This window comes from Anastrepha ludens, chromosome 3 (assembly GCF_028408465.1).
Source record: "Anastrepha ludens isolate Willacy chromosome 3, idAnaLude1.1, whole genome shotgun sequence".
In the NCBI taxonomy this organism is placed as follows: Eukaryota; Metazoa; Arthropoda; class Insecta; order Diptera; family Tephritidae; genus Anastrepha; species Anastrepha ludens.
In genome coordinates, this window is record NC_071499.1 from 63,262,126 (window position 1) to 63,406,304 (window position 144,179).

Consider the following 144,179-nt stretch of genomic DNA (forward strand, 5'->3'; position numbering starts at 1 on the left):
TTAAAACGAAATAAATAAAGCATAAGTTTAAATATTTTTTAATGGATTTTTCAAATAAAGTATTTTTTTTTTTTTTTTGTAAGAAATAGAGATATAAATTTTTTTTTCTGTAAGAAATTATTAATTAAAAATAAAATAAAAAAGAGCAAAATATTTGTATCGCATGCACCCCTAATGGGTCACTTTGCGACTAGTTCATTTGCGGTCACTCTCGAACTAGTATGGATTCTTCCATCAAATACCTACTCATGCACTAGAAAGTTTGCCGAGTAGTTTGGCGTTTCACCACAGGACATCTGCTCTGATGTCATGCTCACGTATGTATAACCTTCGGCGCTGCGCCTGAAATCCCTTTACAATACCCGCTGCTCTCCTTGGCCACTACCATTCACAGCATTGATTTTGCAGTTGCTGCTGTTGTTGTTGTCATAGTTAGTGTTTGCCTAATGTTTGAATTCGCATTTTGCCTGCGGCAAATTCGCTTACTGCTTACGTATTGCGCGCACATTTAAATATACAAAATGTGATAATGATGTGCTTTGTTTTTTTTTTGTTTTTTGTTTTTGCATTTTTGCGTTTCTGCTGATTTGTCTTCCTTTTTCTTTTTCCTATGCTTTGCATGTCAAAGTAAGTGCAGAAGCAAACAACGTAGCAAACGAGGAGGACAAAACAAAAAAGCATATCAGCCACCAGCCGCCAGTCACAGAGGGCATAATTTGTGAGCTGCGCATACTGGCAGTGATTTTCATTACGCAGCAGAGTTAACATAGAAATGCACACTCACACCAGTGCAAATAAATAGTAGAAATGTAAACTTACAAACAAGTTTGAAAATAAAATGTATGTACTAAGTGAAAGGGATTTGTTTGCGTGTGTGTGTGTGTGTGTGTGTGTGTATGTATGTATGCATGTATGCATGTTCAAATAGAACTTCATGCATAACGCCTTTCATAGCATGCAAAGCATTTTTGCAGCCGTGCTGCAGCAGACTCTCCCTCGCTGCTGCGCACACCGCTCTATACCCGGCAACAAATAAAGCGCAATGCACGGATGTTTGTATGCAGCCTAGTGAAGACATGTTACAACGCATACAATCGCAGGCACATGCACAGAAAACAGAAAAGGCAATGGGCGACAAGGCGTGGAAGCGGCAAAGCGCAATTTGCATAAATAACTGCTGCCTGCCGTCAAAAAGAGCTACAGCAGCAAGTCTCTAACCCTCCTATTAACTGTTACATGAAAGTGGGCATACACACGGCTTTTTCACACACACACACAAATACACATTCACGTACGCTTATTTCATTTCGCTATATTAATATATTTGATGGATTTTTCTGTTAACTCGCCTATGTCTGTGCCTTTGTACCCGCAAACACTCACTAAGTAATATACTAACTATATGTAAAATATGCTCGCTTGCGGTCTCAATTGAATTGCTGATGTGACTTCGGGTGAGCTTTCCACTTCTGCTTGCTTCACACCTCACTTCGTGTCGCGCTTCCGTTTGACATTGCTGTATAATCGGTGAGTTCAACATCCTGTGGAATAATGACAAATTGTGATGTTTGTTGAGTTGAGCAATTTCCTTTGCCTATTTTGTGGCGTCTTTGCTATGCACAGATCATTACTTTATTTCCAGTGCAGTGCGATTAAACACCCTCTAGTCGAAAAAAATCCAGGTTACCAAGAAACATTATTAGTATATTCTAAGAATAATGTAGTTGAATAGAATCAACAGGTAGTTTAACACAATTAATTATCACCTACCCGACACTAACCATTTCGTACCTGGTAAAATTTGAACAGTCGCAAAAACGCGAACAAAAATTTAAGGAAAGGAATGAGTACCAAATTTGTATTAGGATAAGCCGGCCAACTCGAGAACGAAATATAATAAATAAAGAGATTTAAAATGCTCAGTTTTTTGTGTTAATCACAAATTTTTTAATTTTTTCCTACTTATGAAATTTTGCCCTCCATAAGTTGAGTCCGCAGTCCGCCTACGGATTATTTATTTATGTTATATTGTTTTGGATAGAAGACGTACTAGTTTGAAAAAATGATTGAATAGTTTCCCTTAAAAAGAAATTTTTTTATAACGTTAAGTAGGAAACACTAAAAAATCGTAAATGCAAAATTTCATCTAGCAGCCACTTTTAACAGTCAAATTGATTCAAATTTTATTGATGCTTTCTATCTACTGACACACTCTTTAACTATGAAAAAAACAGAAAAGATGGGCCTTGGGATTAGGACTTAAAAAAGGTGGACGTGCAATAAAAGTAAGACATTTTTTCCAAAGAAGAAAAAAAAGGAAAAAATTATAAAATCGAATATCTCGAAAACGGTTTTGGAAAAAATACCAAATTAATCGGAGACGACCTAAATAACCATTACTCTTGAGTATCTAAATCACAGGTTGTGACGCACTTTGAAATAAATATAACATTTAGGTGTACATACGTAATCCCTGAAGTACATTGCAGCATCTTATTTATTCATGGAGAACTTCACATCCACCCCAGAATCTCTCTTGCCAAAAAGTGCTACTTTAAACTAAGTAGGCAAATGAGCAATAAAGTCCTGTCTTGACCAACAAAACCAACATTGCATATCGCAGAAGCTTAGACGATGACAGCATCCGATCAGGCGTTTCATGGAGTGTTTGAGAAAAAGATTCTGCGGAAGATTTTTGGAACTTTTGCACATTAATCACAGCGAATAACGCGAACACTATGAAACAATGAGTTGCATGAGCTTTACGGCGACATAGACAGAGTGCGGCGAATAGAGCTACAAAGGCTACGCTTGCTGTTGAAAGTATTCGGATACAGTACCAGCTGGTGGTAGCAGAGGAAGAGGAAGGCCTCCTCTGTGTTGAAAAGATCAGGTGGAGAAGGACTTGGCTTCACTTCGTGTGTCCCACTGGTGTCAGTTAGCCTGAGAAAGAAAGTACTGAAGCGCTTTGTTAAACTCCCTCAAAACCACTTAAATGGTTACCGCGCCAAGCAAGTAGAAGAATAATAAAAAAGCATTTGGAAAACCATGGATATGAAATTTGATTTCTTCAGAAATCCATGTGGAGATTTTTAACTATATCTTTAGGTCCTCAATTCAAGCTCAATTCAAGGATTGTGCTACATGCGATAGTTCAAGATCAAGCTCATTTGTTTTCACGATTTTTAGGGAATTGTAATGAAATAAAAATAATTTTAATCAAAAATAATTTGTTTCATCAGAACAAATAGTAATGAAGCCTTTTAATTGGACGTGTTGAAGAAACGCTTGGTGGCAAAAATAGTTAATATTAGAGCACACACGAATTTTGTTTTTTCTTACACAGAAAAAACGTGTCACAAAAAAAAAGAACATAATAATAAATCGAAGTTTTTAAGAATTTCAAGCTTGCACTTTATTATACTAAAATTGTATAAGCAATGAAACATATCCAAAATTTGTCTAGTTAAAAACCATGAAAAAGGAGAGCATAATTTGCAGATTTTTTCTAGTTTTTGGAAAATTCAAAAATGGAATTTATATAATTTTTGGTAAGCAATGAGCTATACTTTTATAAAATAACGCATTAAAATTAAATAAAAAAATAGTCAAAACTGGTCAAAATATTGAGGAGCGACCTGTAAGTCTGATTATCTGTTGGCAACTTTTGTATGCACCATCTCAATTAAAAAAAATTGCAGCATTCCGTTTTTTTTTTTGTTTTTGTTTTATTTAATTTCGCTCTTTTTGGAACGGAGTGTATATGTAATTATACCCCCTACCACAGAAACAAATGTATATACATATATGTTTGTGCTTAACGGGCTGCCTATGGTGATTGATTTGCGCAGTAATTGATGAAGCACCGCAAATTATTTATAGAAATGGAGGGAAAACGAGGAGTGACGATATGCATTTGTTCATTTATCGCTCATCAGTGACTGTTTGCATGTAAACGGAAAGAGCCCATGTTTTTTTAATGACTTTTATTTAACTTCAAAAACATAAGGAAGATTTCACCCTCTGCGAGCTCTGGTATAATTCTTGTCTTTGATTTCTTTAATTCTTAAAAGTATCGACGCAAATACACAGTATGGCATGCCCACAGGTGTAAGTTATCCATCTCTCATTTATGTTCTGTGCGCATAAATGGATAAAGTGTCGAGCCATCGTTGCTTGCATTCCAAATTCGTAAAATGTGGTTTGAACTCCGTACCATACCTGATTATCTACGAACTTACTGCCAAAGTTAATAGAGTTCAAGAAAAATAAAAAAAAACCAAAAAATAAACTTATTTACTTTTAACTCTTGATTTAACAATGATTCAATGTATAGCAGATGGCTTGAGATAATTATGGAAAGGAAAGATGCAGTAAAATATGTCAGGAGCCAACGATTAAGATGGCCATATTAGCAGAATATCAAAAAATAGAGCTACAAGCACAGCGTAGCGTATCACAGAACACCGGTGGGAAAAATAAGCAGCGGAAGAACACAGAAAAGGTGACTGGAATCTGTAGTAAATGATTTAAGGAAAATGTGCGTTGACATTTGGCAGGAGCTGACTATGATTGAGTTAAATGGAGGAATGTAGCTATGGTTTGCCAAAGATTGTGAAGCTGATGATGATGATGATTTCAGATGTAATTATGAATACCTCAATTGAACAAAATTTTTCAATTAATTTTTTTTTTTTTTTTTGCATAACAGGAGCGATGAAAACCACTCCAACGGCGGCGCTGGAAATTATACTCAGCATGCCACCTATTAAACTTATGGCGGAAAACCTGGCAGCGAAATCCGCGAGGAGGTTAGTGACTGCTGGAGTATTCACCTGTAGAACCTTCGAACACAGCTCAATAGGAAAGTGGAGCTCAGGATACACAGACTACTTTGGACTTTAATTGGAAGAGAAGGTTTCGTATTACAATTGAAGAGGAGGGATGACACAAAGGCATGAAGACTGGCCATAGGACTTTTTACATCTATACAGATGGCTCTAAAACTTTAAACGGAGTGGGATCCGGCATTTACTGCTCAAAACTAGGGTTAAGGCAGCCTATCAAGCAGCCAGACCAGAGCAGTATTTTCCAAGCGGAAGTTTTGCTGTGGGGAAAGCCGCGGAGCTAGCCTACACTAGAACAAGAAAGAACTCAACAATTAATATATACGTGGGCAGTCAAGCAGGAAATAAAAGCAATAAGCTCATATTGTATTAAGTCCAAAAATGTTCGACGGAGCAGGGAAACCATAGAAAGGTTAGTCGCAAACAGTAGGTTGCATACCTATTGGGTACTCGGTCACAAGGGCATTATGGGGAACGAAATAGTAGATGAGATAGCAAAAAGCGCTGTTAGACTACCATTCGAACAAGAAAGCGACATACAAAAACCGCTAAATACAATATTCAATGAAATGGGCGACTACATGAAAAGGCAAGTGGAAGATAGGTGGACTAATCTAACCACATGCAAAACCGCAAAAGTTATGTGTAAAACTAACGACAAAAAACTGACTCAATTCGTACTTACGCTCTCGCGAAAGGGCTGCAGAGCTTTCATAGGTATGCTGACAGGTCACAATCTATTGGCTGCACATGCGTACAAGATAGGGATTGCTAGCAACGAAAAATGCAGGAAGTACAAAGAGAATATTGAGGAAATTTGAGAACACCTTCTGTGCGTTTGTCCGGCATTATTAAAAACGCGTTTAAAATGCTTGGGAGCCCCATTGATTGAGGGACTGGAGGACGGCTCAAAAGCGGATCTCCCAGCTGTGCTTAGATTCGCCAAAAGCGCTGACATCCTACATGATGTCTACTTTCGGTATTCATAGAGGTCGGTCTCCATCTGGTATAACTAGGAACCAAAACGTCTATGCGTGGCTTATTGCCAACCAGGCTAACTTAACCTAACAGTCACAATAACTATTTTAGTGTTTGCACGTTTAACATAAAAAAACTAAACTACATTTCTTTTTAGATATTATTTGGCGCAAAGCAAATTTGTTTTTTTTTTTCGCAAGAAAAAATCCACTTCTAAAAGTTCTTTTCTCACGTTTGGCTTGATATAAAAGTTAGTATTCTTAAAAATTGATTGCCATTTTTGTTACCCTGGGCAATTTAAGAGCAAAGCACTGTTCAATTCGATTAAATTTTGCGGACCAACCGATTGGTAGTTGTGCACCAAGGTACTCAACTACGCAGCCGCTTTTCTTTCATCTTATCTTAATTTAGGCGCCCCGCTCAAATAGATTTCATAAATGTTAAATGTGCTACATTTTTCTAATAATCCGAGTAACATCGTCAATATTTTTGTCGGTGTGCATATCCATGTGTGAATTGTATACAACTACATGCGTCGATGCTTTACATATACACATACACTTTCCTGTTTTGGTAGCTTCCGTTGCGAATGCTTGTTTCCAAGCTACCACTGCTGTACCACTCACCGCTAGATGTTTGCCATATAAGCGCGTCGGCGTCGTCTTGGTAGCCTTCAGCAACTTAACCTTGAACTCGCTTTCTGCATATGAATGTGTATGAATTTTTGCGAAGGTGTGTGTGTGAGTTGTTTGCATTTTATTTTGCTTTACAAAGTCTGTTGTCAATTTTATTGTTACATGCTTTCGCAGTGATAGCAATTGTTGGTGTTGTGAACTCAAGCCTAAATTGCTGTTGCCTCGGCTACCTTCCATTTAGTTGCGTTTGCTTTCGTTGTTTACTTTGCTGTTTCTGCTTTGCTCTTATTGTTGTACAAATCATTAACAATGCACTGATTTCAGTGACAAGAAAGAGGGTTGAAAAGTAATTTGAGCGTAGAAAACATTCGTGTAAAAGTAAGGTGGTGGGGAACACAAACACACTTGAGCTGCTAAGGTAAGAAAACAAAAAATATAAAATATCAACTAGTGTGAGTAACATAGGATATGTGTACGTATAGGTAGTTGTAGGAATCCAGGTAAATAACTGAGAATAAATAGAAAGCTGTGTGAGGCACCTACACGCACATACAGGAACGTACAAATGCTTACTCATATCCATTAACGCATAAATAATTTATTTGACATTGATGTGCAAGTGTGTGTGTCACTACTATTTTTCTGATTTTCTTTCTTTTACTCAGGCGATTTTCCGGTTTATTTATATCAATCTCAAGTTTTTTTTTCTCTTCCGCCTAGTAACGCATCCATACAAAAGCACAGGATTACCAAGCAAAATAACGTGGCAAGGTAAATACGTGCACGTGTATGTTTGTATGTGTATATAAATATCTATGAACACTGAACCACTATATGGATTGAAATAATTTGCTGGCAGCGCCCACGCCAAAAACTTCACAAACTTTTCTATGCTTAAGAAAAATTCCTTAGAACGTGAGTGGCAATAATAAGAGTAAATATGTGTATACAATGTGTGCAATGTGTGTATGTGTGAGTGTTTGTGTATATGTGCATGTAATATTGCTGAGTGACAATACAGCACTGGTATTTGCTATCATTTTTTGGCACGTAATGAAGCGGAAATGAATGGAAAATTGTCATTTTTTCTTTGCCCATATCAAACAGCTCCATGAGTGTACAGGTGTTTGTGCGAAAAGAGCCATTAAAGCAGAAAAATCCTTCAAACTTCATTTAACAAGCATTCCGTGTAATATACCCGCCTATCGAGAAGCCCTCAAGTGTTCAAGGTTATGCGTTTGCAGAGGATATTAGTTTTTTGTTTATAGTTTTACGGATTTTTTTTAATATATGCACAAATATTAGGGTACACCGCTCTCCACCGCTCAACAAAAAAAAAATATATATATAAAAAATAAATTAAACAAATATATAATATATAAAAAATAAATTAAAAAATATATAAAAATTTAATAAAAAAAAATTTAAAAAATATAAAAAGTAAATAAAAAAATATATAAAAAATAAATAAAAAAATATAAAAAATAATTTAAAAAAATATATAAAAAATTAATAAAAATATATTAAAAATTTATAAAAATAATAATATATTAAAAATATATTGTATAAAAATAATAATATAAAAAAAAAAAAAAAAAAAAAAATTTACAAAAAAAAAACATAAAAACAATCGGTAAAATAATTAGATATCTCGCCGGAACTAATATATAATTATAGTTATCCTCTAAAACTTCCGCTATACTATTTTGGAAAAATATTAAAATTTATGTAAACTGGAACGATTTGAAAACATCTTCAAAAATGTATTCGCCGCAGATGATAGAAAAGCTTATGCAGGAATGATAAGATTTTTTGATGTCCATAAGTTCAGGTCAGTCCATAAGTTCGTGCGTTTTTAAAGGTGATTTGAAAATTAATAAAAAAGATGTTTAAAGTATTTATTAATCAATCATATATTTTCCTTCATTATTTACAATGTCTTCCCAACTTTTGGCAAATGTTTAATTCCCTGCTCAAAAGATTTGTTGTCCTTGTAGCCAAAATACGCCTCGATATCACTTTTTAAAGCTTCTTTTGAGGAGTAGTTCTTGTTACTCATATGGCATTGAAGTTCACGAAAAAGGTGATAATCACAAAGTGCAATATCCGGAGAGTATGGTGGATGCGGCATTAGCTCCTTCAGCTCGTTCAGCTTGTCTAATGTCTGCCCTGCGGTATGAGGTCTTGCGTTGTCGTGGTGAAACAAAACTCTGCATCTATTCACTAAAGACGGTCGATTTTTGTTAAGTGGCTCATTCAGGTTTGATAGATGATGGAAAAAATATGCACCTTTTATCGTCTAGTTTGGTTCCAGAAGTTCATAATAAACAATACCGATCGTATCGCATCAAATAGACAAGGGAATCTTCTTGGGTTGAAGGCCATCTCTAGGGGTCGGTTCTGATGTCTAACCATTGATCTAACCATTGGCGTTTGCAAACGGTCTATGCGGAACCCATTTTCCCAGCTTTGAAACCTTTCCCAACAGTAACCTTGTTTTATATCGAGAATGATGCACCCTAATGTCCATACACATTGTGTACATATCAAATTGAATGTACAGATGAGTGTATGTGAGGCCTATGGACGGCGAAGCTGCTGAAGCGATTTAGATGAAATTTTGGAAGAGTTTTTGTGTGTAAGGCTCAAGAGTTAGCTTATTTGGATTCACGCACTGGTATAGACATAATTCTAAGAATTTTATTTACAGTCCAATTTTGTTCATATTAGGATAAAAGAAACGGCAAATGACTGCAAAAACGAACTTACACTAGAGCCAGTTATTTATAGACCTCGTATATACGATCCGATTTGCTTAATATTGGAAACGTACTAAGTTGTTCAATAAGTTTTGCGGATGGATAAGTTAGGGCGTTGCTACTAGCCTAAATATTTTTTGTTCTGTTGACCCATTCTTCATATGAACGTATATGAAGTTTCAATTTAGTCTGTCCTTTCATTCTTTGCTTACAAGCCATCGATGCTTCACAGTATTTTCTACAGTGGCAAAAACCAAGCATCATGCAGTAATTGAATTTTTATTTCTGGAAGGTTTAAAAGCAAAGGAAATTTATGAACGAGTATTCAAATTGTAGAAGGAATTTTCGCCATCAATTAGTGCAGTAAAAAGATGGTCAACAACGCACGCCTCAAAGCCTCAAAGACGATCCACGTCAAGGACGTCCAGACACAGCAACAACACAATGGTAGTGGAAAATCGTTGAGTAACTGAAAGAGATTTAGCAGAAGCCCTAGGCTTCTCATTAGGCAGCAATAAAAGGTAAGCAAAATTTGTGCTGAAGTAATGGGTTTCAGAAAGTTGTGTGCGCAATGGGTGCCGCATTCACGAAACAAATTTGAATGCGACTTTTTCAGCAATATTTAGAGCGTTTTCGAGAGGATAAAGTGGATTTTGTGCATATAGTCATCACTATGGATGAGACTTGGTTCTATCACCATAATCCTAAATAAAAACAAGAAGCTGAAGAGAGATGTGAATCTGGTTCTTCGGCTCCCAAACGAGTTCGTGTCAAGAAATCGGCCAAGAGTTTGTTAGCGTCAGGTTTTTGGAATCAGAAAGAAATTTTGTTTGTGGATAACTTGCAGACAGGTAAAACAATAAATTCTGAATATGAACTCTTTAGATTAACTAAAGGACAAAATTCGTGAAATATACTCAGTTTGCAAAAGGAGAAAAATTCCTTTTCATCAGGACAACGCACAGTGCCACAAGAGCACTGATCAATTGCTAAAATCCATGGTATTCCCCAGATTTGGCCCTTAGCGGTTTCCATCTATTTCCAGACCTAAAAAAATGCATGCGTGGAAAGCGTGTGTCATCAAATGATGAGGTCTTAACAGCTGTAGAAGCGTTTTTTGCGTCCCTTTCAGATTCTCACTTCAGGAATGAAATTGGAATCTCATTGGAACAAGTCCTTTGATGTTCACGGAGACTTTACTGAATATTATATTTATAGTATATTTCTTTTATATATCAAGTTAATCTAACTTTCTAAGAAATTTCTAAAAAAAATTTTTTTCTACCTTACCATATTTTTAAGATGGGTACAAGATTGATGAAATTTAATTTTTTTTTTTTTATATAAACCTTGGAAAAATATTTTTTTCTACCAAATTTCAAAAAAATTTCTAAAAAACTTTGTAAACAAATTTTTGAAAACTTTCTAAAAAAAATTTTGTTCTCTAAAAAATTTGTAAAAAAACAAATTTTCTTAAATATTTATAAAAAAAAATTCTTTCTGAAAACTTTCTAAAAAAATTTTTTTCTCTAATTTATAAAAAAATGTTTTTCTCTAATTTATAAAAAAAAAAATTTATAAATTAGAGAAAAAAGTTTTTTCTGAAAATATCTAAAAAAATTTTTCCTCTAAAAAATTTCTAAAAAAAAATTTATTATAGTTTTTAATTTTCTTAAAAAAAACTTTTAAGCTAAAATTTTTTTTTTTTTAATTTTTTTTTCTTAATTTAAAAATTTCATCAAACTTCTGCTCCTTCTTAAAAATATGGTAAGGTAAAACCGGTGAAAGGCATTTTTGGCATTTCTGCTGTTTGCAAACTATTTAGTCTCACGCTGTCATTTTCAGTGTTTATTTTGGTTTTTTATTTTCATTCAAATAAATTAGAAACCAAAAAATCTGTATAAAATTTTATTTTTCTATGCTGCAAGTGTTTGCAAAATACGGAAAAATGCTGATTTTTAGACTTATTTAAATTTTTAGTCCTTAAATTTGAAAGTGGTGCAAATAACTGAAAAATCTCCTCTAAAAACACCATCTGCCTTTCGGAGGCAGGAAAAAACCTAAAACTCTTTATTTGTGGAAAACAACAAGACATGCACATATAAGAGGAGGAGCTCGGAAAATACACCAAAACAAAAAACAAGTTAGCTGAAGTACCGCCGAATTCTTTTGCCACAACTTTACCTCAAATACTGGATGATCAAATATGCATTGTTATAAGGAAGCTAATCAGTTAAGCAAGTTTAAAGCCATTTAATAATTATTTCAACATCCCTACTTTTCGTTGGCTTGTGTGCATAAAATTTTTAATGTTTTTAATGTTTGAGCAAACTTTTTTTAAGCTTAAGCCATCTATCATCCAAAATGTTTTTTTTTTTATTTTTATTTAACCTTTTATTTTATAATTATATATATTTATTTAACTTTATTTATAAAAACTCGATTTTTGGAAATATTTTCAAATCGGTTCAGCTCGCGTAGATCTTAATATTTTTCCGAAATATTTTCGAGTAAGTCTTAAAATATTATATAATAAGCGCCATAATTGCGATGGAAGCACTAAACTTTTTTATCTTTTTTATTATTAATATATATATATATTTTTGTTTTTGTTTGTTTTTGATGAAACACCTTAACGTCTGCATGTACAGTACCGGTGAAAATAAAAGCACTAAAACAAGCATCTCACTTTATTTCACAGTAAAACTTGACTAAATGCCGGCGGGCCAATTAGATGTCCTAAATTCAGTAGTTTTCGCGAAGCGTTGTAGGATGAGAAAAAAAACAATTAGCCAAATGAAGTTTTGGGGATAGTTTAATATATATTTGAACTAAAAAAAAAAAAATTGTACAATCTCCGACAATATATTGTAAGCCGAGTTATCAATAGATTCCCAGAGCGCCTGTATCCAACTTCTGTACAAGATACAACTTGCAATTTTCATCTGAAAACAAAAAAAAAAAAAAAGGATTATTAATTTTGATGTAATTATCTTCTATGTGAACTAGAAAACATCCAAAAACTTTTTTAAGCGACTTTTTTACCCAGTTGAAGAGTTTTTTTTTTTTCCTTGAAAAACCACTTTTTTTTCTACCTTCCCAAAAATTCGAATTTTACGTGTTTCTCCCAATTTTCTTAGTTCACATCGAAGATAATTACATCAAAATTAATAATCTTGTTTTTTTTTGTATTCAGATGAAAATTGCAAGTTGTATCTTGTACAGAAGTTGGATACTTCAGTGGCAAGGCGCTCTGGGAATCTATTGATAACTCGGCTTACAATATATTGTTGGAGATTGTACAATTTTTTTTTTTTTTAGTTCAAATATATATTAAACTACCCCCAAAACTTCATTTGGCTAATTGTTTTTTTTCTCATCCTACAACGCTTCGCGAAAACTACTGAATTTAGGACATCTAATTGGCCCGCCGGCCTAAAATTAATTCGGTTTGCAGTTACTTTTCTCTTATCTTACTGGCAGGCTCTCTGATTTGGGAGAGCAAAACATAGAACTAAAATGATAACGGTTCTTCTCAAAAGAAGCAAAATGGAAAGAGGCATGCAAAATAGCGCGGTAAAAATAATAGCACCGAGCACATGTTTTTGTCGAAAAAAAGCATTTGCGCGAAAATTATTATTGGGAAACACACGTTTTTGTTAGAAAAGCCGATTTTTTTTAAAGACAAAAAAGGTAAAACATCTAATTAATATATCTATTTTTCAAATGTGGGCCGCGGAAAGCACTGCAGTGAAGAAAAAAGAACAATTATTAAAAAATGCTTGAGGAGGGTGAAACCTTCGCCGAAATAAGTCGGTTACTCGGCTGCTCAAACAAAATGATTAGTAATGCCGAGAAATTTGTCCAAAAAGTAGAGTCTCGTAGACGAAAAGCTATTATGTCGCCGTTACTCATCAAGCGATTAGTTAGACAGAGCAAGAAGGATAATTGTAAGCCAGCAATAGAGCTTAAAAAGGACCCAAATATTGCTGCATCTGTTGAAACCATTCGCACTCGACTGAGAGAAAATAATTTCAACGCTTGTAGTCCGAGAAGATTTCCGCTTTTGGCCATTAAAGACACAGCTAAACGCATGAAATTTGCTAAGCAATACTTCAATTGGCCACTGAAAAAGTGGAGAAACATATTGTGGACAGATGAGAGCGAAATCGTGTTGTATGGAGGGACTGGTAATTGAATTGAAAACGTTCCACGGTTATATTCTACCTCTGCCAGACGCGATGTAAAACCTGCAAAGTCTTTGAATTTTAGCTGCAGCAAGCAAAACTACCACAAAAACAGCAACCCAAAACAGGTAAAGGAATATCAACTTTCAAATCGCTCTCAAGTTCCTCTGAAAGTTGTGCCCAACTTTTCGTAGACATTAATGGAAGCTATCGCATTCGCTCGCTTGTATTTGCAATTTAAAATGCAAATGCACCTTTTTTTTAAATAAAGTTATTTTAATTCGCTACAGTAAATAGATAAAACAACAATTTAAGAGAGATAAAAGCAACAAAAATTTTTTCTTCCTTAGTAAATATGTATGTTTATGTATATGTAGCCATATATATGTATATGTAGCCATATGTATGTATATGTAAAACGCGCTCACTTTCACTTTTTTCCTTGGAGAGTTAAAACAGATTTTCAAGCTTGCTGGCGCTTAAAAGTATGCTATATATTTTTTAGATTTCTGTTGTTTTCTGTTTTTCCACTTTCACCAAAACTGGAGTAGGGCAACAGCTTGTTGAAAAGAACTCAGTCTGAGTGGAACGGTGAAGCCATTAAAAATGCTGCTTTTAAAACCCCGAACAATATGTTTATGCGCGTTGCTGTGGTATAATTTAAAAGTTGATTGTTGAAACAAAGTGTTGGGGAAATGCTAAATGCAAAGCAAGAATTGCTAAGAAACAAAACGCACAGAAAACAAACAAAACAGCAAAAGAATAAAATAAAATAAAATGTGAAGCCAAAGACGGTAAGTGCTGCCTTAAATGCGGCAACAACAAATAGGTAACTGAGTAATTTGCAGATATTATACTTCCAACAAGCAATGCTGCGCGCTTTATTTATTTTATTTCACACAAAAAACCTGTAACAAACAACCAAATGGCTGGAACAGAAATGGGTACAAATTTAAAATTTTTGTTTACAAGCAATGAAGATCTTTAAAACATTTTTTCCGCTACGATTCTCTAACAACCACCAACTCAGCCACCTTTCTCATTCACACAATTACTGCACTAAACAGCTGCCAGATCTTCGCGCCGTCATCTTCGATTGCGGCTGATATTCCTTGAGATATGCGAATTGTGCATCATTTATGGCCCCTCGGCGTTTGTTACGTATCACAGCGACAGCAATGTCATGGCTCATGCCCAGCTCGATTAGTGCCATTGCCACCAACAAAGCGGCACGACCCAGACCACTATTGCAATGCACAGCCACACAATTGCCGCGATGCTGATTTTGGTGTTGAACCAAAATACGGAACCATTGTTGCTTTACATGGTCATCTGGTAATGTGCCTTCTAAGAACTCTAAGCTCTTTACTTCAATTTCGGCTGCATCAAAAGCTGCTGTTTTATAATGGACACCGCAAATACCAACCAAGAGTTTTACATCATTTCGTAGCAGATTTTCTATGAACGGTTTTATGGTCAACTCATTTGGAGTGTCAGTGATGAGAAAACGCATGCCTGAGAATTCAATCACTTCGGATGGGACGGAGTGTCGTGCACCACGCGACGTTTCAGCGTCAAATGCACTCTTTTCCACGATTTGGTAGTTTTTCAACAAACATATAAACGATAAATTTAAAATAGCTCAAATTTACAGCAATTTAATTGAAATTTTGAAATTTGTCATAATTTTCAATCAAAAATTTTTTTCTTTTTTTTTTGGGTTTGTTTTGGTATACGAGTTTTCATTGAGCAAAATTTTCAAGTACCTGAATACTATTTATATTGAACAAAGTGTGAAAATGAATGAAAAAGTAAGTCAAATTAAAAAAAAAAATATTCTTTATGTACATCCTTGTGGAAAAATTCAGGATCAGGGTAGTTTGCATATCCACAATCAAGTTTAGGACATAATGTGAGTTAGCTAATAAAACTACTACCACATTCAAAATGCTACTTCTTGAAATAATATAAATAAATAAAAAATGAAAGGTGGCGCAAAATTAATCACCCTATACGAAGATTTACAATTTGTGCAAATAACGCCTTATGAAAATCAAATTTGACACTTGTGAACTGGACAACTGCAATAGACAAACAGGCAATTAAGGGTTCCATAAAAGTCAACATCAAGATTGAATATAAAAGTTATTCAAAAACGAACTTGGATGATTAATTTCGCGCCACCTTGTATATACAGAGGTGGTCGCAGTAACATCCCTGTGACAGTTTGCATAGTATTAACTATACACGTATTTATTAATTTTTTTTTAATAAAAATATACAGGATGAACTCCAAAGTAAACAAGACTGACTTCCAATGAAAGCTTGGTGACATTCGGTTCAGTGGAAAGGAAGTTATTGCATCTAAAGTGTCAGTATGTTTGTGTCATCGGTACAAAAATAAGTTTCCAACAAAGACCTAATATCAAATTTTGTTTTAAAATCAGTAAAACATTTACCGAAACATTTGAATTGATGAAAAAAGTTTATGGCGATGATTGTCTATCTAGGGCCACAGTTCATGAGCGGTTTACACGGTTCAGAGATGGTTGTGAAGACATAAATAAACATACGGGCCACCCAAAATCAGTAATCCCCGAAAACTCCATCGAAATTGTTCGTAAATTTATCAAAAATGCAGTGAAATCATCGTTGGAGTTCATCGAATCGGAGTTGAATATCTCCAAACCATCGATTTATCGCATTTTAACTGTTCATTGGGGCTTTCGAAAGGTCTGTGTACGTTTCATTCCGCACAAGTTAACTGAGGACCAAAAATTGCTCAGAATTTAACATTCGGAAGACCTCATTTCAGAAGTGAGAAAAGACGAGTACTTCTTTTACAACATTGTAACTGGTGATGAAACGTGGTGCTTCCACCATGAACCTGTTGAGCGTTAGAGCGTCGAATGGGAGGCCCCAGATGAGCCACCACCCAAAAATCGCGTTTGGAGGAGTCAAAAATCAAGTCGATGCTCATTTGTTTTTACGATTCCAAGGGATTTCTCCCCAAAGAGTTCGTGCCAACGGGCCAAACCGCCAATGCAACTTTCTATCTTGGCATTTGAAGCGTTTTGAAGGCTGTTGGCGCTTATTGCATGATAATGCACCATCTCGTCGATCCACTCTTGTGACTGATTTTTTGACAAGAAATCGCATTTTAACCACCAATCACTCACTGTATTCGCCTGATATGGCTTCCTGTTACTTCTACTGATTCGGAAAATTGAGTTTGGCCATGAACGGAAAACGTTTTGCGTCCGTAGAGGTCACCCCAAAGGCTTGCATCGACATACTAAAGGACATTCCGGTCAATGACCTGCAACACTCTTTCGAAAAGCTTTTAGATCACGCAAAACAGTGTATCGAGGCTAGAGGAACCTATTTTGAATAAACAAACTCAAAGTCAGCTCAGTCTTGTTTATTTTGGACTTCACTTTGCAGGTTATAAGTAAAAATATAGGTCATATCAAGGCACACGGATCAAATTGGAGAAGAATATAGAGAGGCTATGATAGCATCAAAAACCATGTAACTGAAAGTTTAACAGCGCACAGCACAGCCAGTACTTAGCCGCTCAGGCACAATTTTTTATAAGAGCGTACAATTGTTGGCGCATGCCGATGAAATTGATATAATCGGTCTTAACAACCGCACTGTTAGTTCTGCCTTTTCCAAACTGGGTAAAGAAGCAAAGCGAATGGGTCTGGTGGTGAACGAGGACAAAACGAAGTACCTCGTGTCTTCAAACACATCAAACAAACAGTCGGCGCACTCGCGTATTGGCACCGAAGTCACTGTTGACAGAGGTTGTAAGAGATTTCGTTTATTTAGGAGCCAGCATTAACACCGATGACGTAGACTCTCTCTTGCCAAACAAGTGCTCATTTGGACTAAGCAATTGAGTAGTAAAGCCCACAATTAGGGATATGATCAACATACGTCACACCATTACATATATGTAAGACATATAACTTTGACTTATGGAGAGTTATCATTAGCGAAACAGAAAAAGCAGACAAATCACTGTTTACTTTGAAACATAAATCTTCAACGCGATTAATACGACTCGACAAGTACTATAGTAATCTATTGTGCACAAACCTTTTTCACGCTCTCTCTTTACGAAATATTTAGTCCAGCTTTGGTACTCAAATCGGCAGATTAACCAACCAAAAACTTACCCAAAAATCCTTACCTATCCTATGAGTGTCTAGGGCTATTGATTTTCTGCTCATATTTCCTCCGAATTTTTTGGTAAAGAATCCTTATTGTCAATGAAGAACATATACATTTTTTATAAAAAATGTAACAAATGCATAAAGAATGTAATGGCACATAAAATCGCACATAAAACCGGGATTACACCACGCAAAAAAGTAGGAGTAAAATAAGTGCGTGAGTCCTCAAATCAATCAACCGTCGAATCCTACTCTGGGGTTGATATATTTGACTTCAGCTCGAATAGCCTTAAGCTTTTGCGCAAGACTGTGGATACACTCAAAATTTATTTACTTATATACACTCACGGCATGACAAATTGATTTTCAAAGAGGAGCACTCAAACACACAGCTCAACAAAGGCAGCAGCAGTGTACGTAGTGGTAGCGGTAGGTAGATAATCGCACAACTCACCTGTAATGAAAAGGATAAGAGATATATAAATTAGTTATGCGAAAATATGGAAAAAGGTTAAATACTCTTGATTAGTCTCTAAAGAGCAATTGAAGAGGATGTATAGGCATGACGCATAGGCAGTTAAACAATTCAAAATTATTTGACCCTTTTCAATGAATATATTTCCAAACAATAGCATCACTCATGTACAGACATTTTTATTTATGCACACAAAATTTTGGCCAGGCGCAAACACATACACATACATATGTGTACACACAAACACACATTTTTCACTTGAATGCAAAACTGCCGGATGACCCTAACTTTATGCATGATTTGGTTTAGCAAACATCAAAAAATCACCTTTTAACTCTTAAAATCAATACAGCCAAAGGATATTACAAACAGCCAGTAAACAAATAAACGGCTTAACAACAAAGCCAATGACTTGGTCGTCACACAAGATCAACTCATAAAATATGCGAAAATAGAATAAGTAAAGAAACAAAAGAAAAAATCATTACTAATATTGCCAAAGGAAATAAAGCAAAAATAATCTATGGAATTTTTGTAACACAGTAAAACGTCTATACTTGAGACTCAGACTCGATGGAGTTTCATGGGTTATACAGCAAATTAAGAGATTATTTGAATACGCAGTGTAACTTTACCCAATGCAATATCCCAGAGCCGTCCATGTAGTGACGTTCAATGTCACTTCAAGTTCATACTAAGTTAGGTGTTCAAAGCGTGATTAAGTGGGTGGCGCAAAATTAATCATCCTATCAGAAGATTTATAATTTTTGCAAATGGCGTCATACGGCAATCATATTTGAGACTTGCGAACGAAACAGCTGCAGTATACCAACAGACCGGCAATGGAGCGCGCTAAGGTCAAACTAAAGATTTTCATTACACAAAATAATATTTTCTTTTTGTTTTTTTTTTATTTCATTAGTAAAAAAGTCACTCAAAACCAATATTGGATGATTAATTCTCCCACATTGTAATTTATTCTCCTTAAAAGACAATATAAACCCAAGTTTCAATGTTTATGGAAATTCAAAAAACACCTATAAATTTTAATCAAAATTTCACACTTTTAATGAAAATTTTTAGGAAAATTTCGAATATGCAGTTTTAAGCGCTTAATAGATTTTCTGTTGATAATTTTTTATTTTTGTTTTTTTTTAAATTTTTTTTGTTCGCAAATTTTTTTATATTATTTTTTTTGTTATTTTTTGTAAATTGGTTTTTTAAATATTTTTTTGTATTTTGTTTTTTTTTTGTATTTCTTGTTTTTGTTTTTTGATAATTTTCTATTTTGCAATGACTGTCTTGCGCATTTTCTTCATATAACGCATACCCGCCTGTTTTTATAGGATGAAAACTCGCAACACCGTCAGCAAAAAAAATTACGAAAAATCTTTATTATACCAAATTTTTTCACAAAGTTTAAAACTTCCGTATATATTTTATAGTTTTTTTAAGCAAATGAACTGTATTTTCATAAAAAAAAAAAAAAACACAAAAAAAAAAATAAATGAAAAACAAATAAATGGTAAAAACTTGTCAGTGCAGGTAAGTGACAGTACGAGGGGTGCCTTTTATGTGTCGGAATTAGAGAACAAAAACGAATTTTAATCATCGAAAATCACTTTATTGCTTTTCAAAATATTCTCCATGAAGATCTATACACTTTTGCATGCGTTTGAACCAATTGTCGAAGCACTTTTGCCACTCTGAATGAGGTACCTCCAAAACATACATTCTGAATGCCGCAACCGCTTCTTCAGGTGTCGAAAATCGTTGACCTCTCAGTTTGTTTTTTACGGACGTGCCAAGTCAGGACTATACGGCGGATGACCCATTAATTCGATGTTTTGGGTGCTCAAAAATGCAGTTGTTTGAGCCAATGTGTGAGAGCTCGCATTGTCCTGGTGAGGAGTGATCCGTCTTTGGCGATTGGCTTTCCTAATTTCTTGGGAGACAACTGGCAAACAAATGGTTGTGTACCACTCAGAATTTACTGTTCTGCGTTGTTCTAGTGGTACGGTTGCGACATGTCCAGTTTTTCCGAAAAAACAGGCGACCATTTGCTTGGAAGTGCTTCGTGCGCGAACAACTTTTGTTGGATTTGGCTCATCTTGAAACACCCATACAGTCGACTGCTGTTTACTTTCGGGCTCATACGCGTAAATCCATGATTCGTCACCTGTCACGATGTCATAGACGTGTTTCGAAGCCCCGCGATCGTATTTTTTGAGCATTTCCTTCGACCAATCGACACGAGCCTCTTTTTGAGCGATTGACAAATTGTGTGGGATCCAACGCGAACAAATTTTTTTGACAGTCAAATGTTTATGCCATATTGAATGTATGCTGGTCCCACTAATGCCTAAGATTGTGTCAATCTCACGATAGGTCACATGACGATCTTGCAATATCAGTTCGCGCACAGCATCAATGGTTTTCGGAACAACAACTGATTTTGGACGACCTTCACGAAATTCGTCTTGGAGTGAACCACGAGCACGATTGAATTCACCATACCATCGATAAACTCTGGTCCTTGATGGAGCTTCATCGCCAAAAAATGAATTAAGTTCATCCATGCAATGTTGCTGAGTTAATCCACGTCGAAAGTTGTAAAAAATAATCGCACGAAAATGTTCACGATTTAATTCCATTTTTGGACCGAGATGAATCTTTTAAGTTACTGTAAACAACACAAATAGCGCTGGTATTTCAAAACGTTCTGAGTACGTAAAAGCCAAAAAATGTCAAACTTTGCGATACAGCTGTCAGTTGCCAGATTGCAACACCAGGGTTGCCAAATCCCGAAATATAAAAGGCACCCTCGTACATCTTTTCCATTTTGACTTATTTCCGGTATTTAGGTCGTTTCTTGAGCTTTACTGTATTAAGAGACTTATAGCAGAATTTCTTGAAAAATCTTTTTGTAGTACATTTTAACCCGCTATATTCCTCTGTTACGTGTATTTTTGGCCTTTTTCCCCAAAAGTGACAAAAAAAGGCACATCTATTGGGAGGTTAGAGGGTAAAAATGTTCCACAAAAATATTATCCGTGATTTTTTAGATAGAACTACTGAACACATCACACAACTACAATTTAAGAATCACGTAGTTTTATATGCCAATTTACCATAAGAAAGTGCAATAGGCTAAAATAAAAATCCGACTTATATTTATCTTACTTTCGGATCGTCTAAATAAATCTGCAAAATATGTAAATACATAAACTGAGCAAATCATATTGAATGTTTTCCATTATTGTTTTTTTTTACATGAAAACCTTTACGAGTATTAGCTTAATGTGCACAAATGTCAATAATAGCAAAGTCATTATTATTTTTTATGTTAATAATTAATTTTTTAATGTTTAAACCCAATTGAAGAAAAATATTTTTAAAATTCATTATTTCTTTTACATCTATATGTGTCGAAACTATATTTTTCAACAATTTGAATTTTTTAAATTTTTTTTTTTTTGTATTTTTTTGTATTTTGTTTATTTTATTTTTTTGTTTCATTTTTTTTTTTCTTTTTTTTATTATTTTTTTTTTTTGTTTTATTTATTATTATAATTTTTTTTGTTATATGGTATACTCACCGAAAACGCTTTCAAAAAGACCAAGCACTGTATAATGCCTTCCATGGTGTCGCCGGTAAGGCAAAAGGTGCCAGTCAAATGACGACCCTTGCGTCCGACTGTGGCTGCTGCCAAAGAGGCGTGTACCAAGGCGCGTTGTTGACCCTTAGCGACAGCGCCATTCACGCTGGTCAACGTGCGCGGCAGAGGAGCAGCGCGCAACAGACGCTCCAAGGAATCCATACTTTTGGAATTCTTCACTGCTTAACGCAGTTGTTTTACTTTTCTTTCGTTGATGGCTTTTTCTTTGGTTTTGTATGATTTGTTGATGGTTGAGCTTACTTTTCTAAGATTCGGATTTTATTTCTTTTATTTATTTGTTGTAATTTGCTTTTTAAGTGCACCATGGTGTTTTTGTTTTTGTTATCGTATAAGTTGTTTCACTACTTTAATTATTGTATCGGTACGGTTCCAACGTGGAATTTATTACAAATTTACGGAGAGTTGCTTACACAATTTGTGGGTAATTTTAGTTGTTTGTGTTTTTGTTTTTGGCTTTGTGGGTAATATTTTGTTTTCTGTGTTGCTTTTTTTTTTGCTCTTCTGTTTTCTTTTAGTTTTTAATATGACTTTTTTTATTATAATTTTTTTAATTTGTAATTATATTTTTTTATATTTGATTTATTTCTTATTTCAATTTTTTTTTAAATTGGATTTTTAATTTTATTAACTTAGTTTTATATATTTTTTTAGTTAAGTTTCATTTAATTTAATTTTTTTCATCTTTTTTCGTTTGTACAAGTTTTTATTACTTTTTCCATCGATCGTTGTAGTTGGTTTGACTTTCGGCCTACTTAGTAGGCAGCTTAGTTGTTGAATGAGTGACTGACTGACTGCTCTCCCTTTTTCACGCAGAAATCATAAGCACTGTGGCAAAATTTCGTATATAATTTTGTTATCAAATCGATTTCATTTAGGCTAAGATTCCATTAATAACAGATCTGTTGGTTATCTATTCATTACCTATTTAGTTATTCGGTTTGTGTAACCTTTCAAAGTCGGCTTTTCTAATATTTGAAAGTACTTTTACTGCGTGGACTCATAATTTTTTTTGTTGTTTATTTGATTTTTATGCATTGTAATTTTGATTTCAATCTCATTTACTTAACCTCAATGTTTTCACTTTTTCAATATTTATTGGTTGACTGCAGTCTAATTTTAAGACATTTTTTGATAAGTCACATCCTCTCTGCAACTACAAAATTACACTTCATAAATGTACACTATTAAATAGACACGAAAAAGCTCCTCACAAAAAACCATCCACGTTCGGAGGCAGCATAAAACTTTAGGTCTCTCTATTTGTGGAAAACATCAAAATGCACACCACAAATGGGAGGAGGAGCTCGGCAAATACTCAAAACTGGTATAAGCGTCAATTAAAAGAACGTTTCAAAGATTTTCTCAACTGTTCCATATTTTTCGGCAATTATTCACTTCTCTGAAAAAACCAATCAACCACAACAAAGGACTTTCTTAGCTTAAGTTTCAAATGGCAAAGAATCTGACTCACAGTATTCTGGTTTGATCTGTGTAACTGATTTCTTTCCGAAAATAGCAAGCAACTTTTTAAATATTGTGGAAAAATATTTGGATTACTTAACGATAAAGTTTCGCTCTGTTACCGTTCGCACTTCAATTCAACTTTGTCGCCCAACTGCCCAAGAGTGAGGTTATTTCGCAACATCATAAAATCATAGACAAATTTTTTTAATTTTCTCATAGCTAAATATGAATTTGATGAATGAGAATAGTTTGAATTATTTTAATATATAATACTTCACTGAAATCTGCAATTCTATATTTGGGCCCATATGCGGCAAAGGGTTAATAGTGTTCGTCAAGTTTGAGAACTGCCAAGTACTTCCATCAAACAGCTGATTTTTGTTTACATTTAGCTTCACATACAGTAAGTTAAAAGTTTGCTCTTTTAGTATAAATCATTTTAAAATAACAATAACAATATATCAACAGCTCTGGCTAAGCATAAAAGCATGCATACGACATGGTTGCACAATAAAAAAGTCACAGTCAAACTTATGTGGGTTCCGGTTTTCATACGATTTAATAACTTGCTCACGTTAAAATGTTTAACACTTCTTCTCAGAAGCCCAAATACCCTATGGGACGTCTTCAATTTCCAAAATCCTACGATCTCTTAACTTACTTAGTATGAAATATAATTGCCTAGTAACAGAACGACAGTTCTTTGTCCTCGCTGTGCCTCTTTCGAATCATCTACCACAAAAAATCAAAATAATCAGAAGCACCCGGCATTTGATGCTCTGGTTCGTCTCCCACCATTTGGTGTTTTGATTCAAGGAGAGGCCTTCAAAGCTATCTGCAGGCTGAAACAAAATGGGAACTGGTACGGTCCCCGTCTGGCATTGCGATTCGCTCTATGCCCTTTCACTCTATGCCGGCAGGAGTCGTAGTGGAAAGAGATACAGCGTGGTGCTACCAGAAGTTCAATCGTTGTCAAACTTTGAAAATGTATTCGGCAAACTCTCTTTTCGCAGTTTTACGGATAGCTCCAGGATCGACTTCCCAGGGGTGTACGCTGTTAAAGAAGCGATGAACTTTGTTCTGGAAAACATTTGAAGAGACAGATCTGTATGTGTCTCTAGCGACATCAAAGCTGCGCTCATGGCCTTAGACAACCCTCCACCCACTTCAAGGGTAGCTGAGTCCTCTAAATCTAGACTGAACTGTGTCGGTAGACATAGTATATTGACGGTAACATGGGTCCCGGGACACGTGGGTATCGCGGGTAGCTAGGCTGGGTTCTAAGGCAAACTTCTTTGGGCCGGTGCTCGTTCTGCCACAACCTACTGCAGCCATCAAAGCCACGATTAGCACACGAGTTACATTAACCCTCAAGCGATCCTGGCAGGCTGAAACGAGCTACAGGTGAACAAAACTGATGTTACCTGTCATGTCCGATCGACTGTCGCAGTTCCTCCTGTCAGTAAACAGAAGGGACTGTAGGCAGCTGGTTTGACTGATGACGGACCACTTTCTATGGGCAAAGTACATAGAAAAGGTGAGCATCTCAGACAGTGCACTGTACCCAGCATGTAGAGAGGAGCCTGAAACGGCGGACCACTTTCTGTGCGTTTGCTCCGCGACCACCTTGGCTCCTAGGCACCACAATATCTACTCAGATTTCTTCGGAGGTCGGGTCGATTTGAAGAAAATTAAAAAGGGAGCCCGACTTCAGTACAATGGACAATGTTATCTAAGTACTGTACTGGCTAGTTTGTCCTGACAAAAACAAAAAAAAAAAAATAAATAAAAAAAAAGAATATTATTCATAAGTTCAACCACTGTAAAATAACTTTTGCTTGAGTGTTTGATAAGCAAATGCAAGTAAATATAAAAACCAAAAACATTACAAAAATAAAATTTAAAAATGTACTTAGTTTAACACCTGAGAATAGTTTGAATACCACTGAAAAACGGGGCCTTAGCTAATAAAGGGTGGTTAAATTTCAAGGGCCGATGTTGAATGTAACCCACACCTAAACGTCAGGTTTTTTTCAGCATTTTCCAAGAGTGGTTGCCGAAAAATCAATGCACCCACAAAGAGTGACTGTTTGGTGCGGTTTAAGGGCCGGCGGAATCATTGGGCCGTATTTTTTCCAAAATGGGGCCGGTGAGGCAGTTACTGTGAATAGTGTTCGCTATCGTGAGATGATACCAAACTTTTTATGGCCCGAATTGGAAGATATTGATGTGGACGATATGTGGTTTCAACAGGACGGTGCCACTTGTCACACAGCTAACGAAACAATGGCTATTTTGCGCGAAAAATTTGATGGCCGAATAATCTCACGTCGCGGCGATGTGAATTGGCCGCCAATATCTTGTGATTTGACACCGTTGGACTTCTTTTTTTGCGGTTATTTGTAAGAATAGGTGTACGTCGATAAGTCAGCAACAATTCAAGAGGTAAAGGATGAGATAATTCGGCACATTAACGGCATAGACTCTCAATAATGCCTCAGCGTCATCGAAAATTTGGAACATCGGATGGTCCGCGGTGGCCATTTCGCCGATATTTTGTTCCATACGTAATCGAGCCTTACCAATATTATCATAATAAAGAGAAATGACAATAATTTCCTAAAAAAAATTGTATTTTATTCAAAATCAACACCGGCCCTTGAAACTTAACCAACCTTTATTTAGTTCCTCTTTTGCGGTTCCTCCACAGCTACTGCTGTGCCCTAAAATATGTAATGAAACTATTTACATTTGTATACTGATAACATCACTGTTAACATGGCATTATCTGTAAGGCTGCCAAAATTATGTTGATTTCGTTGTGAAAGAGAGTTTGCGGGCTTTCTACATGGGAAGTTGGGCATTTATATTTGGAAAAAGCTAGGTGAAAAAACTATGTATTAAATATGCATTTCTCAGCAAAATAGTATTTGCGTTCGTTTTTCAGCCGAATGTAGTTTTTTTCAAGTAACTTTATATTCTTTCGGCAAATTATTATTAAATAATATAGTATGGCGATTTTTTTTTATAAAATTATAACACACATTTTGCCGTACCTGCAATTATTTTTTGTACCTTAGAAATTTCCAAAAAACCCTCTAAGCTCCTAAACTCTAACACTTTATCACAAATTTCCCTCTTTAAGCTTTGTTGTTTTTGCGCAATTTGTTTTAAGCAACACAAATTATCGTTCATAATTTTCCACGAAATTTTTTAATGTGCCACAAATTTCCTGTAATTTCTCTAACATTCAAAGAGGCGTGAATAATCTGCTGCGGGTTTCGCACAGCATTAAAACAACAACAACGCAGAGGGACACATTTTTACTGCTATTTCCTGTTTAGTAAATTTTTCACCTCAACGGAAATGTGTTTAAAATTATGATTTAATTTAAAATGATTATGACGCAGTCGAAAGCCACTGACGACTACCTACTACACACACATACATGTGCACTTATGCGAATATTATAAAGGACGATATGGCCTGAGCACAGTGTAGTATTGGTTGGCAAATGTGTATTTATGTGATAGCATAGAAGAAAGAAGGTAGTAAATTATGAACACTCATGCACACAAACACATTCATGCTCTCATAAATGCAAGCACACATATTAAAATGAAAAGTAGATGATGAATATGTATGTGTATGTGCGCGTGCAGAGGTACACGCAGCTGGCATAGACAGCTTAAGAGGGCTCAAGTCAAAGCCAAAAGGTTATGTTTCAAAGTGGTGATAACGGTAAGCGTACACATAGTCAAGTGGATTTATGTGAATATGCTATAGGTTATGCAAAGTTCTAGGCATTCGAGAAATATACCATGAAAGCGCTGATAAAGCGAAGTAAGCTGCTGCCTACAAAAAGAGTTACAAGAACGCGCATATACTCGTATACATACATTTGTGTATAAGTAGTTTTTTGTATGTGCTTGCCACATGTACACAGAGTACATCAATAAACATAAGCATACTTGTGAGCCATTGTTCGCAACTGTATCAGAATTAAATTGATGTTAAACGGATGTTAAACATTCACGACAATGGCAACTTCCGTTTTAGCGATTGCGTATATGAACAACAAACAATAACAACCCTTGCCATACCATTAACACACCATTTATATTTATAACTAACACACGTGCATGCATACCTACACTCTTACACACACATACATATATATGTACATGCTTACCTACTCATACATTCAAAGTATTCAACGCGTACATGCGGGCATTAGAAATAGAGCAAGACCTTTATTTTTTGTTTGTGCTAAAGGCACAGCGGCCCAGCAGCAGCGGCAACGGCAACGTGCGATATAACAATGACAAAAATTCGCCAGAAAACACAAACATAAAAGTAATTTATCTTTTTCGCCCACCATCACCCGCTCGCTTGCCCGCACATAACACAATGCATTAGCAGAGCGGAGGCAACTGCTGCGACTGTGTGCGGAGACTTAGCGATCAACCAAGAAGATAAATAAATGCCATTTAAAGAATGTGCAGATATCAGGCCGTAGGACTAAAGTGAGCGGCAACAGCAAGACAAATAGAAAGGGAAAAATACCAAGAAAGCACAAAAGAATCTAAGCTGTTGGGGGATCAAAAAGCAATAAGAGGGGTATGCAAAAATATTCATCGTTTTGTCACGACTGCCTACGCTGGTGAATGCGAATTGGCAAATGTAACAAAAACACATTACCTTTGCGTTACTTCATAATAACTTTCAGCCTAAGCAATATATAGGGTGCGTTCTGTGGTTTTCTTAAATATATGTATACATATATATATATACAATATATATTTTTTTTTTGATTTTTTTTTTTAGAATAACTTTTTTATTTTTTCTGTTTTTTTTTCATTTTTCTTTTTATATACTATACACTCTTTTGATGCCTTTTATAATCTCTTCTTTTTTTATAATTTTTTTTCCATAACAATTTTCAGTATAAATATATGAAGGGTACGTTTTATAAATATATTTTTTAAATTTAAGTTTTTGTAATTAGTTTTTTATTGTTTTTACTCTTTTTTAATCTTTTATGTTTTGAAATAAGTTTTTTATTGTTTTTTTATTTTATTTTTTTAGACTTTTATGTTTTACAATTCATTTTTTTCTCGTAATAATTTTTTTTAAATTAAATAATTTAGTTTTAATGAATGCATAATATCCCGTGCCATCGTCTTCTTTTTTTAATAATTATTAATCAGATAATCGAGAGCTGTTTGGAATAATGAACATTCCCCGAAGGAGTCGAATGAGGGCACAATCGTTAAGATCCCAAAAAAAGGCGATTTGTGGCAAAAATCATAGCAAGAGTGATCTTTGAGCGAGTAAGAAAGGATTTATACGATTTTGTATGTGCAGAACAGGCGGGTTTTCGACCGGGTTCCTCGTGTACTGATCACATTAATAGGCTAGGAATTATCATCAAGCAGAGTGCGGAATATAACACAGACTTGCATATGGCGATTTATAGATTTTATGAAAGCAACATACCAAAATGCTTACTGCCTCTTGCTACATAAAGAGAAACTGTCTGACCCCTTTGATATAAAGGGTGGTTAAATTTCAAGGGCCGATGTTGAATGTGAACGACTCCTAAATGTCAGCGACACCGTTGGACCTCTTTCTTTGGGGTTATTTGCCAGCAACAATTCCAGAGCTAAAGGATGAGATAATTCGGCACATTACGGCATAGAACCTCAATTATGTCTCAGCGTCATCGAAAATTTGGACCATCGGATGGAGATGTGCCGCCGAGGCCGCGGGGGCTATTTGGCCGATATTTTATTCCAAGCGTAATTGAGCCATACCAATATTATCAAAATAAAGAGAAATGATAATAATTTCCTAAAAAAAATTCTATTTTATTCAAAATCAACACCGGCCCTTGAAACTTAACCACACGTCTTTGGCATGCTGTCTTCTGAGTGGCGCAATAACAACATTAGCGTTCACACAAAACTGAGAATTTTCTGATCCAACGTAGTATCAGTTCTACTTTATACTTGCTGTACAAGGAAAGTGAACAAATTCATCACTACGAGCCAACAGGTTTTTATAAATCGCTGTCTTACGAACATCTTCCGCAATTTTTGGCCCAAAATAATTTCGAACTCAGATCTGCTGAAAAATATGCAAATGGAAACAGTCAAAATGCTCATAAAACGCCCAAAATAGAGATGGATTGGGCACACTCTACGCAAAAACGGTGCATACATTGCCTCCCACGAAAAATCGGGAAAAACATCGCACGATGTGATATAAGATTTCGTATATTGCAAAACAATTTCTTTGAGTCGCTTAATTTTCAATGTTTCGCAATCAAAATTTCGGACGATATTATTTAAATATTGCGTTAAGGTACGCGAGGTAACTGTTTAATTGTTCTTCAAGAAATCCAAGATATAATTGTTATTTTTTCATCCACATGTTTTTAGTCAAAAATCAGTTAAAATTCGATTTATATTTTTTTATCGGTCAAAAGTTGTCGTCAAAGTTAAAACTTGATTTTAATTTTTTCGGACAAAAATAAATATTAAAATCTGACTTTTATGTTTGGGTCAAAAATAAATGCTCAGATTTCATTCGTATTTTTTCAGTAAAAAAATAAAAGTTAAAAGGTCGGTGAGTTAAAATAGGTTAAAATTGGCCCAAAATAAGTTAACAGCGGAGTGCATTTACTTTTTTTTAATTAAAATGTGATACATTGTTTTAAAAATGTAAACTGCTATTTTTGATCAAAAAAATTTAAGTAAAATTTAGTTTTAATAAAAAATTAAATTCGGAGTTTAACTTTTATATTTAACCAAAAAATAATAGTCAAATTTTTACTTTAAATTAATTTAATTTTTTTGATAGAAGAACTAAAAGTTATAATTCAGCTGTAGCTTTTTATTTTAAAATATCTATTATTTTCGGTTTTAAAAATAACTATTAATTTCGATCCCTGGAATAAAGTAACACTAAATATCTATATCACCAAAGAAAAATTCTTAAAATTCTTCTTTTATTTGTCATTTTACGTGGTCCGGCTTATCTCTTAGCTAAGCTAATCTCCAGCTAACAGATATGCTTTCCGCCGTCAAGCGCAGTTTAAGGACCTACCGGAAATTCATTTTAAATTATTATTTTAAGTCAAAAGGAATATGAGAACAAGTTGAAAGTTTTACCAATCAAAGAAATCCCCTTTAGTAGGCATAAAACGCACCCTGTATAAATAAACATGACAAGCACATCTTTATTTATCTCACCTCCGCTCCAGCACTTTAGCTTCTTCATTTTACCGCCAAGCTTAATTTTCATTTTTATGTATTAAAGTATAAGAAAAATCCTCCGTCGCATTACCATTTGCACTTTTCTAAAATAAATGCTGAAAAAATGTAAAACTAAACACGACGTAATACAATTCAAAATGTGTACTATCAGTTCCGTTTGCTGATTGCCATATGGGTCTCTTAACTTTACGTTTTGTTACTGAGGTCACTAAATTACCTTTCACTTGACACCGCCTTTGGTCGCTGGAAGATAAATGTACTCTATAGCAGCAAGACAATTTCATTTGAGCGCAAAATTTGGGAAAATACGTAAGTAGGATTAATACAAATTTAACAAGAAATAATACGCAAACACATCCGAAGCAACTGGTAAACTTTTTTCATCAGTACTTTTAGCTTTCATTTCAAATTTTGCCTTCTACTTTTAGAATTAAAAAATATGCTGAATTTTGAAAAACTTACTTTCTAAGCAGAACCAGACAGGTGTAAGATAAAGTAAACCTTGAGAAATTTTCTGTATACATACATATAGATTTTTGTATAATACTCTTTCCTTTCATACTGATTAGCACCTCAAATTTTTCCATTCCAATAAATAGGTACTGAGTACCATTGAAAGGAGTACTTTTTATATCCAAAGAAAATTTCTGTTCTGTTTTTTTTTTGGGATTTTAACCGCAAACTAACACTGGGAATGCAACATAACTTCCAGTCATCTTTACGAAAGCTGTACAGAGAATAATGAAGTGCAATAATCTGTAAATTTACTTCTGAGAAGTCTTGCTTTCGAAGTGCTTAGGTATTGGCTCTTTGATTCTCACCTCCTAGCCAAATTTCAGGAGGTTTAAGAGCCTGAAGTGTTAAAAGTTACCCAACTTTGACTTAATTTTTTGGCATATTTGTTTTTTCTCTAAAATCATAAATCTGAAATACAGTGAGTGAGTCGTCCACAGGCAAACTCACCAACTACATAAAATATGACTTACTGGCAATTGCTATTCCTTTTTCTCAAAAAATTCCCTGTTACATCTACAATCTCGTAGCTTTGAAATCAACTTGAAATGAAGTTTTCAAATTTTACCTCAAGCTTCGGTCCTTGATCACATTTCTAAGCGCACTCAATTTACTTCCTTTCAAAACTGAACAATTCCAAAAAGTAGAAAGTAAATGCCACTGTTAAAATTATTGGGAAATAAAAATTCGCTTACATTAGCCAGTAGGTCAATACTTAAACAGTTGGTGGGTGGGCATATGCGATATTTTGTTTTTGTTTGGTTTTTGTATTACCAAAGTTTTCATATGCCCTTTTTCTATACTTGCCCTTAATGTCTTTTGATACTCAGAAAAGGAAAAACTATAAGTGAATGGGAGAGAAAGTGGTGGCATACTAAGTATTTGCACTCCGGTGTTCAAAAAAACGAAATTACCGATGAATTGGCCAACCGTGGATCATGAATTGGACCAGCGATTATTTAGGCAATCTATATAAAGAGCGATGGTCCGGTCTAGAACGCTGCAGAATTGCAAATTGTTTTATGAGAAGTCCGAACAGAAAACTGTCAAACTTTCTACTAAAATTTAGTAGGAAAGACATTCGTTTAATGGTCGGTATCATTACAGGACACAACCTATGAGGTCAGCATTAGAATCATTGAGGACCCAGTGCGCCTGTCATGCTTGGAGGAGGCGGATAGCACTGAGCACTTTCTCTGAGTGTCCTGCATTTGCTAGAGCAAGGCTACGAGTTTTGGGTTCCGCTGTCATGAGAATGAGTAATATTCGTTTTCTAAAACTGGAAGATATTTACAGATTTGCCAAAGAATCTGGGGAATTCTTACAGGACTAACTATCTCTATCTCTATTCTTTCCAATCTCTTTCCCTCATACCTTTCTCCTTCCCTCATTGACTATACCATTCTCCTTCCCTCGTATGACGCTTTAAATACAATGGGATTTTTAGTCTGAGTGTTTTTTGGGAGCCACCAAATCTCCTGGTGCTCCTTGGCTCGGCCTCTTCAAATTTCAAATTTCAATTTCAAGTAGTTGCGCAGTTCATTACAGAAAAAATAATAAAAATTACTTCGTATATAAAAAAGTTACAGCCATTTAAAGACAGAAAGACAGCAGGTATCTTCAAAGAAATAAAAATACAGTTTCATAAACTTCTATATTTAGAAGCGAATTTTCATATTAAAAAAAGAAAGTTGTAAAAACCTTTTACCTCTTTAATCTTTACTAGTTTTGGCCACACTCGTTACACTATGCGTCGTTATAGACGTAGTTGTTGAAAAAATTATTTGTTAAACACAAATTAAAAACTGCAGTTACAGATTACGTCGAGGGGAGTTTGCGTGTAAAATACAGAGCTTTTTAATAATTTCGAAAAAAAGTCATACAGTTAATGAAATGTACAATAAGAAATGCCTCTGAGAATCCTGAATTATTTCGTTGCCTTGTTGAACAAAATTTCCGGAATATGCTAAATTTTTCCTCCGCTGCAATATCCTGCGTACTTTTGTGCCATTCCTTATAGAGTTTAAAAATCTCATAATTTCAAGCATCATAGTGCTAGCGAAAAGATAAAGTTTCATTAAGTAGTGGAGACGGGATATACCACAGTCATATAAAATCTGTACTCCTCCTCCTTCTTTCACCTTGAGGCTACACCTGCTCTGAGTTTCGATGCCCATAGTTTGCGGTATTTATTAACTCTAGAGTGCCCGATCAGAAAGCCATTTGCAAAGCGAGTGCTATTTCCACACAATGCTTTCCTTGCATCGAATATATAGAAGGCAACAATTTGATTTTGGATTGAGCAGGCTGTATTTACTTAGAAACTTAGGTGCCTATTTTTACTACATTTATAAGGAATTGATGTAAGTACACCCCACGTATTAAATTCGAATTAAAAAATTATGCGCTGAAATTGAATAAAACCTGTTGCAATTCTAGTGATTGAATTTTGCACAGTCCTCTGGACAATCACAAGCTAAATTATTTCAAATTCAATCAGCTGCATTTTTTTTCTATTTTTCATTAGCTTTCTCTTTTGATTGCAAAAAGCAAAAACAAACAAAAATATTTATGGACTGATTCAAACGCCCACTTGCAAAAGTCCCATGAGCTCCCTTGAGTAAACACACAGATTGCTAAAGAAAAAAAATTAAAATAAATAATAAATTATGTGCGAAACTTGTTGCGCACAATCGGAACCTCCGCAAAATGTACAAAAACTCGGCGCACACATGGCGTTAAATTAAATTTTATTGATAATTTGGGTTCATGATGTATGACGTTAATGGCATCTCAGATTTTTCATCGCCAATATTTGCGGTCAATAGGCCTCATTGACTATTGAAGGGGAATGCGTTGAAAAGCGAAAGGAGCAAACAAAAAATTCCTTAGAGTAATTTAAAAAATTGCACGTATGTATGTATGTATGTACTCCCTGGCCATACATTTGACCATAGGCACTTTTGCAATAGCTTTGCAACGAACATGTGGAACAAGTAAGTTGATGATTGAAAAGTAAACAATTTGGAAAGTAATGAAAAATGAAAAAAAAAAAACAAAATAAAAATAAAATAAAAAAAGTGATCAAAAGTTGCAAAGAACTGTGTTAGCAAAAAAAAACAACAAACAAAATAAAAATAGCATCTGAGTGTATAACGAAGTATATCGTAGAAGAAAGTAGTCAGTGTCTTGATGGTGTAGGAGTTGTGGTGAAACAAATAAATATTCGCAGTAATTGAAATGAATGATTTATAAATGACGGATAGGCATCTAGCTTACCAATTTTTATAGGCGTTACTCAACAAGTTCTCATGCGACCGATTTCACTAAACTTTAACTAATTTTTCTCATTAGGAAGAACAGCTAACTGCTAATGGAGGGTCACAGTCTGCTTGAACTAAGTTTAATGCGAAAGCCTAATAGCTTGTTAACCTTGGCTGACAATAAGCAGGGCATTAACTTATCAAGTCCTTACTAGGCATTGTTTGATTAGTTCAGACGTAGCCAGATTGAGCACTCCTTTAAATAATTTTCTTGAATAAAGTTGCCTTCTGTATTAGATACTATCCAACATTATCTTGGCGAAGGGCACAAGCTTTAGGGCGATACTTCTTAAAAGGACTTGCAGACCTGCAGTCCACGAATATTAGGAAACCGCTCGAACGGTGACAATAAATGCAAAGCAATCAATACCTGGGCCATACCTCTTTTGACTTACTCGTTTGGAGTAATAAAGTGGTCTCAAACAGATATCCTTCGTATTGAAACGCTGACACGCACCACTTTTACCAAGTTCCGAAGCCATTACCCTCAAAGCGCTGTCGAAAGCGAAAGACTATCGCTTCCTCGAACGTTGGTGGGAGTATACAGCTTTGGCCGTAGAATTGAAAGGGATGTATAAAACGAGGGAAGTGAATATAATTCCAATAATTATATCTGCCACTAGACTAGTGCTTAAGAATCTCCGGCAATAGCCGAGATGGATGATTACACTCAAATAAAAAAAAATAAAAAATAAAAAAAAATAAAATAAAATTAAATTAAATTAAATTAAATTATATAAACTCAATTACAGTACAATAAATTAAAAAAAACAATATTAAAAAAATAAAAAATACAAAAAAAAACAAAAAATACAGAAATACAGAAATAAAAACAAAAAATCAGAAATTACAAACAAAATACAAAAATCGAATGTATAAAACAAGATAAAGTAAAATTAAATAAAAAAGGAAACTAAAATTACTAAATAAAACAAAAAAAACTAAAACTAAATTTCAGTAAATTAAAAAAAGTATCCTTAAAATAATAAAAATAAAACGAAAACCAAAACTGAACAAAAGAAATTAAATTATAAAAAAATAAACATAGTAAAATAAAAACAGTAAAATTAAGAATAAATTTAACTAAAGTAAGTTCCATTGTGGAACAACATAAAGACGCAGGCCACAAATAGGACGATATAAGGTATCTCTCTCTCTACCCTTTTCTTCTACGTTAAAATTTTTTTTCTCTCTCGCGGAACGAAAATGCCCCAAACGTTGCATGGCCTTGAAATTTTACTCCCCATTTTCGCTCGTCCATCGACACCTAAGAATTTTCACTTCAAAAATTAAAGCAAATAAAATAAATTTTTTTTTAATAACGATTCTTATTCCATTTTTAGAAGCATTCTACAATTGCATCTAGTACAAGATTAGGGGTGGTATAATATCTTCAAAATATTGTGGGAAAATTTGAAATGAATCCCACAAATACTTTTCGAGTTGTTCAACATTTAAAAAAGGGCGCTCGGGCGCTCCGGAGCGTTCGAGAGCAAGTAGCTAACAGCAGCTGCAAGCAACCGACTTCTCGTGTTTTATTGTTATGAATGTCCATTTTGATGTATGTATAAGTATACCTACGCAAGTCGATATTTTGGAAGCTGCTATGACGGCTGAATAACTATTATATGGCCCAGGAATAGATGAGACAGTGTAAGTAATTAAATAGTTCGTATAACTCTACATAAATCTATAGCAAAACTCTAAATGCATTTTTCTGAAAACTATGTTTTTTGAACTCGTGATCACTGTAACTTAAAAACATCTTGGTAAAATTCAAACATAAAAAACTCGTGCTTGATCGATAGATTTTTTTTCAAACATTTCGATTTTTTTAAACAATTAATTGTCCGTTTTTTTCTCGAAAATGTGAAGAATATTTTCTGAGGCCGCCATATTGTTAATTTTGAAAAAAAAGGTTCGATCAGGGACAAGACTATCTATTAATAAAACTAATTTAGATTGATCTCAGATGAATCGGGCCTCTGACTACCCCTAACCCCTTAATAAGCAATTTTCATTTCATAATAAAATGAAGTACAATAAAAATAAAATAAAAAGTAAATCAGACTTGAAAAGAGTGAATAACAAAATAATAAAATCAGCATTAAGTAATATAAGTTATAAACCAAAAAATTAAATTAAGGTAAAACAGAAATAATCATAAGAGGGGCACAAAAAATGCAAAATAAAAAAATCATAAAATAGCTGGATGAAAATGATATAAAATAATAAGTAAAATAAAATATTAAATTTAATTAGATAAAAAAAGTTAAAATATGTGCACATAGGTATATAAGAAAAAATTACATTAATCTTGATTAAATTAAATTATATAATGTTGAAAAATGATATTTCGTTTTCTTTTTTTTTTACATAAAACTTAAAAATAAAATTAACAAACAACTACTCATGGCCGATCCTAATTGTAGAATGTTGCAAAAGTCTTTAAAACGCAAACCAAAAGTACACAGGGGACATGCAGCGCAGCCAAGCAAAGTACAAAGGCGGACAATAGCCACTGATGAGTGGGTTTTTTCTGGCGTCCGTAACTACGGATTTAGTTTGCGTTTTGTCTCAACCCGCTTCCCTGCTTTTCTGCTCCATTGCAGCGTGCAATTACAATATTGATTACTATCGGACTTGAATCAAGACATAATGAGCAGACAGAAGGGGGTGTTAAAGCAAAAGAGACAGCATCAAAGTAGACTTGAAAAGCATTCAATGAATTCAGTGCTCGGGGAATAGAAATCGTTGCAAAACTACTGCGCTGCGTTCTGTGCCTGTGGCAATGGTCAGCAGCTCAGTTCTATGATAAGAGAGAAAAGAAAGAAAAAAAATTATCTACCAGCGAGGATTTTCTTTTTAACATTTCCAATCAGTTTGTTAGCAGACCTACAGTGAACACGCGAAAGGGGGAGAAGGACATTGAAGTAGATGAGCTGCTGGCAGTCAGGCAGATAATGGCGGGAACAAAAACTAAGCTTACTTTCTATTTTCTTTTTTTGTTTGTTTTTATATATACGTAATTTTGCTATATTTTTGCGCTTGTTCTATGTTTTTCTTAATCTCGCAGATTTAATTTTTTTTTTTGTGCCTTTTTCTTTTCTTTATTTTTTTTTAAATAAAATCCGATTGGTGCGCTTGGACAACTGAGCCGCTCATAAAAAAAATCATAGACTAAAGCATATACCTATGCTTCGAAGTCATTTAGGCCGAACTTCTGCTCCAATTGGGGGCACATGCGCATGTGTGCATTTTGTGCAACAAATGTGTTAACAATACTAGAAAATTTATATAAATGCCCAATGTTTACGGTGAGCATCGAACGCCGTACCTGGTGCCAGTATGTCCACACATATACATGTACGCGGCTATGTTGGGCGTCGCTATGTATTTTTTATTTTGTTTTAGTTATTTTTTTTTTGTTTTTTGATAGGATAAAAGTACTGCTTTCTGGTGCTATTGTAAAGAAATGTGGCCCGAGTGAAGGCAGAAAGAATAAAGTTAATCGGGGTAATGCAAAGGAGTTTTTTGAAGTCTAATACGAAGATGTGCCTTATTGCAGCTGCTACTCTGCTTTGACTATTTACTTTTTTTTAATTATTGTTATTATAAAAACATAGTTCATTCTACAATAAAAAGCACAAAAAAGCTAGCTTCAAACTGTGTACAAGATGTATAAGAAGTCGAAAAATTTTCAAAAAAAATTTTAAATTCTTAGTCAGAATCTTAAAAAAAATAAATCTGGGTACGCAGTTTTATAGCCCATTTAATTTCAATATAATAAAGTGTGAGCTTGAGAGGTCTTAAAACTCTCGTTGATTTTTATATAATTTTTTCCCCCTGACGATGTAACGCATTTTTTTAATATAATGAATGATCAACATTTTTTTTTATATAGAAACAGTCGGCAACATTGCCCTTTTAATAATTTCAATGGGGATAAATGAGAGCATTATACGGCTCGACGTACTGACGAACTTTAATTTTTTTTTTTTTTTTTTGTACTTGGTGATTTTATAATATTTCTTGTGAAAAATAAGTTAGTCAAAAAGATTTTCGGAATTGCTTACACTGACAAATATTTCTAATTCGCTGATTATTGCCGAGGCACATTCATTAAAGGTAGTGGCACTAGACCAACAACAATATTTTTTCCGTTTGATTGTCAAAGAAAAGTTTAGGCAAAGTAGAAAACGAAGAATGAATTTGCCTTGTTTCACTCTAGGCTGACAGCCACATGGACACGGCGAAAGAAAAAAATAACTCAGCTGATTTACCGATACCACCTTTAACAGATTCGCCTTAATATTGCTTATATATTTTTTTCTTTTTTACTTAATATTATAAACAAAACTTTGAATTTGAATATTAATATAGTTTTTGAAAATTTTTGAACAACTTTCATGAAACACCCCTAACGCCGGGGTGTCCGGTGGCAATCAACAGCCAGTTCACAGTCCGAAAGTGATGGTTTGTTTGGACAAAATTTTTGAAGTGAAACTTCTTAGGCGTCGATGGACGAGCGAGAATGGAGAGTAAAATTTCAAGGCCATGCAACGTTTTGGGCATTTTCGTTCCGCGAGAGAGAAAAAAGATATAACGTAGAGAAAAAAGGAGAGAGAAAGAGAGAGGGAGCTATACCTTATATACATCTTAGATACACTTTAGTCTATTTTTCCCGAGTTTTTCATTGAGGTCGCTAATTTCTAGTGAAAAATAACACTGCCTACCTTTTGGCGCATGTTTGTTGGTGCAAACTTGTAGGAAATATATTTTTGGTGCCTACTTTTTGGCGTTATCTTTCCTTGGTGCCTACTGTTTGGTGCATTTTTTGGTCCACGCCACGTCACACACGCCCAAAGAAGCCATGGCCATACTCAGTGATTTCTTCCCTAACAAAGTGATAAGCTATTTCGGTGACATACTGTGGCCATCCAAGTCGCTCGATATTACCCCTATGCGCTTTTTTCTTTGGAGGTTCGTGAACAGTATAGTTTGTGAATCAAAGCCAGCCACTGTATAAAAGAAATATCGTTCGTAATTACATAAAATTTCCTTAAAATCTGAAACTTTGTTCTCTCCGTTACTTTTCTATCATCCCTAATTCACCTCCGCACAGTTCATTTTGTTCACTGTGGCAGCCGTCAACGGTATTACTGATTTACCGTTAGTTTTGCAGCGGTTTTCTATGCAATCAATTCTGTTATTGTTTGCGCTTTCTACACCGACTCGCGTTTACGTAATCAGCCTACTACCGCCAACATCCCCCGCCATCTCCCTCGCCGACAAGCTGTCTACTGGCGCATCAAGCTAGAAAATTGCGTTTTTCCAGCAATGAACAAATGCTGAAAAAGCTGAAAGAGAACACGAAGCAAAATAAAAATAGATATGTTGGCAACAATAGCAGCAATAACAGCAGCAGCGATAAATCCTGCAACAACTAGTCACAACAAACAATAGTGACGTAGTTGCGTGTTTTTCTTCACTCTGCTGCCCTTTTTATTATTTCGTTTATGGTTGTGTGGCAACATCCAATGCTCGATTGCTGTTGTTATTATAGTGGTGTCGACGCGAGTGGAAAAATGTCGTTGGCGTCGTTCATTCATTTCACAGACATTCAACTGTATTTTCTATTATTAACTTTTGTTTTGCAGTTGTTTTTCTTGTTGCAGCTGTTTGTTACTGTCACCATTTGACACCAAATGCTGGCGCCATAATGTCCCGATACAAAGTAGGTACACCGCAGGAGCTCGAGCGGTGTCAAAGCAAGCGACTATGATGTACATATATACAGGGTGCCTTTTATATGCCCGGTTGCTGATTTTTTCTTTTCATTTACTTTTAAGCGAAATAAGATTCACTAAAAAATTTATATTGTGGTCTGACCAGACTGCCTTTTCGACCTTGGACGTGAATTTAACATATTTCTATTATAGCTAACGACTTGAGCATCCATGTAGCTTACGAGAATTAAATTTTCTATCGATTTATGGATATAACCTTTTAAAAACGATCCACCAACAGGACGAAAGAGGCCAAACCCGGCTGCCCAACCAAAGGTATCCAACGGCTGGTTAGACAGCCTCAAAACCTGCGTAATAGCTATTCTCTGTTTGAGACCTACGAACTGGAATTCATTACCAAGAAGCTGCCCTGAATGTCCTTTTCCACTTACTTCACATCGTCTTTTCCGTAATTTCCATTGCAGCTCAAAGTGCAATCAGGTTAATGGAAATCGGCCTCTGGAGACAATCTCTCAAACTAGAGTTTGAGGGTCGTGCTAGGGCAATCTTTCCAAATAGACAGGATTGGATCGAGGGGCAAATCTGCGCCGAAGCTGGCACCTCAGTCTTTACTGACGGCTCCAAGATGGAATCGGGAGTCGGAGCAGGGGTTTTCTCTAAATCAGCCAATTTATCTATCTCCTTTAAACTGCCGAACACTGCTAGTGTTTTTCAAGCAAAAAGCTTTGCGATCTTGCAGGCAAGGAAAATGCTTAGGGAACGCGGGAGCGAGGGAGATATTAACATTTTCTCCGATAGTCAAGCCACGATTAAGGCTCTGACGACGCCATGGTGCAGAACGAAATTAGTAAACTCCTGTAAAGAAAGGATTAAATCTCATGGGTGTTCCAGAGCATGGTGTTCCAGATAGCTGGAAACTAGTCAAGGTCGTCTTCATACCAAAAGTAGGTAGAAGAGGACATGAATCAGCGAAGGACTTCAGGCCAATCAGTCTTTCGTCTTTCCTGTTAAAAACTTTTGAAAGACTTTTGGATACGCACCTCAGAAGCTCTTTGGAGAGCTCGGGTATATCAACTGCACAACACGCATACCTTAAAGGCAAATCTACGGAGACAGCGCTTCACGAGGTAATCGGAACAATAGAGGGCTCTCTAGAGAGCAAACATTATACCATGGCGGCATTCTTGGATATCGAAGGCGCCTTTAACAATGTTAGCACAGATGCCATCCAACGGGCGTTGATAGACCTGGAGGTGGACAGTTGCATCCGTAACTGGATCATCTCCATGCTAGAAACCAGGATCATCAAAGCTAATATGGGTAATATCAACACAACCAAGAAGGTCCACGGGGGCACTCCACAAGGGGGAGTATTATCTCCACTTCTTTGGCTATGTGTGATTAGCAAAATCTTAATAAAACTTGACGGAGGTGGGGTAAAAGTGGTGGCGTACGCTGATGATGTGGTGTTAATGGTGTCAGGACTGTGTCCAAATACGATCAGTGGGATCATCCAAAGGGCGTTAGGCGAGCTTAACTCTTGGGCCACAGGATGTGGGCTAAGTTTAAACCCGCGTAAAACAGAACTTATGCTTTTTACCACCAGATATAAGGTACCAACTTTTACCCTACCAAATATCAACGGACAAACTCTGTCTTTATCAACCAGCGCAAAGTACTTAGGGGTAATTTTGGACTCCAAACTTAGCTGGAAGTTAAACGTCGAAGAACGGGTAAGGAAAGCAGAAATTGCTTTATATGCCTGTAAGCGTATGCTTGGAAGAAGATGGGGTCTTCAACCTAAGCATACATTATGGCTGTATAAGGCGGTTATACGACCCATTTTATCGTATGGTTCGGTAGTTTGGTGGAAAGCTCTAGGGAGAGAGTACAATACTAAATTACTCGGCAGAATACAAAGATCAGCCTGTGCAATAACGGTCGGTGCAATCAGATCATGTCCTAGAGAGGCTCTCAATGCACTGACACACGTTATTCCAATAGACCTACATATAAAGAAGACGGCAACCATGAGTGCATTTAGGTTAAATGAAGCGGGTCGCTGGAAAGGAAAAACTTATGGTCACGCTAGTCTATTATCGCGACAAACTCAGTTAACCTCGGTGAGGACTGACTACATCGTCCCGATGGTAACGTTCAATAGGAATTTTGCCACACTCTTTCCATCTAAAAAAGAATGGAATAAGGGATTTTCTCTAAACAACTTCGATACCACAGTCTATACAGATGGCAGTAAAATGGATTGTGGTGTTGGAGCTGGTATATATTCTCATAGACTTGGAATTGAAAAATCTGTGCGTCTCCCTAATACCAGCAGCGTCTTCCAAGCGGAAGTACTAGCAATTGGGGAAGCATGTAGGTTACTAATCGCAGATTTCTCTTTTAAGGGCAATATCGATATTCTTTCGGATAGCCAAGCCGCAATCCAGGCGCTGGACGCGACTATAACAACCTCTAAAGTGGTGGAGCAAAGTAGGAATAGCCTCACCACCTTGAGTGAAAACCATAGAGTAACCTTAATTTGGGTCCCGGGACACCGGAACATTGAAGGTAACGAAAAAGCTGATGAACTGGCAAGAGGGGGATCTGCCATGAATAGCGCTCTTGCAGTACCAGTATTCACTCCACTAGGTGCGGTCAAGAACGCAATTTCCCTAAAATACCTTCGAATTGCAGATTGTAAATGGAGAGACCAGACGAAATGCAAAATCAGCAGAACGTTATGGCCCACCTACAACCTCAAGCAATCGTCGACATTAATAAACATGAAACGACGGGACACCTGTAGACTTACGGCAGTCATAACTGGCTTCTGGTCTATCGGAGAACAAGCCGCCAAAATGGGCATCCCTCACAACACATACTGTCACAGTTGTAAACAACCGGAGAAAACAGAAACAATCTTCCATTTCCTCTGTGAATGCCCTGCCCTATGGAGGGACAGAATGTTAACCCTGGGCAAACCGCTGTTCGAGAGTCTCGAGCAACTGTCTGGCTTAGACGTCAACAACCTAATAAGGTTCCTAAACCGCACAGACTGGATATAGTCCTGCTGCAAATAACTGTTAAACAATTTGGTAACGAGGATGTGGCAACAAAATGGTGCGGAAGCTCTAGTTGGATTCTGGCTGAATCACCACTCTAACCAACCAACCAATCCAGAGCATAGGAACATAGAGGGAAATGAAATTGCTGATGACATTGCCTGGAAGGGGACCTAATTGGCCTCAGAAACCTCCTACCCGAGCATTGGCATACCCCTGGCAGTTGTTAAAGGGGAATTGCATAAATTATTTTCAGAAAAGCGCAGAAAAGATGGAGCTCCATTTCTTCGTGTGCTATTTCGAAAACCCTTTGGCCCCATTACAATATACCGAGGACTCAGAAAGTTCTTTGGAATCCTCGCCATTCAATTTCCAAACTCGTAGCTGTATTTACCGGTCACTGGATGATCGGCACACACGCGGAAAAGCTAGGGTAACCATTTAACCCCTATTGCAGAAGCTGGGGTGACCTTTCAGAGAAGGAGACTGCTGAGCACTTTCTCTATAAATGTCCGGGTTTGGCTGCTAGACGACTTAGGTCACTTAAAATGGCTGATTTGCTTTAATTATCACGGGAAAATCACATAATTTTCTCCTCCAAATATCTTAGCAATATCAACTACTTACAGAGTCAAAAGTTTTGGTTCAGAACTAATATAACTTAATTGAGGCCTTATAAATTCAATGGCGTCTCCAGATTTGTCAGGTTGGCTCCAGTTTTGGAGAAAGCGCTATGTGAAAATGTGCCTTGGAGTCGCTGCAAGCTCATTTAAAAATAGCCTTCCATCATAAATTTTGAAATATATGGTAAAACTACTTAAGTCTTAGAGTATACCAAGTAAGATCAACTATCAAGACCTTTGCCCAAAGTTTGAACTTGCAAGGTGTTTCTTCAACAATTATCTATCTACAGCTGCTTGATGCCAGTTGAAAAATGTCAATCCAAACAGTCGGGGGCGAAATAAAAGCTACATGCCTCATAACTGAGGGCCGTGTACATATATAATATCAGACTCCATATTGAAATATGTGTTTTATTTCCATATTTAAATTGTCCTCCTCCCGCCTAAAACATGACAAGGGGCACGCAATTTTTTGTTCTTGATGTTACCCTCAAACTTTCTCTATGGCTAAAAAAAATTTAAGCCTATTTTTTTACTATCTACTTACTTACTTTTTACTATCTACTACTATTTTTAATATTTCTATTTCTTAATATATTTGGAAAAAAATTTTTTGAATTAAAAGCATTTTTTTTTTTAACATATTTGCTTTCTTTTTTTAAATACCTTTGGTTAAATTTTTTTTTTAATTATTCACTCACTTTTTGTTTCTCTCGAATCAGTTTAGCTATGCTTTCGGAGAGTTGACCAAAATCAGATGGCAGAGTGAAAGTATATTTTATATTATTAAAGAAAATTTAAAATCAGCGCCAACAAAAAGCAAACGAAGTGATCAGTTATTTTTCCACTTTTATTACTTCCTGTAACTCATGCAAGTAAAAATGCTGATTCTACTTTCTCAACTCTTGGAAAAAACATTTTTCTACAATAGCTTTTAAGAAAATACAGACATATAACTTTTTGTCTACCAGAGTGACCAGAAGACAATTTTTTTCTTCATGATACCCTTAAATTTTCTCTATGGCCAAACAAATTAGCTATCTATTTTTTTATTTATTTATTTTTTATTTAATATTTACCCGCACCGCCAATGCTATAAAAATGACCATTGAACCACATGAGAGAAATAAGTTTTTCTGCAAATTTATTATGAAATCTGGTTTAAAATAAAACAAATGATACCAAATATAGAAAAGGGCGACAAATATTGATTTAGTTTTAATTATTACTTTTTTCTTAATTTGGAAGGTTTCCAAGGTCTCTATAAGAAATACGTATTTAAGACGAACTGAAATGTTAGTAAAGAGAAATTCAAAGAGGAGATTAAATAATACCGATCAGTGAACAATTTATATAAAATTTACGGTAAAGTATATTTTTCACATCAGAAGTTGACGATATTTCTCAAAGCGTCTGTGACAACGGATGAAAGAAAAATCAATAAAAAAATTGTATTGATTAATTTTTGGCCTCAGAGCAAAATATATATAATAAAGCGTAAAGAAAAAACTGTTTTCGGGCCATCCTAATGTACTTATGAACAATAAAAAAAATATTATTTTTTTCATAATTTTTAAAACAAAAAAATTTTTTCGGGCCATCTTAATGTACTTATGAACAATAAACAAATATAATTTTTTTTTTCATAATTTTTTGCCTTAGTAGAAATTTATGAAGAAAAATAAAGCATTAAGAAAAAAATGGTTTCGGACCATCCTAATGTACTTATGAACACTAAAAAAATATATTGTTTTTGACAATTTTTGGTCTTAGAAGAAATTTATGAAGCAAAATAAACAATGAAGAAAAATTTTTTTTCGGGCCATCCTAATGTACTTATGAATAATAAAAAAAAATTTTTTTTTTTTTTAATTTTTGGCCTTAGTAGAAATTTATGAAGAAAAATAAAGCATAAAGAAAAAACTGTTTTCGGACCATCCTAATGTACTTATGAACAATAAAAAAAATATTATTTTTTTTCATAATTTTTAAAACAAAAAAATTTTTCGGGCCATCTTAATGTACTTATGAACAATAAAAAATAGAATCTTTTTTTTTTGATAATTTTTGGACGTAGAAAAAATTTATGAAGAAACATAAAGCGTAAAGAAAAAAAATGTGTTCGGACCATCCTAATGTACGTATGCCTATGTGAATTGAATACTTTGAAATCCAATTTAATTTATGAAAAAAGTAGGTATGGGCTTGAAATAAGTCTTTATTTATCAAAAAGTTTTTTTAAGAATTACGATTATTTGACTATAGTTAAATTAATCTGTAGTTAATTATTATTCGTTATATTGAATGAGCGTGAAAAAATGCGGAAACATGTGAAAGAACGTGAATTTACTGATCTACCATTTGTTAAAAAGCGAAGTGATGTCAATTTGATAAAATTAAAATTGTGAATATGTATTAATAGAATGAGCCTTGGTGAACTTTGAACTCAGTAACTTGGTGAATAAGTGAATATGCGAAGTGAAGTGAATTGAAGCGGCGTTAGAACGAACAAACTGCGTACAACTAATTATTATAAGTAGTGAAAATTTCAATTGAGAAAATCTTTACCAAGCGCAAATACATAATTCATTATTAAATTTTATTTTTTATTCATTTATTTCATTATTAATTGTTCTTTTTTTTCCTTTGTTAATACGGTTTTGATATTTTTCCTTCCTGTTTCTACATAAATACAAACACCATGCAAACCTTTTCTATTTTGTTTTGTATTTGTTGACAACTTTGCACTCTCTGCTCAAAAGCATCCATTTACTCTATTTGTGACACATTTTTCAATTTGTTTTCATTTTTCCCACAGGATTTCAAAACTTCTCCGATATGCTGTAGATGCGTTTCACACTCACACACTTGCGTCTCAAGCGCTCACATTCGATTTCGCGAAAGTCCGCATGCGACGACGAACACGAATTTGACAAACCGAACTCACGTTCCTCGCCCAGACCGGGATCACTGTCCTCTCCGCACGAGGCTAGTGACGCGGAACCGGCCGAGGCGGATGCCGATGCCGACGAGTCTGACGAATCTCCACTCGTATCCGATTCACAATCCGACGAACTAGCGTCACAGTCGTGCGCACGCGTCGTCACGGCCACGGCAGTGGTTGCGGCGGCGTTGCGATTTCGTTGATTCTCGCGCTCGATCGAGTTTGTGTGATTGGGCGGATCACGTGACGGGCTGGCTATTACCGCCAAACCATGCACTTGCACACTTTCCACCGCACTCGCTGCTAGGCGTTTCCTTTCGTTGTTCGTTGTATTACTATTCTTATTTTTACTATTACAACTATTGTTACTCAGTATGGCGCGTTTCAAGTCCAACGCAAGCGTTGAGGCAGGCAACGACGCTGGTGGCAAGCAGTCAAACTGGTGGTTGACACTAGCAACTGGTTGTTGGGTAATCACGCCCGCAGGCACACCCAACACCGACGTAGTTTCGGGAAAGATGCGATTATCCGAATTGGAGGCACCAAACTTCGAGAACAGCGAACGTGCCGAATGTTTGTTCTTTTGTTGCTGCTGTTGCAAGAAATAGTAGTCGCGTGGCAGTGATGAGGTGGCGTACAACTCTTGTGATTCGTAGACGCTACGATAGGCCGGCCGAAAGGCAGCTCCGCTACTACTGCCCACACTACCAACACTTGCACTGGCCGCACTCAAACTATCACTACCAGCCGCTGAACCAAAAGTGCTACCCAACCCGCTGCTGTGGAGCGCCGGTGTGCTCGCCGAATTATCGGTATTGCTGCGTTCGCTGTGTACGCTGCTACTTTGTAGTTGCTCGAGCTGTTCACGTTGCTGTTGGGCGCGTAATTGTTCGCTTATGATGCTCGCTGTGGACTCGCTGGGCGAGAGCGAAATGCTAGAGGTGGCGGCTAGCAATTGGGCGCCCAGGAGCGGCGTTAAATTGGCGATAAACTGCTCTTGCTGCTGTTGCTGTCGCTGCTCGTCCAATTGGCGGCGATAGGCTTCAATTTGATCGGTTGAATTTGGTGATGTACTATGTAGACATCCTTGAAAGAAATCCAGTGCTTCGTATAGTATGAAACATAGCCCAAGGACAATGAATGTCTCCATCATAATAATGTGGTGGCCAACAGCGGCATTTTACGCCACAAGCCACAGCTAATCGACACACGCACCACGCACCAACACTATACTACGTCAAATGGAAACGACTTGTAATCGTTTTCCACACACAAAAGCACTTCACACAGAGCTAATAAAGAGTTTGAAGTTAGTTTTTTTTTATTTGAAATATTTTGCCAAATTATCTTTAGCTATTTAGTGATTGTTAATTTCTTTCATTTAATCAGCTTATTAAAGCATTAAGTGCTGTTTCACTATGCATTACGTTGCTGCATAAAACTCAAGCCTAAAAGTATACAACAAGAAGCAATTGATTTTATTGCACTGTGGTTTCGTGCAGCGCATTGCGAAAATATGTGAAAATTTGCCAACAATTTGCGAAAATAAATTAAAAGTAAAGCAATTAAATTAAAAGTTTACGAACTAATAATGTGAGCGATTGGAAGTATGTTTAGAAAGTTTGAAGATACTTACGTTTATCGGAAACTGTGGCCAAATTTGCGCCTAAATGTGCTGTGGCATATTTATTAACATTTAAGTGTTGACTCAAATTAAATGCTTGTGCTAATTCAATTCAAGCGATTATTACGAGTATTCCTCTATGATTGCAACTTTTTGATGAACTTTACTTTTGTAATACCAATACATAGATACATATGTTATGTAAGCAAATTAGGCAGAAATACCCAAACTCCTGTAGGCATTGTTTTGTTTAGATATTTTGCTGTTAAATTGATATTTTATTTGGCTTTATGGTAAATTAAATTTGCTTGATAAATAAAAACAAATTATTTGCATAGGCTGAGCCGTCAGGTAGAGAGACAGAGAGAGACTGAGAGGCGGGTCGGGAGTGGAGGCAGGACTATAAAGAGCAATTGAGGCAGATAAAACAGAGATGGGAACCAAGCGAATCTGTACAAGGTGATGTCGATTCTACAAATAAAGGGTGACTAGATGAGAAGTACTTTTGCCAATAGCAATAAGATCAAGCATGACAACTAGCAAACTAAATATATAATTTTTTCAGTATTCATTAAAGGACTTATGCCTCAACAACGTTTACAAATCGAACAATTGTATTATGAAATTCGCGTTCAGGCCAACTTTTGATGTTCAGCGATGAGGCCCATGTTTGGTTACGTCAATAACCAATATTGACGTATTTGGTCTGAAGAGCAACCCGAATCCATTCAAGAATAGCCATTGCATCTAATGAAAACAATCGTTTGGTGCGGTCTAATACTTCTTCAAAGACGAGGCTAGCGCCAATCTAATAGTGAATGACGAACGCTATAGCGCGGAGATAAACGACTTTTTGATGCCGGAAATAGAAGCCTGTGATCTCCACAACATTTGGTTCCAACAAGACAACAAGACGATGGCCGGCGCTAATTGCCATACAGCCCATGAAACCGTGAAACAATGGACTTACTCCGTCGCCGTTTCGGTGAGCAATTTATACCTCATCTTAGACCAGTGCAATGTATGATATCACACATTTTGGACTTTTATTTGTGGGGTTATGTAAAGTCTAAATGCTTTGTGGATAAACCATCTTCGATTGCGGCATTGGAAGGCAACATTACTAAAATATTTCACGAAATTCCGACCGACAGCTACGGCCAACAATTGAAAGGGAATATATTAAAAAAAAATTGAATTCTCATTTGTCTTATTTCAGTTTAAAATCCTATACCTCCGAATTAATTGCCCTTTAAAACAATTGGGTGGGTTATTGTCTAACTTCAGCTGAATGGAGGTGAGGTATAGAAAATGCAAATACTCTCACGTTGAGTATCAGGCGCCAATCAGCTGACGAAACAACAACGCCATATATAGATTAGTGTTATATTCAAAGAGAGAGAGAGAGAGAGATAGAGAAAAAGATAGAGATACAGAGGGATAGATAGAAGCAGACGCCGAGCAAGGCAGCCACAGATAAAGCCCAGATGGCAGAATTTGTATTTAAAGAGAGAGAGCAAAAGAGGGAGAGAAAGAGACACATATACATGGAAAGAGACGGCGGAAGGTCGAACAAATCACATTTGGTAGATTTCATAGTCAAATACACTTGGATAAGTCAATTAGTAGATATTTTGTTTACAAATCAGATTTTTTTTTTTTTTTAATGGAAATACTTTATTTGCAATCTATCTTAGAATACAGATATTCAGCAAAAGAGATCTTATTACCTAATGACAGCATAGTATTTACACTGGTGCAAAACTACATAGAAAACTATAGAATTTTTTCTTTTTACAATTCGTATGCATATTTTATGTTATTAGATTTAAGTTTTACTCGAAAATTGTATAACTTACTTCATGTGTAACTTATATTAAAATTTTAAAATTTATTGGAGCATTAACAATTTCATATTTAGCTCTTTTTTTTTTTTTTTTTTTGTTTTTATTATTATTATTAAATTGAAAAATTTAAAGGAATGGCAAGTCTAAGACATGATTGCGCTTTAATCGTCTAATTTCATTGGTTGTGTCCAACAAGCAAATAGCATTTGTGTTTACATGATTTGACAATCGTTCAATGTATCTCCTAGAATATACTGAGATTTCTCTCTTAACAAATGGAATACCTAGATCCTTGTGTATGGCTTCGTTTGTGATAAACCAAGGTGCATTAACAATTGTTCGCAAGGTCTTTGACTGGTAGCGTTGCAAAATCTCCACATTGGACTTACTAGCAGTTCCCCAAAGCTGTATACCGTAGGTCCATATAGGCTTCAATATAGCTTTATACAATCTAACCTTGTTTTCCAGACTAAGTTGAGATTTGCCACCAAGTAGCCAGTACATTCTCTTGGTTTTATTTTTAAGCTGTTGGTGCTTAGCTTTAATATGCTTTTTCCATGTAAGGCGTCGATCAAGATGCATTGCCAAGTACTTGACTGTGTCGCTAGTAGGAATTTGATGACCATTTAAATACACTGGAGGACATTGTTCTCTTCTTAGTGTAAATGTAACATGAATAATGCAAATATGCAAATATTTCCAGGGACTTTTAAGTTATTGTAGTATAGCCAATGCCGCCGCTGAAGCTAAATGGGTTCGAATCTGCGGGCGATAAATACCAAATAATAGGGAGTTTTTTCTATTAGCAGTCACCCCTCGGCATGCAATGCTGAATTGCCGCGCGCATTTCTGCCATGAAAAAGCTGCTCATAAAAAACCAGCTGTCTGTTAGTTGGCCAAATGACAGGCCAGTGTATTGTTTACAAGCGTGCCATTCACTACCAACGCAGGCGCAAGGCACGGTTGTTCCCTGTCGTCCCACCTCTTCGCCGCCATCGTCCATAATGACGTCATGAGCCACCTGACCGTCCACAAAAAAGGCATCGTATGAAGTTCTGCCAGACATGTTGAAGATCCGTACTTTGCCGACTCTCTCACAAACTCTCTGAGATGCAAACGAAGGCGGGCAAACTAGTCGCCCTGTCACGCACTATCGGACAGGAGGTCAACATCGCCAAGACCAAGGCTATGCGAGTTAACCACAATAACGCAAGGCACATATTAGTTGACGGATACCCGGTGGAATTCGTCGGAAGCTTCTGCTACCTCGGCTGCATCATCACGGTAGATGGTGGAGCAGATGAAGAGGTCAACTGCAGGCTAAACAAAACAAACGCGGCATTCGGGCGATTGCATACAGTATGGGGGAGTTCGCAAATCTCCAGGCGCACTAAACTACGAATATTCGGTTCATGTGAAAAGTTACTATTGTTGTACGGAAGCGAAACAGGGCTGGTCTCTAACACCAACACAAAGAGGCTACAATCCTTTATCAACAAATGCCACCGCATTATCTGCAGAATATTTTGGCCAAACACCATCAGTAACGACGCACTGTGGAGATTAACGAAGGAGGAACCCATCCTTAGGCAAATCAAGCGTAGAAAGTGGTGATGGATAGGTCACACATTGAGAAAGCCACCAGATAGCATTACAAGAATGGCACCCGCAAGGGAGCAGAGGTCGCGGTCGACCAAAAAACACTTGACGAAGGTTGATGATGCTGCGCGAACTAGCAGATGCCGACATCTCATGGGACGGCGCAAAAACAACAGCACAGAACCGTGTACGATGGAAAAGTCTTTTCGAGGCTCTATGCTCCCGAGTGGACTGAACACAGAAAAAAAAACCAACGCTAATATGACTGCCATCCAATAACTATACATAGAGCCATTATAAAAATTTTAATTTTGACGGACTCGTAAAAAAATCGGAAATGAGAAATTTCTCGCAAGCCAAACCTTTTTTTTTTATAAATAAGCAGTAACTGTTATAAAAGTACACAGCGAATGATAATATCAATTAATAGTACAGTACGAGTGAGCACAATGCATCAGTAACTAAGCAGGAAAAACGATTATTCTCAGTTGAATTCTGATCGGTTCTGTATCGATGATTTTGCTACAAGAAAATTGCTATAAATGCAAAAATGCACCCTTTTTCCTTTCAGTAGTTTTTGTTCTCAAAATCCCACAACCTGACATCACTATTTCTTACTACTCCACACTGCAAGCAAATGTCGCTAAACGCACCCCGAATATCAGCATGTTTCGCAATCACACTAGTTACCAACTAGTTGCTATTGGTTCTAAACACAAAAATTATATTCATTAGTTCAGGTTTCGCTGCCAGGCATCAGCAAAAAGCAGTCGTTATGTGTATGTGTGTATTAGTGAATTGAGGTGCAAATGCAACTTCTACAGAAAACTCCAACTTGCAGAAAATTCGATTAGAGCACAAACTTCCTTTATGCTTGGAAATTGCCAAAAAAAACAAAAAAAAAACAATGCAAAAGTTTTCAGTTAAATTTGCAACTCTTAATTCTCGAAATGTGGAATGTTACTGTAAATTGTTTTGCATTTGGTTGCGCTTCCTTTGGTTTGTTTGGCTGTGCACGAATACGCCAAGGAAGTTTACCGAATTAACAAACAACGCCCGGAAGTATGCAAAGCAAATGCCGAAAGTTCGGTTTAATTTATGCAATCGTAGCTTACTTTGTTTTGTGGTCTCAAAAATTTACTACCTTTGCGCTACCAGCTGGCTTCTCTCGAACATAATCGCACCTTAATCTATACATCCCTGTGTTTCTAGCGTTTACGTTTTGGCGTGAATAGAAAGCGTGAGAGAAAGTAATGAGGTGAAAGCGTGCATTGTTATACACCATTACTCCCAAAATTATGCTACACTTTTTCGCATTTCATTTACCTGCGTAGCTGCAAAATCAAAGTGCGTCTAATATAATTTCTTCATAAATATTTGCGTGAAAAAACGCGCCAGCATAGCCAAATAACTAGTGGTTTGTTGAGGTTTTTGGAGATGAGGTACCTATCCACGAAGAGCACAAGCTTAGCTTTAAGCGAAAATAACAAACCAGTAATAATATAATCCTTAAGGCAACTCAGCAAAAGTTCCACTAAGAAAAGGGTTATGCAAAATTTCTCCAGCTCCTGGCTTTTGTTTCATTTTGTAAAAGTAACGTGATTCTAAAATTTACAAGTCACAGTAACCCTTTCTTGGCAATTGCTATCGTAAGTGTTGCATTAATAGCAAGACTGTGGTGACTGCGCAGAAAATTATGCTATATAATAACCAACTTAAGTGATGGTATCAGTACTTGAATTGACTTCAGCTGTTGTATGACCGAACGTAGGAAGCTGCTTAGTAGAAGCATAAACATTTACTGTAGGCGCATGCAAGTCATTGGGTTTGACTTAGCGCAAATCAAAGGTTAAAATTAAATGACTTTTGCAAAGTTAAAATAGGTAAAAGTTGTTGAGGAATATTGAGGTAAGGCTACATTTTGGGTAATTTTTTATTAAGTTTGTTTCCAAAAAGGTTTTTCACACTTACATAATCATCACATCATTCTTTTCATGCACACCCCTTCAAATGCTTGAGAGATTTAAAACAGAGACATGGCATAGACATAAAAAAGGAATACTGAAAAGTAAGAAACCTAAGCCAGAAAAACATGCACTTGTGCTTAACTATCGGTCAGTCCACAAGTTTGTGCGTATTTTACCCATAATTTCACTTTTGTACGATTTTTGCATACAAAAAATTATTCACGAAATACAGCGAAACTATTTATATTTTCTTTGGTATATTGTGCATTCAACAAGTGATTTTAATCGCGGATAGAAGTACTTGCTGTTAAAGAATAAAATGGAATCTTCGAACGCGTATAAGAGGCATATTTTGTATTTTTTATAAAAGTGGTAAAAATGCAACAACTGTTGCTGCAGAAATAAACACTGTTCACGGAGAGGATGCCGTGGGTGTAAGGACTGCGCAAAAGTGGTTTTCAAAACTCCGAAGTGGTAACTGCGACGTGGAGGATCCCCGCGCGCTGGTCGTCCTGAAGTCTTTAACTCCGACGCCTTGCTCGAACTCGTGGAAGCTGAGCCAAATGTGGCAGTCGATATCATAGCTCAGAGGTTAGATTCATCGCATGGAATAGTTAACAGGCACCTGGTTCAGTTGGGAAAGACTGCAAAGCTGGGAAAATGGCTTCCGCATAGACTTTCCGTCGCCAACCTTCAGCAGAGTGTAAATGTGTGTTCTGTGCTGCTGCAACGGCTTGAAAATGAAAGTTTTTTGAATCGTATCGTTACTGGTGATGAAAATTAAAAATATAATAATCCTGTTTGCACACGCCAATGGTTAGATGAAGATGAAACACCAGAACCGACCCCTAGAGATGGCCTTCACCCCAAGAAGATTCTCCTGTCTATTTGGTGGGATATGGCCGGTATTGTTTATTATGAGCTTCTGGAACCAAACCAGTTGATGGCACAGAAAAATTCAATACTGAGAACTTGGTATTAAAACCCTGGTGACTTTAGCGTTGAGGTAATTTGATGCGCAGAAAATATTTCTAAAACAAAAAAAAACAAATCAATGCAATTTAAACTCTGCAAGCATCCCGATTTCGTATGTATCTCAAGGCAAAGTAATACTCAGTTCACGCCGTGAAAACATCGCGCAACATGCCAGCACATTTTTCACACGGACTTTCACGCAAACTGAAAGTTCGTTTGCGAGTGAAGTGCATGAGTTCGAATACTCTGAAAATTTGGGATTTTTAAGCGAAACGTGTTCGCAAAGACATTTTTTGTGTTAATATATGTGTATTAATTTGTTTAAAAACACCTTCCTTACATAAATTATCCAATTACTTCCTAGGCTATGCTCATCAATTTGGCTTTTCTTCTCATTTGACAATCAATGTTGTTAGCAACATTTCACGGCAAGCCAAATGTATGTTGCTGGCAAAATTTCACCGTTGTGAAGTTAGTGCTAGTCTTAACAATAAACAACAACAATAATTAACAACAAAAAACAGGTAAATGCCTTAGTGGGGGACTCAAGTTGTGCGTTTTGGTATTCACCTCCACCACCGAGTACAAAAATCCGAGATCAGCAACTCCTGCACCATTTTTAAAAGTATGTGGCTGTTTTTTCGGTAGCTACGCAACCCGTTTATTTGTTCGCCCCATACCTATTCTATTATTTTAAGGATCTTGCGCCGGCCTGGCAATTTTTCTTATTGTTGGAAATGGAAGGAATAAATTAAGTAAAATTTTAGCTTTAAATTCCTTTTTTCTCCATCAGCAATATTCTCAACAAATAACAACAGGGTAATTCGCAAATTTCTTAAGGAGAACGTAGCATTATCGTAGCGTTTGGAGTTTGAAATGTCGATTTTTTTGACCTTGACAGCAAAAATAACATCCGCAATGTGTCAGAAATTTAGTTTGTAGTTGGACATTTACAAAAAGAAAATATAATATTAAATTCGTATAATCAGCCGAAACGGTGATAACAATTGGCCTTCTAAAAGCTGCAAATTGACTAAATTTTTCCGTTAGAAAATAATGTAACGTGAACCTTACAGAAGAGACAATTCAAGAGATTAAGCAAGAAATCGAAGTTGCCATTAGTGAGATAAGGGCCGAAATTCGCGAAAATGTAGTGCAAAATTGGGTTGACAAATTTGTCTGCTGTAAAGTCAACCGTGGAAATCATTTGAATGAATGTTTTATGGCATGGTTTACTATTTTTAATAAAAAAATCGTAATTTGTAATTATGATAGTTATTTACATTGTGCGGCGGCACATGGAAGAATTTTTCAAAAAGAGTCGAGGGATAATTGGTGCCCAATATTGGGGCTAGTACTAATTATCTGAAGGAGTGAATTGAACTCTTTTCACCGTTCAAAAGCTATTAACAAAAAACGCTTTATAATGTTGCGCTTTTCAATCACTAAATACACTTAGGGGTCAAACTTTACTTTGCTTTACACCAGGTAATATTTTCTTATTATACTTTTTACCAAACCTCGGTAATAACTTGAATATATTGTTAGTAAAAATGTAAACAGTGTTTGAGTGCCGAAAGAAAAATTAACTGAACTATGCTTGGTAGTGGCACTCTATTGAAATGCAGCGCTAATTGAATTTATTATAAGATGTTAGAGGGTCAATTAACTTAATGTAGTAAGATTTACATATTTACTAATATATTGACGGAGGCAAAAGCCAATCCCCTACACATCTTAACTTTTCGAGAATACAGAAACGAAAATAAGTAAATAATAAAAACTACAAATTGTAGAAACTGGGATGGAAAAATATGCATAAAAATATGTTAACTCTTACAAACACTTGAAAAAAGACTTTAGTATCGTTGGACTTAAAGCTAACCACCAAAAATAACTTTTTGTTTTAATATACTTATATATTATAAAGGGTGACCAAATTGGAGGTACTTCTTCCCAATAGGGTTTGTTTGACAGATCACGCGTGATTACTGCCACACTAACTACATAATTTTTTTCAGTATTTATTGACATTTCATCATGGAAAGGCTTACGTCTCAACAACGTTTACAAATCGTGCAATTGTATTATGAAAATCGACGCACTCAGGCCAACTTATGGTGTAAATACCCGTCCTGGCTTAATGGCTGCATCAATAAGCAAAATTGACGTGTTTGGGCTGAAGAGCAACCCGTTAGTTAACTGTTAGTTATCTATTAGGTACTTCTTAGTTACCTCTTATCCACCTGTCAGTTACCTATATATTAACAACCTATTACCTACCAATGGTAGGTAGGCTACATTTAATTACCTTTTATGTACGAATGTTATAAATTCCTCATCACTTATTCTTCAACTTATAGTCCCTCACCTCTAACAAAACAGTCCTTTATATGAAAAAGAGCACATATTTTCATACGCATCCGAGTTTTTGAAAACTTTTCAGCATATCCTCTTAAGAAAAGCTGTGACATGCAAGTATGTCTAAAAACTAGGCCACAGCCGAATTATAACAGTAGCAGCATAAAGCGAATTCGAAATGAAATAAGAGTTTATAAACTTTATGCAACTTTTGATACATAAGCGCAGTTATTTGTGCTTTCACTTTCACCGCCAACTTTCACAAACATACCAAATAGACAGCAAATGAATGGCTAACAAAGTATTACAATGCCCTTTGAATAAAGGTACAGAATTTTATACTTTGTCAAAGCATTTTTTTATTTTAATTTTAACATTTTATTTTTATTTTTATTTTTTTTTAAATTTTATTTTTTTTATATTTTTTTATTTTTATTTTTATTTTATTTTTCTTATTTTTTTCTTTTTTTTTTTCTTTGTTAGAATTTCAAGCATGTAAAACTTCATGAATAGAACAAACTCAGTCCTCATCATTCCTCAGGCCGTACCACTTCCGCCCACTTCCTGCATGTATTAAAGCCAGCTTAGAGCATCCAAAAAATTTACTTGTGCCTTTCTATGCTTTACTTAATTTCATTATACGCTACGGAAATCCCTGCAATCAGCTAAGGCCACATTTCCTCTGACATTACGCTTTTCACTCTTATCTTATCTTAGCGAACGCCACAACTGCAAGAACAACGTCACTACTACTAAAAATGTATATAAACTTTCGCTTTGAATCATTTTTTTCCCTCCGTGTTCGTTTTGCATTTTCTATGAGCTTGTGCGCTGTTTTTTTGTTTCATTTTATCCAACTTTCTGTGAAAAATTTGCGTCAGCATAAAAATATCATAGCCTACTTTTAGTAGTCGTTGCCTAAAACTAACCATTCATTTATTTGTGTGCTAAACGAGCATTCTACTGCGGCCGCCCGATTGAATGAGCGTCTATTCGGCAGTTAGCAGTTGGCTGTCGGCAAAGTAAATATCTAAGCCTAGCGTATATACATTTCCTTTGTACACTACCATGCAAGTACATACAGCCATTCTAACGACCACTGATTGACAGCACTCACCAAACGAAGGCCATCGTGTCTGCGAAATTGTATGAGTGTACGTGTGCGTGTGTGTATGTGTGCGCCTACTCACTCTCCAGTTGAGTCGACTCATCTAAACCGAGTTAAGCGCGTTTCGTCGCAGCTGCTGTGTGCAAACTTTCGACATATCAAATAATACGATGGACCAACTAACTACATACAATTGGACTTTCAACTTTTCTACGTACTCAATGTAACATACTTTCAGGCAGTGTAGGCAGTTGCGTACATACATTCTGTCAAAAAAAGTACCGGGAATGGTTCAATAAAACGCAAAATAATTGAATAATCATCAAAATTTATTTTGTGGCCTTCAAAATAGGCTCCATTCGAAGCAATACACATATGACAATGATTAGTCCAATCATCAAAGCACCGTTTAAATGCGTTTGAAGAGATCTTCTTCAGCTCCTTCAGCGAGTTTTATCAATGGCCTCTATCGACGTCGGCCTCAAAGCGGTGTCCACGAAGTGGCAATTTAAGTTTTGGGAAAGGAAAAAGTCACAGGGGACTAAATCCGGTGAATACGGTGGTTGTTCGATGATATTTGTCGAGTTTTAGGTCAAAAAAGTGTTCACAACATGAGCCTTCTGAGACGGTGCATTATCATAGTGCAAGATCTATGAGTTTTCTTTCCACAAATTGAGCCGTTTCCTACGCACGTTCTCTTTCAAACGTCGCATAACTTCCAAATAATATTCTTTATTTACCGTAGCACCATTTGGAATGAATTCCGAGTGCACAACATCCTGATAATCAAAGAAAACCAGTAGCATGACTTTCACTTTTGACCTGACTTGGTTTTTGAGGTTCCGGCTCATGTGGATAGCGCCACTCAGCCGCCTGTTGACTGTTGATTGGTTTGCATGCCAAACTCATATACCCACGTCTCATCACCTGTTATGATGCGCTGGATAAACTTTGGGTCCGAGCTCACTTGCCCAAGCAGTCTTCAGCCACCTTCTTCCGATGAATTTTTTTAAAGAAATTCAACTCTTTTGGAACGAGTCAAGCAGCCATGCGTCTCATGCCCAATTGATGGTGTAAAATACTGCGAATTGATTCATGAGGCACGCTAAGGTCACGAGCTACCTCCCTAATACTTAAATTATGGTTTTCCAGCACCATTTCTTTGACTTTGTCGGCGTTTTCATCCGTTGAAGACGTTGATGGGCGACCAGATCGGGGCAAATCTTCCACGATTTGCCGGCCCTCTGCAAAAGACTTATACCTCTCACAGAGCCGTATTTTTGATTAAGCACATTCGCCATAGGCTTTCTGCAACATGTTCAATGATTCGGCGCACGAAATTCCGTTCAAAATTTAAAGTTTAAAAATTTAAAACAAATTCTTTTTCCGATATTTGTATCCATAGAGAAAATCGCAGAGCAGCGGTTGACTGATATAAGTGAATGTCAAAAACAAGCTAATTGACAGATGACGCTCAAACTCTGCGACACTATGGAGGACAGTTATACCAACAATCCAGCAAAAACAATTTAGACATATGTAAGCTCGCTTTTTACATGAACAATTCCCGATATTTTTTTGACAGAATGTACATATGAAATATATACGCATATCTATTCGTTTATGTATGCGTATTCGAGCGTACATGAACACGTGTACGAGCAAGTTGTACACACACACATGCACATACACAAGTTACTCATACATACACACACAAGTACATAGATTTGAGCTGAAATTTGTTTGCATAAGCCACAAAGGGGGGTGATGACGCTAAAACGCTTAGAGCAGGAATTGGCGCAGCGCACGAATAGTTGCTAAAAGAGCAACAAAAACAGAGTAGCAAAATGTAGCAAAAAGAAAAACGCGAATGGAAGCGCCATTGGGCAGATGAGCAAATAAATGAGGATTCATGAAATTGAATGCCTCTGTAGCATTTCTTTGCATTTTTTTATTTAATTCTTTTTTTGCTTGATATTTTTATTAGTGTTATTGCTATAATTTCTGTGCCGTGCTTTCTGTTTATTTTTTTTTTTCTATTTTATTTTTATTTTTTTATTTATTTATTTTTTATTGTGCCTTTGTTTGAGGTGTTGTTCGTATAAGTATATTATTGTTGTTGTGTGCAATACTCATAGCCGCTAGATTTCGTGGCTTTCACAGCGGTCTTCTCAGCTATCGTATTCCCACCGACCTTATCTCAACTAACACGGTAATCACAATTAAGTTGATGCCTGGGCCATTTAGACAAGCTTTATGCTACGTGCGCTTTCGCACATACAGTGGCGGACATAAGATTGTTAGCAAGTAGTCTAAGCGTCATACTGAAGGATCAAACACGTATTACGCAGGGTTCTTGATACCACCTCGGAGTACAAATACCTCCAAAGACGATTTCAGTTACGGTCTTACGGTACTTCTGTGTTGCGTGAAAAAACTGCAAATTTGTAAAACAGTGATCGTTGGTGCCAAAATACGGAAAACTGAAGTCTTCGAAATATCAGTAACTTCGCTGTAAACTGTTGACAGGTCGCTTATTTGCTCAATGACCTGCCACAAAGTTGCTTTTGAAGCGGGAGTTGTAGCTTTTTTTGACGTGGACAAGTGGTAGCTGGCTTATTTACTCAACGAACTGCTAAAAGGCTACTTTAGACTCGAGAGTAGTGGCTTTGTGTGACCTAAATTGCATGCGGTTGGCTTATTTAATCCAAGACCTGCCAAAAGACGTTTCGACTCGAGAGTTGTAGCTTTGTTTGACGTAGGCTGTTGGCCAACTGCCCACCTTTGAGTTGAGACTTATGGCTTTGTTCGCCTTATGAGCTATTTCGAGCTTTGGAGCTGGTTCGTGTACTCACACAGTTTAGATCAGTTTAGAGTCACTGAGTTTAGATACAATTAACTTTTACAGGAGCGGACCACAGGTAACCAAATGAATTATATTTCTGTCTTTCTACGAAGAAATTATATCAAGGATGTCCTATTGGGACTTGCCTAAGCAACCTCAAATAGGAGTAGCGGATTACTTAACAAAAATCGGTATTCCTATGGGATACAAACCAAGAAAAAGCGCCGATATGAATTCTATAGATAAACTTTGGCGCATCATGAGGATGCAGGTACCAAAGTGGGAACCCAAATCCTTTAATTAGGTGTACAAAGTGACCAAAAATTTGTGCTATTATAAATTTGCACTAACACTTTTACAGAAATTAGTCGACTCGATGTCTACTGGGACTCAAGGGCACATAAAAAATAAACGAGGCCACATAAAATGTTGGAAAAATATATTACAAATCAATGTTTACTCTAAAAAAATAAAAAAAAAAATCAACAAAAAATGCTGCTGTTATTGTGTGAAGTTATGATAATTAATAAATGACTATACAATTGAATTGAAAAAAAAAAAAAAAATTTTTTGAATTGACATAATTTAGAATATTTCCAACCCATTCAAAATAATAAATGTTTTTCCACTAATTTGCAGCAAATACTACAAAAAAATTCCAGATGCACGAGAAACTATATATATTTTTTATGTTAAAGCTGCATACTTGATTTTTCACTCTTGATTTTTCATTTTCTTAAATTAATTCTTTAAAGGACCTTAAAATTTCGAAGGCCTACAATTTAAAAAAATGGTTTAAATATTTTAGATTAGATTAGATTAGATTAGATTAGATTTGTGGGGAGGTTGGATAAGTGATAAGTCTAACCACTAAGTCAGGAAGACCATTGTACTACATGCGGATAGATTACAATAGAAGGAATAAAGATACAAGATAGTTACAGTATGAATGGTAAGACGGAGAATTTCGTTTGAGGTCACTTCGCGAATCTTTCGGAATAATTTGCTGAATCTTAAAAGATACGGAAGAAGAAAAGTATAAACTTTATCCATAACCAGCACATCGCACCGCAACAGCCTAAGTCTGATTCTAGAAAACGCCGAATAGCTACAGAGAAAATGCTCTGCAATATTCACATTCTCAATACAGAATAGACATATTGGCTCGCCAATGATTCCCATGGTAGCCATATGCTCACCACAGGCGTTGTGCCCGTGATTATACCCGCCATTACTCTCAGGTTCTTCCTATAAAGTTTTGTAAGAAGGGTCGCTAATTTTCTGTTTGGTTCTCACACAAAGCACTTGACTTCAACTCAGACCAACGACCTCTATGGGTAGACTTCATGAAGTATTCAATCCATAGCTGAATCGGTGCAGAATTTACACCTAGAAAGGGCTCAAGGGCTATTGGTATGCTTGCAGAGCCTTTATTAGTCAGTTTATCAGGTATCCAGGTATCCAAATATGACAAACTTTGTTGTGTTTTGCAATACTGTTCAGTATATTCACCGATTAATTTCGAAGAGCAACGTGGGTTGGCAAAGTCTCTTAGTGCAGCTTGATTGTCGCTACAAATTTCAACCCTAATATCCCACCACCTTTTCTCAATTAACGGGTATGTTACATTCAAGATGGCATAGGCTTGCATTAAGAATATCGCAGCTATCTGTTTTGGAGTGTAGGGGTACTTAGTGCCTTCGTCTAAGTACCATCCAGATCTGCTGCTATCACTGGTTTTGGTTCCGTCGGAATAGAAACTGTTTAGAAATCCCGTTAATAGGTTTTCTGGACTTAACCATTGATCTCTTTCTGTGATCAAAACATCATATTTTCTACCGAAGCTAACATCAGGCATTAGATTGTCAGCTGGCATCGAGAACAGTGTGCACCACTTCGAGAACTGGTGGCAGATCTGACAGTGGCCAGTTTTTCCTTCGTTTCCCCAGACTCCGTTTAAATTGAGCCTGTTTTAAATACACAGGTTATTAATATGGATATCAATGGAAATTGCCTGTATGTGACTGTTAAAAAAATATATTTGTTTACCACTTAGTTTCGTCTTTCTGGCAGTTTTATAAAAATGTTAAAAAAATAGTTCAGCTTTCAGCAATGGATACTACAAAAAATCTATTTATATTTTTCTCAGAGTACGCTATTAAGATATTTTTTTTTAGTTGAATGCATCCGCCTTCATTTGATGTCCATATTATTTCCGTAGGGCGAGCGTAAGTATTTAAAACTATTTTTGGTTATTTAGTGCTTTGAAACTTAAAGTCCTCTAAAACAAATTAGTGAGAAAACGAAAACCTAAGTATGCAGCGCTACTACAAAAAATCTATAGTTTAACGTGAACATAAAATATTTCCCGGATAACAAAAAAAGTTGAATTTTGTTGCATGGTGTTTCCATTAAAAAAATATTGTCTTTTAAAAAATATAGCATATTATACAATTTAATATTTTCAGCTGTTCATAATTTTATGTCCATCACTGCATATTTCAAAATTTTTTGTTATCGCTGTATTGCTTATTGTTAGTACTATTTTGTAGCACCACTTGAACCATTTGTTTTATATGCGCTTCTCTCTCTCTCTCCCTATCTCTTTCCTCTGTTTAGGTAAATTTGCACCTCCAATTTTTTCTTGTTTCCTGTGGCCGCTGTTCTATTGTTACGAATATCTTTTCTGTTTTATGCCGCTTGCCTAGCGCCAATTGTTATGCAGCGAAAGAGCGCGCATTTCTACCACAACCCAGCTATGCGAGTGGTGAGCTTATGGGTCGTTGATTAAATTGTGTATAGCCTTCACCTTACAACCGACAAATTTAAAGAAAAAAATAAATAAACAAAATTTAAACGAGAAAAATTGTGTAAAAGCATTTTAGGCGCTCGAAATGGGGTTAACAACATACTTATGTAAACAGCTTCATAAAGGGATGCCACTGATGCACTCAAGTGACAGTGGATTGACTATTTTTTTGTATGGTAAATTTTGATTGTTTTTCTTTCATACAGTTTACAGCAGATCGGTTAACATTATGTGAACTAAAAAAAACATCCAAAAACTTTTTTAAGCGACTTTTTTACCCAGTTGAAGAGTTTTTTTTTTTCCTTGAAAAACCACTTTTTTTTCTACCTTCCCCAAAAATTCGAATTTTACGTGTTTCTCCCAATTTTCTTAGTTCACATCGAAGATAATTACATCAAAATTAATAATCTTTTTTTTTTTTGTTTTCAGATGAAAATTGCAAGTTGTATCTTGTACAGAAGTTGGATACTTCAGTGGCAAGGCGCTCTGGGAATCTATTGATAACTCGGCTTACAATATATTGTTGGAGATTGTACAAATTTTTTTTTTAAATTCAAATATATATTAAACTATCCCCAAAACTTCATTTGGCTAATTGTTTTTTTTTCTCATCCTACAACGCTTCGCGAAAACTACTGAATTTAGGACATCTAATTGGCCCGCCCGCCTTAATGCGACTTATTATCGGGAAAATGTTTTAGAAGCTGCTTTAGAGCCGTGGACACGCAAATATTTCGGTCGTAGACCATGGACGTTCCAACAGGACTCGGCACTTTCGTCCACACAATGGCTTTCGAATTCGCCAGATGCAAATCCGATGGACTATTCCATCTGGTCCATTTTGGAGAGCAAGGAGAGGACTAAAAAATATGCCAATATGGATGCGCTGAAAAAAGCGATTATACGAGAATGGGCCAAAATACCTCAAGATCACAATCGTGCAGCATGCAACTCATGTTTTGACCGTTTGAAAACTATAGTCAAGGCAAAAGGTGGTCATATCGAGCTAAACTGAATATATGTTAAAATTATAATCACTTTTGAACAATTTTGTCTTTGAAATCAATAAAAACTAATTTCACACAAAAAAGTTATGGTGTTTTGAATAGGTAACACTTCATATCGTTCACCCTGTATAGATTAAGCATTTTTTGGTTTTTCTTTCAGATGATTTTTCATCGCTATATCGTGGCCACCAAGGTGAATCAGTTTTTTATGACGCCATTGCATTAATATTAATAACAATTGTAATTTTGAATATTTTTTAATAAACAGTTGTGTCAGTATAGATGAATATATATAAATTATAATTTGTGCGATCCTCAAGTAATCATCCCTACTGATAAAAAAAAAATCATGAAAATCACTTCATTTTCATGCGTTCACAGTGGTGTTCCCCCTTAAAAAAATCAACGTGATCAACGAAATCAACATGCACTTTATTATATCGAAATTCAATGATCTATCTATAAAACTGCATTCCCGAAAGTTTTCTAAAAATTCTGAGCAAAAAGTTTTATGAAAATTCGCCGAATCTTCACAAATTTTATACAAAGTTTGGAACTTTTCTTTTTACGGGTCTTGTTGTAGTATGAACTACGTTTTTATTAAAAAAAATGGAAATTACAAAATAAAGAAATAAGGAGTCAAAACTTCTCTGTAAGTGGTTTACAATTACGCTTTATTTTGATGCTGACTGTATATACCTACCTCAACTTTTCTTCCTGCTGCCGCAAAAAAATTGTTGAAACTTACTCCTGTAAAATAAAATATACGCAATGGATATCTCTGTTTATGCTTTTCCTTTAAAACTATAAAGCCCTTTATAAAATTTATTATTTAAATTTTATTGTCGCACAGTGTTTTGGCCTATTTTTCAAACAAGAAATTTAAGTCGCCAGAGGTGTGCCTGTGCTTTAGTTTTCTGCGCGCGATTGTTTGTCTGCGAATCTCTGAAGTAGCTGAACCGAAAAAGCTTTGAGTGAAATACAAATAATTCCTCTAGTTGTATTATAGGGAATTTCCTTTAAAAGAAGCAAATCGATAGATGGCGTTGGAGTCATATTAATATTATTTGAAAAATTAATATTATTTGAAAAATTCTGCTCTGAATTTCACTCAGCCATATTCAGAATATATCAATAGATAGGTGAAAGTGAATATATTCGATACTTGCATTTGTCCAAGTTGATATATTTTGAAATTTCTGACTTCACTTATGCATTTGAAATTAGATGTATGTAAACTGAAAATCTATATATTCCTGTTATACCCATGAACCACGCACAATTGCCGCTCAGCGGCAGTTCCTTCTTGAAACCAAGCAATCACGCCCAGTTGTGCACTTTGACAATAATCACATCGTGAGGAAGGCAATGTGCCAGGTCATTGCATGTAATCTGCACTTCACATCGCACAGCTGGTTCGAATGTCATATTGCAATCTTAAATTAATTAATCGATTGCCTTTGGAAGCTGCAGGTATGGCAAAGTTTTCTAATACCTGGGTTAACACAACAACAAAACATTGAGAACCATTTTATTATATCATTTTAAATTGAAAACTGATTTAATTGGTAACTAACTTTTTTCCAAGGTACTTTTCTGCATAATTCTAGGAAAATTATGAGCTTGATATGCAATAAATTTAAAACAACAAAACTGTTTAAATCGCATGCTGTGACGTCTGCGCTGTTCCACCTTTGGGGCTTTATTTTCTTGTAATTTTATTTCATGCTATTCACCTTCAATTGCTATTTTTTCATCAGTTCAAGCTGTTTTGCTGTGTAACTCTTCTTTTGACAACCAAATTTGGCCTTCGTACCGTACACACCAATTCACATTCTACAGCTTTAACGATGGCGATGGCGTATACGTAACTTTTTAATATCATTCAGTTGCAAGGCCTTTGAATATCATTCGAATTTCCAGCTATGCTGGCACAGTTTGGAAGCGACGAACTGGCAAGCAAGGGAATACAATCGAAAAGAGCGACGAAAAGTAAGCGAGGGTCCGTTTGATAGTTTGTATAGAAGAGTTTACGTTTGGAGTGGGTGGGTGGCTCTAAAAGAGGTTGGCTGAAATAGTTGTGTAAATAAGGTTGTTGTTGTTTTTGGTTTTTGGTTGCACATTACCATCTTTGTTGCTGTTTCTGTTTTTCTATCAATCTTCTTTGCTTGTGGTGTTGTTTTTTTAGGATTTCGTATTACTTTTATGCGCTGTCTGTTGCCAGCTTTGATGGATTATAAATAGAATTCATATGTTCGATATGCCATGAGTGATGGAAATTTATTGAGATGTGTTATGCTTTTCAGAACAAAACGAAACTTTGTTTTTGGTACTATGTAGTGTGTACACACACACCCACACACACTAATCTGCGTTGCTACTGAAAAACTCAAATAATCTGCACAAATGGTAAGAGTTAGGTTACAAAGTCGTTTTTGTTTTAAACTCGCTCGCTAGAAAATAGTCTAACAAGCTGCGTAAAACTCGATTTAATTGAATTTCAAGAGAGGTTAGAAATAAATTTGTTATGTCATTGCCAGTTGGCCACAGCGAAAAGCTATGTTATAAAAAATTGTAAGCACGAAATGCCGAGTTTGCAGATTTTAATAAAAATAAAAATAATAAAATAAAATACAAATACCGAAAAGTGCATTGAGTTATATTAGAATTTTATTTGGTCGAATGTAATGACAACTAAGCAACATTTCTGTTTTAACTAAAATAGTAAAAATGTATCTCACTCAGTCCGCAAGCGTTTTGTGTATTACATAAAATGCTCTTGTGTAAGTTTAGCCCACCCAGCGCGCATGAAATACGCATTTGAATCTAATGATATTTTAAGCTGGATTTTGTGGCAGCAGCGGCAGCACAGAGGATTTGTGCAGATACATAAATCAATGACTAAGCTTTAGCGGACGCATATTTTGTGATAGATATAAGCTTACTAGGGGTTGGGCGTATGAGCTCACTAGTAACCACGTAATGCCATGTGAGGCGTAAAGGCAACTAGATCCAAAATATTTAGTGGGCAGGCAAATTCAAGCAAGGCTTCGATATTTATTAGGGACCCGATTTTGGCGATTTATTTGATCCGGTGTGTGAAAGGATGTTATTACTGCTTTCAGTTATTTCTTTTACTTATTTATTTACGATATTTAGTTATAATTCAATTGTATTTATTTATAAATAATTGTATTGCATTTAAAGGGCACTAGCAACAAGTGCTGTCGGTCTGCCTTTGTTATACTGGACTTGTTAAATAATGGATTACAAAATATCTTAAAAGGAATTGTCTACCCGAAGAAAAAGTAGAAACAGCTCACATATTGACACATTTTTATTAGACATTTATAATTATTTTATTTTAAATTATTTCATTTTACAAATATCGCTCATTTGCGTGTACTATAAACGGCTTATGTAACTCCCTTCTCGTTCAAAGGAACATTTTTTTTTGTTTAGAAAATAACACTGAATGATTAGCGCATTTTTTGTGTTTTATTTATTTTGTTTTTTTTTTGTAAGCAAATAAAAAGTTAGAAAAAAATTTAAATATGTTTTTTTGTTTAATTGTTTGAAATTTTTTTTTCGAAATTCGGCAAACTAACTACCTTATTTTGTTGCTTAAAAAGTTCTCTAATAGCTATCAACAAATGATAAGCTTCGAATGAATTGTTGCTGAAATATTGCAAAAAGTAATAGGAGCCTCCCTTTCAAGTTTTTTACAAACAAATCATCGAAAATTTAAAATTTACGCTTTCGTCTATTATAAAACACGACCTGCTGACATTGAAAATCGGTATATAAAACACACTTTGCAAACTTTCTAGACCGGTCAATAATATACAAAAAACTGTAAAGTCCATGCAGCCCTTTTGGGAAAGCTTAACTGCTAACTTACAGCATCAATAATAAATATTCAAATTATTTCTCTCTTTTTTTTTTGTATTGCATTTGAACTCTCTCAAAAGGAGTAAACCCCGAATTGCCTGCAAGCTGCTATTTAATTACTGATCAAATCATTTCAAATTTTCAATTTTCAAAATATTTCTCTTTTGCCTTTTGCTTTGATATTTACTGTTGGTTGCACAAATATGTTGGTATTTTTCTTTGTGTTGCTCCGAATACAATAGTATTTGCATGATTTGTTTTAAAAGGCCTATGGGCGCTTTGATGTAAATTTTCAAGGAAAAAAAAAACGAAAAAACAAAAAACATTAAAAAGAAAAAAGAGTTTGTATTGAATCCATCGGCAGCAAAAAACAAAAAAAAAACCAAATGCATTGCTTACTACATTCATGTATGAATCACAGAACATTTGCTGCCTGGCTTTTGACGAGAGTTTAGCATTTTTTTTTTTTAATTTTTAAAGCAAAAATATATTTACTTAAAGTTTTTTGTTTCTTTGGAAGCAATTGAAGTGACAATGTCTATTTGGATTGAAAATAAGCTGGCCAAAATAAAATTGAATGTACGAATGTTATAAATACGAGTACTAACAAATTTAAATAAGTTCAACTATAAGACCCTAAATAAGCCCGTGAGGGGTGAGTTAAATTTTGCAATCGACTATCATAGTACGATGAACGGTGAACGATAGGAAGTGTTACCTATTCAAAACACCATAACTTTTTTGTGTGAAATTAGTTTTTATTGATTTCAAAGACAAAATTGTTCAAAAGTGATTACAATTTTAACTTTAGCTCGATATGACCACCTTTTGCCTTGACTATAGCCTTCAAACGGTCAAAAAATGAGTTGCATGCTGCACCAATGTGATCTTGAGGTATTTTGCCCCATTCTCGTATAATCGCTTTTTTCAGCGCATCCATATTGGCATATTTTTTAGTCCTCACCTTGCTCTCCAAAATGGACCAGATGGAATAGTCCATCGGATTTGCGTCTGGCGAATTCGAAAGCCATTGTGTGGACAAAATGAAGTGTGGAACATAATTTTTAACCATTCTTGGTTCACACCAGCTTTATCAGACGGTGCCGAGTCCTGTTGGAACGTCCATGGTCTACGACCGAAATGTTTGCGTGTCCACGACTCTAGAGCAGCTTCTAAAACATTTTCCCGATAATAAGTCGCATTCAATTGACACCAGGCTCGACAAAAACAATCCATCAGCGGTCACTGCGGCCCAAACCATTACTTGCGATGGGAAATGGCTTCGAGTGGCCATAGGAAGTCTCAAATTCTCGTATGAGCGTTCGGTCAAGTAAACACGATCGTTTTGAGTGTTTATAAACTGCTCAATTGGAATTTTTTTCATCAGAAAACACAATGTTAGGAAATTCGCCACGTTCGTGCAAGCGCAACAACTCCTTTGCTCTTTCGCACCGAACTTTTTTTTGCTGGGGTGAAAGATCGTGTGCTTTTTGGAACTTGTAAGCCTTGACCTGGAACTCATTTTTCAAAATGCGTCGAATGCTGTCTTTCGATATTTTCAGTTCTTTGGCCATTTTTCCTCCACTTCGACGTGGATTTCGTTTAAGTCGAGCCTTCACTTTCCGAACCATTTCTGGCGTTGTTCCGGTTTTTTTTTGGTCCACCTCCATAGCATTTTGCAATCCTACCAGTGCAATTGTAACGTTTTATAGTGGGATACACAAATATTTTATTCACATTGAGGTGACTGAGCTCACGAACAATAGCTGGTTGTGATTTTCCAGCCAAATATAACGCAATTACACTATTACGTTCGAATTCCATTACTGAAAAAAAATTCAACAAAACTGAGACGCAAATGCTTTTGATGGCTTATAAACAATTTATTAAACTATTATTAGAACAATTTTGACGTTGATGTCATGAGCTGTTTTACAGATACAAGCAGTGTGAAGTTGGTAACACTGCGATTTTTTTTTTCATTTTTTGTTTTTTTTTTGAGAAAATGGTGCAGGCTTAAAAATAAGTTTGTGTTTCTACCCTCTTTTGTTTTCGAAAGTCTTGAAAAAATATTCATTTTCGGAATTTTTAAAAACGGCTATGTACGACTGTAGCCAATACATGTACAAAAATTTCAAAACAAAAAAAAATTAAAATCGGTTCATAAGTCTTCGAGAAATCGAGGCCACCGTGTTCAGAAAAATCGTTTTGAGAAAAACGCGTTTAAAGATTCCATTGGCCGTTGCAACTCCCTACCTGCACTTATTGTATTGGGTATAACTTCGTCAATTTTCAAAATTTTAAGTCAGCTTTTTTTACATATTTTTGAATATATCTACTTTAGGAAAATGCAAAAAAAACCAATAGATTTTTTTGAAAAATCACAGTGGTGTTCCCCCTTAAATGTTTTCTGTCGACTGCTTATATGGAAGAAAACACCCAGCTTCTTCCATGTAAAAAAATGTGCAGTGGGCGTCAAATGGAGTAAAGGCAGGAGACCATGTACGTGCCTTGAACATTCTCTTTTTTCCCAAATACTGTTTTAGGAAATTTCAAGGATGCTTAAGGATAAAATTTTCATAGGGCACTATTATTCCAAATATGTATTTCCTGACAAAAACTACAATACTTTTAATAACTGAATATATCCTCTTTCGTCTGACATCCATATTAATATCGTAGAGTAAGTATAAGTATTAAAAACAATTTTTTGAAAATTTTCTATCTTGACATTTTTTGTTCGTTTTTTAAATAAAATTCATGAGAAAATGAAAGACTGAGTATGCAGCAGCGGCATTTATATTCGGCTATGGACTATCACTCCAGTAGCGTTTCCCATGCACGTATGTAGAATGTTTATGCTGCTATAACAACAACAAAAATGGCGGGTATGCGCTCAAAACCTAGTCCGAAACTCAGGATATACACTCCGGAAATTAAAGTTGTTATACATGGAATCTAAAATCAAGAAATTCTCAACTCTTTACGTTCGTACTCTCCAAGCAACTTCTCATCTACCACAAACGGTAAAGAAAATTCCTCTTTTCTATATCGAATTCTATTAAATTTATTTTATGCACCACAACTATCATTTCAGCAATTTCGCCCAACACAATGAAAGAAATAACTATTAAGGAATTGCGAATAGACAAGTTCATTTTAACAATTGTGGCTCTTCGAAGAAATGCTCTAATTGCATTTTGTGAAAAGCCACAGAATTTTCCCAATACATCAATGCTTGTACTCTTGCAGACACAAACATTCCCAGCATAAAATGCAATTACTCCAGAAAATAAATGGCTGAAAATGAGGGAAAATGATGATAAAATACTTCAAACCTGCCTTCCGGCATGCAATACTTCACCAGTTGTTTATCTTAAGAGCTTTCAGACTAAGCAAATGGATAACTTTTTACAGCAAGAATTGAAGAGAAACGAATGCAAGCTATGAGAAATATATTAAATGCACGGAAGGGAATCGGGATTATTTCCAAATGAATCGGGACTGATTCCACTGAAATCGTGATTTGTGAAATTAAATTTAGTTTTAAGGTCACCTACCTCAACAATATGAAGACCAAAATTTAGGGTTACCGAGAAAGGCCAATGTTTTATTTATATATTCTGATTTTATTTGCCTTATTGATTATGAGATAGAAGTAATCAAAGAATTTATTATGCTATAAAAAATAGTTATTAAAGAGCACGATTTTAGAAACCCTCATGGCATTTGAACATATTCTAACAAAAACCAGATTACAGTCATTCGACCCAGTTAGTCGTTCTACTACTAAAGCCTAATTCCACCGATCGCTTCACTGCTATTAAAAGCTATGTTAAGTTTGCGAAATGCCAAGCACTTCCACGCCAGTGAGATTACCACAAATAGCTGATGTTTGTTGATATCTAAGTTTTACTCAAAGCATTTGGGTGGTAGTTATCTGCATACAGAGATTCTGCCACACAGAGCTTTAAAGATCATCTCTCAGCGCCGTCTGAGGGTATTCTGTAAAATATGTCTACAACTGTATTACATCTATCACTGTTAACATACCATAACATTTTCTGAAGTGAAGCGAAGTTGATTTACACAGAGAGTTTACCAACATCATTACAACAACAAAAGCAATTTCATGAGAATTTGGACATGTAAATGAAATGCATAACTGTAGTTAAGCATAAACTGCATTTAACAGCCTAATTCTCTATTGCGAATAAAAGTTCAGCTGAGCAAATCGTCTCCAGGCGATAGGAAATTTGGCATTGAAATTTGCAGCAGTCGAGCCAAGGAGCACCAAAAGATTTGGTAGCTCCTAAAACACTCAGGGTAAAGAGCCCATTGTATTTAGAGCTCTGGAAAGAGGGTAGATAGACAAGAAGGAAAGGAGAAAAGTATCAGAGAAATAGCTGTGAAAGAATAGAGACAGAGACAAAGGTGTGATTCTTCGGTAAATCTGTAAAATTCTCCAGTTTTAGAGAACGAATTTAACTAATTCTCACGATATCAGAACCCAAAACTCGTAGCCGTGCTCTAACAAAGGCAGGGCAGACACAGAGAAAGTGCTCAGTGCTATCCGCCTCCTCCAAGCAATACAGGCACATTAAGTACTCAATGATTCCAATGGTGGTCATATGCTGACCCCATAGGTTGTGTCCTGTAATGATCCCGACCATCAATCGAACGCCTTTAATTCCAAGTTTTAGTAGAAATTTTGACAGTTTTCTGTTGGGACTTGTCACAAAACACTTTGCAGTTCTGCAGTGTTCTAGACCGGTCCATCGCTCTTTATGTAGATTGTATATATAATCGCTGATCCAATTCATGATTCCTGCGGAACTGATTCCGATTATTAGCTCTGGCCTTAGTGGGGAACCGCTGATCCACGGTTGACCTTATTCTTCGTCGTTTTGCCTACTATTCTTTATAGGGAATCTTATTTTCTTACGATATAGCATCAACTGTTTCCGTCTGCTTTTGCTATGCGAATTGTCGAATACAAACAGGCGAACGATAGGACTCTGACCCGAACGTTCGATTCGCAATGAATGAAGAATGATGACGCAAGACACGGAAGATATACAGTAAGTTCTTATCTAGCACTAATGAATGTTTTGGCACACAATTTTAGACTAATTAAATGAAAACGATTTAATAATTGGGGGAAAAATTTTAATTTATTGGGTCACCCAATAACAGCGAATTATAAAATAGTTTATACGAAATAGACCAAATTCCCTTTTCGTCAATGGTAAAGCTGATATTCTCACTAATTGACTGCAATCTGACCACTATCTAGCCCGCGTGATAGATAACTCAAGAGAATGCTTCTTATTCCGAATCAGCCACTAAAATGCGTTAGAGACCATAACATTGCTTTGTTAGATTGGCCAGCACAGTCTCTAGATCACAGCCCCATAAAACACATGTGATCTATTCGAAAACATAAGATAAAGGAACACAGTCGAGCGCTATAAGGCCAGCCGAATGTGCAAAGCTTGTACGCGGCATGCCCCAGTGGATTACTATTATCAAAGCAAAAGGTGGACCTACCAACAATTAGTGTTTTTAATACTCCTTTTATTTGTACTGATTTACTAATAAAATATCATTGCTTCACTTTTTAAAACGAAAAATTCAGTAATTAATTTTTACTACGTCTGCGTTAAATAGCCCTAGGACGCGGACTTTTTGAAATATTTTGAAAATTTTTTTTTACATAATTTTGATTTTTTTATGCAAATATAGTTTTTTCTCCTAAACACACATATAAATCCAATTAAACAACAAATCAACGAGGTTTCATTATAAGTTCACACTTTTTAACCTTAAGAAAAATGTCCGGTGTTCACTTTTATAGCTCGCATTTTTGCGACCTCGGTAGTCTAGCATAAGTGCACTAGCCTGCCATCCCAGAGGTTGTGGGATTCGAGTCCCACGTAAAGCATGGTTTTCGCACTCCTAGTTTCCATAAAAAAACCCAGCAACCTTATCCTTCCACTCCTTACTCCCGCACAAGAAGTCAGCGCATTATTTGCAGTGGCTGTTAAAACAAGCAAAAAAATAAAGAAAAAGACGAAGCGGACAATCGCGGTAATAGCGCACACACACCAAATTTAACGAAGTCCTCAACCATCTGTGTGATCCTTCGCCAGAAAAATTTGACACACAGATGGCAGTAAGAATGCGTTGTTCCTAAGCAACGACAGGTGGGCATTCCCACTGCTTAGGACTGGTAGCGGCAGGCTACCCTGTCACAAAGCAAGTAGATTAACGAAACCAACGCAAGAACTGAGTCTGAGGCCCTATGCTCCCGAGTGGAGTGATCAAAGGAAAAAAAAAACACTTTTATAGCTCATTGAATTTTGGTATAAAAAAAAATAAATAAATGGCGCATGCTATGCTGTTTTTGGCTTGGTTGAGCTCCTCCTCCAATTTGTGGCGAACGTTTTGATGTTGTTCCTTAAATAAAAGAACCTTCAGTTTTAAGCTGAATCCGAACGACAAATGGTTTTGTATGAGAAGTTTTTCATGGCAGAAATACACTCGGAGGTTTGTCATTGCCTGGCGACGGGCGCGCGCTATTAGAAAAAGCCTTTTCGATAATTTTGGTATAGTAAAGTGCAATTTCGAGTAGCTCAAAATCGCGTTGATTAAAAAAAAAAGATTTTTTTTGTTCTTGCGCATTTTTTTCTTAAAATTTTTTAGAATGAAATACTGTCGACATCACCATTGAATAAATCAATATCGATTTTGCAGCCACTTGAAACTTACACTCACTAAAAATCAATGGGCTATACAACTGCATGCATGGCATTATTGTTAAAATTCTGATTAAAAAGTGTGAACTTTTAATGAAAATTTGCAGAATTTTTTTTATTCACAAAAGGTTTGAAACTGCGACTTACATGTTTTTATAGGAGAATAAACTATACTTTAATAAAAAAATATTTACAAATTTTATAAAAAATATTATAAATAATTATTCGAATTCAATGGTAGGTAGGTAGGTAAGATGGCAAGAGTACCCCAGGTACACTTCAAGTAGCACTTATGTACGTGCCGTTTTGATACCATAATGTGGACCACTACCTGTGAAAAGATTTAGGGAAGATAAAAACCCGTCTACAGCAACCCAGTGCTGTTGATGTAGTGGACGAGGGAAAAGGGATCTAGGCTGGAGAATTTCTTCAAGTCATCACCAAAGGACACGCTAAGGAATCTCAAGCGCCTAACCGCCAGAGCCGGACATTTGCAGAGAAAGTGTTCAATGAGAGACAAATTAATTATCAAAACTTGTCAGGAAGTCCCTGAGCAGTTGGTATTTAACGCAGAGCATTTCAATTTGGTGCCTAAATCCACTGTAGCATTCTACTTTGCATTAGCTCCACTCGCATCTCTCACTGCATTATATCATACATTCAATGAGATGATACCATATACTCAAGAGCAATACCTTCTGACACCCAATACCTCTACAAGCGCATTACCATCATAATATGCTGGGTTATTTAACGAAATATACGCACAAACACTTCACTTAATAAACCAAATCCATTTGCGCTGAGCTGCCGCTGTCGGTATACCCTTTCAATATTCGTTTCAAGAGTCAACAAAACAAAAAAATAAATAAATAAACAAAAACCACCAACAAAATAATAATAACAGATTTACAGTACTGCAATTCTCTGCAGCTGAGCCGCAAAAGCATCAACAAACACTTCAGAAAACTTCATACGGTACGTGCCTTTTCATTTGCCAAGCTACTTTGCAGAACATCAACAAAACTGTATAGTATGTAGTTAGAAGCGCAATAAAGTAATCAAACTCATCGCAAGTTTATTTCTACTCTAAATGGAGTACTTGTACGGAACGAAGACCCAACATACATGCATATACACACATACAAGTATCTCGAGTCAAACAGCTGTGGAGCATAGAAATCAACAGTGAAGCCTTAGAGGAATTGAAGAAATAAATAAGCATTTCATTTGAAAAATGGACTATCACTATTGGCTTGCAAGGAACATAAAAACATACATAAAATAAGAAAGCAAGGGAGTTTAATTGTTGAAAGTAGAGGTGGAATATAAGATTTGATAGATAGCTATTGTTGTATTGGAAAAAGAGATAGTTAAAAGCTGAAAGGTTGCAGAGTACAAAAATATAACAATTTAATGGAAAAACCCGCTTTTCCTTCGAAATATTTCATTAAGAGGGGTGGCATGACTAGGTAGTGTAGATATTTCAAGTTGAGTGAATCAATCAGCCAATTAGCCGCCTTTTATTTGATTTTATTGAAATGAAAAAATGGACATATTCCTGAGAATATGAATGAATTTTCTTCCAGTGCCTAAAATTATCAGCTGAACGAAGAAATCCATTATTTTCTCGGTAGATGACTGTAGCGGCCGATATCTCTTAAAGTATCGATCGAACAATTTAAAGTTTTTGCTCGTTGTCACACTAACAAAACTTATTTTGCTGTTTTTTGTGTCTTTTATTCAGTTGTGGGTTACAGGCTGTTAAAAATGGAAGTCAACAAAGAGAAAATCCGTTACATTTTATAGTCTTTCTTTGATAAAGGCAAATATGCAAGCCATGCAAATGAAATTGTGAATGGTATTTATGGTGCCGTTACAGCTATTTACGTCTACCTAATTTTGGTTTCGTCAATTCTACTCAGGCATTTTTGATGTTAAACCATTTGCGCGAAAATTTTACGAAAAAATAATGGATTCTTTTTTCACCAAGCTAACATAAAATTTGTCCATAACTCCACCACGGCAACAGTTATCGGATGGATTTTTTTTATCGCTTTCAGGCCTTTCAAGGTGGCATATATGACTCATTATTTTAGTTCACAAACAGAGAAGTTGTCAGCACCTGGACTACGGTGTCCTCTATCGCAATTATACTCTTTACTATGACTGTATTTGGCTCCGAAGCGCAAATAATAATTTGACAAAACTTTTTCGGCATCGAGTAAACTTTATGGGCCGCGCATACGGACAGGTACGAACCAGAAAATAATCGTGCTTTTTTATACGTCAGACCTCTTTCCTAAATTTCTCCTACTTTTTAGAGAATAAAAACAGCTTCTTATTGGCTGACCGCTGAAACAATTGTAGCTGAGTTAAAAAAAACGTACAAGAGAAGCAAAAAATATCTTTCGGTTAGTATTAGCCCTACCACTGCAGACTAAATTGATATTTCTCAGATTTATCCGTATACTGAAATTTTTATTAATTTTATTTAGTTTAGGGAAATACCCAAAATCTCAATACTGAGTTAATGGCTGATTTATGGCTCCGTGGAAGATTTATTTTAATACCAGGCAGTGATTAAGTGCGCTTTCCTAATAAACGGAAAAAGTGGCAGGCCGTTTTGCATGACTTTTTTGTCAAACCTACCTCATGTTCAAGCCCGCCGTGTCTATGGGAATTTTTCAATTTTGGTTACACAGAATAGAAATTCAATAGTAATTATCACACGAAAACAAGTGCGTTGTTGTGAGTAACTTGAAATTCTGGGAACTGCATCGTATTGATCAAAATCATAAAAATAAGCTTTAAGCGTCCCAATATTTTATATTTGAAGCTAACGTCCCTTACTAAACAAATGTGCATTCCGGTTTCATAGGTATGCAGTTGGTATCACGAGGTACAAGAAAATGTACAGCCATATAACCGCAGGAGTTCAGAGGCTGCTTGAGGTTTCAAAACATGATTTCGGTTTACGGAAATTCCTATTTTAGAAGCTGGTGTCAAGTTTGTGTAAAGTTCGGGCTCATAGACATACAAGAATCTAGAACAAAAGTTATCTATTCATTCCTGCATTTCGCTTCCATATATTGAGTTTCACTGCGAAGGTTTCGAGTTTTTTTTCATATTCTTGAACTTTTGCATATGAAGTACAACGTTTGTTGGTATCTACAATGTAACTATGATTGCTTTATTAAAATTTTCAATACAAATATTTCTGCTCTAAAAATTAAGTACAAAATGGCTTTGAAATTTATTTAAAATATGATAATAAATTCGTTGGCGATTTGCAACGTTCAGTTACACAGGACAATAACTATTTGGGGCCGGTGCGATTATCCCTATTCAGGATAATAGTTCGACAACTACCATGCACCTCTATAACCTCATCGTAACCGAACCTGTAGTAAATACCCCAAAAAAAGTCTCGCATCGACAGATGAGCTCTTTTTGAAAAAGTGGAAAAATGGTAAAAATACATTTAAAAGATAAACAGTAGAACTTTAAGAGAAATGAAATGGAAGGAAGAGGCAGGTCTTTATTTGGAACTTCATAAATAGTTTCAAATAATTTTCTTTTATGCTTAACCTTCTGTTAGACACGTTGGGTCTGGCGTTTTTCGCCATTTGGAGGATCCTTTTTAAAAGGTTATATCCATAAATCGATAGAAAATTAAATTTTAGGAAGATATTTGAAAGTTGAAGTCGTTAGCTGTAACAGAAATGAGTTAAATCCACGTCAAATGTTGGACAAACCAGTCTGACCACAACCGGGCACTCCAAGGAGGGTTAAATAGTTTTACAAAATATTAAGCGGCTACGTCTTTCTTACGTAAATACCTATGAAATAAATAATAAAAAAAATTGTATATCTCAAAGAGAGCTAGAGAACTGTTTATTTTTAGTATATGTAGCCTTTTGTGCAAATGTTGTCTGAGAAGATCCGTAATGAAATTTTCTGATGAATAACTTTGTAGAACACTTTAACCCTCTAGCGTCCTCAAAAATGCATTGTTTTTCAAGCTTCTCCAAAGCGGCTCAAAATGACCTATTTTCAAGGATGTAGTGGGTTAAAATATTGAACAACAATTTTACAATGTATGTGCAGGCTTGGTATTTCGCGCGAATAAGTATTTTAATAGTTTTTCTACTTTTTCGAGAAGCGCTTCGATACGTAATTTACAAAAAATGAATTAGACTATACAAACAAAGTTATCCAATGATGGAAAAAGCTTTGGGAACTTTATAACTTACATTTCAAATTGGTCACGTACCACTCGCGGACAATGACAACGACCCTAAAGTTGCTGGACGGAGTTATCGATAACGCATTTCCAGTTGTTAGTAAATGGCTCAAGAACTGCTTAATGGACATCAATCAAATTTATTTCAGTTTTTTGTCTAGCCACTTGGGCTAGACATAGGCTATATAGGTAACATAAACCGAACCACTAGGTGTCGCTGTAGTCGATATACTTAGAAAACTCATATTTATAAGTATGGTGGGATTTGGCTCTACTTTAGTGCGGAAATAATTGCTGAACATGTTTCTACTAAAGGGTTTTCCAATAACAGGTGTTATTGGGAATGAATTGCGCTATCCAGAGATGGTTAACGATTTTTTATGGCCGGAATTGGATGGTAATGATCTGGACAACGTTTACTTTCAACAAGACCGCCGTCTATGTGCCACACAAACAACGAAACCATTGATCTTTCACGGGAAAAGTTTCCGGACCGTGTTGTCTCTCGAAGAGGTGATCACATTTGGCCACCGAGATCTTGTGATTTAACACCTTGTGACTTTTTTCTTTGGGGTCACGTGAAAGAGAAGGACTACGCCAACAGCCCAGGGTCGATGCAAGACCTTAAAGATAGAATTCGTGGGGCTATCGAGGACATAGGGCAGCCACTTTGCAATTCGGTTATGGAAAATTTCATGAAAAGGATATTGTCCTGTAAGCGTGGTCGTGGTGGACATTTGCCTGATGTTGTTTTCCACTATTAACGGCATACCGTCCTCTTTATAATGAAATAAACATCCGAACATTTATATGAAAAAATAGCATTTTTCTTTGAATATCAAAATAACACCTCTTATTGGAAAACCCATATAAAATGTCACTTACGCTCACTTCACCAAACCTGTCAAGCTGTCTGTACATATTTTAGGCACAGATAGAAAATTTTTAGCCACTATTTCCAGGAAAACGTGCAGAATTAAAAAAATTGATTTTTTGTTTTCAAATATCATTAAATGCTTGTTCTATAAATGAAACAGATTTTAATGTCGCAAACCAAACGAATGGAGTAGGAGACTTCAGTTGGTTCTTACTGAAAAAAGTAACATTGGAAACCAATTAAAAATAAATTAATTAATACTTATCACGTGCACTTCTTTAAGGTATTTGACCGAGTTCCTCCTCCCATTTGTGGCGTGCGCCTTGAAGTTGTTCCACCAATTAAGTGCTGGATTATTAAGTTTTTATTTTAGACATTCTGTGCCCATAACAACTCTGCAACATATACGCACAAGTCTATAAGCACACTTAACTTCAAGGCAATATCATAAAAAAGTGGCTGCTTTCCTTATATATGTATCTATATGTGTGCATATGTATGTAGGTAAGTACAGAAAAAAACTTATCTTACAGAAAAAAAAATTATCCTACAGAAAAAAAAAAACTAAACTGACGAATTCGCTTGCTTGACCGGAAATGTGTTGATGGCAGAATTTCCCCATCAGCTTGACCCAAAAATAATTCATTTTATTGTCAATAAAAATTAACGACATACAAAAGCGTGACAACGGAAATCGAATCGAGAAATTCCATTTTATTGCCATCAAGAATTGGTAATTCAGTTACGTATACGCACCGGAGCACGATGTAGCTACTAGAAAATGGAGATGAGCGCATAGGAGGTGAATACAAATCAAGCATAGCATATGTACATATGCGCACAAGCATACTTATATATTGTACATATGAATGTCAATGCAATGCATGACAATAAGATGAGATCAGATGGCATGAGATGAGTTGAGTTGAACTGAGCTGAGCTCAGACGCGGACAATGCGGGGTGGCTGAGTGCCATCAATAAATTCTTATATACATAGTGCGTCATTTGCTGTGGGCTTTGGTCGCATTGACCCGACGATGTTGATCGTGCAAATTATGCTGATGAGCAAATAATACAAAAGTAATAATCATAAATTATAATAGATGGAGGAGACATGAATGAAAAAATTGTGTGTCGAAAATCGGAATTATGCGCATGCCACTCCACACGCAACATACCACTCTACAACACCGACGATGGACAGTGCAAATGCAAACCAGCAGCAAAGTATGAAAAAGCACAAGTCATTTGATGTGATTCTGTCAGTTGAACTGGCATTCAGCAGGCTACGCCACTACTCGAAAATTACCAGCAGCATTCTTAACAAACCTATACTCATGACAGTCATCACCATTACCGCTGCACGTTTCATCGAACTCGAACGGAGCTATATCGACGCCAAAAACAACAACTATATTAATGAACATGGTCATGATGTGCTCATCACTCACTCACATCAGCCGCCTTTTCAAAGTCATCATTCGCGTGGCAGGGCTTGATGGCACACTTTACTCCACGCCATGCTGCCACTTTTGTATAAAGTAATCGGCAGTAAGCCACCCACCCACTCACTTAAAGTATTGATTGTTTTTGCTTCACTTTGCTTTGCTTTACTTTGGTTTGCTTTGCGATGCACCGCCACTCAATGATGTGCTTGGCATTTTGAATGTTTTCAAATATCGATTGTCAGTGTTGGAAGTGAAAATATTGTCAGCAGAGATGATAAAAAGGCAAAATTGTTTCTAACAAAAAAAAAAACAAGAGCAACAAATGATCATCTACATATAAAGTGATGATTATTTTAATAATAATTACAATTTGCGCCACCACTGCCACTCCAGTACGTACACGACTGTTAACGCCACAGCACTGCTTGTCGAGATGGGTAATGTCACGGCGGAATGACACTCAAGGCACAAGTGGTTTGGTGGCAATAAATATACAAATTTCTATCATTTTGCTTTTAATAAAGATAACGATAGCGTTTTTTCGCTTCCTTTTTTGCTGCTCAATTTTCAGCTACGAATTTTGTTGCCTGCCATTTGTGGGTTCATTCGTTCTACTAAGTTTTCTTCTTCGCTTTTTTTTGTTGTTCCGTTTTTTTTTTTTTACAATAACTTCGCAAATTGAACGGGTGTTTCAATAGCTCAATCATTGACTCAAATGATTCATTTGCGCTGCTCCACTGCACTGACTGCCTGATATTTCAACTTTTACGGCATTTTTTCCACCGCTTCTATGTGATAAGAAAAATTAAAAGGCCACAGCACGTCAGTGATTTTTGTCATTCGCAATTTGTGCCGCCACGCCCAACCCTTCGCTTCATGACTACAAATCTATTCAAGGACACTTTTTTTTTTTTGGTTTTTTTTTGTTTAGCCTGCCCCGTAACTGTGGGCGTTATGGGCATTTCAGTTTAGCAAGCAGCGAGCCTTTCAACGTGGGGAGACAATGCAATTTATTTTTCGCTTGACAGCAGAGTTGATGGTCAATTTTTACGTTTCATTTTAGGTTTTTTCAGACAAATTTGCACGTCGATACTTTGTTTTTGGATGCTGTTTAATTTTTTTGGTTTTTATTTTTTTAGAAATTGTAGCAGTAGTGGACATTGTGACTCGAACTGAGTGTAGGAGTTGCGGGTGCTTACCTTACATGAAAAATTGAAATGGCTTAAAAGTAGTGGAATAATTGTTCAAATAGCGCTGGTTATTTCAGTGTTTATTTTATAATATATAGGCCTTTTACTCTATAGACTAATAAACAAAGTAAAGGTAGTCATTTCAAAACAGCCTGAGAAGATTTACACACCGTGGAGGTGGCACTCTGTATTCCATTGGTGATGTGGATCAAAAAGTTTGAAGAGGTGTTGAAATTCAGCAAAAGCATGCAATTAAAGACACGCTCAACCTCGCAAGGCCTACGCAAGCACAAAAGAGCTTGGAGTGCACTATGACCCGATAATAATAATAATCTATATATATAAAAATTAAGCCGAAAAAAAGTGTGCATTTGTCTCCGGTAATCTCAGCAACGCGTGTAAGGAAAACAATGAAAGTTTCACACATTGTTGGTGTTTCTTTGGCAAAGGTTTCTGTGAAGTTTGGTTGAAATTCGATAACGCGTGTGTGTGCGATACGCCGGTTAAGTGAGTGTGTTTTTGCTATTTGCCGCACGTATTTTTTGTACCGCACATAGCATTCATTAGAATTGAATACATTTTGGTCGTGTGTGTCTGGGCCGATTATTATGAAATTTGGTATATATAAATATTTTTCCACGGTGAAGATTAGTATAATATGCTTATTGATTCCACTCGCCACCAGGTGGCGCTGCCGAAGGCCAAAACGAGAACCCGGGTAACCCAAGGATGTGTTTTTTACAATGTGGGTATCAAATCAAAGCTACTGATGAGTGCTTTAATACAGAGTATTTTTTAGATCTCTGAGTTACCAGGGTCTCGAGATATAGCCGAAAAGGTGGACCAAGGTACCCTTGGATGTGTTTGTACAATATGGGTATCAGATGGAAGCTGTTGATGAAAGCTTTTAAGTGAAGTAATTTTTACTGCCTGTTTCCGGGATAAAGAAAGGAGATGGAGCTGGAGATGGAAGAGGAAAAGGAATAGCTACAGGAAGAGGAAGAGGAAGACCACTTATTATTAAAAATTAAAAAAAAATTAAAAAAAATTTTAAAATGTTACATATACGCTTATTATATAAACGTTAATCTGAAGTCAGTTATAGTGAAAAATTCATTGTATCATTGCCGGCGAATCCTTAATTTTTTGCAGAAAGGTTATGCTAATATGAGATAGGTATTACCTATATCATTCATATATTCACGTATTACCTGTGTACTCACAAATATACGGTTGAAGCAAATAGGTGTATGTCAGTTTTTTTACTTCGCCTGGAAAAGTTTATATAAATTTAAGAAGAGTAAATAGAACTTCTTTTATTTCAGACTTCACGCAAAAAAGTCACTTGTTAAAGCGGGGGGGAATAGAACAGTTCTCTTCTCCTTCTCCGCTTTTTCGCACACGTAATTGTATGGGATGAGTGCACGGTGGCACATAAAAAGTCATTGGAAGCGCTTGATAGGACATTACGAGATTTACGTAGTAAAAATGAAATGTTTGGTCGTGCCTTAGTGCTGATGGCAGGTGATTTTAGACAAACACTGCCTGTTATTCCTCGAGCAACTGTAGCAGATGAATTGGCTGCATGTTTGAAATCATCATATTTGTGGAGACATGTTCAAACACTCAAACTAACTACAAATGTACGTGTTCTAATGCAATATGATCCATCAGCTGCTGAGTTTTCACAGCAATTATTGGATATTGGAAATGGCAAAGTTCCTGTCGATAATTTAACTAGTTTAATAACTTTACAACCAAACTTTTGTCAAATAAGTCAAACGAAAGAACAGTTAATTCAAGGTATTTTCCCAAATTTGCCTCAAAATTACAAAAATCATGATTGGCTTAGTGGACGAGCCATCATGGCTGGCAAAAATAAAGATGTGAATGAAGTGAATGCGGCTATTTTGGCTAACATACCAAGTCCAAAACAAACATATCGATCCGTTGACACTGTTACAAATCAAGATGATATTGTAAATTATCCCACTGAATTTTTGAATTCCCTTGATTTACCTGGATTACCGCCACACATGCTAAACTTGAAAATAGGAGCACCAATTATTATGTTGAGAAACATAAATCAACCACGACTATGTAATCGCACTCGATTAACAGTTAAGAGATTGATGAATAACGTCATTGAAGCAACAATTTTGAATGGAAAATACTCTGGTGAAGACGTTTGAATTCAAACGGCATATCCGATGGTATCATTGGTATTCGCGGTATTAATTTCCTGTTCGCCTTGCATTCGCGATTACTATTAATAAGTCACAAGGCCAAACTTTATCAATTTGTGGTATTGATTTAGAATACCCATGTTTTTCTCATGGCCAACTTTATGTTTCATGCTCAAGAGTTGGTAAGCCATCGGTATTGTTCACTTATTCAACAACGCAAGGAAAAACGAAGAATATTGTATACCAAAGAGCATTACAATAAAAAAAGTAATAAAGTAAATCACATCAAACGTTTTTTAATTGCTCCTACTATTCAAAACTTCTTTCATTACTATTCATGCGCGAGAATTTTTATAAAAAACACACAGTATTTTTCGGCTTAATTTAATTAATTAATCTAGATTTCTTTAAAGACGACCAGCGGAACGGGCGGGTTTTCGCTAGTAAAAGTAATAAAAATATATCTGAATCTTTTCTTTATCAAAATTGTGCAACTGAACACAAATTGTTCAGGGAAACTTTGGACTGAACGCAGTACCACAGCCCCTTCTTCAGTCGATGTACTAAATAAATAGAAACCGAAACTAATTACCACGTCCCGATTGCAGACTACTGAAAAATATTGAAGAACCAAATGTCGGTTAGAAAGGCATGTTTTGCTAGATCTTCTCTAAGATTTAGGCATATTTGCTCACATTTTTTCTCATTTAACATGCATTTTTGCTCCCACGGCTTATTGATTTTGCTTTTATCTCATCCAATTTATTCTTTTTCCGCCTCTTTCCCCTCGATGGCACCACAATGAACATAGTCAGGGCACCAGTTCAAGTGAGCAACCGTATTCTAGGGAACAACCATTTAACATAACCCAACTTTGCATCTCTTCGACTTCTTACTTCACTCGAGCTGAACCCTTTCTCTAGCCGGAGCCAGTTGCACTAGTAAACTAAACCTCATTCCGTAGAGTCAACGTTCCTAAGCACTTACCACATTTTCAATTCTGCCCATGTGCTCGTTGTCAAAGTGGCATTTCGCACCAAAAAAATTCTTTTGCTGCTTTTTGTTTCTTCCATTCAGTTATGAGAAGACTTCCAGCTCCTGGCTCTTATCGGTTGCGTCAGCTTCTGCTAGGGTACAATTATTATGCATCTCACTAGATGGTGTAGCTACATAGCTAGCTTTCATTTCAAATCCACTGCTTCTACACTTAAATAGGAAGACTTTTCCAACTTCCCAGTCGGTGAATGTGGCACGGAAGTTTCTCTAAGTGTAAGCATGCCTGCCTGCTTTCTTGGTTACCCTTCCAGAAGAAAGTGACTCTTTAAAGTTCTCGCTAAGAGATCAACAGTAGTCCACTACTATTTCTGAGTTAATTGTAACAAAATCGAGTGACTTAAGAAAAATATGTATGAGTATATACTTAGCATTGCCATAAATTCTGTGACAAATTTTACAAAGCATACGACGAGAACAAATTCGTAGAAAAAGTTTTTGTTCGTATGCCTTGGCGACTTATGAATTATACTCAAATTCGTGGCAAATTTCGCTTGTTAATAATGGAGTGAGGAATGCAGTGATTGCATTACAAAAGTGTGCTAAAAGTGCAAGTAAGTAATTACGAATTGCTGAAAAAACTTAATTTTTCGAAAATGCTTGTTTACCGCACCATCAATCGTTTTTTCCCAAACGTCTGCAGTAACAGACAGAAAAAGAAGTGGTCGTCCCCTCGCGTGGCTCGAACCAGTACAGCCATAAAACCGTTCGAGAAAGAATTCGCAGAAATCTCCTTGGAAATCCGAAAATCATATCCAGCGAAATGAATGTAACGACCACAACTCCACATGTAAGCCTTCCGTCGCTCAACTTGTCATTTTCGACCGCGGCGCGCTTGAAGAAAATTAGGTTCGACAGATGTAAGCAGCTTCTTCGGTGGCACGCGGTTAATGGCCATGAAAATATTCTGTTCACAGATGAGAAAATTTTCACTCTTAAAAAAGTTTTTAATAAGCAAAACAATCAAAATCTATATTAAACTGCTTAAGAAGCAAAAAATGTTGCTCCAAGTGTTCAACGTGGCCACCATCCAGCCTCTGTAATGGCTTGGCGGTGAGTGTCTTCTAAAGACATTACATCTCTTCATTCCTGCGAAGAAAAAGTTAAGATCGGTGTAAAAGCGTCCCACGAAAATGCCTTAAAAGGCGTGGTGAAGCAGTTGAGCAGTACGCTCTTCAATGGAGGGCGTTGGATCTTCCAGCAAGATTCCGCTCCAGCCTATGAGACAAAAAGCATCCAGCAGTGGCTAAAAAATAATATATTTTTGGGTTTATAGCCTCAGAAGATTGGCCGTCTGGAAGTCCAGGTCGGAACCCATTGGACTACATACAGTTTGTAGTCAGAATTTGAGAACACGGCCTGTTGAAGAGTTTACAGAAATTTCGAAAGTCTCAAACAATCTCTGCAATAGCTGAATGGCCTAATCGTTTGAAGTCTTGTGTAAGAGCAAATGGTGACCATTTCGAATGAATATCAAAATTTTTTTTAAATAAAACTAACTTCATTAAAAAAGTATTACGATTTCTTATTTATATCGGACTCACATTGTAGCAGAACTTATGGCAGGACTAAGTATAAGCATAAAGATTATGCATTTTTGCAGCAGCTAGTTCTAGGCTGTAAATTAATATATACAGGTATTCTTGTATTTCCCCCAGATCGGTATGAAGATCAATTACAGTGATCTAGACTGATGGCTAGACAATTAAGGGGTTATATACCTTGTGTTGGACTAAAAAATCGAAAATTTGTGTATGGCATGTTCTAAAAGTACATCATCTTAAAAATATAAATTCAAAAAATCATAAAGATCGGAGCACTAGAATGAAAGTTACAGACCGTGGAAGCGCGCGACCTTTCTTGGAACGAGAAGTGCACGCAAAACTTTAGACGTGATTATCTTGAAGTCGGGTTTTTTGAAAATTACCGTCATGGTGATCATTATTTATCAAAAACTATCTGACCGTTTTGTATAAACTTTTTTTTAATTATTTGAAATTACAACCTCGTGAATCTGAACGGTTCACTTTTTATAAATATTTGCACAGTTCGCTGGAATTAATGTTTTTTTTTTTAATTTTTCAACCCCCCAAAAATAGTTTTTTTTTGGTGCAAAGCGGTTTTTATATCGAGAAATTTTTGTTTGGGTAAATAAAACGTTCAGATTCACTAAAAAACATTTTTTTTAAATAATCATTTAAATTTTTTGATTTCAGTTGAGCTGCTCATGCGCTACCGTGATCACCGCAAGCCTCTTCTAAAGAATGGCGTTTCGGGGGTGGAGCGATATCAACAATAAATAATACCATTTTTTTTAAATAAAACCACTAAAATGTATTCTTCGAGAGTTACCCTTCAGTATGATATATGCCTCATTTGAATAGAAGTTCTAAAATATATTTAAAAAAAATTATGACAATCGTCCATTTTTTCGGGCTCACAAGGTATATAACCCTTTAATTAAAGTTACATCTGCCTACACCACCCTGCTCCCGGAACAACCACTAGCTGACGCTCTACGTCAACTTATTTGAGTTCTGTTTTTTGTTTCTTTTATTAGATTACCACCTCTTTCATTAACATTCCTACCAAAATTTCATCGCCATTGCTTGACATTTGTAAAAGTTACGCCGTTTTGGGTAAATCTGCATCTGCGCATATTTTCGATTTCTTGAACTTTTACAAATGGGTTTGAAGTCACAACAATGAGTTTGTATTCAATTTTGAATTCATTGAATTTGAATTAATTTTATTTGAATTAATGAATGCATCACCATGCGAAAACCTTTGAAATGTTGGGAAACTGTTTCTTTGCGGTATTGATACTCTAAAGAAAGCAGCCGTTTTTGATGAAGGGAGAATATTAGACAAATTACTTGTATCGAAATTTGGTAGTAAATTTTTAAAATTATTAAATAATAAGTACAAATATAAACAAAGGCATGACAATTGTTTTTTTTTTTTTTTAATTCTAAAAATGATATTCGTCACGAATAATAAACTGATAAAGCAATGTTGTTTTTTTTTATATAAAATATATATTGGCAAAATTTCACAAATTTTCAAACTCCACAAATATTTGCTTAAAAAGCATCATCATAGAAGTATAAAATAATACATCAGCACTGCGCCTAAAACACACAGCAATTATTTGCGATTTACATCGATTTTGTGCCTTTGCTGCACAAAACACTTTGGAGCAAAAACCAAAAGAAGAAGGTACACCTCTTAAAATCATGGTAGTCAGATATGGCATGTACACTTCTGGTTAAAATAATGGCAGTCATAAATGTAAGTTGAGATGTGTCATTTATTTAACACCTTGGCGAAACACCAGCAACACAAGAGCTGTGTCGCGCCAATAAAAGGGGGTAGTTGAGAAGTGTATTTAAATTTTTTTTCAATGTTAAGTTTAATTGAAATTTTCAGTTTTTAGTTCTTTCGTGTTCATTTTTAATTGCTTTTTTTCTATTATTTCATTCAATTTTAGTGTTTGCTATTATTTCATTTTTTCTTGAAATTGAATTTTACACCACTTTATATTTTTCTTATATTTTTGCTTTGTTTCTTTGTTCATATTTTTATTAAATACTTTCTTATCAACCACATGTACATTGGTAGATTTAGGAAATATCCTTTGCATTTTACGTTTATTAAATTTAATTTCTTTTTTTTTTTGTTACTTTATTTTTTTTTTGTTATTTCTCTTCTTTTTTTTTGTTTATATTTTCACTGAAAAAATAATTTTCCAATTAATTTTGTTTTCGCACAACTTTATTTCAAAGTTTTTATCATTTTTAGTTTTTAAACAAAATTTTATTTTCACCGTTTTTTTAAATATTCCTACCTATATTTACTTTTTCCCGTTACGCCTCTCAAACTTGACCGCAGTTTTTTGGTTACAGGTTGCATTTTAGAGCAAACTGATGTGAAAGCAGATATATTTATAAGCTTTACGAGTACAATAATGCGATCCAACATAGAGCACGCAATATTTCGAATGAAACATATCAACCCTTTTAAGGCAATTTTTTTTGTAGTTGACAGATTTCTTTGATACGCTGCGATTCCTAAAGAATACCGAGAAGCTAACCTCAGAACTGATATTGAAATTACATTTAAATTTTCTAATATAAATTTCAGAAACATTACAAGCGATACCTAGAACTCCCTAGTATATATTTATATGGAGATTCATTCCATTCAGACAATTTACATCAGCCATATTTTACCCGCCATTTCGGGTTTTGTGTTCTGTGATATGTGAAACGCATTGGCACGAATTTTTTACTTTCTCGATTTTTACAATGATTTTCATACTCTGTATTGGATCGGTTATTTTAAGCTTTGAAGTTCTAATCACAAATTTAAGTTTAACCAACCCACTTCAGAAATCGCGCTATCAAAGAAATGTTCCAATTACAAAGAAGTCCCACTGAAAGGGTTAATTGCGCCAAATAGCAAATTTCACACCATTTCAACTTTGACCAGCGAAAATGTAAATATATGATTTTGCATTTAACAGTTTTAAGTGCACAGTTTTTTAAGATGTTTTTAAATATTTCTTTCTTTCTTCAAAAAAGAAAAATTATTATTATTTTCCAATTAAACTTTTCACAGATACTCGTAAAAATTTCCAAATATCGTCGCACTTTCTTGATCTCTGTATTATAGACAGTTCTCTGTCTATATTTACTGTTATAATTCTCACTATTTTTATTTCCAGTTCCGTGACTGTTTATTGGCAAACCATTTCACTGGTCTCCAAATATCTAGTTTTCTTATTCTAAAAAAATAAGTTTTTACAAAAAATGGCGTATTTCAAAAGTACGACAACTGTCATTATTATTATTATTTCTTCTTTTTTGGTACAAAAAAAGCTCAGCTGGTTATTCTACTTAACTTAGTGATTAAGAAGAACTCAAAGAAAGTATTGGTATTGGCATTTGTTTTGCTGGAAGTGTAATTTACGTTTAATAAATCAATTTTTGAATATTTTTTGGTTTTTAAGCCTATATCTGCAATAAATCCTACCAAAATTTTTAACCGTTTTGTATTTCCTCTTTTTTCTAGGATATTTTTTATATTTATAGTGTTTTAATATATTTTTATTATATACTATTTTTGTCTGGTTTTGAATACTATTTTTTGTAATTTTTACTTTTATTTAATTTTTTTCAAACTAGGCTTTTTTATCGCTGAAACTTTTAAAAAATATTTACCAGTGTAAAAAAAAAATTAAAAATTAAAAAGAAATATTTTCGAAATTAAAAAACAAAATTTTTCGCTGAACCTTTTAAAAACTATTTACCAGTGTAAAAAAAAAATTAAAAAAATTAAAAAATTTGAAAAAAAAATTCTAAATTAAAAAAAAAATTTTCAAATTTAAAAAAAATAATTTTTTTTCCTCAAATTTACTGTTCATCAAAGTTTTTTAAACCATTCACATATAAAAAAATGTGTGTCCTTACTATTTCTTCTTTGGCCATATTTTTTAATAATCTTCTTTTTTGTAATTTTTATGTTTATTTAATTATTTTCAAACTATGCTTTTTTCGCTAAAACTTTAAAAAAATATTTACCAGTTTAAAAAAAAAAATTTTAAATAAAAAAAAAATATTTTCGAAATTAAAAAAAAAACTTTTCAAATTAAAAAAAAAATATAATTTTTTTCTAACTTTTTGTTCATCAATTTTTTTTTTACTTTTCAAAAATAAAAAATGTGTGTTCTTGCTATTTCTTCTTTGGCCATATTTTTTAATAATCTTTTTTTGTTTATATTTATTATAGATATTATATTATATATTTATTTATATTTAATTTTTTTTCAAACTATGCTTTTTCCCCAAAACTTAAACAAAATATTTACCAGATTTAAAAAAAAAATTCAAAACTTGAAAAACTACTTTCTAAATAAAAAAAAACACATATTTTCAAATAAAAAAAAATATATACATATATTATTTTTCCCCCAATCTACTGTTCATCAATTTTTTTTAAACCTTTCAAAAATAAAAAATGTGGGTCTCCTTGCTATTTCTTCTCAAATTAAAAAAAAAAAAAATTATAATTTTTTTCTAACTTTTTATTCATCAATTTTTTTTAACTTTTCAAAAATAAAAAAGTGTGTGTCCTTGCTATTTCTTCTTTGGTCATATTTTTTAAGAATCTTTTATTTCCAATTTTTATTTATATTTAATTTTTTTCAAACTATGCTTTTTTCCCTGGAACCTACAAAAAATATTTACCAGCTTAAAAAAAAAAATGCAAAACTTAAAAAACTACTTTCTAAACTACTTACTAAAAAAAAACAAATATTGTCAAATTAAGAACAAAATTATATTATTTTTTCTCCAATTTACCATTCATCAAATTCTTTTAAACCTTTCAAAAATACAAAATGTGTGTCCTGGCTATTTCTTCTTTGACCATATTTTTTAATACTCTTTTTTTTGCAATTTCTCTTTTTTTTTTAATTTTTTTCAAACTATGCTTTTTTCGCTGAAACTTTTAAAAAATATTTACCAGTTTAAAAAAAAATTTAAAAATTTAAAAAAATATTTTGAAAATTAAAAAAAAAAAATATTTCCAAATTTAAAACAATTAACATTTTTTTTACAATTTACTGTTCATTAATTTTTTGTAAACCTTTCAAAAATAAAAAATGTGTGTCCTTGCTATTTCTTCTTTGGCTATCACAGCTGACTCTAATTAAGAATCTTTTTTTTAGTCTTTAAAAATTCTTTAAATTTCCTACTTCTCTACTTTCTATACGCTATTACGCTCTGCTTTCTAATACTTTACTATATTTTTGGTTTGGTTCTGTGTTTAAAATTGTACTTATTTTAAAAATAATAACAAATATTTCCAAGTTATTTCCGACCACTTTCAAAATTTTTATATATCTTACGTTTCTTTTTGTTTGTTATTTATTTATACTCTCATAATTAGTATTTTATTGGAATAATATTTATTATTTATTTAATTATTATTATTATATATTCTTGATTTTGGCTTTCAAAGTAATAATAATTTTTTCCCAAAAAAAAAAAAATAACTTTTCTCCCTAACTTGTAAAATATATTAAAAAAAAATTATTTTAAATTTTTGCTCGTAACTTCTAAATGTTCCTAATTCACTTCTAATTCATTACAATTGGTTCATATCTCTCCAAAATTAAAAAATTGTTTTTTTTTTATTTAAATTTTTATTTTACTTTTTAAATATTTATTATTTTAGCAATCATATATTTTTAGGTTGAACTGTCCAAACTGAATCCAGTGCACAGTTTATTCGGAAACTAGAAAAAATAAAAATTATTTATAATTTATATTTCTCCTATTTAGCAAAAAAAAAAAAATATATAGAATTTATATTTCTCCTTCTGCCTTAGAGGCAGTGTTTTAGTCCTTCAAACTTTTTTGAATTTCTCAATGCTTCATTTTCTATCCCCTATTAGTCTCTGCTTTCTATTCTAGTGCTATAGGTATACTATTTTAATTCTTATGTGTTTTCGTTTTTGATTTGGTTTTCAAAATAATACATATCTTACTGTCAAACTTGCAACAAATTCTCTTATATTTTCTATACCTTCTGTCCTTGTATCTTGTGTATTCTTTTATTCTGTTCTATTAATCTCTATTACTTAGTGCTTCGAATATAAGATTTTTATTGAATTTTTTGTTTGTCTAAACTGCACTTATTTTTCTATTAAACTTCCAAAACTTTTCTCTCCTTCCTATTCCTGATTTAGTTTTCCAAAATTTTCGAACTTGTATCAAATAATTTGAAAAGTCTTCTATACCTTCCGTTCCTCTGTTCCTGGACTTTCTGTAATCATTAGTCCCTGATTTCTAATACTTTATATAGACGACTTTTATAAACGTTTTTTTTTTTTTATTGTACTTAAACTCAATCTTTCAAACTTTCAAAATTTTTCTATATTTTCCATTTCTCAATTTTTGTTTATTTTGTTTTATTCAATCTTTTTTCAAACTCTCCAAATTTTCCTTTACTTAATACATATTTTTCAATTTTCCGTATTATATTACTTTCCTATCACTAGCGCTTTATTTTTATTTTTTATTTACATTGTACCATTTTTATTACAATATTTTTCTTTTATTTTTTTTTTTCTTTTCAAAATGGCAATCATTTTACTTTTAAACATGCATCGGATACTAAAAATTCTCCTATATCTTCTATTTGCTTAGCAGCTGTATTTCATCAGCCTCTTATCCCTCGCGCTTTATTTCATTTAATCATAAAAGTTATTTATTTTTTCTAAACTACACCTTTTGCCCCTCACACTTTCCAAATTTGTCTATACTATCCGTTCCTCTATTATCTGCATATATTCCATTAGTGTTAGATCTCGAGTAACTTGTAGCATTTTTATTTATTAGTATAATTTTTTTCTTAATTTAGAAGTTTTGCGAAAACCTTTCATACTTCCTATTCTTCCTTCGCTTGTCACAGATTGCGCTGGTCCAGACATTTTGAGCACTTTCTCAATTTCAATGATTTAACCAACATTGCCATACCACATTTATTTTTATTTGTTACGATATCTTTTGGTTTTTGTCTCAAAATCATATTTTTTTCTTATTTATGCATCCCATTTTTTGTTGGTTTTTTTTTGTGTTTGTTGTCAGATAACAACAGTATCTATGCATCTGATTTCCCACCAATAGCTTTGTTGTTGTTTCCTATTTCTAATTTATTTTTGCACAAGTTGCTTGCTGCACCCAGTTTATTTGTTGTTTCTTGAATTTCCATAAGCTACCACCCTCTCACTTCTTTGGTCTTCCTCTTGCACAAGCAACCGTTTTCTATTTTGGGTCTCTTCACGTACACCTCCAATTTTTTGTTGAAATATTTTTTAACACATTTATTTTTGATTTTCTCTTCTTCTAATTTTCTTATTCCAATTCAAGTTGTTACATTTTCACTTATTCCATTTTCAGTTTGGCGCACAGCGCAATAAAACTTCAAAGGATATTAGAGATTTTTATCTTTATGGCTCAACAACCTAGCCAAGCCAAGGCACCGTAGCAGCCACAGGCAGTTGGTCTAAGTAAGTAAAGCAACTATGCGCGTGTGTATGTGTTTTGGAATGCTATTGGGGCACAAGTTGAATTAAAGTATGTCTTTATCGCATTGCACATTCATTTATATTAGCAACCTTTTGCCTTTGGTAAACTTTTAATTTAAACTTTCATAGGAGTAAAACCTTCTCGCTCTTTGCAATGGCTTTTTTTTTTTTTTGGCGACTACACTACCAAACACATTTTTCTCACTCATCTCATTTGTGTGCGAAAATTTATTACCGAACGTGTATTCTTTTCTATTTGCTTGCAAAACAAATTCACTGGTAAACTGCCAACAAAAATAAAGTAGAAAGAAACCAGCCGACGACGCACTTCCGCCGCTCAACGACCATTTAACGCCCGTATACAAAAACAGACTGAGCCATTTCGGGATTTATCCCTTGATGTTAAAAGAAGATTTTTTTTTCGCTTTTTTAATTTTTGTTTTTTGTCTCACATTCTTGTATGCTGCCAATTCGTCTTTGACTACTAGACTACTGCTCTCTAGTCACACAGCATAGCTCAGCTCAGTGAGAAGAGCAACAATCAGGGTAAAGTCAGTCGGCAAAATTTGCGCCAGATGTTAGACACAACACAAAAGGATTGTGCGAGTTGTGTGGGCAAGCAAACGGATAACGGCTACTCTCTGCTGGCAGGATAGGTTACAAAGCAGAGCGCCTATGCTGCGGAGAGCGAACATAATTGAGCTGAGAATGAGAAATGTGTGCGTACATAAGAGTGAAAATGGGTGGCAGCATCCGGCTAGCAGGATATTACTATTGGCAACATAAATTGCCGGATTACAAGTGTGGTGAAATTGTGGGCAATAGTAAGCAAGAGTAGCGAAAGAGAAAAGTTATTAAATCGCATGGTCGCTCCCTTCTATGCCTGGCTCTTACTCGTCGTAGCCAGTGTTGGCTGTGTTGAATTGAATTGGCAACAAAGAGGAAATGATTTGTTCAAATAGAACAAATAGCAAGAATGCCGATTTTCTAATCTTATTTTACTGATTTTCTCCTCTTTTTCTTTCACTCTTTTGTAAAAACACATTCACTAATTTAAGAAGTACGCTCTCTTACGAGTACTCTTCAAAAAGTTGTTGCCTAAGAGTTTGACAATTTGTCATCTATATCGCCTTTCCCTTTTTGTGCACTTTTTCTCGTGACGCCCTCTATTGGCTTTACTCCAAAGCTTTCTTATCACAACATAAAAGCTTTCTCGCCTATTACTGTATTTTGTTGATAAGAATACACGTTGCGCGCACAAACATTTGTAAGTGATACTAGGATAGAATTTTGTATTGAATATATAAATTTAGAAAGAGGGGAAAAGTGCAGTAAAAAGAGTGCGAAATAAAATGAAAGAATATTATGAAAAACAAAAACTACAGTGGTTAAAATTTTTTTGTATTACTTTTCTGTGTGTTTGATGGGATTCGAAGGAAATCACCTGCTAAGAGCCCTTCTCATCGAGCCAAATACCCAATACAATTATATTTTGCTAATAACTGGACAAATTGAAATAAGCGATGAATTGGAGGTTTCCAGTATCGGTGAATAGAAAGCGTTTTATACTCCATTAAGACAAGGTCAGACCGCACACATCACTAACGACGCACTAAAAGCTTCAAGGACGCGGATGGATGGTTATATCGCTAACTTATGATTTTTCTTACGCTCATGGGGGCCTGGCCCCAAGCGAAGTATGGTAACTTGTACTCAAGGAACTTTTGTAGAGATACGCGTCATTCTGGTATAGATTTATAAATTAAATTGACAAAGTCCAGATCATTTAGCACTGCTTGAATACCACTAAATATCAAAACATCTCTTCCCAGAGATTCGTGAAGTCATCTCCTACCTTGCGTAATATTAGTTTGGAGAAACAAAGATTCATTATTTTTGCATAAAATTTTTGCGCAAATGGCTTAAAACGGTTTTATGGTCGATCTTTAGCTCCTGCGCAATACTTTGAATGGCTCGTTAGATACTTTAAGAGAAATCGATCACTAAAGCCATCTACCGAGAAAACAATGCATTTTCCCCCGAACTCAATATTTAACTTGAAAATGGCTGCAGTGTTCGCGCAACCGAAAAAGACAAGCTTTAGTCTGAATTTGGCGAAAAGGCACGTCCGTCAGAATTACAGCTATTCGGCTAGATATACATATATGTATATACTATCAGATGGAGGGTAATCGTAGGGCACTTTATTACTTGGTATTTCTGAGTTGAAATTTCCTACTGCTTCAAACTAAGAATTTTTAATATACATAAATTACTATAAAAAAGCCACTCATAGCTCTTACAATTCCATGCCCCAACCGAGATGTTTCTCTCAAGATCAAGTATATGAGAGTTGCCATCTGTTATACTGCACGACTGAGAGGCTTTAAAATTGCACATAGAGCTTCACTAAGTATAATTCAAAGCATCCCACTTATGAAAATTTAATATACTAGAATTTTATGTTTTATAAAGAAGGTTGGTATTAACTATATTACTTCATTCAATGTGGGCGTTATAAGACTTCCCCACATAAGAGAAGAGGTCTACGATCACTTAAAAGACTCAGCAAAGTGATTTTCCAACGCGCAAAGCCAGTCGAATATATGAAACTAAGGGCATTGAAATTTAACTGAAAATTACTTATTTTGACTTTCACTTGTCCCAAATGATAGTACATGGAATAACTGAGTGTATTCGTAAGCAGAAACCATTGAAATTTGGTGGATTTATGGATCATCTAAAAGGCGAAACATTTTTCGGCGCGTGCTGGGAATATTTTTTTTCTTTAGATTCAAGTCTATGTTCGATCAAATAAACTCCTTTCGCTAAATGCATACAGAAAATTTCTTCAAATTATTCAAATATCATAAATATTTGCATACCCATTGATCTCTTTGGAATAAAAGGTTCGCAGGGCTATCTGTAGTGCATACGTCTGCCCACAATGCCTAACCACTACCATCAAGTTAACATTGTTGCTTCTGAAAAGACTGAATAGAGAATCTTTGTTTGAGAGCACGTATTTGTTGTAGACAATAGGCCAGCCAATTGGGATTCCATTGGTAAAATCTGTTAATGAAATTTTCCAAGTAAAGCAAACAGGCTCACCAGTATTAATTAGCAGCAATGCCATAAATATAATTTTGCGTATAAAAACCCCACATACATACATACAGACATGCACGCGTGTGCATTAAATAATGGTATACGCATACTCACATGGAAACATCATACATATATCTACATATTATACACACACATTTATACATAAATAAAACCTATATATCAACAAATATTCTCCACAATAAGCTAACTGCATATGCTGAAAAAATTATCGGCGACTACCAAAGTCTCAGATATCTGGAAAATGTCACGTGTATAGAATTATGATATGTTGTCTTTTATACCTTTCAAAGAAGCGTTTGACAAACTTGATCGAAAACATAATGAACATCATTCAAAAACGTTAGGCATACCTTGTAAAGTAGTACGCCTGATTGGTATAACTTTAACAAATACTTGGGTAGAAGTGAGAATTCAAGATAATTTCATCGATTTTTTGAAGTGATTTCAGGTGTAAAAGAGCCCATCTCCCGCTTTCATCCCTGCTTTTCAACCGGGTACTACAAGCTGTTATAGCTGATTTAGAACCCAAAGACACATATTTTGTAAATCTACACAAATTTGTGCCTATGCGGATGGCATCGTAATTATGGCGGGAAACAAACAGGCTGTACAAGAAACATGCATGCATCTAGAATCCTCTGCTACGATGGTAGAACTTATCATCAACGAAGAAAAAACTAAATATATGAAAGGTGCAGCGCACAACGCAACACATAATTTACAAATCGGCAGCAATAGCTTTGAAATAGTCAAAGATTTTAGGTACCTTGAAGTTGTGTCGAGCGCACAAAAAGATACATCTATTCGAATACAAGACAGCATAAAGCTGCAAATAAATCTTATTTCGCGTATACAAAACTGATAAAATTGAGATTACTTTCCATAAACCAGAAACTACGAATATACAAAACAGACCTACACTCACATACGGGTGCGAAGTCTTGGTACTGAAATAAAATGAAACCGATCAGTTAAATTGTTCTGAAATAAAGATTCCAAGAAAAACATGTGGATCTGTACGACTTGAAGACAGTACTTCCCGCATTCGTTATAACCACGAATTAGATACACTCATCAGGGTGCAAATGTAATCAGGTACAACGAATATGTAGAGCTGTAAAAAAAAACTTCGAAACAAATCCACAAAGCGACAGAAGAAGCTAGCCGAGAAAACGATGGAGAGGTGACATTGAAGAAGGCATACGCGCTAATGGGCATATCTGATGTCAAAAGTGGAGGTAAAAGCTGTAGACTGTGTGACGTGGAGGCGCATTGTAACGGAAGCAATAGTTCACCCCGAACTATGAGGCTTTGATGATGATACACTTACATATATATGAACGTAGATAATGTTTTTGAAAAAGCTTTTCCCCGATTTTAGCACCTTGTACACAGTTGACCAGCGTATGGGTCGTAAATGGTTTGCGTGTAATGGTGTCAGCATTCACCCACGTAAACACTGGCCCCTGTCAGCAGTTACGATGAAACTAATGAGAGCCCCATTCAAATGAATTCTCACCACCTTTCCGCTCCGTAGTATCGTAGATTTTATCGTAGGATTTTTGAAATTTCCGTACAATCGTGTCAGCTGATTGCTCTCCGACCACACAGTGTTGCCAAACAGTACATTTCGAGATCATTTACAAAATAAACTTAGAAAAATTTTAATTTTTATTAAAATAACAGAAAAACAATGTGAAATAATGTTAATTATACGATAGATAAATGAACTATTTGCATTTGGTGGTTTTCGGCTTTGGTTTGAAAAATTGTAACTGATAACGCGGATGTGTGAAAAAGTGTGTACGCAAAAATATCAATGGCAACATTGTGTCGATATAGCCAATCATAAACACACACAAACCCAGGTTTTGTGTTAATATGTAACTAAAAGAACGCAGTTGCTTTCAACGGAATAAGTTTTGATCTATTTTGTGTTCTCTTCGGGCTGCGGTAAGGGAGTACCATACGTTGGTCAGTGGGTGTTGCCAGCTATTTGTATTAACAGAGGTAATTAAAAAGTAGACATAAGTATTGCCGTATATATACCAAGGAAAAAAGTGTTTAAGGAAAAAACTTTTCTAAAAAGCAAATTTGTTGATAGCGTTGCCAACTGAATTTTATTGCAAACATAGCAGTTTATTACACTTTTTAATTGAATATTAAGGCATTGGTATTAATTTTAAGACATTGGTAACATCGGTGGCATTGAAAAATCTATGGGTCGTAGATGATTTATTTACAACATTAATTTGAACTAGGTGCTGCCACCTGTTCGCACTAAAATTTTTAATTTATTGAAACCCAGGCATAAGTATTTCCGTATGCATATTAAGGCAGAATAACTTTTAGAAAAAAGCTTTGGCAAACAAATTTGTTTGATAGCGTTGCCAACTGAATTTCATTGCAAAAATAACAATTTAGAACATTTGCCAACTGAATTTTACGATATTGGTATCAAATGAGTTGAAAAGCATACGAGTCTTAAATGGTTTGTATATTGCATTAATTTTTACTAGGTGTTGCCACCTTTTTGTACTAAAAAATGTAATTTATTAATACCACGGCATAAGTATTTCCGTATGCATATTAAGGCAGAATAACTTTTAGAAAAAAGCTTTGGCAAAAAAAATTTTTTTGATAGCGTTGCCACCTGAATTTCTTTGCACAAATAACAATTTAGAACATTTGCCAATTGAATTTTTTGATATTGGCATCAGCTGAGTTGAAAAGCCTATGGGTGCTAGATAGTTTGTATGTAATATTAATTTGAACTAGGTGTTGCCACCTGTTTGTACTAAAAAATTTAATTTATCAAAAGCTAGGCATCAGCATTTCAGTAAGCATATCAAGGCAGAATAATTTTTAGAAAAAAGCTTTGGCAAAGAAAAAATTTTTTTAGCGTTGCCACCTGAATTTTATTGCAAAGTTGACATTAACATTGGTCAATTGAATTTTACGATATTTGTATCAAATGAGTTGAAAAGCCTATGAGTCTTAGATGCTTTGTATATGGCATTAATTTTTACTAGATGTTGCCACCTCTTTGTATTAAAATAGAAAATATATTAAGAAGTAGGAGCAAGTGTTAAAGGCAAATATATTTTTAGGAAAACGCTATTATAAGAAACAAATATGTTGATAGCGTTGCCAGCTGAATTTTAATACGAATATAGCAATTTATCATAATTTTTAATTGAATATTAAGTTATTGGTATCAAATCAGTTGAAAATACTGTGGGTGGATATACTTATTGTTCGTGTGTAACATTAAATTTAAACGTGTGTTGCCACCTGTTTGTACTAAAAAATGTAATTTATTAAAAAGAAGACACAAGTATTACCGCATCAAATTAACGTAATGTTTTTAAGAAAAAGCCGTTACAAAAAATTTGTTTGATAGCGTAGCCTGAATTTTATTCCAATTAAATATTAAGGTATTGGTATCAAAACAGAGGTATTTAGGAGAAGTTTAAAAGAAAGTTACCTATGGTTGGTGTTGCCACCTATATATATATATATATTTTGGTAGAAATTAAGGCATAGCCTAATATGCTAAAATATATTAATTATGACAGTACAGATAAGTTTATTCTAGTAATAGTTTTAGCAGGCGCTGTCATCGAATTTTCAAGAAAAATTTTAATTAAAAAAAAATTTGTATTAATACAAGAATTTTATTAGGGGTAATGATATGGGAGCCACACGAACTGTCTTCAAAAAAATAAACAAAGCCATCATTAAACTGAGCTGTGCCTTGGGTTGCCACTCAACTCTTTAGGCACAAGTAGTAAATAATACAGCTAAATTAACTATAAGGAACTGGATATTAAGCAAAATATGTTTGGAAACATGTTGATTACAACGTGTTTTTTGCAGGGCGTTGCCACTTATTTTTGAACACAAAAACTATTGGATTTGTCTTGTAATATAAAGTGTAAACTTAAATGAAAAAATAAGCATTAAAACAGAAGAATTAAAATTACAAAAAAAATGTAAAAATAAAAATTATCTATTTTAATTGAACCTTCTTTTATCAGAATCTATACAGAAGTTTCAAGTACGCAGGTTCTGAGCATATTGAATTTTATTATAGCATGTAGGTACATGTTTGAAGTAGCTGAGGAGTCACATTATTGAGTGCTTTATTCTAAGTATATGAGGAACGCACCACATTTGCTTTTATATGGAAAAAATGCGTACCAGGCAAAGAAAACATATGTGCTGAAACCAAAGCGATTTTTGAGCCTTTTCAAATTTGCATTTTGTTACACAAAAATTCAATGGGCTATATAATAGAATACCAAATATTGTTTTTTTAGAATACCTAATATTTTTTTTTTTTAGAATACCTATATTAATATTTTTTTTTGGTTAAAAGGTTGAAAATTTTAATGACGTTTGATTAATTTTTCTGAATTTTAGTTTTGAAACATTTGTTTATATGACTTTTCTAGAAAAACGGACTATATTTTCTTAAAAATATCATTGAAATTAAATGAGAAACAAATAAGTTGTCAAAATTAAAAAAAAAAACAATTACTGTGCTATTGTTATGAAACGCACTGTATATTTATTTATATACAACAAGTATGCGTTAGCGCTTGGTAAGCAACAAACAGTATATGGCAGTCACTAAATAGTACACTAATTTAAATTTTGTTTATATACATATTTATGTATATACTAATATTAAAAGAAGCACACTCAACACTTCTTGACAAACTTCACAACTGCTAGGTGAACAAATGAGATCCACACTACCCATCCAAAGCCATAAAAAGAATGCAATTTTTCGATGTCCAGAATTTTCTACCCACACGACCGTGCATAGACTTCACCACGAAGCCGTACTGCAACCCCACTGGAGGTACTACAAATGAAGACGAACTAATATAGTTTAATAGTGGAGCGAATTCAGTGCCAACATTTGTGCCCCAACAATTTTACAACAAAACCTTCATGCAATTTTCAATTTTGTGAAGTCACTAAAAAGGCTAGAGATGAAAATTTGTTTGACAGAAGCGAATGGCACAGGAAGCGAGCTTCAAATATTTGGAAATATGAAATTGAAATCATCCTGTACCTACACACACTTGCATGCACACAATCATACAATCCATCTATCATATCTTTCTAAAATGCATTGAAATGTCGAGCAACCTTGACATTCCCATTCAAACGTCGTGCTAATTACCATTCCATAACGCAAGTAGAGTTTAACTTCAAACAGCTGGCATAAATCCTCTCCTCATGCGCATACAACAATACATACATACATACACGTAAACACAAATCCATATATATGAACATTTGAAAGTGTGGGAGCTATGTATGAATTTTCCTATTTAAGTGCTTGCTCGTATCACTTGCGCTCCGCTCAGTTCGAAATGAAAAGTTTACTTACAACAAACTTTTAATTGCTAGTGCGATCCAACACTCAAACTAGAAACGATTGAGCGCGAACACGAGCAAGCTTCAGGCACGGCACTCCTACAAACGACTAGTCGCTTATCCAACTGCCTGGTTTATCGGTATGTTTGCAACTCAACCCAACTGTCTATTTGACAGTCGGTAACTATCAAATAAAGTGCACTGAGCAATTATTTTTATGCTCCAATTGCGTACAGGAACAGACATACATCTATACACACACACATATATACACACATATGCACTCACGCAGGGACAGAATACCGAAAAACGTGTAAAAAATAATAAAAGCAGAAGTTTTTAAAATGGTTCATCATACAGAAAACGGGTAACTTTTCATACTTGGAATTACGAACGGGAAACTGTGTAAAGTGTGGTATATTTTTAGGCGAGCAAGCAGATATGAACAAGGAAAGTTGTTACTTACCTGCAAATGTTACTTAATTGAAAAACTTTAGCCGCACTGTTGATGTTTAATTTGGATAAGTATATGTTGGCGGAGATAATTGAAATTTAAAGAAAAAAAATTCAGTTAAGGAATGCAGTAAAAATATAGTCAGATGACCTTTGCGTGGTAATTAGTGGGCGTAAAGTGCAAGTACTCTGTTATCGAATGAAATCCACGCTGAGCAATGGAAATTATCGGTGCATAAAACAAGCTCCTTTTGCCAGCTCTCGTGAAAACGGAAATGCTGCGCTTCACAAAAACCGGCCTTGATTCTTCGGCTGTTTCCCTTTTTGAACACTGAGCTGCAGCTGGCTGACCGTATGAACTATGCTTAAGAATGCATTAACAACTTCAGTATAGTATATTGGCCACATTAGGTCTGGAGGAGAGAAAGCTACGAACATTTTGTTGCAAGTGGTCGACAGCTCTTGGAAGCTTAACTCGCAATATATTTTCTGAATATATATTTACCCGCGTGTCTGTCGTATAAGCGATAATATCAACGGCCGGTAATGCAGAAAAAGCGACTGAAAAAGCTGGATCATCATGAATATCGCTGTATGACAGCCGCAATGAACATCATATTTCGCTATCTCATTTTCTACTATAGATAGCTGATAGGGCAACATACCGATTCGATGTCCTGCTCAAGAAGTACTTGAATAGTCATCAATGCTGGGTCAGGAGGGAGGCTGGAAATACTTTTCTGTGAAGCTAATTCCTAATTCCTAAGGAAGCTAATGCACCGAGACGTCGCCTAGGTCAGCCAAATTTTAAAGCAGTACAAACGAATGTTCGGTAAGTCTTGAGGGCTAACCTAAGAATTGATTCAACTGATGCATTTTCAAGCCTTATATCTTGCATGGAACATTGACATGGTGACTGTGAATGGCCGCGCGTAAAAACTCTACAAAAATCCAGTATCTGGCATGTCTTTGCATGACAGGGGACATGCGTGACATCTTGACAGCCCTCAGTCTCTCTTCTGTTCAACGAGCTGCGTATAATGAGCCTCACAAGACGCCCAGCTAGTTATCAATGCTGCGGCGAAGATGGATGGTAGAGACTCTAACCTGCGAGGCTAATGTGACGAAGGCAGCTTCCGTACTGGTTGAGGAGTAATTCGATGCGATGTCATCATTGGGTTCTGGTGCTGAAATCTTTTGATACGTCACTTATTCAGCTCTAACTCACCCTTGATGGTAGCAAAATAATAATAATAAAGGTTCGCTGCTGTGAAGTCTCTACCAAGAAGGCGAATGGTCTTCCCATTGTGGTATTCAGTCTATCAAATAGCAAAGCGCCTGGCAAAGCTTACTCGGAAACTCAAGAATTGTGCTCAAGGTTATTCATACAGACTGAGTCTTGGAACCTGGTTTAAGCCAAATGCAAATCAACTGATGTACGTATGGCGTAATAACTTGGACAATGACAATATCCGATGAGGCGTCCATTGGAATGTTTGAGAGAAAGATTTTGCGGAATATTTGTGGACATTTGTACATTGCCGGCGGCTAATGTCGTAGGCGATGAACCAATGGGCTATATGAGTTTTACAACGCCATAGAAATAACGCAGCGAATAAAGCTCCAACGACTTCGTTAGCTGGCTCATCCAAACGGATACAAACTCTCCGGCTCTGAAAGTATTCGATGCGTTTCCAGCTGATGGTAACAGAGGCAGAGGATGACCTCCTATAAGTTGGAAAAATCAGGTAGGTATAGAAGAATTTGGCGACTGGCGCGCTTTGTTAAACTGGGCCAAAATCGAAGAAGCAGTTATCGTGCCAATCAAGAAGAAGAAGAAAATCATGAGAACATCCTGGCAGAGCAGGGAGATGAGACCAAACGTAACCTATTAGTTTCATTAGCCATTAGAGTTGTAGAGCATGGGACGAGCTGTGAAACAAATTTCAATTGGGTGAACTGTTATTCTTCCGCTGTCTTATTTATTTTACGCTGCATGTATAAGTGTTCCAATAAATGTTGTTTTTGAAATTATTCACATAACAGTAGGTTCGGAAAGGTAAAAAGGCGAGAGTTTCCAAGCAAGTTAAGATGAGTTGATTTAAATGGGTATGTTAGAGGTGATCAGTAGCTGCTTTACATGTTGAATATATATAGCGGACTATACCATAGATAGTTAGGAGCTTATACAATAGCTGGAATGTAGTTGCGCCGGTATTAAGAGCGGATCTCACGGAGCAGCTCAAGTTCTACGTATACTGCATTGGATGCTGATTGCTTTAGAAATACGCCACTCCTAGGACGTGAGTTGGTGGAGATGTTAACTGACTCTTGATGAATATCATTGAAGGTTTATCAACTTAAGTTTGTAAAGTGCAGTTTCAGGGCTATAACAGGCCCAAAAGGTGGCACATGGGTCTGGATAGACTGGATTTTTTGGCTTTGGATGTGAATTTAACATATTTCTATTATAGCTAACAACTTGAGCTTTAAGGTAGCTTCCTAAAATTTAATTTTCTATCGATTTATGGATATAAGCTTTTAAAAAGGATCCTCGAACAGGACCAAAAAAGGCCAGATCCAGGTGCCCAACCGAAGGTTTTAAAAAGGGTGTCCAACGGAGCGTTAAATTTCGTTCGCTTGAGGAGTATCAAGAGTATGCGAAGTTCTAACCTGTCTATGACTTGGTCCTCAGCATCTTATTAAGCCACTTTGAGCCACTTGGCTTATTTACAACAAACAGGTCGATTAATCGCCCTGTACGCTGCCAACAACTTGTTATTTGTCTTCGTCTCGACAGTTGCCAACTAGCAATTTGAGAATCTTTTACGGCTCTCTACACTAGTTGTGATTGTTGTTGTATTGAAAAGTCAGGAAGAGTAAGCTGTTGAAGATAGCCTCTAAAAAGTTCAAGTTATTTATAATTAGTATTGGAGGAGGCTCTGATCTAGCTATTACGGGTAATGTGACTTAAAAAGTAGAGAGTTACATCACAAGTCTATTATGTATTGTGCGCTTATGCGCTGAGCAAATGAGTAAGAAGCAAAGAGCGATCAGTAACATTTAAGTGTACGCATTGAAGTACAATATATTTAATAAAAAATACTTAATAAAGACAGCGAAATTATCGACAATAAATTAAATATCTCACTTATTTGCTTTCTTACTTTTTCAACACTTCAAGAACTATTCTATGTAATAAATAAAAGACTACGCACTCGGGCATCAACACACTCAGAACGGCAATAATACACCTATACTCGTATACTACCCCTAATTGATTACAGTTAGAGCGCCAAGTAATAGCTGCATTAAATGAATGCACACACACACACACACACACACACACACTTTGTTAATCTGTGCCATTTGTTGCAGGCATAGACTAAAGTCATATGGATGTGATTGAATTAATTAATTTCCTTCGATACCATTCGAGATGTGCCAGTGCTGGAGAGAAGTGATATGAAAGGCAGTAAGTAATTGATTCTAGAAATAATCGGTAGTAACGGATTCTTAAAAGTAATGGTACTCGGTGATAAAAAGCGCTCAACACTAGTCAAAAGTACTCAGTACTAAGGAATGAATTAAAATTTGCATTGACTAATGAAGAAAAGGGCTTATTACGTAGCACTAAAAAAATTTGTGTACTCATTGTCGGTCGCTTCTGTATGGACTTAGGTCAGTATTACTTGAATATTAATGCAATATTTGCTCTAGCGTTCTATTTTGATGCTCAATTTATTTAATATTTTTAGTTGTTTTCTTAGAATCCGTCTATTTCTATACCATCCGAGATTCATTTCATTACACTTGTTAATGCGGAAAAAATGCGTAGCAGCCATTCAAAATCAGCTACAGTAAGATTCCGCAAATATTTTTTTTTAAACCCTTAGGCACTTAAAATGACCTGTATGAGTACCAAAGTACCTGATTCCAAAAAGTAGGTATTCACTTCTAACACTAATATTTTTCCATCACTAACACGTATACAAATAGCCACATGTGGGACTATGTAAGTAAGTAGCGATTATAGGTAATTGAATTTTCTGCCTCACCGACTCATCAAAATTCGTAAATAATAACTAAAATATTTACAGCATAAATAATACTCACCCAACAGACATGAAAAACTAGCAACGAATTAGGACCTACGCAAGGCATAAAACAAGTAGCCTTAGGTTGAATGAAGAACTGGCACTAATCAGCAGAGCCCAGTGTACTCCAACAAAAGCTTTTATAACTAAATATAATTTGAATTGCGTTTACGTATTAGAGAGGACGAAATTTTAGGTTTGAATTTATCCTACATAGATGAGAAAAAATGCAACTATTTGAGAATTTCATGTTTCTAAATAAATTTCGTGTTTTGATATAAAAGATTGGTACGTAAACTCAGTGTGTGTTGTGAACCTAGTCACATAATATTGCATATGAAAGCATGTTTTGTGATGATCATCAAATCTACAGCATTCGGGGTGAAAATAGAGGCGAAATTAGAAGACCCGTATCGCGCCGTTTTTTGATGTTAGTTCGAATCTTTTTTTAATCGGCCTTCGAAGTTCGAAATCGGAGCAAAATTATTTATATGGTTTTTTGGCTATAACTCGTCGACTAATTGATGTTTTTTCAATCTGTAAAAGCCAAATTATTGCTGGACCTGTGCAACAATTACAATTTTTGAAAAAATTGATTTCGAAAATTTTTGTGGTACTTATGAAACAATATACTGAAGATCGGCATTTGACTGCAAACTTCGAAGGCCGATTAAAAAAAAATTCTGATTGCCGCTCGGCTGGCGGAGTAGATATTTATTTCCGTGACAGTTATTACGCAAGTAAGAAGCCAATCAGCTGCTTCTTTCATTGCGACTACCACTGTTTAGATCTCAATACAGTGGCCCGGTAACCTGAACTTGAATGTGATGGGGACCTCCTCGCAGAATACTCCTCCTCTTCCATCCAACTTCGAACCATCCGTGAACAGATTCAACAGGCCTTGTATCCAAATGCTGCACCCCTCCCACTCTTCCCCTGAGGGAATACATAAGCAATGGTGTACATTGATCAGTCGCCAAGGGGATGCACCCAAAGTTTCTGAAGATACTTGAATGTCTCTCGGCGAGATCAAACATGTAGCTCAAGCCTCTCAGTTTGATTGCACCACTTGAAGCGGCAGATTTGCCTTCGGTGTCTACAAGTGTATTTAGTATTGCGTTAAGCGCTAAAATAGGAATAATTCGAATTCTACTGCTTTTGGCGAGAGCATTCCTTTGGACTCTCTCCAGTTTCTTGCGCGAAGTCGCTTTCCCAACGAGTTTCACCACAAAAGGACAGTCAACGAGAAAATAGGATTTATAATCGAATTATAGAGGCAAAATCAACTCTAAGCGAGAGAATCCGTCTTTTGTCAATAGGCGACTGTTGCGTTTATTCTCCTCTACTCACAGGTGGGCTTTCACGTTAGGCTTCCGTGAGGTGTTACACATAGGTATTTCAGCTTGGCGGGAAACTTCAACAGAGCACCCCCTATTGAGAAGATTGGGGTATTTTATATCTTCGCGTGAATAGAACGCGCTCCGTCTTTAGAATATTGGCAATACGCCACCCAACTGACAACTGCGCTTAGAAAAGCCTCCATTAAATAGTACAGAGTATCCAGAACGATCCCAATAACAACTTTAACAGTAAATGTCACTCTTTATGCACTCATCCTTTTTCTGTAATTGTCAGGCAACCTCTTCACACCAGCTCCTCCAACAAGGCGCCCTCTACGAACTCTTCTTGATATAGGGGCTTATCTATATCTTCAAAAAGCGTATACAGAACAGATTCTATTGATCTGCCTTTGGGTAAGCATGTTGGGTGTGTGTCACACGCTCCGGAGTATTTCACACCTTATACTCAGCTCAATTATCATTTCATGGTACTTCAGCAAGAAGAATTAAAAAGAAATAAGCGAGCTCTTACCGATCTCGCCCATGAGTGTAACCCTCAAAGCTCTCTACAACCTTGGTATGTAGCCCCTGCCAACGTAGCTCTCATAGATAGGCATCAGTCAAGGACACGCTACCTCCACTGGTTTCTGCAATTGTGCACGTTTGATGTTATCGGAACCAGACGACTTGAAGAACTTGAAAGAATCCGGGTGCTACGGGTGAGAAAAGTGATTTGTACACTTCCCAAGCAGATGTTACTAAAGACCGGATTTGTTAGAAAATGGCCGTCATAGTCAATAGTAACTTTAGTGAACTTCCACCGCGTACCGCCCAACATCCCGAATCGTATCTGAATTACGCCAGCAGCGTTGTAACTCAATGAGCATGCAGGCTGAAGTGGCTTAAAAGAGCATCCGAGTGCATAATAATAGCATCAAAGGGTAACCGATTTCTGCTACTAGGCCGAGGTACGATGCACCAAAATCACCTTCGGAGCATTAGCTCCACAGGTTGGCTAATTAATATCGACTTAAACTTAAGTATTGCCAGGATTTGCTTTTATTTATTTATGACAAGAATTTGTCAACAACTAAACAGTAGCTGCTAATTAAAATTCATGAGGCTGTAATATTTGAATATTAAAGGCTGCTTTTACATAATACTTAAATTCACAAACAACTTTTCGTAAAAAAGAATCCAATTAAATTTCGGTATTTGCGTATGACAGAAATTTCAATTAAATAATTTGAAAACTTCTTGCAACTTTCTTGATAGCCAGTCACACCAGTCTGCCGCTGAAGTTATTCAATTAGTATGTAAAAACTTTACAGACAATAACAAAAATAAAAGTGACAGCTGGCACAATTATTAAACCTTCCTTAGAATTCCAAATGAGGTGTCACGAAAATGAAACACACTTTTCGATTTGGCGCTCTCTGTAGAAGCTGCGAAATGCCAAAGAAGCCAGTTAACTCACAATAAAGTGAGAAACAATAAAGTGTGAGTGTGAGAGCGAGTGTTATATTCACTTGTTGTTTGTGTAATTGTTAGGCATTTACACGTCGTTAACGCAGCACGCGATTCGGCGGCGCTCACATTTCGCACTCAATTACTTTGGAGGACGATGCTGTGACACAACAACATTTTACCTTGATTAGAATTGTATCCTCAAATGAATTTTAATTACTGAGGTACCAACTGAATTGTAAGTTCACGGCTTTCGTTTGTAGTAGTTAGAGCAGTGTGCTAGGCTAGACCAGTGGAATGCCAAATTACAAAAAGGTAAAATGAAAAAAAAGAAGCAGCAGAATGAACTTCATAGTTGACTGACTTCTGTTGAGGTCAAGAAAGCCAACTGTGTTTTAGTAAATTTGACCCAATCACGCATTGATGACAGCAGTAGCAGTGCTAGTGCAAACAGAAACACACACACGCACATATATTCACACATATATACATACCAATTAAAATGAAATGGGTTGCTGCATCATTTACATATTGACTTGATTTGAATCGACTTGAGGGCTGAGAGACACTCACCTGTAATTGAAGAAAAGATCAAAATGAGAAATTATTGATATATAAGTATTTTGTGTAGCACATTCAAAGGCGTATTGCATAAGTTTAATATGGAAAAATAAATAATTTGTATGCAAAGTAGAGCTATAAGTACATATAAATACGTATAGTGAATGGCAAAGCTAATGCAGGAGTGAACCAGTTAATAAGGATAATGGCACGAGTAACTAACCGCAAATGTTATCGTTTGAATACACGCACCAATGCGCGCATACACAGGCATGTATATACAAATATATTAGGGCGGGTCGATTTCAAAATCGCTCATTGCTCTGTGAAAATCATATTCTAGGGATCAAAATAAGAAACTTTGCCGAAGGAACCATACCTCTCAAACGTATTCTTATGTCGCCCATGGGTCGAATGAAAAATCCCACTTTGACCCATTTAGAGTGCTCCAATCGAGTCCAAATGTATGACCGACCCCCACTAACTTTGGACGGCCGATCCACCCATGCCAGTGGCACACCCCCTGGAACTCCCCTGGGGGGTTCCCCATACAATCATTTCAAAATATCACCATTTTTGGCCTTTACATGAGAAAAGAAACTAAAAAGTTCGACCCAAATTGGGGGACATCATAATTCGTTTTAGAGGTATGGTTCCTTTGGCAAGTTTCTTATTTTGATCACTAGAATATGATTTTCACAGAGCAATGAGCGATTTTTTTGCCTCTCCACAAACCGACCCGGCCTAATGTACATATATACATATATATGTGTGCGTATATATGGCTATGTACGCAAACTCGCCGCAACCTAGAGTCCCAAATGCTCTTCAAACCACAAGCAAACAATAAAAGCAATAAAAGCAATAACATTCAGAATAATGTTAGAAATTTTTACAATAAAAAAACAACAAGAAAACAAGTATCTGTTGTGTTTCTTGGTATGTATAAGTACTTAGGTACACATGAGTAAATTATGGTTTCAATAAAAGTGTATGTGTGTTGGTGTTCGGTAAAACTTTTGGCATTTTCTGGCTTTACCCTACAACGACTCACTTAAAGTTTGATTTTTCTTCTCGCTATTTGTTTTTTTTTTTGTTTCTTTTTGAACACTCTTCACCTTTTCGCGCATTTTTATGGCATTGAATGCCATGAATTAAAGTCAAATCTTTTAAGCTGTATGAAATGCAAACGCTTTTCGCCTGCAGCCAGTACACCCACTCACGCAGTCGCACTTTATCCTTTCATTGCTTCACCAGCCAAGCTGGCTGGTAGGTAGAAAAGGTAGCGTCGGTAAGATTTTTGGTTTTTGTTGGTTGTCTTTTTTTTTTGTATTTAGACTGCGTCAATCGCTGCTGGGCGCAAAATCGAACAATCGGTTTCTCATGTTCAGTGCAGGAGAGCGCAAATCAGCTTATGCCAAATGCTAAAAAGAATCAATTCCTGCCAGCCACTACTTTGAAGCTTCGTTTATGTGTATGTGGAGACATTTTTTAGGTATTTGTTGCCAGCCACATTTGCTCTTTGCTTGCAGCTCCCAATAAAGAAATAGCTTGTCTTAAAAATTCGTTTTAAAAATTGCGCAAAATTGAGACACTATTTGTAATGGAATTTATTGAGCCAAATATATGAAACCTTAATCGAAAATATTTTGCCATCAATGAAAGATACCGCTTTTACCAATATCGGGTATTATAGGGTTTCTATATATTTCTGGCTTCAGGCACTTCTAATATTGGCCGATGCTATCTAATTTTTCCATTGGAAAGTCTGATATAATCCACCATAAACGCAGCGAAGAAGATGGAATTAGACCGTAAACATTTTTGGGCATTTATTTTTTCGAATTTACGACGTAGATTGACTTAATCGATGTCCTAAATAATTATATGTAGGGCGAGTCGTCCAAAACCAACAGATTGGAATTTTCAGCGACAGTCAGGCTGCACTGAAGGCCCTGGAGAACGCGAAGCAAACCTCAAAAATTGTTCAAGAATGTAAGAAGAAGCTTAATTCTCTCGCAAGACAAAACAGGCTTGTACTTATATGGGTTCCAGGACACTCCGGTGTTCAAGGACACGAAATTGCCGATGAATTGACCAACCGTGGAGTGTCCTGCCTTTGCTAGAGCAAGGCTACGAGTTTTGGGTTCTGATGTTGTGAGAATGAGTAATATTTGTTCTCTAAAACTGGAGTATATTTACAGATTTGCCAAAGAATTTGGAAAATTCTCACAGGACCAACTATCCCTATCTCTGTCTTTATTCTTTCCTATTTCTTTCTCTGATACTTTTCTCCTTTCCTACCTTTACTATATACCCTCTTTCCAGAGCTCTAAATACAATGGGCTTTTTAGCCAGAGTGTTTTAGGAGCCACCAAATCTCCTGATGCTTCTTGGCTCGGCTTTTCAAATTTCAATTTCGTCCAAAACCAATTATTGTGCCAGAGTGCTCTGCTGGAAATGAGATTGAGTAAGATCGTCATGTCACATACCGCGAGAGCGAGCCATCCACGAGCCTTAGTATGGGAAGTAAAGTTCGAAACCTGCAATGAAACAGCAAATGATAGAAAAGATTTTTTCTAATACCCGTCACCTCTCGGCAGGTAATGCCAATGTGTTTCTGCTAAGAAAAAGATCCTCATAAAAACCATCGAAGGCCACAGAAGCCATTCGAAGACCACAGAAAGCTAAAGGATCCGCTATTTGTGTGAAAAGATCAAGGTGTATATCACAAATAGGAGTAGGAGCTCGGTCAAACACCCAGTAAAAGATGTAAGCGACCTTTCATATATCTAAATACCTATTCAGTAGTAAAACTCTCGCTGGATTTGTAAAAATTAGTTCAAAGTTTTTTTCGGCCTACGAAATTTTTCAAGTCCAGACCTCAGTAAAAAAAATATGGGTAAAATATGTGACTGAGTAAGATGAAAGGTACAGACATATAAAAGGTGGTTAAGTTTTAAGGGCCGATGTTGAATGTGAACCACACCTACACGTCAAGTTTTTTTCTGCATTTCATTAGACATTTTCTAATTTCAGACTAACTCAATTTAAACCATGGAAAGATACACAATCGAGCAACGCGTTAAAGTTATTCAGGTTTATTATGAAAATGGGCGTTTAAATCAAAATGCATATCGAAGAAAATCATCTTCCGTGATGAGGCACATTTTCACCTCAGTGGATTCGTCAATAAGCAGAATTGCCGCATTTGGGCGAATGATAATCCAAGGGTGATTGCCGAAAAACCAATGCACCCACAAAGAGTGACGGTTTGGTGCGGTTTATGGGCCGGCGGCATTATTGGACCGTATTTTTTCCAAAATGAGGACGGTCAGGCAGTAACAGTGAATAGTGTTCGCTATCGTGAGATGATAACGAACTTTTTATGGCCCGAATTGGAAGATATGGATGTGGACGACATGTGGTTTCAACAGGACGGTGCCACTTGTCACACAGCTAATGAAACAATGGCTCTTTTGCGCAAAAAATTTGATGGCCGAATAATCTCACGTCGCGGCGATGTCAATTGTCCGCCAAGAGCATGTGATCTGACACCGTTGGACTTCTTTCTTTGAGGTTATTTGAAAGAAAAGGTATACGTCGATAAACCAGCAACAGTTCAAGAGCTAAAGGATGAGATAATTCGGCACATTAACGGCATAGAACCTCAATTATGCCCCAGCGTCATCGAAAATTTGTCCCATCGGACGGAGGTGTGCCGCCGAGACCGCGGCGGTCATTTGGCCGATATTTTGTTCCATTCGTAATTGAGCCATACCAATGTTATCATAATAAAGAGAAATGATAATAATTTCTTAAAAAAATTGTATTTGATTCAAAATCCACACCGGCCCTTGAAACTTAACAACCCTTTTCATAGAACTTTACGGGAAATATTTGCGCAGAAAACTTTAACCCGCTAGCTACTTGTATAATCTAAAAGGTTCGGTGTGACCCTCACTTCAAGTTACATTAAAATTTAAAAAAAAGTCTTACATTTACACCATAGAAATGCATAACAAAATTCATCTGTTTCCGCTACATGTATGTAGAGTTTTTTAAGACAAGGCAATACTCTTGAGTAGAAAGAATTATGAATTTTACTTAGCTGGACAAGTCTCTTCATAACTGCATCATTAGATTCTCGAAGTTCAATGATCGAAAAACTGCTGTTTTGCCACCAAAATAACTTTGCGCTGCGTGCCTCGTTCAGGTTGGAGGAGGTAAGCCGTCAGCAAATCGGACAGAAGAAATTATGGATTTTATTTAGTCGGACAGTTCTCTTCAAAACGGCATCATTAGATTTTTCAAGTTCAATGGTCGAAAAACTAATTTCTTACCACCAAGACACCATTGCGCTGCGTGCCTCGTTCAGATCAGAGGAGGTCAAACGTTGGGTTGATTATTCAAGCCGTTTGACTTATCTGTATTTTTTTTTAAGTAAAAATAAGTACTATCTACCAAATTACTCCATACAACAGCAAAGGCAGATACCGCATAAGGACTTACTCACAATTTAATAGAATTTTTGATAGAAAAGCTAGCAGTTACTGTATCAGTACCAGTTATCAGTATTTTGTTTTTTTATGAAATCAAAAAGATTGGCTGAATTTGAAAACGCATTAATGCAAAGAATCAGATGCCATTATGTAGAAACCACAAGAGATAATTTTTTATTTCCAATATACGCAAAGATGGCAGGTTTTTACTTTCCAACAAAGTTGCGCCTATCGGCGATTTTCATCTTCTTTGACTTAGGAATAAGAAATACATTCGAAATTTTACATTCTACATGCCTAATTTTTCCTTTTCCCTTCCCTTTAACTAATTTTTCCTCAATTCACTATTACAGACGAATTCTCATTTGAATATTTCCCAGACGGCGCAATGTCACCTATCAAATGTGCAACAACTACAAATACAAATGGGAATCTACGAACTTAACTTGTAATATTTTCACTTTACCTACATATTTATCTATTAGGCCCATCTCGCAATCAACCATTCCACCCACCTGCCTGGCTAGCTGGGGCGCCACGCCACATACTCGTTGACTCAAGTCTAATTCGTATGCAAAATGTAAAAAGGATAACAATTGTTGAATGGCACATTGTGATGTCTTCATGTGTCAGGTTATCCACAAAGGCTTACTTTTATTTCTTTAGGTTTTTGCATTATTTTTCAACTGCTACTTTCGAGTTCCATTTTTTCCTAAGGTATCCTATTTTCCAACCACATTGACAACGAATGTTGGTACTTTAGTTTTTCTTCTTTTTTCTTCTTTTTTTCTATTTTTCACAGGTAAGTAAATACGACAAACGAATTTGTGGCAAAGCATCGCAATGGCATATGAACGATGGCACGAAATGTGTGTGCGTGTGTGTGTGTGCATCTGTGTGCATGACAAAGGCAGAGCTGGAATGACAAATGCAAAAATCAACAACAAAAAGACCAAAAAACGAATACAGAACGGAAACGGAACTTGTGATTTTGAAGAGCATTTATGTGCGAGCATCCGGAGCGGAACTTTTGCCAGCAGCAGCTAGTCGGTGCACAACGAAAAACTAGTAAAACCTAGAATGCAACCTTTAAAGTTTACACAGTGCATTGTGTAGATTTTGTGTGCATGTGTGCGTGCATTGTCATGTTAGAGCAACGTGCAACCTGCTCTACAAAACAAAAAAAAAAGAAGTCGACATTTTTTTATTCAAATGAAGAAGATGTCTGTTTGTGCACGGTTTTGCATATAACTCACAGTTTTTCACCTGCATATTTTCCTCTTCCCCTCGTTCAACAAATGTACCTTTTTGTCCAATTGTTGTCGGAGGGCATAGAACGAAGACTACTGTAATTTGTATTCAAATTGTGGTTAGATAGGTGAAAAAGGCGTCAATGTAACATTTCTCTCAAATTTAGCTATTTTTACGAATTTCGAAAGCAGACAAAAGTTAATTGGTGGTTTTCAATGTGGGTGGCTTTGTAAGACCTTCTGGTATGCTTCAAGCAAATTTGAATGCTTTAAAGTCGCAAATTAGTATTCAGAAACAAAAAAAAACTTAAAACAGCTTATCTAATTCACATAGCATTCAACGCTAGAGTGGCACAAATTTGTGGCCAAAATCAATGTACATTCCCACTGTTTTAATCTCAACATCAAATAACTACAAGCAAATAGTTTTCAACCAGCTGTCTAACCGGTCACTGCAACACCACTAAGTGGAGCAGAGCAGACAGCAGACTATTTGTAACCCTTCACATGTTAAATAGCAAATAATTTAGTTGTATCCTTCACCCCTTTTTACTTGTGAGCGGCACCGATTTGCAACAGTGGCAGCAGTACAAAAGAAAAGGTCGCTGCTAATATCATTAGGAGGGTATGTTGGGCACATAGAAACAGATATACATGCATGCACAATTCAAATAGCTTCTGCTAGTTTATACTACTATAAGTAAATCCCTTATTTTGTTAGTGGGGTATAAATGGGCTCAGCGGGAGAGGCGTGCACGGCAGAAGATTCTGGGGGGTATTTGAATTCTTCTATAGTCATTATAAATAACATTTTGTAGTTTCTTGTTTCTTATTTTTTCGTCTTAGTTAAAATTCTTTAATTTAAATATTTTGTTTTAAATTTTTTATTTTAATTTGTTTTTTTTTTTAATTTTTTTTTTTTTTAATTTTATTTTGTTTTTTTTTTATTTTAATTTAAATTTTTTTTGTTTTTCATTTTAATTTTGGTTGGTTGGTTGGTTGGTTTAAGGATGACCCCGCATCGGAGTGCCACATAGACCGCAAGTTGGGTCCGTTGTGTTGCCCTAGACCTCATTATTTTATATGATTTCCCCACCTAACCGAGATTTTTATTATAGATTTTGGCCCAAAATATTAATTCGTTTCGAGAATTTAATGAGAGATTCGATTTTCAGGTCCGAGAATGCTGAAAGATTGTCAATTGTTGGAGAGCCTAGAAGAGCGAGTCGACTTCTGGCTAGGTCGGGACAACTGCACAGCAAATGTCTGCTCGATACTTCCTCATCTTCGTCCTCGCAGTATCTGCACAGGTCGTTTTGAGGAACCCCGAGCCGACGTGCGTGAGTGCCCAAAAGGCAGTGACCGGTGATGAGAGATATTATATGCCTTAGTTCGTGTTTCGATAGACTTATAAGGGTTTTTGTCTGTTTCAGATTTGTCTGGTCGTAACGCAGGTAGTTTCCACTCGCCACCTCTGATCAGCAATGCTGTGAAATTCTCGATCAATGATCATTTTACATTTTTAATTTAAATTTTTGTTTTTTTCATTTTAATTAAAATTTGTTGTTTTTTTTTACTTTCAATTTTAGTTTTATTCATTTTTTTTTTGTTTTTTTTTTTAATTATATTTTTTTTTAATTTTTATTTATTTTTCATTTTAATTTTTTTTTTCATTTTAATTTTTTTTTTCATTTTTTTTTTTTTTTCATTTTAATTTTTTTGTTTTGTTTGTTTTTTCTTAAATTTTTTTTGTTTTATTTTTTTTTTTCATTTTAACTTAATTTTTTTTTTTTCATTTTAATTATATTTCTTTTTTATACTAGGGTTTCAATTTCGAAAAATCGAGTTTTTTTTGTATTTTTATATCCACACAAATTTATAGTTATGATTTGTGATAAATTTATTATTATTTAATTATAAAAATAATGGTAATATTTCAATTTTTCAAATTTAAAACAATTTTGCTCAAAATCATCGATCGATATATTAAATAACTCAATACTTTGAGATTTAATTATTGCTTCTTTTACGAGTTTTGAATTCTTCTGCCTGAACCCATTTTGTGGCTCTTACGAAGCGCAGGATTGGTCCCATCCCCACGCCATACAGTTCCGTAAAATAATTGAAAAAGTATTTACCTGGGCAACCTGCTCTGATTTTAGCTAAGGCTGGACAATTGCAAAGAAAATGCTGAACTATTTCTTCCTCTTTCTTGTCTGTTTAATTTCTACAATATTCATCGGAGAAAACTCCTAGTCTCAAGGAATGTATGCCAAATGGCCAACGACCGGTTATACAAGCCACGATCTTCGATATACCCTCTCTTGAAAGACTAAGCAGTTCCTTAACATTTCTATTATTTATTTACAGCCATGGTAGCATAGCTGTTACGCATGTGTCTTCATCTCTCCATGACCTATTAGCCTCTTGTGTAATTTTATTCTTAATTACTACTTTGCTCGTGGTTATAGGTATATCAATGGTACTTCTATCACTGAGCGCTGAGCACTTGAAGAGTAGTATCTCTTCTGGCTAGCTTATCGGCTTTACAATTTCCCTCAATATCTCTGTGCCCTGGAACCCAAATAAGACTGACCTTGAATACGGCACTAATATCATTTAGAACTGCCCAGCTTTCCTGTGTAACCTTTGATCTTAGTATAGCCGCATTCGTTGATTGAATGGCCACCTGGTTACAGCTTGTGCCAACAAAAATTTTTAATATAGTTTCATAATAAATTCATAATGATTTTTAATACAAAAAAACAATACTTTTTATTTCAAATATTTTTTTCTACTTGCGATATTTGTACTGTTAATATTATAATATATGTATATTAGTGATATATGGCAGGATTATTATTATTCATACAAATTTATATTGATTGTTTAAGTATACAATTTGAAATGCCCAAAAATGAGCAAAGAATTGTACCAAAAATTATTGCATGGAACACTTCTGTTAAAATTTCATATGAAACTCCTAATTTGAGGCAAGGAAAATATTCTTTGTCAAGTGCGCATAATATCGCATATAATAATGATTTACTTTATTGAATTTAGTTTTTTAAATTTTATTTTAATTAAATCTTAAGGTGGCAACCCTATAAAAAATTGATTTTAAATTAAGATTTCTCTTTTTTTAGCACCATTATTGTTATGTTGCACTTAATTTATTGTTTCAAACAGGTGGCAACGCTCTGCAAAAATATTTTTAAAATTAAAATCTCGAAAAGTTTTTTTTTTTCATTTCACACCTGTATTTTTAATTTAATTTAACTGTTTTAATAGTGGCAACTCTCTTAAAAAGTCGCCTATTTGTCACTTTAGGTCATAAACTATTTGTGTGTAAAGTTTCAAGCAAATCCGTTCCGTCCTTTTCGCATTTTGCACTGGAAACATCGAAACTCAGCAACCCAAATGCATACAAACCCTCGCATTTACTATAGTTACCCACTGCCTCACGAGATATTAAGATTTTTGCTGTAGCAGATGATCGTCTTAAGTATTGTTGTCATAGTGAGATTTAAACAGACTGAAAACTGTACTCGATGAGTTGGCCAATTGGATAGAAAGCAACATTCAGGGTGTTAATTCCTACAAAATCGAACTAGTTGTGTTCATGGGACGATATAAAATAATTAGTTTATGAACCTCACCATGGCACAAGAACGCTACAGCGTATTTGACATCGCATGAAAAATCGGGGCATGGTAAGGATGCAGACGAAAGTGCTAAGAAAGCGTACAAGCACTGCTGGATTAAGGTTGAAAAAACCAAAATTATACCAGCAACCAACAGCACGTGGTCTTAACTGCAGACCTCAAGAGTATCGCGTTTACTTTCAGCAACATTCGCATGAACGCCATGAGCCACGAACCTACTGGACAGCTTCATATAGAAATACAACTGGGTATATCAGAGTGTAACACAATGGATTCTGTATGAGATGTAGTGCTGAGCTGAAGGGATGTGGCATTGCATAGAGGTCGCACATTCTTTGTAAATGCTAGCCTTTTGGAGAAAGGCTCTTCGAAGATCTGGACACTTTATTTGTTGAGCGATTTTGTGTCAAGTAATCTTAATATTTTGAACATGATTTTCAGTCTTTCGAAATTTGATTTATTTCATAAGCTTAGGCAGATTAAAAATTAAACTGAAAGCACTTTGGAAAAAAATTAATAATTTGCAATTCGTTTCATGTTACAAATTTTAGTATTTGAAGATTGTTCCGTTGTTTCTCTTGTTCAACATTTTTGTATTGAGTTTTTTAAATGAAATATCTAACACCTCTCCCTTTAATATTTTTAAATATTTGCTATTTTTATTATAAAATAAAAAATTTAAAAAATATTTTCGGAAAAATTATGTATTTTTTTGTTCGCAATTTTAAGGAAGGTTTAAGATCGGGGCAAAAGTGTACCAGGAGGATATCTTCGAAAGAATGGCGAAGCCGTTGAGCAGTGCTCTCTTTAATGGAGAGCGTTGGAACTTCCAAGATTCCGCTCCAGCCCATAAGGCAAAAAGCACCCAGCAGTGGCTAAAAACAATATTCCTGGGTTCATAGTCGCAGAAGATTGGCCATCGGCAAATTCGGATTTGAATCCATTGGACTACAGTTTGTGAGCAGAATTAGAGAACATAGCCTATTGAAGAGCTCACAGAAATTTGGAGAGTCCCATACAATTTATGGCTCGAGCAGCGACGCCAATATCCATGGAAATCCTGCGTGCTCAAATCGTTTGAAGGTTGGTGTAAAAGCAAATGGTAACCATTTTGAATGAAAATTATTTTTTTTTAGTATTTACATGATTAAATAAAATTAGCTTCATTCAGAAAAAATTACAATTTTACATCTATAACAGACTTAACTTGTAAAAGAATTTATGGCAGTACAAAGTATAAAGATAAACTTTGAATTATACCTCTTTTGATATTTAAAAAATTGTTCCCCAACACAAAATTTATAATAACAAAATTATAGTAATGAAATCGATATGCTCAGCTTTAATATTTTTTGAAGATTTTTAATAGTAAAAATTTTTAACAATAATAAAATAAAATAAACGAGATTTAAAATAAAGAAATCAATAATCTAAACTATTCTGTATTTGCCAATATTTACATAATCAAAAATTTATAATGTTTTCTAGCAAAGGAATTAAGGGTTTACTTTCAACATTTTTTTAAATAAAGATTTATTATTATTTTATTTTGTTTTTATTGTCAATATTAAAAGCACAAAAGTATCTCTTCACTTCCGTCATAACGATGCTCCTAAATTTTAACCTAATTAAATATGACAAAAAAAATGTAATAATCAATGAACTAATGCTTTAATTAAATTGCTTAAATTAAAAAACTACTTTGGAAGAAATATTTAATATTCATTAACTTTGTGTTTTATATTTTTAGAACCACTTTTACAAAAAAAACTATGGTCTCATTAAATTTTTATTTAGTTTAAGAAAAAGATGTAATGGAGAGAATCCCGAAATTTCGGGGTTGCATGGCATAAAATATCCCGAAATCAAGATATCAACAATTATCGGAAATAGTGGCATCTCCAGTCCAAAAAATTCGACCCAAGATTGTTCTAAATTCTACACAGAAAAAGAAAAAATGTTATCCATTTGGAATATTACTTTTGATGACCCCAGCGCACACTTTGAATTGTCAACTACTCATAGAACGAAGTCCGTCATTGCATTTCAATTTAATACAACAATTCAATTGACTAGTCGTCGCATGTAATTAACCCCCAAAAGACCCTCTTGTGTGCACAGCTGCTCAGGGCTATTGTTTACTTGAATATCCCTGCATCTCCTTTCCCCATCATCATCGTTATGGTCTAATTATCCTTATTTACTGTTTTAAATACTGCCACAGCAAATGTCAAACATTGTTAATGGCAAAGAAAAAAACGTTATCCCTCCCTTCAGCTCCCTTTTGCTAGTCTACCCTCAGTCATTTGCTTTTCAGTTTGGTATTCTCAATATTTGGACCGTAAAAATGCGGTTAATGATACAGTTACAGTTATATTTACACACACACATACACACATGCCTAAGTATGTGTGTTTGTTTAACATTTTGCCATGCACCCAAATCGCTGCCATGTGGCAAATGAATAAGCAGAGCATACAACACATACATGCATACACACATACATACATACATACCAGCCCTAACCGTATTCTAGCTGAATAATTAGTTGGCATTGAGCAGACAAAAAGTTAAGTTGTTTGGAAATAAGCTGATTTTAAAAAGGGAATATTTGCGGAGAGAACAGGGTTTAGAAGAGAAAAGCGCCAACCTTTTAAATGCGAAGCTATTCTTATAGCAAAAAATGGATGTATTAGCCATTACGCAGTAGTACGAAAAATAGGTTATGCATTTTTACGCAATTTAATGGAACATAATTTGATGTAATCTAGTCCTATGTTTTGTATCTTTAATTTCATTGAATTTGGTAAAAATTTTCATTCAGAGGTAAATTATATTGTAGATGTATTCTTATTTAAATTGTAGGTAAAAATAGTACTTATTGTTATTGTTATGACAGATTGTATGGAATAAATGGAGTTCGAAAAAAAAAAAAAAAAAAGATGTAACACAAATCTTAAGAGAACCTCAACAAAGCAACTTTCGAGGGTAGTGTGCGACAATGAAGCTTCTCAAACACTTCAGCTTCTCAAGAAATTGACCGAATACATGCACGAGGTAGCAAAAAAAATGCCCTTTCATCTATTTTAAAGTTGAAAGTAAATTTTATATTTGATTAGTTGAAAATAAATAAATAACAGCATCAAATAGCGTGCAAACTCATGCTAAATATTTCAAAATCAATGGAAAGATTTTAATAAAAAAAATTCTTGTCAACAACATTAAATATTACCTTCCAGTTAAGAGACTTTCGAATACCTTTACATCTCTACTTCTCAAATTTTGCACAACTTTTTAGCTTAAAAAATATTTAGTAACTATTTTCTCAAATACTTATGGTGGAAAATGTTTTCACAGAGAGTTAGAGTGGAGTCATTAGTTGGGTTAATTTCTAATTGTCACTGATAAGTCACTAATAGTGAGAATAGTCTAAATACCACACCGGTAACCTAAGTAATTGAAGCCCTGCAGCTAACACTTTTACGCTAGTAATTTCCTGGTAATTCTTTCATAAACTCCAGCATACTTAAATTAAGACGCAGCATGCTTTACTTAATCCCGCCAGGAAACTCAATATACCCTATTCAACACTTCACTAGCCGGCGGAGCATGTCTCCGAATTTAATTGCGGTACGAAACATTTTTTGGTCACAAATTAAAATTAATTGGCACTCCATTTAAAAATTATCATACTCCTGCACAAAAACGCTCCGCCATCTGTTATTTTTTGCCTCCCTCATACAAATTTTACTTAGAATCGGATTTCTCAAATAATGTTGCTCATACGCCCAGTGCATCTGCCTAAGTTATGGCGCTGCCATAGTAAGCGGTGACGCGTAAAAACTGCAAAGTTCAAAACAAATTTGTCACGGAAAAGTAATTAATTAAATTTAATTGTCAAGCAAATTATGTACACTTTGTTGTTTTTCGTTGTTTTGCCTTTTTTTCCTATTTCACTTCCTGCACAGGAGACTACTTCTCACTTTACTCTCATGCGCCGTCTGATACTTATTATCAGCGTAATTTTCCTACCACTGTAGAATGTCATAAACAGTTGTGTAGCAACTCGTCCGTTAAGTATGCAACAACAACAAAGCAACAAAACAACAAATACAGCAAATGAAAAAAAAAAAATTACAATGTAAAAAAAAAACAAAAAAGGAATGAATAAAATGGCTATAAGCAAGACTCGAACTCGAAACTTTTGAGCACAAAAGCGAAAATTGCAAGTGGAAATAGAAAATATGCTGCAATTTTTGGCCGCATGGATATCATGTCAAAAGCAAATACACATTGCTGCTGCGAAAAACGGCATTTCCTACAGCCGTGAGTGGAGTTTTGGTGGAGTGAGCGTGGAAATAAGTGGAACAAAAATAATAATAGCTTCGCGTTGTTTGTGGATGGTAGTGGTTGCCGTTACAAAATTGCAATGTAAAAGTCGTAGTAGTACAGAATTGCATCTGCCACATTGCAGCAGACATAAATGTGTTTTTGTGGCAACTATAAATGCCAAAGAAGTATATAAATAAATGAAGCACAACTAATAAAAATGTGAATCTTAGTGAAAATGGGCAACAAAGCTCTAAAAAACAAAAACAAAAGTAAACCAGCGCATAGCATCTTCAAACGCAGCAGGCACAATTCTCATATATATATACCCTCCGAAAATAGTGTACGCTCTTCGGAAGCTACGGCACACCAAACTACACTTAAACTGCATTCGGTTTGGTTATTTGAAACGACGTGGCATAGTTACACTTTTCAGCATCCGCCAAGCAATCAACGAGCTGCTAGCCAGCTAAGAAGTCAACATTGCGCACTCAACATGACTTGACATGAGATCCTTCGAGTAAAATGTCAGCTACTTTTTCTTTTCGAATGTTGTTGAAGTGTTTGTGTCTTACAAAGTGACTCAGCTTGTCCGTTGTCGGTTCTAAAGGGGATGCCGTCATATGGATTCCATTCTAACTTTTTTAAGTACGAAGTTAATTTAAAGCACTTTAGCGCACCGTGTAAACAGTGCAACCAAATGAAAAGAAATGCTTAATCTATGTAGTCTCATAGTATTTTTCTGATGGGTTATAGAGAATGAGAAGACGCGTAATTTTGCAAAATATTATAAAGAATAAAATACAATTTTTTTAAGAAATCATTGTAGTTTCTCTTTATTATGATAGTATTGGTATGACTCAATCACGTATAGAACAAAATATCGGCCAAGTTGGCAAAATGGCCTCGGCGGCACACCTCCATCCGACGGTCCAAATTTTCGATGACGCTGACGCTTGAGGTTCTATGCCGTTAATGTGCCGAATTATCTCATCCTTAAGCTCTTGAATTGTTGCTGGCTTGTCGACGTATACCTTTTCTTTCAAATAACCCCAAAGAAAGAAGTCCAACGGTGTCGAATCACATGATCTTGGCGGCCAATTGACATCGCCGCGACGTGAGATTATTCGAGCCATTGTTTCGTTAGCTGTGTGACAAGTGGCACCGTCCTGTTGAGACCACATATCGTGCACATCCATGTCTTGCAATTCGGGCCATAAAAAGTTCGTTATCATCTCACGATAGCGAACACTATTCACAGTAACTGCCTGACCGGCCTCATTTTGGAAAAAATATGGCCCAATGATGCCACCGGCCCATAAACCGCACCAAACAGTCACTCTTTGTGGGAGCATTGGTTTTTCGGCAATCACTCTTGGATTATCATTCGCCCAAATGCGGCAATTCTGCTTATTGACGACTCCACTGAGGTGAAAATGTGCCTCATCACTGAAGATGAAGTCCGCGATATGCATTTTGATTTGAACGCCCGTTTTCATAATAAGACTGAATAAATTTAACACATTGCTCGATTGTGTATCTTTCCATGGTTCAAATTGAATTAGTCTTAAATTGAAAAATGTCAAATGAAATTCAGAAAAAAACTTGTCGTTTAGGTGTGGTTTACATTCAACATCGGCCTTTGAAATTTAACCACCCTTTATAAGTAATTTGTTTTTTGTTTTTATGTCGCCTCAAAGTTTAGCTATTTAAAAATCTTATTATGAAATATTGCGTATACCTTCACCTTTAATTCGAGTAACCACAGCTGGGGTTAGGTTACATTAGGTTGTAGCGGTTGTCTACTTTTCGTCACTCTCATGTCATAGCCTTATGTGATATCGCATGCGAAAATTGTCCTAAAATCTCCTAAAGACATTGAGAACTTTTTAAAAATTTCAGAAGATCCCTAATTTTCACAGTACTGAGATCTTCCAACTAGTTAGAGCCGGACAATGTCCCAGCAGATGCGAGGTCGTATCTTTCTCCTCCTCATTTAGCCAGCTTTTGCAGAAATCAATCAATCAGTGTACTAAGCTGTGCTTATTTTGCCTAGCAGGGAAGGTGTGTTTTTAGCATTGAGAGTTGGTCACAATTGTCGGGCAAATTTGCAGGTGGGTTCGTTAAGCCATCTTTCATTCAGTGCTCTTACAATTTTCTCAAAAATAAGTAGCTTGCATTTCTTTAAGAGTTTGCTCATATCCTTATATGTGTGCTCAACAGTCGACTTGGTGCCAATCCTCGCTAGTTTATCGGTCATGCAGTTCCCCTCAATGTCGAAACGTAAAGACTTCCAGAAGTTCGGCATATACACCTCCGCCCATTATGCTCTCGATCTTTGAGCCATCCGTGTTTACATTTATGGACTTGCCCTGGTTTACATCGTCCCGTTCCCTCTCTTCAACTGTACAAAGATCCAGTCAGAAACCTGTCATCATACACTTATCCACCCAGAGGCGGCTTCACTTCTCCGATCACTCTCTTTGAGGTCCGCTAACTTGATGAAAAATTTAGCGATTATAATTACACTTGATAAAACTGGTATAACTCAGTTTTTTCAATGCTGCCAACTCTCTTTTAAGCGAGTTTCATTAGACCGCGTTCATACCGGGCGACTTTTCTTGGTTCAACTTTCCGAATTCTCGTTTGATTTTCCCGCCGTGCCCACACAACTTGCAATTCCTAGTTTTTAGTATACAGTCAACAACAATATTAAGAAAACACGATAACACAAAGGGTATTGACAGTGCACGAGCGTCATAAGTAACGAGTTGAAGCAGCAAATGCTTCCCTGTATGAACGCGATATTACTAATACTAATTGAGTGCTTCCAGACAAATGTAAGTTTTGGACAGACCTTTTCCAGTGCTACCAAAACATGTTTATTTATGCCAGTTGCTCATCTGTTCGCCACTTGATAAGCTTGGTGAATCGTAGAGGCCTTATGAACTGATGTACTTATTCAAAATACACTCCATGAGCTTGGAGCAGAACCTGAAATAGATAGAAGCGTGAATATAATTTTTTTTTTTAGTGAAAAGGAGCTACCTCAGCTATAAGGTGGAGCGTTAACACAGCGACAGCCAAACCCGGAATTGAGTGCAACCAATTGCAAGTGATAGTATCAGATGTCAAGTTAATGGCTTTTTTCAAGTTTAGCTTAAATAAGGCAGATAAGTTTAGTTGAATACTGGCTCACTACTTATAGCTCAATTGGGCGAATGAAGTTAATTTCTGAGATTTGCGTTTTCTCTAGATCTATGCTGATGACGCTGTAGGCAAATTTATTTTTTATAATTTTTTTTATTAGTTTTGATATTAGAGCTTCCAGATAACTTCCTAAAATTTCATTTTCTATCGATTTATGGATATAAACTTTTAAAAAGGATACTAGAACAGCACGAAAAAAGCGCCAAATTCGGGTGTCTATCCGAAGATTTCAAAAAAGGTGCCCAACGGAGGGTTAACTTTGGTCTGCTTTTAAGCTTTGCTAGTTTCTGCTCAACTGGAACGAATTGCAAAGCTGTATGATTTTGCAAAAAGCTCATCTGGTTACAACAGCTTACATTTAGAGAAAAACAAGAATCAGATTATTTAATTCCTATATATAATCGATGGCTCAGTCCGCAAATCAACCAATTTTTTTTTTTTTGTTTTGTGCACCTTGAGATGGAGATAAAGCCAAATAATTTAGTTACAGAAAAAACGAAGAAAAAAAAATTTTTAATATTTTGAGAATTCGTAAGCTGATGAAACCGAATGACAGAGGGGTGCTCACATGTTAGGTTAGGTTAGGTTGTAATGGTTGCCCAGAAAGTGGGCCCACTTGGATATCGCATGGTAGCACAGCGACGTTTTGCAATGCTTTGACAATTATTAATTTTTTTAATTTTATTTGTTTTATAAAAATTTAGAATATGATACAACTAAAACCACATAACTAAAAATTTCACTTTGCAGAAAATGAAACAGAGCTAAAAATAAAAAAAGTGCGTGTAGCTTAGAACACATAACAGAAACGAAACTTTCAAGACAGACAAAGAAAGAGGGAGAGACCAGAGAGAGAATGAGAGAGAGAGAGAGAGAGGGAAATAATCTGTATCTAAATAAATTCACAACATTTGCAGAGAATACAAAGAGACAAAATTTACAAAACACCGAGAAGGGTCGGTGTAGGTACACGCCGGGCACAAGCCGTGGCAACAGCGCGCACTACTCAGAGCGTTTATCACCTGCACAAACGCAGCGCAAAAACGCCAAAAAATTGGGACCAATAAACGCCGCAAACAGTAGGCACCAAGGAAATATAACGCCAAAAAGTAGACACCGAAAATAGATTTCCTGCAAGTTTGCACCAACAAACAAGAGCCAAAAAGTAGGCAGTGTTATTTCTCCCTAGAAATTAGCAACCACAAGGAAAAACTCAGGAAAAATAACCTAAAGTGTATCTAAGGTATAGCTCTCTTTCTCCTTTTCCTCTGCGTTATATCTTTTCTCTCTCTCGCGGAACGAAAATGCCCAAAACGTTGCATGCCCTTGATATTTTACTCTCCAGTCCCGCCTAAGAAGTTTTACTTCAAAATTTCCAACAAAACTTCAAACTTTTTATAGAGAGCCTACAAAATCGCATGTTATCCAGTTTTGTAGCTCATTCAGTTTTAGTATAATATTGCTTAAGCTTAAGGTGGCCCATAAGTCGCATTAATTTCTGCTTTGCTGTCAGGGTTGTGCATTTTAATTCATATAACGAATGCTTGAGGCACCGGTTTTTTTTTTAATAATAATTCAGTAATAATTATTATTTATTTATTTGGGTTAATATACATATAATACTAAAACTAGTACGAATAGGTAGCGCAAAATTAATCAACCTATCGGAAAATTTATAATTTTTGTAAATCGCGTCGTATGTCAATCATATTTAACACTTCTTAACTAGAATGGCTGCAGTATACAAACAAACGTACAAAGAGGCGTTAAAGTCAAAATAAAGATTTCTATCGTCTAACATGTTTTTCTTTTATTTAGTAAACGCAATTGGATGATTAATTTTGCGCCACCTAAAACAATTTATATAATTACTCGCAAATCCCGTCTAATCATGATAGTTCAGTTATAATTAAAAAAAAATTATTTAAAGCAGTTTATTATTTATAATCACTTATCACTCCTTCGCCCCAGAAATCTTGTTACCGTTACCCTATTAGACTCATTTTATTGTTGGATCTTTCGCCATGCTCATCTCTTGAGGACTCAGCGACTGAATTGGATGATTTGTTCCTTATGTAAAAAAAAATCGCTAGCTCCACTGTTCGGATTTTGATCCTTTTTTTCCTAAATAGGTTCTAATAGTTGATAAAACTTAATTGAGGCATTTTAAGTTCAATTGCGTCCACTGTTATGACAGATTTGCTACAGTTTCCGAGATAACGGTACTTGCAAATTGGCTTAAACAGCTATTTTACTAAAATTTTGCACACCAAAGTTTTTGTTTGTTTAATATTACCTTAATTATTTCTGATAATCATCGAAATCGGTTCATAGCAGTCGGTTCCCATACAACTGGTAGTTCAAGTGTGTGGTAAGAAGCAGGTAAGAATATGAATATTATTTATCTTAAAACAAAAATTAAGTGGCATAATATATTTTGACTAATTTTTAACATTTTATAGATACATAAGACAAAGTCTCGGAACGTTCAGTTTAATTTCCATATTCACTCATTACCACATGTAAATTTAAGCATAATTTCAAGTGCAGCTATCTCAAAAACGTGAGTTTATCTGACACAACGGGAGATGCCATAGCATTTAGAAGGCCTCAATTAAGTAAAATCAACTATCAGAACTTTTGCTCAAATTTTTAACTTGCGCAGTATTATTTGCAAACCAGTGTTATCAATAAATTTTCGACTCCGAAAGAGCCCCCCTTTGAAGCCAAGTATTATGGCAAGGATATTAAAATTCAAGCGTGAGAACTTTTAAGGAAACATGTTGATGGTGATAATGAAGAAATAAATGTCGTTAATGGCAGCTCTTTAACGAAAAATAAAGAGTGTGCAAATAAATTGCCGTCAAAGCATTTTTTCAACCCCAATTTTTATTGCTTCATAATGAGCGCATTAAAGGCGGAAAATTTTGTTTTGTGCTGTCTTTACCTTCCTTTTAATTTTTCACGTATATAATCAGGCGCTGCACACCGAAGTAATCAGCACAGGATTGCATTAGACCCAAGAGTTTGCTAACATTAAAGTTATTAGCTCTTCATCAAATTTCAGCTGTACAGCTAAACCATCACTTACCTGCTTTTCAAAATGAGTTTTCGAGCACTTACAAAGTTAATTTTCATTCACTTTCGAGATGAACGCCACCGCTAACCGCTAACCGCCAACCGCACTAATCCCATCGCCAACGCATTAGGGCGTGAGAAGTGCCACTAATGCCATGAAATACAAAAATTAACAAATTACCAAATTATTGATGCAGAAAAATACTTTGGTGAATCTTTAATTAAATGCATCCGCACTCACCCTAAATAAATATTTAGTTCCTTTGGGGGTTTATTTGCGCACTGCAAGCCTTGCAAGGCAAGCAGATACCACTTCAACCGCTACTTAACTTAAAAGCTAACTTAAAAATAAAAATAAAAAAACAAAACCTAACAGCCAAACGATAATTTTATTTTGTGCATTTTGCGTGCTTCTTCTTCTTACCCTTACCGAACTGCCCCTACTCTGTGTATTCCTTAAACTACACCACTATATTTGCATACTTCATTCTTAGCGTGCACTTAGTTTTGTGAAAATTGCAACATTTTGTTTTAATGTTAATTTTTTCTATTACCCTAAGTATATTTGGCATGGATTCTGATGAAGATGGCCATCATTACCGTCAGCCAAGCAGCCACAAAACAGTGAATAGTGAGTTTAAGTAGTAGGAGTTGTCGGGCGAGAAGACGCACCTGAGGGGAGCAGGAATGATAAAAAAGAAAACAGCGTCGACTTTGCACTGCATTTGAATTTGCTGCAAAATGTCTATTTGATTTTTCATCTTCGCTCTCGACGCTACTGCGGCTAATTAACTGATTCAAAATTCTGCAATACACTTTGCGCATTTCATTTTGTTAAGCTCAATGAGGTTTGCGGGATTTTTAGAATTTTTTCGCTCAACTCCGTACTTAGTAACAGCTGCCGTTCGACGCAGACGCCATCGCTAGCTACAGAAAGCAAAGCGTTGAAGATTTCTTTTGTATGCAGAACAGAAGATAGTACAAATTTCTTGGGAACGAAAAAAGACATAAACTTTTGTAATTATCAGAGCGAGGTCTGCATTTTAACAGCGAAACAAAACCCCAGCTATTTCGCAGAGACAAAAGCAAAATAATGAAAATTGTAAGCTTAGCTAAAAGTTGAGCTTCTTTTCCACAAAATGCACCAGTGGTCACTAGCAAGCAGAGCAAGGCTGCATGCTTGCCTTTCAAGCAAACGAGAATTCTTCAGCAATAGCTGGCGGCGAGTTTTACAAAACAATTAACAACATTTTTAAGCCCAAGTACGAGCAACTATGCATAAGCTATGGACAGCCGTAATGGTTGTGGCTCTAAAATAAGTTGATTTCTTGGCCAATGTCGGCCATCTGAGAAGCATTCCTGGTATGACTACGAATACTTCTGAACTTTTGCAGCTTGATTGCAACGCCTTTTTCACTTTTAGCGAAAATTTACAGCCAACGGCCAGATAACTTATTTCAATCAGCGCGGTGTAAGTAAGCTAGAGAAGAGTTGCAAGAAGTACATCCACAGGGATGTTTATGTATATAAAGGGTGGACTATTGGCTGCTTTCTTTTGAAAAGTTATACAGAATGGCTGATGAAGTGCCCTGCCAGAAAAATGCGTCGTCTTTCTGAGTAAGTTTGTCATTACACTTTTTTAATGAGAAATCTGCTGAAGTCTGCCCTCTTAAAACCACAATAAATTGATTACATCATTGATTACAGCTTTCTTGTTCTAATTGTTTTCAAAAGGAAAAATTTGTGGCACTGTTTTTATATACTGCGAGTTTCATAACTAAAGCGCAGCTACTTCCTGACAAGTTTGTAGAATTTAACGGTTTCTTATTTAATTTTAATAGTTTTTTATGGAAATCATCATCATCGGGCAGTTTTACAGCTAGGGGTGAGCGTTGGCTTCGTTCGCGATTCGATTTCATGCATCTCAAGTAACAGAGCTCCAGTTTCTAACACCCAGTGCCCACAGGTCCATTACAACTTGTTCAAATATATTATAGTCTTGGACGTCCTCGAGCTTTAGGCGCTACGGAGCCATATGAGAGAACTGACCGCATTGTTGATTAGTATAGACGTTGTTTGCAATCTCTCGTAAGAAGTTTAAATTTTAATAGTTTGGTCTGAGCGAAATATACTCTGCTTCCTGCCGCAATCCTGCTTGGTATTGTGTCGTGTGAGCTATTGTCGTTTTGTATTGTGACACCCAGATACTTAAACGATTGTATACCCTCGAAGTGGCAGAATTACCATGTCTTCTGGCTGTCTTATCTCCACTTTGCGCGAAATCTTCAGATTTTCGACTTTTTCTGCATTTATTTTGAGTTCTATGGTTTCAAAATCTTTCTCGATACTAAGGAACAGTTCGGCCAGAATTTTTTCTTTTGTGCGATTATCGCGATATCATCGGCATATGAAATGGTTAGCCCCGAGCGGTTAAAGAGATTGCCAAATTTTACCTCATATCTAATTGCGTAATGCAGTAGCAAGTTTAAATCGAATAAAAAGGGAGAGACTTCCCTTGATTGACTCCACAGGACATGTCAAAGGGAGGCGAAACGGACTGTTGGACTCGGTAGTGTTTGTCAAACTGGCCATACTAAATTGGTCAACTTGCTGATGATGCCCAATTTTCAAAAATTTCAATGATTTTACAATGATGCTCGCTGTCGTACGCTTATTTTCAATTTCAGTGTTTTGTTTAAGCACGAAAACTTGGTCTGTTGTTGAACAGCCTAGCTGGAAGCCTTCTCGGTATTTGCCTTAAATAGTTAAGAAAATTCAAGTTTCAAAGTTTTTCCTAGCAGAGCTTTGATTTAAAAAAAAATTTTTAAAAATTTGATAAAAATTAACATTTTAAAACGCAAATTTTTTTGTAAATTTGTTTTTATTATTTTTAATTTTTAAAAAATTTTAATTTTATTTCATTTTTTAATTTTAATTTTAACATTTTAACATTTTTAAACGCAACATTTTTTGTAAATTTGTTTTTATTATTTTTAATTTTTAACAAATTTTAATTCTTTTTTTAATTTTTTTTTTTTTTTTTAATTTTAATTTTTTTTTAATTTTATTTTATTTTTTAACATTTTTAAACGCAAATTTTTTTGTAAATTTGTTTTTATTATTTTTAATTTTTAAAAAATTTTAATTTTATTTTATTTTTTAATTTTAATTTTAACATTTTTAAACGCAAAATTTTTTGTAAATTTGTTTTTATTATTTTTAATTTTTAACAAATTTTAATTCTTTTTTTAATTTAATTTTTTGTTTTAATTTTTATTTTTTTTTTATTTAAATTTTTTAAAATTAATTTATTTTTTATATTTTTTTTTAATTTTTTTAAATCTTTTAAAATTAAAATTTTCTTTTTTTAGTTTTAGGGAATTTCTTTTTGTTTATTCATTTATTTTTTTTTTTTGTTTGTTTAATTTTTTAAAATTCTTATTTTTTTTATTTTGTTTTTTTAATCTTTTAAAATTAAAATTTTCTAGTTTAAAGGAATTATTTTTGTTCATTTATTTAATTTTTTTTTCAATAAGTCGGACTTATATTAGTACAGAAATATTAACTATTTTTCGGTGATTCCATAAACATATTTGAATATAACTCGAAAAGTTATGGAGATCCCATTGTCAAACTTGTAAGGATTACTGAGCATAGTCTCAACTAAGCTAAGAAACAAGACAAGAAACAAGTCAAATTCGCTAACCCCTCACGCTCTTACGTAAAAATGACATAAATAAATTTTTTTCCCAGATAATTTACGCAAATATATATAGGGTTTTCCAATAACAGGTGTTACAGGTGAACGGATTGCGCTATCGAGAGAAAATTAACGATTTTTTATGGCCGGAATTGGATGGTATTGATCTGGACAACGTTTATTTTCAACAAGACGCCGCTAAGTGACACACAAGCAACGAAACCATTGATCTTTTACGCGAAAAGTTTCCGGACCGTGTTATCTCTCAAAGAGGTGATCGCAATTGGCCACCAGATTAGAGGATCTCATTTAAAACCTTATGACTTTTTTCTTTGAGGTCACGTGAAAGAGAAGGTCTACGACCACAGCCCAGGGTCGATTCAAGACCTCAAAGATGGAATTCGTGAGGCTATCGAGAACATAGGGCAGCCACTTTTCAAAATTCGGTTATGGAAAATTTCATGAAAAGGATATTGTCCTGTAAGCCTGGTCGTGGTGGTCATTTGCCTGATGTTATTTTCCAGTATTAACGGCATACCTTCCTCTTTATAATGAAATAAACATCCGATCATTTAAATTAAAAAATAGCCTTTTTCTTTGAATATCAAAATAATACCTCTTAATAAAAACGCTTCATAATTTAGAAAATTTGTATGTTTTATGCTAAAAAATATTAAGAAAAAATTACTAAAAATTTCACTTTAAAAACTATACCAAAACTTTAAGCATGGAATAAAACTCATTACAAAATAATTAGATTTTTTTTTTAATTTTCAGTTAACATCTTATTATACTCAAGACTACAGATAAAGCAATGTTTAGAAACATAGACGACCACTTACAAAATACGTGGACACTTCCCATGAACTCGCCTCCTTCTCCCATTCTTCATATGTAATAATATCAGCAGAAATATATTTCTAGTTGGGCGCACCCCTGTAAGGGGCAAGAGGATAGCTGGCGTTGCTAATTGAAAGTTTTGCGAAACTTTCTTTACAAATTTACGTATGCGATCTTGACTTAAATTTGTCTTCAAAATTCAACTATTTCGGCAATAGAGTATCCATTTTGGAAATGAGTTTTCGATATTTCTGTTTCCATAAATACAAATCGATCCATTTCGATCTATGGAGATGCGTTAATGAGCTACTGATACATTCTAGAGCATGAAGGAGTTCATAGAGTTAAAGTATCTTCCCACTTGAAAAAGACTTTATAGAGAAATAGACGCTCCTTTCGATAGACCACCCTTTATGTATAGGTACTTAACTGCATTATTCCATATGCCATTTCTTCAGCAAGAAAGCAAAGTGAATTTTTTCCAAAGAAGGCACAATTTGCCAGAAGTAAAATGAAATCTTGTTAGTTTGTGGTGATTAATTTTCAGCGACTTTTTCAGCGATGGGGTCACAGTGCTAATTTGGTTTTGCCGGTAAATTTGGGTCAGCCATTTTCCAGCACATTTCGCATTCGCAGGAAGCTACTAAGTTATTAGTATCAAAAATATGCTGTTTGAGGTCGGATTGATAATTATGTATGTGGTAAAAGCAGAAAATACTTGATCGAGTTATCGAATTATCTAGAGATCCTTTACTATCACCTATCATCTGGCGCAAGACTGATATTCATTCACATAAACTTTCTACCTGAAAAGTTTGCAGCAATTTTTCCTCCGAGAATTACTATGATAATCAATTCACATTCATTCTGATTGAAAATTTCTTACGAATGAAACGCTCCTTTCGTTAGCGAATAGGGTTAAAAATTTAATGTCATCGAGCTGAACACATCCAACTTGATTAAAGCATCTTTAATTAAAAATCAACTTGAAGCTTGCATATCGCTGAGAAAATACATAAAAAAGGAGCGCAGAAGCAGTAAACGCACAATAATTATTCGATTCAAGCATCGCACTCAATTGCAGAGAACTTACCAAGTAGGGAATGTGTGAAGTAGTCTTCACTAACAAGAACGCAGCTGTTGCTTTTCCTCCTCTTTTATACTCCTTGAAACGCAGCAAGGAATGCGTCTTGTCCGCGAGTTTTTGAATTTTTTTTCGCCTATTAGCTTATCGCCACTCGCATACCGTCTGCATTTCATCTACACTAAGAGAGACAGATGTTCGCATGTCAATTATTATATCGGTATATCGACAAAGTGGTCAATCGGCAAAGTTCACGCTCAGCACTACGCTCCTTTTTCCACACTGCATTTTATACCAGGCGCATTTGAGATAATCGAATTTTAAAATTTTCAGAAGAATAATCAAAAACCAATTGTACCAAATTGAACTGTTCGCTTAAAAGGGCCAGATAGCAGCAAGCCAAACGGCAGAAAATAGCGAGTAAAGGGCTGATAGTGAAGGGAAAATGACCAAAAGAGCCAGTAAGGGAATACCGGCGGCAGTAACTGTTGCTTTGGCTTACTCGACAAAGTTCAGAGAGCACGCAGAATGTGCTGTTGGCTGGCAATTATTGGCGTGTGTGCCAAGTCGACAGGTTGTAATTGAGAGAAAGGATTGGCTATCAAGTGTACAAAAGGCGTACGAAAAAAAAAAAATAAATAAAAATAAAATAAAATAAAACAAGTGAATTGACAGCGGACAAGAGAGGTGGAAATTGTGTAAAAAACAGATGGAAGAAATTAAATTGATATGCTTGAACATTTACATTTGAATGTGTGTAAATATTAATACCTATATGTGTATGAAAATATATGTACATATGTAAGTTTATAGGTAATTCCTGATATGAGGAGGAAGTTTGCTATGTTAAAACTGAAATGGAAGCAAAGAAGCGATCTGCTATAGTGATTAATGAATGGTGAATTGTGCATAATGAATTATTGATTAAGAATTACAAGAATTAATAACATAAAAAATAAATTAAATATAAATTACGAATAACGTGAAAGTAGTGAGTAGTGAATTATGATTTATGAATGAGAGGTACGAATTATGAAATATAAATTATATATTTTCAACTAAGAATTATGAACTATGAACTAAGAATTAAGAATAATAAATTATGAATTACGATTCTCAAACTATGAATTATGACTTACGAATTATTAGTGATTTTGTTTTGGTATCAAATGCTTTTGGTTTTGTGAAAATGTCTGATTTTGTGCCGAATAATCGTCATTTGCGGGAAGTGTTGATTTTCCTCTTTTGTTCGAAAAAAACGGCAGCTCAAGCGCATCAAGAGCTACAACAAGTTTATGGAGATGCTGCTTTAAGTGAAACAATGTGCCGAGATTGGTCCTCGCTGCAAAGACGATGATTTTAATGTTGACCGTCCGCGTGAAGGAAGGCCAAAAACCTTCGAAGACGCTGAATTGGAGGCATTGCTCAATGAGGATCTGTGTCAAACGCAAGAAGAGCTTGCTGCAGTATTAGGAGTTACCCGTCAATCCATTTCCAAGCGATTGCATGCTTTGATAATGATTCAGAAACAGGAGACATAAGGAACCCAATGAGTTAAAACCAAGGGATGTTGAACGTCGTTTTTTCGAGATTTCGCCTGTGAACAACTGCTCCAGCGGCAAAAAAGGAAGGGTTTTCTTCATCGCATCGTGACGGGTGATGAAGAAAGGATTCATTACAGCAATCCAAAGAAAAGAAAGTCATGGGACTGCCCGGTCATGCTTCTAAGTCTCCTACGTCGCCTCGGCTGAATATTCACGCTGCGAAGGTTATGCTATGTATTTGGTGGGACCAAGTTGATGTTATTTATTATGAACTGTTAACTCCAAGTGAAACCATCACTGGGAATCGCTATCGACTTCAATGGATGCGATTGAGCCGAGCACTGCACGAGAAGCGGACACAATACGCGGAGAGGCATGAAAAAGTGATTCTACAGCATGACAACGCTCGGCATCATGTGGCCAAACCCGTTAAAATCTACCTGGAAACACTGAAATGGGATATTCTCCAGATATTGCGCCGTCCGATTATCACCTGTTCCGATCGATGCCACTTGGTCTAGCTGACCAGCAGTTCGATTCATATGAAGACATTAAAAAATGGCTTGATCCGTGGATAGCCTACAAAGACGAACAGTCTTACCGCGACGGTATACGAAATCCACCAGAAAGATTGGAAAAAGTAGTAGCCAGCGATGGGCAAAACTTTCAATGATTCACTTGTAACCATTTTTTGAGAATAAAATTGTATTTTCATCAAAAAAAAGCGAGAACTTAGTTGCACACCTAATAATTAATTCAATAATTTACTCAGTTCTATCTAGCTTTACTTTTTTTATCATCTGGTCATATAATCGGCATTTGTTGTTGGTGTTTGTGATTATTCGGGTGTGACATTACATTTTCTTCCAGGTTTGCTCTTCTTCTTCACCTTTCTCGCAACTGCAGTGTTGTGTCGTTGCGCATATAAAATTAAGGGTATTTGCAGGTGATGAAAATTTCCGAGTATATTCTTCAGATACTATACTTTCGAAATTTAAAAAAAAAATCAATTTTTGTTAATTTTTAGACCACTCTAAAATGCCGATTTGAAAAAAGCCCGTGTTTTTAAATAAGTATGTTCTGTTTATGTAGAATTGAATGTATTAATTTTTGTAATTAATTTATTTATGTTAAGAGAGTTTTTTTACAAAAAGGTCGAAAAACATGTTTTTACTATATTTGAGGTTATGTAACAAGATAAGGTAATCCTTTTGCACAATGGGGTTTTTATGGATTCTTCGGTATTATCTGTTATATTTTTTTTTAGTTTTAGTATAATCAACCCTCAATGACTTTAATTCGTATTCAGTAAATTCAAAGACTTTTTAAAATTTAGAGATTTTAAAAGGATCAACAAATTTTCAATAGCACTGAAATCTTTTTTTGTTTTTAAATATAAAATTTTTTAAGCCTACAGGTTAGGTAGCTTAAAATTAAAAAAATAAACAAACACCACAGCAAAACTAAACTAGTGTGACGTCACGCACTGTATGATAAGCGCAATCTTGTTTCTATCATTCTTGTTATGAATTATGAATTTGGCGGTGAAAATTTTTTTGTATACATTAAATGCGAAATGAGAGAAATTATCAATACGAACAATTTTTTCTGGGAGACGTTTGAGTCATAAAGTTGTGAAAGATACTACAAGTGTCGCATAAGTAAGTACTGAAGCTAGGTTAGGTTAGGTTAAATGGCTGTTCTAGCTTAGGGCACACTTGGACAAATATTGAAAATTCGTCTGTTGTGATGCCATACAGGGGAGAGGAGAAAGGAGAAGGGAAGGAAGAAGGAGCCTTGGGATTGGAGGCGATGATGCCATGCACTTTACGACGACGCCCACGCTGGCTGATTTGCGTTCGTAATTAGCCGCAACAAGCTACTGATGAACTTCACCAAATTTATGATATTTAGACCCGCTATATCGCTGGCGTAGCGAAATAATCAGAGCTTAGATATCTAAATCTTTGCCAGACGAGAACAGGCAGCTGAGGGGAAGATGGCGAGATGATTCCACCTTGTCCTCAAGACAGCTTCTGCAGAACGGACTTGAGGCAATCCTAAGTCTCACCGCATGAACACGTAACGGACAATGTCCGGTAAGCATACCCACCAAATTCGAGAGCTGGGGCTTTGTTAGTCTTAGGAGTTGCCTCGAGTGTCCCCGATCTACCCGTGGCCAGAAGGATCTAGCGACCTTGAACGTTTGCGCACTGGCCCAGCGCTCGGTGAGTTGACTCGAGTCCCATCCTTTCAGGAGCAGATCACAGGCTCTTAAGGGAGCCCCAATCCTCTCATTTCGCGAGGAAAACGTCTCCAAAGTTCCCTGTCTAGCCAGCTCATAAGACCAGCAGTTTCCCTCTATGCAACTGTGACCGGGAACCCAAATGATCCTGATGTCGAAGTATTCGGATGCAATCGAGAGAGAAGCCAGACATTCCCCGACCAATCTCGAACGCGCAAACAACGAACCCAAGGCCCTAATTGCCGCTTGGCTATCGGAGTAAATATTTACTTCCTTAACGGTAATTACCGAGGCAACCAGTCCACTGCTTCCTTAATAGGGGCTACCTCCGCTTGGAAAACACTACAGTGGTCCGGAAGCCTGAATTTAAGTTTGATGGGAAGCTCCTTACCGAATAATCCCCCACCAACCCTTCCGTCCAACTTCGAGCCATACGCGAACATGTTTGCCATGCCTTGCCGCCAAATACTGCACCCCGCTCACCGATCCCTTGAGGGAATATGAGTAGAAAATGGTCCTCTCGGACCTAGCGTGGGTATACAGTGATCCAGCACCATGGGGATGAACGCAACATTTTTAAGAATGCTAGAGTGTCCGTAACTTAAGTCTAGCTTATGGCCCGAACACCTTAGTCTGATTGCGGCGCGTTCAGCGGTAGTTTTTCCTACAATGTGCACGGGAGCCACATTCTGCATAGCGTTAAGCGCTAGAGTAGGCGTGGTACGGATCGCCCCACTGATTCCAATGAGGGCAGACCTTTGTACCCTCTCCAGCTTTTAACTGATACCATCCTTTCTAGCGAGTTCCATCAAACAAGGACTCCGTATAGCAAGATTGGTTTTATAATCGTGTTATAAAGCCAAAAAGTGACTTTAGGCGAGAGGCCCCATCTTTTGCCGATAGTGCCCCCTGCAACCATACAAGGCGAGTGTTGCCTTTCTAATCCTCACCTCAATGTTTGGCTTCCACGTAAGACCTGTGTCAAGGATAAGCCCCAGGTACTTCACCTTGTCAGAGAGCACCAATCGAGCGCCCGCTATTGAGGGGAGAAACACTCTAGGTATTTTGTATTTCCGAGGTATTTTGTAAGACGAGCTCCGTCTTCAGAGGATTTATAGAAAGACCGCAATTTGCGGTCCAATTCATAAACAGATTCAGATAATCCTGAATCAGTTGCATCAGAGTATCTAGAAACTTGCCTCTGACAATAAGTGCCACGTCATCAGCTACTGAAGGTAACATTTTATGACTCACTATGGTATTCGCTTTTCGACCTTTACCCTGAGAGGCTTGATCCATTTTGAACTATCCAATTTTCAGCAACAGAGATAATATTTCAAAATGATGCATTTTTTCACTCAAAAAATATACAGTTGAAAACAATTGACGAAATTGGCAGAGGAATGCTGTGACTGATCATTTTCGAACTTCAACAACTTGACGGATGAATTTCATTTCGATTTTCATTCAATTTAAGTTACCCACCTGTGCGTTCGATTAGTCATCTAAGCCTGACCCTTTCGCTTTTGTTGCGTGTATTTTTTCTATTCCTTAAGATTTGCAATCAATTCCAATTACAAGTAATCAACTGCTGCTCTATGAAAAAATCATGAAATCAAAATTCATAGGCACATTCGTTATTCGCATAGACCAATCAAGTGCAATAAATTAAAAATGCTTTTATCAGCTCTGAAATTTCTAATTTTTAAGCTCAAAAAACCAAAATGGGGGAAAAAAATATTCCGAATGGGAAAATTGAAAAATGTAAAGTCCAATTAGACACATAAATTGCGTGCTAAAAAGCAAGAAAAAAAGAAAACAGAAAAAAGCAGGATGAAAAAGGTAATTCCATAGAAATGTGTATTGGAAAATAAGCTACATATGTAAGTGGCAGCATAATTCGTCTTATGATCGCCCATTGTTTGCCGTTGAAAGGAAAATTCCGGCAAACAATCAACCAGGCAACGAGGCAATCAGTCAACTCCGCCTGTACTTATTGTACGAGTTTTGCAGCCTGTGTGTCTTAATGTATGTACCTATGTACATATGTATGTGTGTAAGCATGTACTTATGTGCTTTATTGCTGCAAATTTGCGGTCGTGTATGTATGCATGTGTGGAAAAAAGAGTGCAATCAAGCAATGCGTATGTGTATATGTCTGTGTTTGTGTTTGCCTTTGCAATTAAGGTTGTAAAATATACGCTGCGCTGTCCCACCCACTTGATGTTGCGAGCGAGTTGGGACGAACCTTTAGCTCATTTGTGATTTTTCTTTTCTTTTTTCATTTCTTGCTACTCGCTTATTTGAACAAATTTCCAGTCCCATAGCCTGCGTTAAATGCAGAGTATTTGGGAAATGGCACAAGGGACATGTGTGGCTAAACTGATGGATTGACATTTTTTATTTTCTTTGTTCGCATTTCTCTGTTTTGTTCCTTTTTTTGTGCTTTGTTGCTTTGGTGGGCGGCAGCTATTAGCAGCGTAATTTACAGAGAACGTCACTTGATAATTTCTTACCTTGATTTAGAGTTGATAGAAAATATGTTAAAATGAGATTTGTGTGGGTAAAAGAATGTTAGAATTTTTTGCACAAAATACCAGGCAGTAAACTTTTAGTGATTTGAAAATTATTTACTAGAGACAGGATGAGCTGGGTGTTCATGGAAAGCTTAATAGATGATAACTTTCAGAGCTTAGTGTTT

At 35.5% G+C, this 144,179-nt stretch overlaps 1 protein-coding gene across 1 annotated transcript; it reads right to left on the reverse strand.

Moving 5' to 3' along the window:
• Positions 1 to 21,880: 21,880 nt before the first annotated feature.
• Positions 21,881 to 97,296, reverse strand: LOC128858089 (uncharacterized). The gene is made up of 3 exons (XM_054094046.1): positions 95,826 to 97,296; positions 46,470 to 48,152; positions 21,881 to 22,895 (listed from the first exon to the last, which is right to left on the reverse strand). Exon 2 carries the CDS (start codon positions 47,855 to 47,857, stop codon positions 46,583 to 46,585), a length of 1,275 nt encoding a protein of 424 aa, XP_053950021.1. The 5' UTR covers positions 47,858 to 48,152; positions 95,826 to 97,296; the 3' UTR covers positions 21,881 to 22,895; positions 46,470 to 46,582.
• Between the last annotated feature and the right edge of the window lie 46,883 nt (positions 97,297 to 144,179).

Coding starts and splice junctions, on each gene's coding strand:
- LOC128858089 (XM_054094046.1), bottom strand. CDS start 47,857: ATGATGGAGACATTCATTGTCCTTGGGCTATGTTTCATACTATACGAA.